This window comes from Bos indicus, chromosome 9 (genome assembly GCF_029378745.1).
Source record: "Bos indicus isolate NIAB-ARS_2022 breed Sahiwal x Tharparkar chromosome 9, NIAB-ARS_B.indTharparkar_mat_pri_1.0, whole genome shotgun sequence".
Taxonomy (NCBI): domain Eukaryota; kingdom Metazoa; phylum Chordata; class Mammalia; order Artiodactyla; family Bovidae; genus Bos; species Bos indicus.
In genome coordinates this window covers 91,256,529-91,369,114 of record NC_091768.1, presented here as the reverse complement: position 1 = coordinate 91,369,114, position 112,586 = coordinate 91,256,529, and the positions used below count along the sequence as shown (strand labels likewise).

At 38.9% G+C, this 112,586-nt stretch overlaps 1 protein-coding gene across 1 annotated transcript; it reads right to left on the bottom strand.

Moving 5' to 3' along the window:
- Positions 1-18,701: 18,701 nt before the first annotated feature.
- OPRM1 (opioid receptor mu 1) lies at positions 18,702-86,967 on the bottom strand. Its single transcript, XM_019967619.2, has 4 exons — positions 86,517-86,967; positions 48,541-48,893; positions 47,154-47,674; positions 18,702-30,760 (listed from the first exon to the last, which is right to left on the bottom strand). The coding sequence occupies exons 1-4, from the start codon at positions 86,807-86,809 to the stop codon at positions 30,722-30,724; spliced, it is 1,206 nt and encodes a 401-aa protein (XP_019823178.1). The 5' UTR covers positions 86,810-86,967; the 3' UTR covers positions 18,702-30,721.
- Between the last annotated feature and the right edge of the window lie 25,619 nt (positions 86,968-112,586).

Sequence of the window (112,586 nt, the reverse complement as noted above, 5' to 3'; positions counted from 1 at the left end):
CATTAGTTTTATGTTGCTGCTGTACCACTGCAAATGTAGCAGCTTAAAAATGTGTTGAATATATTTCCTTGCTCTCTCCAGGTCACCCACATTCTTTGCTTCTTGGATATCTTCCTGCATCTTCAAAGTGGCAACATTGTATCTCTCTGCTTCTGGTCTCTCTAGTGAGAGACCCTTTCCCCACTGGCTCTTTTAAGGACCCCTGTGATTGCATTCAGCCTACCTAATGCAGGCAACCTCTATTTTAACAACCTGAATACAACCTCCAACCTTAACTCCTCTTTGTACAATATATGCAGGTCCAGAGATTCATGACCATCATTCTACCATGTAAATCTGCTGACTGTAAACCTCCATTTCAAATATCCTGTTTAGTCTCCCTGAACCATCGATGTCTTCCAGAAATTTCGGAATGTCTTAAGTTTTAATGACAAGCACGAAATCCTTTGTCATACCGTGTGATGAATTTGATTTCATCAAAGTATATTCACTATAGGAAAAATATTAATAATTCCATCTTTATGAGTAAGGGGGGAAATTTTCTAGTTTTTAAACTGACACATACTCAGGTGTGACAGATACAGGAGTTTCACAATTAGATCAAGTTTTAACAACACCTGCATTTAAAGACAAAGCATTAGAAAGCTTCTTTTGAGAATTGAATATTGTTTAGCAGAGGGTGACTTAGGCCTCAAAATCTTAGGTTTATGAGCTGCTCCATGCCAGGTCCCAGCTTGTTCTCACAGAAAAGAGTCCCAGAGAGCCTAGTGAGTCCATGATGATGTTCAAATGTACCAAGAGGCATAGAATTTCCATTGATTTCAGGCCTTGTAAACCACCATCTGAATACTATATTTGTCTTTTCTCTTTGAACAGCCCAAGCAAGCCTGTCTTCACAGGTAATCCCTTGATGCTGGTCTGCTTGTTTTTCCAGCCTCATGCTTGAGGAACTCATAAGCGCTCTGCCTGCCCTGAAGTCTCTGATGAGCGTGTGTTGGCAGTTCTGTCTGGAGCAGGTGGTGTGGGGAAGGGACAGAACTCCCAGGCCAGTGGGGTGCCTGGATGCTTCACTAGTTACTGTCCTGGTGCCAAATATTATAGTTGTGGACGCTGTGGAAGCCGGCCCAGACCCCTTCACTTGTCCAGAGTTTTCATGCCTCAGGATTTGCAGTTAATAGCATCCTCCTTTTCCAGAAAATGGTCCTCAGCCAAATGAGCCCCACTTAGGCCAGGATGTTATTTATGCCCCTCATTCTCGACCAGGGTGGCTGTGGCCAATAAATGCCAAGGCCAGATGGCAACACTTAGCAATCACAAGCAAGGTAGTCAGAATTAGTGCAATGGGCAACAGCGACAGCCTGGGGCTGGTGCTGACCATATGGATCTTTGGAGACGGCTAATAGAAAACGAGTCTCCAGACACAAAATACATGGGAAGACAGCGGTATGCAGAAATACCTTCAAGGGAAATTTGATAAGGCCCAAAATGTTGCTGATTCCCAGGAACCCCTTCCAAATAATATGGCTGCTAGGTTAGGGGAGGGAAGGGAAATATATAGGCCAAGTGATAAATGGCCCATGTGCTCTAATTTCTTTTTTCTTCTTTAAAACTTTTGGCTGCACCGTGTGACATGTGGAATCTTAGTTCCCTGACCAGGGATTGAACCTGCACCCTCTGCAGTGGATGTGTGGAGTCTTAACCACTGGACCTCCAGAGAAGTCTTGCTAATTTTTAAATGTACAATTGGAAATGCTATACTTGGCAACTGGAAGAATTCTCATGTCAGTTTTTTTTTTTTTTTTTTTTTAACCAGTAGTAAGTATTGTAGAAGTCCTTGAAACCACCTCTTTCAGAATAGACCGTAAATGAAAACCAACATTGCATCCAAGGGAAACGGCAGAGGTTAGTGCCCCTGTAAAGGACTTTGAGGTATAGGTGCCCACTCATACCTATTCAATTTACAAGTTTGTCTCCTTAAAAACCAAGAAGGATCATGGCAAATTATGATGGATTCCTGTTAACTGAACCAAGTTACAACCCGCGGAACCTGCAGTGTTTGCTGTGGTCTCTTTACTAGAGCAGATTACATCCACCAGCACATAAACCTTGGCTGGGAAGTGGATTCTCTTCAACATCCTTCAGTTCACATCTATATGGAATGGATGACTAAATGCATTTATGGTCTTGACCCAGGACTCTATTAATTCTCTTGCTGTGTGTTATGATATAGTTGAAAGGGACCTAGACCATTTAAACATTCCACAGAAAATCATATCGGTTCACCATATTGATGACATCACGTAACAAGCAATAAGAACTTGATGAGCAAGAAGGGGAAAGTGCTTTGGAGGCTATGGTTTGACATAGGAACTCCGGATGGTGAGAGATAGATTCAACAAAGGCTCAAAGTATTGCTAAATATGTGGAATATCTAGGGGTCCAATTGCTTGGGGAAAGCCAGGACATCTCATGCAAAGGACAAAATTATTGTACCTTGTGTGTGGCTGTGCTCAGTCATGTCCGATTCTTTGCAACCCCATGGACTGTAGCCCTCCAGGCTCCTCTGTCCACAGGATATTCCAGGCAAGAATACTAGAGTGGGTTGCCATTTCCTTCTTCAGGGGATCTTCCTGACCCAGGGATTGAACCCTTGTCTCCTGTGTCTCCTGCATTGCAGGCAGATTCTTTACCACTGAGCCACTTGGGAAGCTTAGATGTCTACAATAAGAAAGAAGCATTATGCTTGGTGGGTCTGTTCAAGTTTTGAAGGCAACATGTCCCGTACTTGGGAAGATTGTTCTGACTTCATTCATTGAGATGGGAATCTTCTAGAGCCCAGAACAAGAATGGGCTCTACAGTAAGAATAGACCGTAGTACAAGTAATCCTTCTCGTGCTTGGGCTATATGACTTGGCAGGTCCCACAGTAGGTAGTAGAGATAGATACAACACAGAAAGAAACAGTGTGAAGTCTATGACAGCCTCCAACACGAGAGTCATGGCACAGATCCCTAGGATTCTGGACCAAGGCCATGCCATCTACAATAGAGAATGAGTTACCATATGGTATTTTGTCATAGACATCTGAGTAGACTGGGACCATGACCTTAATGAGCAGCCCACTGTACAGCCAAGGAACTGAGGCAGTGGGTACATGACTGTGGGACCTGGTGGTTCTATCACATTCTATATGTTCATGAGGCTGCTGGCTTGAAAGAGCTTTGGAAAAGTCTCCTGAAGGGGCAGCTGAGACACCTACTGGTAGGAATATATTGTGAGAGTGGAGCACCACCCTTCAGAATACAGTGTGCTTTTCAGAGCCAGTGGCCATTGTATGGTACCCTAAATTACACAGGTCAGGAAACAAGAGGCAAGAAATAGAACTGGCTGACTCAATGTCACTCCAAGAGCTTCGGCTGGGGAATTTGTGTTTTCCATCCTTCCAAGGTCAGGCTCTGTGGATCTATAGGTCCTACTTCTGCAAGGGGGTGGGGAGTGGGCAACGAGAGTCCCCAGAAACCAAAGACTATACCACCTAGTTACTTAGAACTCCTCAGGCTGGGAGACCAGCAGGCCCTGAAAGGCTCTACCATGCTGGCAGGGATTATTGACTATAGTAACTACAAGGAGATAAGATTCTGGGTACATAGTGGAAGAGGGAAAAATACGTTTGGCACTCAGACAGTCCACAGGGGCATCTCTTGGTGCTCCATGGCTGGTTATAACTTGCCCAATAAAACAGCAAGAGCAGTCACTGGCCTGAGGAATGTATGGTGACCAGGAACTCAGAGAGGAGGTTTATAGCATCAGGTAGCAGATATTCAAAGAAAGGGAGTCTAGGATGTGTGCTGGAGGAGGGAGATAGAGTGTCACGGGAGGCCTTGGGAACCATGACACAGCTGGGCTATAATTCAACACACTAACTTGCCTCTTGGGAGTTCATTCAGAAATTGTGACTGTGCCAATATGTAGCAAGCTTAATATGATAGTGAAAAGCAAGAACTCAAAAGGAGGATTCCTTCACATCACTTCAACAATAATCTGTCTCTGGTCATGCTTCTGTGGAATCTGATCTAAGACAGCTGTCCACCTCTCTGCCTGACTTTTTCACGTGGGGGGAGCTTTTTGTTCTGTGCTGTGTAAGGGTACCCTGGGAAGCATGGCATAGTGAGGACTATATTGTTTTTCTTCTTGCTCAATAGCTTATCAGCCCTGAGAATGAGTCTAGAATGCAACTGCTCTTTACTTCACACGCCTAACCCACCACCTTAGTATATTTTAAGTATCATCTAATTCATGAGTGACAGAAACATTCATTAGCAACCTCACAACACATCTTGATTTTCTACATTATGCACAGAATGCTCCATTTCATACCTTTCAAAGATTGATTGGAACTTAAGTATTTACTCCTGTCACCACCTGTCTTTACAAATTATTGATCAGGGTTAGACTGTGAGATTTTGTTTCTCACTTGCTTTACCTAGACACCCAAGTTAAGCAAATATCTCTCTAAAAATGGTTACTTGGGGAAGAGTAGGGGAAAGGGATAATTAGAGAATTTGGGATTGACATGTACATGTTGCTATATTTTAAATGGATAACCAACAAGGACCTACTGTATAGCACAGTACTGAACTCTACTCAATATTATGTAACAACCTAAATGGGAAAAGGATTTGAAAATGAAGAGATGCTTGTATATGTATAACTGAATCACTTTTCTGTACACCTAAAACTAATGCAACATTGTTAATCACCTATACTCAGTGATAAAGAATCTGCCTGACATGATAGGAGATGCAGGAGATATGGGTTCGATCCCTGGGTAGGGAAATCTAGACAAGGAAATGGCAACCCACTCTAGTATTCTTGCCTGGAGAATTCCCATGGACAGAGGAGTCCGTGGGCTACAGTCCATGGGGTCACAAAGAATTGGACATGACTGAGCAATACTCTAATATATAAAGTAAAAAGTTGAAAAAACATACTGCCTTGCAGAAATGTCCTCATATGACCTAATCATTAGCCCATTTTATCAAGGACAGTGTGATACTTGTTATACAAGGTGCGATACTTACAAACCTTTTAAATTGGGGTTAATGTTTGGTTATGGATGTCCAGTGGCTCCAGAACCACTTGTTTAAAATGCTGTCTTTCTTTCCTTGCGTTTTTGCACCTGTGTCAAAAATCAGTTTGGTGTATTTGTGTGGATCTATTTCTAAGTTCTCAGTTATGTTCATTTGCTCTCTGTGCATCTCCCTCTGCCAGTATCCCACAGTCTTGATTACTGCAGCTATATAAATAAAAATTGAATTCTGGCAGACTGCTTCTTCCCACTTTCTTTTCTTTTTCAAAATAAGTTAGCTATTCTAGCTCTTTGTCTTTTCCTCTAAATTTTAGAATAATCTTGACTATATCTATGAAAAAACTTGCTGGAATTTTTTGCCAGTTTTATTGAGATGTAATTAACAAATAAAAATTGTATATATTTGTGGTATACAATGTGAAGTTTTGATAGATGCATATGTTGTGAAATGATTACCATGATCAAGCTGATGAACATATCCATCATCTCATATAGTTATCATTTTTTTGTGTGTTGTGTGGTGAGAACATTTAAGGTCTCTCAGAAAATTTCAATTATATAATATGGTATTATATTGACTACAATCTCAAAATTGTATATTAGATGCCCAGAAATTCTGAACTTTAGAGTTCTTTGACTGACATTTCCCTATTCGCCCCATCCCTAGCCCCTGGCAACTGCCATTCTAATCTCTGCATCTATGAGTTTGACTTTTTTAGATTCCAAATATAACTGAGATCATGCAGTATTTGTCTTTCTGTGCCTGACTTCTTTCACTTAGCTTAATGTCCTTCAAGTTCATCTATGTTGTCACTAATGGCCGAATTTTCTTCTTTAGGATTTTTTTGTCTGTAAAATTCTGTCACTGCAAACAGAGACAATTTTACCTTTTTCTCTCCAGTTTGGATGCTTTTTGCTTTTCTTGACGTATGCTCCTTGGAAGAAAACTTCTGACCAACCTAGACAGCGTATTAAAAAGCAGAGACATTGCTTTGCCAACAAGGGTCTGTCTAGTCAAGGCCATGGTTTTTCCAATAGTCATGTATGGATGTGAGAGTTGGGCTATAAAGAAAGCTGAGCACCGAAAAATTGATGCTTTGAACTGTGGTGTTGGAGAAGACTCTTGAGAGTCCCTTGGACTGCAAGGACACCCAACCAGTCCATCCTAAAGGAGGTCAGTCCTGGGTGTTCACTGGAAGGACTGATGCTGAAGCTGAAACTCCAATACTTAGGCCACCTCATGCGAAGAGTTGACTCATTGGAAAAGACCCTGATGCTGGAAAAGATTGAAGGCAGGAGGAGAAGAGGACGACAGAGGGTGAGAGGGTCGGATGACATCAGGGACTCAATGGACATGAGTTTGAGTAAACTCCGGAAGTTGGTGATGGACAGGGAGGCCTGGTGTGCTGCAGTCCATGGGGTCACAAAGAGTCAGACACGACTGAGCAATTGAACTGAACTGAACTGACTTACTCTGTTTAGGACTTCCAGCACTGTAGTGAATAGAAGTGATGAGACTGGGCATTGTTGTCTTGTTCCTGAGCTTAGAGGAAAAGCTTCCAGCTTTTCACCATTGAGTATAAGTTGTGCATTTGCCGTATACAGCCTTAATTATGTTTAGGCGCATTCCTTCTAATTTATTGAGAGATTTTATCTCGCAGGGCTGTTTTAATTTGTTACATACTTTTTCTGCACCTACTGAGATGATCATATGATTTTCATCCTTCAGTCCATTAATGTGGTATATCACATTTACTGATTCGTGTATGTTAAACCATCCTTGTATCCCATGGATAAATCCCACTTGAGCATTGTGTATGATCCTCTTAACATGTTGTGGTGTTGAATTTGGTTTACTAGTACTTTATTGAGAATATTTACATCTATGTTAATCAGGAATATTAGCCTAAATGTTTTTTGTATAATTGTTGTCTGGCTTTGGTATCAGAATAATGCTGGCCTTGTAAAATGAGCTTAAGTGTACTCTTTCCTCTTCTTTGTTTGGAAGAGTTTGAAATGGCTTGGCATTAATTCTTTAAATATTTGGTAGAATTTACCAGTGAAGACATTAGGTCCTGGCATTTTCTGTGTCCGGAGGTTTTTTGATTACTGATTCAATTTCCTTCCTCCTTACTGGATATTCATACTTATCGACTGGTCAACACAGGGACAAACTGGTGACGTAACGACGTTAATACGTGTTGCCCACGTACTGTGTGTAAGGCAGTGTGCATTGTACTATTAGTAGTAGTACGTTATCGCTTTCATGTGAAGGAAATGGCAACCCACTCCAGTGTTCTTGCCTGGAGAATCCCAGGGACGGGGGAGCCTGGTGGGCTGCCTTCTATGGGGTCGCACAGAGTCGGACACGACTGAAGCGACTTAGCAGCAGCAGCGGTAGCAGGTTTCATTCATTTGATAAGTGGGCAAACTAAGTTCAGAATGATTAAATTCTTTGCCTGAAATCATGTGTCCAGTAAGAACCGGAGGTGGATTTGATTGATTTCAATTTGACTCTGGATCCATTACTGAAGCTCTGACCAAACTAGAGAGTCTACCGCTGAAGAGCTCATTTGCTCATTCTTGCTTCTACAGTGTCAAATATTGGTCTATAATCAGAAAAGACCCTGATGCTGGGAAATATTGAAGGCAGGAGGAAAAGGGGACGACAGGGGATGAGACAGTGGATGGCATCACTGACTCGATGGACATGAGTTTGTGCAAGCTTTGGGAGATGCCAAGCCTTTGACTGTGTGGATCACAATAAACTGTGGGAAATCCTGAAAGAAATGGGAATACCAGACCACCTGATCTGCCTCTTGAGAAATCTGTATGCAGATCAGGAAGCAGCAGTTAGAACTGGACATGGAACAACAGACTGGTTCCAAATAGGAAAAGGAGTACGTCAAGGCTGTATATTGTCACCCTGCTTATTTAACATATGCAGAGTACATCATGAGAAACGCTGGACTGGAATAAACACAAGCTGGAATCAAGATTGCTGGGAGAAATATCAATAATCTCAGATATGCAGATGACACCACCCTTATGGCAGAAAGTGAAGAGGAACTAAAAAGCCTCTTGATGAAAGTGAAAGTGGAGAGTGAAAAAGTTGGCTTAAAGCTCAACATTCAGAAAACGAAGATCATGGCTTCTGGTCGCATCACTTCATGGGAAATAGATGGGGAAACAGTGGAAACAGTGTCAGACTTTATTTTTCTGGGCTCCAAAATCACTGCAGATGGTGACTGCAGCCATGAAATTAAAAGACGCTTACTCCTTGGAAGGAAAGTTATGACCAACCTAGACAGCATATTCAAAAGCAGAGACATTACTTTGCCAACAAAGGTTTGTCTAGTCAAGGCTATGGTTTTTCCTGTGGTCATGTATGGATGTGAGAGTTGGACTGTGAAGAAGGCTGAGTGCCGAAGAATTGATGCTTTTGAACTGTGGTGTTGGAGAAGACTCTTGAGAGTCCCTTGGACTGCAAGGAGATCCAACCAGTCCATTCTGAAGGAGATCAGCCCTGGAATTTCTTTGGAAAGAATAATGCTAAAGCTGAAACTCCAGTACTTTGGCCACCTCATGCGAAGAGTTGACTCATTGGAAAAGACTCTGATGCTGGGAGGGATTGGGGGCAAGAGGAGAAGAGGATGACAGAGGATGAGATGGCTGGATGGCATCACTCATGACTCAATGGACATGAGTCTCAGTGAACTCCGGGAGTTGGTGATGGACAGGGAGGCCTGGCGTGCTGCGATTCATGGGGTCGCAAAGAGTCGGACATGACTGAGTGACTGATCTGATCTGATCTGATGGACACGGAGGCCTGGCATGCTGCAGTCCATGGGGTCGCAGAGAGTCGGACACGACTGAGCAACTGAACTGAATCAGAATGTAACAAATAATAACTGCTTTGCCCACATCAGGGCAGCAACTGAGTTATGAGGGTGTGACACAGGGGAAGCAGTCTGCAGGAAGTTTGAAGAAAGGGCATCCTTTCTCGGAATGTAGTCACTGGGGGATAGTGCAGAGTGGTGCCTCCCTGGCAGCTGACCTATGAAATCTCTGTTCAGTAGTTTTTTAGAGCTTTCTGAGTCTGCATGTGATTCTTGGGAGACCCATCTGTGAGCAGCTCCTCACAAATAAATAGCTGAACTTTATATCATTTTTATGGTTGATGGTGAAATAAATCATAGGTCTGGGAAGAGTGTGAGCTTGAAAGTTGGAGTTCTTAAAAATCGTACTTCCTCTGGGGAGGATAAATGCTGTGGTTCTTTTGTTGTGCTAATGACAGCCTGTCACTGTCTGTCTGCCGGAGTCGCGCTCACTGAATAAATGCTGGTAATTGCTAATTACTTCAAGAAACTGACTCATAGCCTGCGAGTGACTTGCATATCAATGTTGCAGGTCCCTTGTGCTGGTTTTCCTTTGAGAGCTAACGTCTTGTTATCAGAGTCTGCACACTGATTTCTTCAACTTCCTGTGGGTTAGGATTGGTTCAAGTGTGACTTTTTGCAGGGATATCATTACCAGGAAATTTAACATGTAGGCAGTGGGGTTAATGTTCATTGTTTCTGGCCATTTCAGTCTGCAGATCATGTTTTTTTTCATTCCATAAATAGTGGAGACAATGAAAAGCTTTTGATTAAATCTCCAGTGTGCTAGGCATTAGGGGCTGATGTAAGTGGCTACCCACATTTGCTGGGTCCATCAGTGTCTTTGACTTCTCAGAAACTGTATCAGCCTACCACAGTTTGATGGCTGTGTTAGACCCAGCTGCCTGGAGGAGGGCATGGCCACCCACTCTAGTATTCTTGCCTGGAGAATCCCATGGACAGAGGAGCCTGGTGGGTTACAGTCCATAGGATCACAGAGGTGGACACAAATGAAGCAACTGAGCGTGCATGCATACAGCCACGGTGACTTCTTTCCTTCAGGACAATTCTAAACTTAAAAAGGGTGTCCTCAGGGCACATCTTGCCCTCCATGTTAGAGACTTTTTCTAACAGTGACCAGATCAGAGTGAGGGTACATGATCAGAGTGAAGATGGTGTGAATGAATATATCTCCTGCCACGTGTGTTAGTCAGTCAGTCGTGTCCAACTCATTGCCACACCATGGACTGTAGCCCACCAGGCTCCTCTGTCCATGGAATTCTCCAGGCAAGAACACTGGAGGGGGTTGCCATTTTCTTCTCCAGGAGATCTTCCCGATGCAGGGATTGAACCCAGGTCTCCCGCATTGCAGGCAGATTCTTTACCGTCTGAGCCACCAGGGAAGCCATCTCCTGTCGTATCAATAAACAAAAAATATCAGAACCATCAATGATTTCTGGCCTCCAAATGTGAATAAGGGCTCCCCAAACTGATCCAGTGGATGCTACCATCCCCCACCGTGATTGCTGAAGAGCTGGGGGATGTAAGAAGCACGGTGAAGAAGGAAATAGGACTGGCCCCAGATAGCCGAGGTGTGTATGAGAGGGATGAATTCAGTGAGTCCAGAGGCTTGCATCTTCCCATACAAAGAACGTGGAATTCCTTAACTTAATACCTGACCTGTGATGCTCGGACTGTCGGCTCTCTTTGTTGCAAATTTGTATAGAGCCTGACTTCCCCTCTTGCCACCTTGGAGCAGCTTTCTTAGAGCTTCTGAGATGCAGTCTCCAGGACTCAGAGTCCTAAACATCCCCATCAAATAAAATAACTCTCTACTTTCAGGTCGTGACTACATTTTTTAGTCGACAATGGATAGGAGAACACTTGAGGGGCTGCTGGTCTTGATTTCTGTCCTTTCCCATTGCATCTGTCCAGCTCTTTATGAATTTTCTGGTTTGTAGCTTGCTCCTAGTTGGAAGAAAAGTAAAAGGGAAGAGAAAGTAAGTTAAAGTAAAAGTGGAAAACTCAATGAGTTTGAGATGCATCATAAAGGGGACTCCTTTTTTATACCCTTTAAGGGAAAAATGTAACCTGGCTCCCAACCTCTCCAGTGTCTGTTATGCATCTGATCTTCCTCCCATCCTTTCTGCAGGACTCTGATACCTGCTAAACAAGGCAGGACTCATCAATTCCAGGATGCCCACCTTGGCTCTCTCCCTGCCCTCCAAGCACATTGGCAGAGCTCCTCATCCCTTCTGTGTGTTCAATCAGGAGGGCACATGTGTAAGACTTACCTGTTCAGTTCAGTTGCTCAGTCGTGTCTGACTCTTTGCAACCCCATGGACTGCAGCATGCCAGGCTTCCCTGTCCATCACCAACACCCGGAGTTTGCTCAAACTCATGTCTTCAAGTCGGTGATGCCATCCAACCTTCTCATCCTCTGTCGTCCCCTTCTCCTCCTGCCTTCAATCTTTCCCAGAATCAGGGTCTTTACCAATGAGCCAGTTTTTTGCATCCAGTGGCCAAAGAATTGGAGTTTCAGCTTCAGCATCAGTCCTTCCAATGAATATTCAGGACTGGTTTCCTTTAGGATAGACGGGTTAGATCTTGCAGTCCAAGGACTCTCAAGAGTCTTGTCCAACACCACAGTTCAGTTCAGTTCAGTCGCTCAGTTATGTCCAACTCTTTGCGAACTCATAAATTGCAGCATGCCAGGCCTCCCTGTCCATTACCAACTCCTGGAGTTTACCCAAACCCATGTCCATTGAATCGGTGATGCCATCCAGCCATCTCATCCTCTGTCGTCCCCTTCTCATCCTGCTCCGAATCCCTCCCAGCATCAAGGTCCTTTCCAATGATTCAACTCTTTGCATGAGATGGCCTAAGTATTGGAGTTTCAGCTTCAGCATCAGTCCTTCCAATGAACACCTAGGACTGATCTCCTTTAGAATAGACTGGTTGGATCTCCTTGCAGTCCAAGGGACTCTCAAGAGTCTTCTCCAACACCACAGTTCAAAAACATCAATTCTTTGGTGCTCAGCCTTCTTCACAGTCCAACTCTCACATCCATACATGACCACTGGAATAACCATAGCTTTGACTAGATGGACCTTTGTTGGCAAAGTAATGTCTCTGCTTTTGAATATGCTATCTAGGTTGGTTATAACTTTCCTTCCAAGAGGTAAGCATCTTTTAATTTCATGGCTGCATTCACCATCTGCAGTGATTTTGGAGCCCCCCAAAATAAAGTCTGACACTATTTCCCCATCTATTTCCCAAGACAGACAGGTCATGGTGGAGAGGTCTGACAGAATGTGGTCCACTGGAGAAGGGAATGACAAACCACTTCAGTATTCTTGCCTTGAGAACCCGATGAACAGTATGAAAAGGCAAAATGATAGGATACTGAAAGAGGAACTCCCCAGGTTGGTAGGTGCCCAATATGCTATTGGAGATCAGTGGAGAAATAACTCCAGAAAGAATGAAGGGATGGAACCAAAGCAAAAACAATACCCAGTTGTGGATGTGACTGGTGATAGAAGCGAGGTCCAATGTTGTAAAAAGCAATATTACATAGAAACCTGGAATGTCAGGTCCATGAATCAAGGCAAATTGGAAGTGGTCAAACAGGAGATGGCAAGAGTGAATGTTGATATTCTAGGAATCAGTGAACTAAAATGGACTGGAATGGGTGAATTTAACTCAGATGACCATTGTATCTACTACTGTGGGCAGGAATCCCTTAGAAGAAATGGAGTAGCCATCATGGTCAACAAAAGAGTCCGAAATGCAGTACTTGGATGCAATCTCAAAAACGACAGAATGATCTCTGTTCGTTTCCAAGGCAAACCATTCAATATCACTGTAATCCAAGTTACTGCCCTGACCAGTAACACTGAAGAAGCTGAAGTTGAACGGTTCTATGAAGACCTACAAGACCTTTTAGAACTAACACCCAAAAAAGATGTCCTTTTCATTATAGGGGACTGGAATGCAAAAGTAGGAAGTCAAGAAACACGTGGAGTAACAGGCAAATTTGGCCTTGGAATATGGAATGAAGCAGGGCAAAGGCTAATAGAGTTTTGCCAAGAGAACACACTGGTCATAGCAAACACCCTCTTCCAACAACACAAGAGAAGACTCTACACATGGACATCACCAAATGGTCAACACTGAAATCAGATTGATTATATTCTTTGTAGCCAAAGATGGAGAAGCTCTGTACAGTCAGCAAAAAGAAGACTGGGAGCTAACTGTGGCTCAGATCATGAACTCCTTATTGCCAAATTCAGACTTAAATTGAAGAAAGTAGGGAAAACCACTAGACCATTCAGGTATGACCTAAATCAAATCCCTTATGACTATACAGTGGAAGTGAGAAATAGATTTAAGGGACTAGATCTGATAGACAGAGTGCCTGATGAACTATGGACAGAGATTTGTGACATTGTACAGGAGACAGGGATCAAGACCATCCCCATGGGAAAAAAATGCAAGAAAAGCAAAATGGCTGTCTGGGGAGGCCTTACAAATAGCTGTGAAAAGAAGAGAAGCGAAAAGCAAGGAGAAAAGGAAAGATATAAGCATCTGAATGCAGAGTTCCAAAGAATAGCAAGAAGAGATAAGAAAGCTTTCCTCAGCGATCAATGCAAAGAAATAGAGGAAAACAACAGAATGGGAAAATTAGAGATCTCTTCAAGAAAATTAGAGACACCAAGGGAGCATTTCATGCAAAGATGGGCTTGATAAAGGACAAAAATGGTATGGACCTAACAGAAGCAGAAGATATTAAGAAGAGGTGGCAAGAATACACAGAAGAACTGTACAAAAAAGATCTTCACGACCCAGATAATCACGATGGTGTGATCACTCACCTAGAGCCAGACATCCTGGAATGTGAAGTCAAGTGGGCTTTAGAAAGCATCACTAGAAACAAAGCTAGTGGAGGTGATGGAATTCCAGTTGAGCTATTTCAAGTTCTGAAAGATGATGCTGTGAAAGTGCTGCACTCAATATGCCAGCAAAAATTTGGAAAACTCAGCAGTGGCCACAAGACTGGAAAAGGTCAGTTTTCATTCAAATCCCAAAGAAAGCCAATGCCAAAGAATGCTTAAACTACCACACAATTGCACTCATCTCACACACTAGTAAAGTAATGCTTAAAATTCTCCAAGCCAGGCTTCAGCAGGCTTCAGTTCACGTGTACCGTGAAATTCCAGATGTTCAAGCTGGTTTTCAAAAAGCCAGAGGATTCAGAGATTAAATTTCCAACTTCCTCTGGATCATCAAAAAAGCAAGAGAGTTCCAGAAAAACATCTATTTCTGCTTTATTGACTATGCCAAAGCCTCTGACTGTGTGGATCACAATAAACTGTGGAAAATTCTGAAAGAGATGGGACTACCAGACCACCTGACCTGCCTCTTGAGAAACCTATATGCAGGTCAGGAAGCAACAGTTTGAACTGGACATAGAACAACAGACTGGTTCCAAATAGGAAAAGGAGTATGTCAAGGCTGTATATTGTCACCCTGCTTATTTAACTTATATGCAGAGTACATCATGAGAAATGATGGGCAGGAGGAAGCACAAGCTGAAATCAAGATTTCCGGGAGAAATATCAATAACCTCATGTATGCAGATAACACCACCCTTATGGCAGAAAGTGAAGAGGAACTAAAAAGCCTCTTGATGAAAGTGAAAGAAGAGAGTGAAAAAGTTGGCTTAAAGCTCAACATTTAGAAAACACCACAGTTAAAAAGCATCAATTCTTCAGTGCTCAGCTTTCTTTAGAGTTTGATTATTAGGAATTACCTGGGAAACTTCTAAAACATACTGATGGTCAGGCCCCACTTCCAGACACTTAACTGATCTAATTCATCTGGAGCAGGGCCCAGGCATTGGTATTTTTTATTTGAAAACAGTCAGACGATTTAGATGAATAATTGGCATGAGAATTACTTCTATATGAAGACACTTTACAATATTAACCTACCTCAAGCCACATAATGGTCCCTTTTTATTATTTTACTGAAAGCTTTCTGTATATTGTCTAATTTAGTCCTAATGTCAATTCTTAATGATTTTGCAATGGCAGAAACAGGCTCAGAGAGTTTAAGAATATGCTAGTGAGTAGAAGGGGTGAGGGATTAAACCTGGTCAGTGTGGGTAAAAAGCTCAGAATTTTAATTGCCTGTGACACCATTCCACATTCTTCTTGGCCACTGTCTCTAGGGATACTGGGCCAGTGGGGCAAGAGGGCTCACAGAAGGGGCTGAGGGGTAAAGGTTTAGGTGGAACAAGGGGTCCCCTAGCCATTCTTAAGAGGGAGCATAAAATGAGCATGGAGATTTAGCAGAGCTTAGTCTGCAGGATCACTTGGCTACATCTCGTATCTCTACATTATTCAGCTGAAAGTTGATGCCATTGTTTCACAAGAAGAGTCAAGGATAGCCGCATATCATAGATTTCCATAAAGGTTTCTCTCATTTCTACTTCTGTCCTCTGCCTTGGGCAGAGAACTTTTCATGTGAAATATGAGCCTCAGAATGGAACTTTGATGCAGATGAGAATGGGAGGAGGCGGGAGGACTGGTGATGGAGAGGAGAAGCAGGATCTCAGGAAAACTGCACAGACTGTGACAGAGGTGAGATTGTGCATGTGATCCCTTTGATATGGCTTCTCACTCTTTGAGGATAGTCAGGTCCCAACAGATTCATTTGGTCATTTGCATGTGACCAACCGGACCTCTCTGGGTATAATGACTCAGGCTTTCTGGCTGGGCAGAGCTGAATTATATCTTTACAAGTCCTAAGCATACAAAAGAGAATGGTTTTCCACTTCCCATATGTAAATTCAAATAGCGAATATACTCTACACTACAGAAAGTCCAGCGAGCTTGAATCTTCCTATTATGATTGTATTAGTGCTTCCTTAGGGAATATTAAACATCATATTCTTTCTATTTCTCTCTCTTGGTGTTTTTAACTAAGCCTGCTTTGATTTTCTGCTAAGAAAAGGCATGTCTAGTTTCAGTGGGGAGGCTTGGGCACTGCTCCAGTATCAGGCTACACTAGGAAAAGTTTGAATGGAGCTCCAACTCCTGGTTTCATTTTCAGGGAGCATCCATGTCTCTCCACCAAGGCTGAAAGGTACCAGAGGCCTGGATATGAGGCCCAGGTGGCTCAGAAATGTTGGTCAGTGTGACTGGTCCAAGCCTTTCATATACTGGACATGGACCCTGTCACTAGGGTGGAGGATGAATTGAAAAGTAAACTAAAGTTCACCTTGGATTTGGACAAAGATACACTCTATCAATACCTCTTAGGATGGATTGTTGTTGTTTAGTCACCAAGTTATGGCTGACTCTTTGCAACTCCATGAATTGATACACAGAATTAATAAGGGAAAATATCTGTTCTCATAGACTTCTAGTCAGTTTGGTCTATTTTGGTTTTGCAAAAGACATCTACAATCAAGTCCATGATACACACAGTGAACAAAGGTTTATCAAGAGCTGAAAAGTAGATTTGATCTAAAGAAGTGATCTAGGGTTCAGTGGGTCACCAGACTGTCCCCAAAAGTCCCATAACCCCAGAGAGGGTGGGTGGGAAGTAAAGAGGTCTTCTCAATGTGAAATCTATTTATTTATTTAGGAAATATTATTTATTTGGCTGCTCTGGGTCCTCATTGCAGGATGTAGGTTGTTTTAGTTGGGTCATGTGGGATTCAGTTCCTAACCAGAGATCCAACATGGACCCCCAGCATGAGGAATGTGGAGTCTTAGCCATCGGTCCACCAGGAAGTCCCTGAAATCTAATTTAGATAGGTCTTTTCTGCCATCGATTTTTGATTAATGAGTTAACTGCTATGCCCATTTCCTCTTCTCAGAGAGTGTTTTCCTTTGACTCTTGACCTGAAAATGCATATGGATTTTTAAACAAGCTGCTTAGCCAGTTTCTGGGGGAGAGCTGTCTGTACTTTTGCAAGACTGCCTGACTGGTCCTGCTATCTGGGTGAGAAGTTGGAGCGGAAGGAGCCCAAGTTTTAACGAGTTGCTGTTTTGAGCACGTTTTCTTGTACAGAATGTGGCTTTTGAGTGCATTCTTTCTCTAGCACTTTCAGCACTGAGTATTTTTCCTGCCTCAGTCTGGAATTTTAAGGAAGGAGAAGGGATGACGTGGAGTCAAGGATGGGTAATTCGGGCACAACTGAAGCTTCAAAGCCATTGTTTCTTCTCTTATTGTCTCAACATCCTAGAGAATTCTGCATCTCCCCTACAGATATAAAGTGGTGGTTCAGAGACCCTATCTCCCCCTGCCTCTTGGATTAAGACTTGGACTGAATTTTGGTGCATCAGAAAGGAGCACTTTGCTGGCTGTGTTTGCTTTAAACATAGGGAGGACTTTCATCCATTACTCCTACACATGAACCAACCTCTCTGCTTTTAGAGGCCTGAATCAATAACTCATTTCTCAGCACCTGAGTATGAACATAACCCTACTTTTAACACAGGTGTCTGAGAATTAAATGGATGGAGTTGGGTATGGATGCTGCTTCCTGGTCATGTAAAAAATACAAATCTAATCATCTGACTTCCTTGCTTAAAGATTTCTGATGACTGCCACTGGCTACTGAATAAAGCATACTCTTCTTAAATAGCATCCAGTACCTGCCCAGGAGAAACACATATATATGTGCACCAGAAGATATGTATATACTAACTTTGTTTATGAGCGTCTCAGACTGAAAACAGCCTGACTGTCCATCAACAGCTGAATGGACGAATACATTGTGGTATATTCACACAGAGTATGAAGACCCTTGGATATCATGCAAAGAGGTTGGACTTTGTTAATTTATTTTTTAAATAAATTTTTTATTTTGTTTTGGAGTGTGGCCGATTAATAGTGTTGTACTAGTTTCAAGTGAACAGCAAAGGGACTCAGCCTTACATGTACGTGTATTCATACTCCCCAAATCCCCGCCCCCCCATTCAGGTGGCCACATAACACTGAACAGAGTTCCATGTGCTATACAGAGGGCCAAAGGGCCTGGACTTTAGTTGTTAGGTAATGGAACACCATTCAGAGGTGCTGAGCAGAGAACAGAGCTGTGAATGAAGAGGTTGCTATGATGCAGAGAAGATATTTGCACATATTGGGGTTTGGACAAAGGTTTTTCTTTTCAAAAGGTCTAGGTTTAAAACTATTTTTAATATGTAATCTAGAGTGATCCAATGTTATTTTGAAATAGTTTTTTCCTCACCACGAAGTGTTTTCATGTCAAGATTGCTTCCACATTAAAAAATTATACTTAATAAATTAAAGTACCCTCTAAATTTCACCCTGTTGAACTGCCTAGTTCTTGTGAAGAATTTCCTTGCTTAAGATATTGACTTCATTAAAAAATAGACTTGCAATGAATATAGTTATGCTTATTTTCAACTTTGGACTTTACAACAGAGGATTTTTTTCCCTCTTTGCACAGATTAGTTCTAGCTGAAGGAGTCATGAAGTTAGAATTAGGGACATTTTGGTTCTAAAAACAGAAATAATTCATGAAGAGGAAAAAGCCCACTTCTTTCATTGATTTTGAAGTGCTTATTCAGTATCAAAGTCATCTGTCAGTATGATTCTTAAGCTCCTTATGTACGTTGGAACATTTACCTGGAAAACATTCTTTCTAAGCAGGTCAGTGATGTTGTGTGAATGAGAAAGACAAGAGGAAAGTCTAGATTTCTCTTATTATCAGGTTTTCTTTATTGGTCACATGTATAATCATATATTACATGCAAGAAAATCCCAATATAGAGCAAAACATATATGTATTCTGGCACAAGAGTAATACAATGCAAACATCTGCTTTTATACACAGTTATATCAAACAGTCAGATAAGAATACAGTAAAATGAATTTAGTGATACGCTCATTGGTTGATGTACGGATCAACATTTTGATTTGCATGTGAGACCATTGTGATTTGACAGTTCATTCTTTTGAAGCTTTGGTGGATCATCCTGTCTTGTTTGGAAATATTCATGAAACGATAGTTTAATCTTTTCTTCAAATGAAAATACTTGTTTATCAACAGTGAAAAAGACATTCTGATGGGACAAACAAAAAGCTAAAGGAAAACTACTAGATGATCAAAAGGAAAAGAATGCCATATATTTTTAAAATGTTCCTCTTTGTGTGTTACCATAACCAACAATACATTCTTTGTCTCTATTTCCCTGGCAGGGGCACGTAGGCACAGTACAGATACCTGGCAGTACTTCTGTCTTATTGTGGTGAAGACAGATGTGTGTATGTCTTGGGGGGAGGAGATCTGAAAAATAAATACAGGAAGCATGCTGTATTCATTGTTAAATCCAAGGATTTCATACTATGTTTCAAAAGACATGGTTAGATTTTCGTTTACTTGAGTACGAAATCTGTAAAACATGAACTGTTCTAGACTGTTTACGATACTGGTTGGCATCTCTGCTTGCTCTTTGAATAGTTAATACTGCAGGGAGGCTTAATCCATAGGCAGAACAGCAGATCGGCTTCTTCTTTTCACCTCCAATACTTTCAAGGAAAATTATCAATTCTGCTCTTTTCTCAGACCCTGAATGGGAGCCACTTGAGTGAGATTGATGGATGGAATTTGACTTGAAGCTATAGAAATAGGAAGTAACAATTCTGCTGCCATTTCTATTGCTGGGGAGAAAAGCATCAACCATAGACAATCTCATTTAATGAAACAGATTCCCTTATAATATTTTTTTTTTTTCCACAGAAACATGATGGTCATCTTTATAAGCTAAGTGTTTTTTAGTTACCTGAATTTCCAACATAATTGAAAGCATGCAGTACATCTTCTCCTGTCTAATGGAAATTATCTTTAAAAAGCAAAAATGTGTCAATACTGCTACAAAAAATTTCTCAACAAGTGTCAGAGCAACTACTGTTTAGATTTACACTCTTTAAAAAGATCTTTTTCTATTTCTTTTTCTTTTAGAGCTCCACTTGCAAAATGGTTTCTTTTTTCCATAACAGAACAAAATTAAAACTTGTCATTTTGAGTTTTCAGAATTATGTCAGTAGTAGATGAAAAGTTCAGAAAATGTTTTACCAAGGGAAGGATGAGTTAGTAGAAACTGGCATTTCTTCTTTAACTCCCATTAAGTTAATGGGAACTTATATGGCAATATATATAGGTACGTTTATATCAATATATAGGTTTCCCCGTTGACTCAGTGGTAAAGAATCCACCTGCAATGAAAGAGACATAAGAGATGCAGTTTTGATTCCTAAATCAGGAAGATCCTCTGGAGGAGGAAATGGCAGCCCACTCCAATATTCTTGCCTGGGAAATCCCATGGACAGAGGAGCCTGGTGGGCTACAGTCCATGGGGTTGCAAAGAGTTGGATACGATAGCACACATGTATATCAATATATATATTCCCTGTATATACTCAAATTTATAATGGGATATATAATGGAAATACATATTCATATATCTATATTCTTAATTTGTTTCTCATTAAATTAATGGGAATTTATATTCTGATATTCATAGACCAGAAATTTTATGTTGGGAGTATTAAATTATAAACAGTAGCTTTGAATTCTATGGATTCAGGATTTATGACCATTCAAACTTTTCACTGAAATTGATGGTCTGAATAGAGACCATGGCATCATTTAAAGTTCAAATTAAGATTTAAATAGAGAATGTGTAGTTGAAAGCATTTTCTAAATTCATTTTGAGTTTACAAATAATTTTTTTGATTCTGGAGTGTCAAATAAGAAGCTACATTTTTGATAAATTTAATTTTATTGATTGCTTTCTATTTTGATTACAATTATTCCTAACAGTCTGGAAGTCATATGTTTATCAGGCCATGAACTAAATAAATATGTTTGAGAATAGGCAGAGAACTATTTTTCAAAAATATGTAGATGCTCTTAACAGAAAGAAAATCCAATCTAAGAGTATGATTGATGTTTTAGTTTTTCCATTAGGAATTTTCTCAAACAGAGGGCAAAGTCAAAATGATATTTGTTTGTGGGAGTGTCCAGCATTATATCATGTTGAGATGAAACTTAGATTTCAAATGTTATAAAGTACAGACACAGGCCAGACGATGCTCTTTTAACATGACAGAGTCAAACTGACTTAGGTTATAGATCCAACCAAACATTAATTTCCTATTATTTACAAAGATATCTGTATGCTATGCAAAAACAGAGCTAGAGGAAGTCCTTCTGGTTTTTCAGTTTATGTCAGAGATAGCATGGCTGTTACTAGGCATTCTTTCCCCTCTCCTGTCCCTTGGCCCTGCAGGAAGTGTAAGGCAACTTTTTTTTTCTCGTGGTGTCTTTAATTGCTCAGTTTTTCAGTTGTTTCTAAATGAGAAAGCAGCCAGTTAGAAAGCAACTAGCAAGATTGCTTCAACGATCTTTAGATCAATAAGAAAAGTAACCAAGTTGGTCTCCCAATTTCCTACTGATTGGTATGTATTTGATTATGATCAGATTTAGTGTATTCCTGGACAAAGGATTTCATAATAAAAGTGAAAAAGGAGCCATGTAATCAGGATGAACATCCCCCCACCCTGGCTAGTAAATGGATTGAGTTTATTAAAACAAACAAAATCATTGGTCAGTTTTTCACATTAACCCGTTTTTTTCACTGTTGTTATTTTGCCCCAGTTCACGCAGAAGTTATATGTTTGGTTCGCAGACAAGCAAGGGGATCCATGTGCCAGGTTCTACTATTTGCAATATTGAGTTTATAAATCTTGAAAATAAAGTCATTTGAATCTAATTTATGTAGATGCAGTCACTCGCATGGAAAGTACCCGGCTGGTAGGAGGTCTATTGGTTTTCTCCATTCCCTTGAGAAATAAGGGCCATGAATTTCCATAAAGCAAATGAGTTTTGAATTAATGCAGCAGTGATCAGTACCAGCTTCCCACTGAGTCAGAGTGCCAGGTGAGCCTGGGAGCAGATGGGAACAAATTGTCTCAGCCAGAGAGAGTAGCAGGAAGACTTTGTTATTTTTCTGAATGGACCCCTGTGGAGGCTGGAGCAGAAATCAGGCGTCCCACTTGCAGAGATGCAGCTGGAGAATCAGCTGATGGGCTTCCTGTGCTAGACAGGATGTAGGAGATTGAATTCTGACCAGCTCTAAAATCCAAATGATGTAGGAGGAAGGGGCCGTTGTTTGGTGAAAGAATGTAGGTGGCCCCACCAGGGTGTTGAACTATCCACAAAGATATGCCTCAGTTTTCCACTTTATTCCAGTGATGCTAACCTCCTACACAGGTCATTACAAAGGGAAATCCATTCAGTAGGGAGAAGAGAGGCACATGAATTTGTGTGGTGACAAACATTCCAAAGAGACCTGAAAAATCTTGAACGGCAGCTACAAAAACCCACACATCATCTAGCCAACCAGCCAGCCAACAAAAACATCTCCAAGGGTCAACAAATGAGGAATAGGCATTCTGAAACACCTAGCTGACCCTTTTGTTTCAAAATCATGTTATAAATGGGAACTCTTCTCTTTTGGAAGTCTTTAGTTATCAGAAAGCTTAGACAGTAATATACACATGGTCAAGGCACCAGAGCAAAAGACACATGTTAGGTTTCCTGCACATGACTGTAGGGTGAAGAGCAAAAGTTTCCTGCACATGACTGTAGGGTGAAGAGCAAAAGTTTGATTCATGACTTAGCTTTGAATGACAGCAGATCATTTAAAAGTGTGATCGCCCAGCAATCCCACTGCTGGGCATACACACCAAGAAAACCAGAATTGAAAGAGACACGTGTACCCCAATGTTCATCGCAGCACTGTTTATAATAGCCAGGACATGGAAGCAACCCAGGTGTCCATCAGCAGATGAATGGATAAGAAAGCTGTGGTACGTATACACAATGCAGTATTACTCAGCCATTAAAAAGAATACATTTGAATCTGTTCTAATGAGGTGGATGAAACTGGAGCCTATTATACAGAGTGAAGTAAGCCAGAAAGAAAAACACCAATACAGTATACTAATGCATATATATGGAATTTAGAAAGATGGTAATGATAACCCTGTATGTGAGACAGCAAAAGAGACACAGATGTATAGAACTGTCTTTTGGACTCTGTGGGAGAGGATGAGGATGGGATAATTTGGGAGAATGGCATTGAAACATGTATAATATTATATGTGAAATGAATCGCCAGTCCAGGTTTGACGCAGGATACAGGATGCTCGGGGCTGGTGCACTGGGATGACCCAGAGGGATGGTATAGGGAGGGAGGTGGGAGGGGGGTTCAGGATGGGGAACACGTGTACACCTGTGGCAGATTCATGTTGATGTATGGAAAAACCAATACAATATTGTAAAGTAATTAGCTTCCAATTAAAATAAATAAATTTATATTAAAAAAGAATAAAAATAAAAGTGTGATCTTTGAGATGTACAGACAAGAGCCAAATTTAGTTACTGAGAAAACTATCCCCTTTTATGAGATGTACTTATATACTTGTAACCAAAGTGTCAAGAACGACTGTTGCAAAACCAAAACTGAAGAGGACACACCATCTGAAAAATATAAACATATTTATACGCTGCAATTCATGGGGTCGCAAAGAGTCAGACACAATTGAGCAACTGAACTGAACTGAACTGATACTTCCATTGAGTAATTGGAGGCTGCAAAATCACTACAGATGGTGACTGCAGCCATGAAATTAAAAGACGCTTACTCCTTGGAAGGAAAGTTATGACCAACCTAGATAGCATATTCAAAAGCAGAGACATTACTTTGCCAACAAGGGTTCGTCTAGTCAAGGCTATGGTTTTTCCTGTGGTCATATATGGATGTGAGAGTTGGACTGTGAAGAAGGCTGAGTGCCGAAGAATTGATGCTTTTGAACTGTGGTGTTGGAGAAGACTCTTGAGAGTCCCTTGGACTGCGAGGAGATCCAACCAGTCCATTCTGAAGGAGATCAGCCCTGGGATTTCTTTGGAAGGAATGATGCTAAAGCTGAAACTCCAGTACTTTGGCCACCTCATGAGAAGAGTTGACTCATTGGAAAAGACTCTGATGCTGGGAGGGATTGGGGTCAGGATGAGAAGGGGACGACAGAGGATGAGATGGCTGGATGGCATCACTGACTCGATGGACGTGAGTCTCAGTGAGCTCCGGGAGTTGGTGGTGAACAGGGAGGCCTCGTGTGCTGCAATTCATGGGGTCGCAAAGAGTCGGACACGACTGAGCGACTGATCTGATCTGATTGATGCATACTGGGCAATTCTTACATTAACACAGGGCTGTTTGTGCTATTGCCACAAGTACAGAGTTTTTCCAGAAACACTACTTGCACTCAAATGTGGTTTTAATAGGTCTTGTTTCTGGTCTGATGGATCCCATAGACCCTTTGCAATTTTGAATAGATTGCTACCAGCTCTATAAAATATCTGAGTAGTTTTTATAGATAATCTCTTTGCATAAGGGTACTACCGTGGGAATTCCCTGGTGGTCCAGTGGCTAGAACACAGTGCTTTAACTCCTAAGGTCTTGGGTTTGATCTCTGGTTGGGGAACTAAGATCCTGCAGGCTGTGCAGCATGGCCAAAAGAAAAAAATGTATCATTTTTCTAGATTCCATATATATGCATTAATATATGATATTTGTTTTTCTTTTTCTGACTTACTTCACTTTGTATGACAGTCTCTAGGTCCATCCATATCTCTACAAGTGACCCAATTTCCTTCCTTTTTATAGCTGAGTAATATTCCATTGTGCATATGTACCACATCTTTTTTTTCTGCCATACATCTTGGATCAGCTATAGGTATAGATATGTCCCCTCCCTCGTGAACCTCCCACCAAGCTCTCACCCCAGCCCACCTCTGCTGCTGCTGCTGCTGCTAAGTCGCTTCAGTCGTGTCCAACTCTTTGCGACCCCATGGAGTGCAGCCTACCAGGCTCCTCCGCCCATGGGATTTTCCAGGCAAGAGTACTGGAGTGGGGTGCCATAGCCCACCTCTAGGTTGTCACAAAGCACTGGTTTGGGCTCTCTGAGTGACACAACAAGTTCCCACTGGCTATCTATTTTACATATGGTAATATACATGTTTTCACGCTACTCTCTCCATCCATCCCACCCTCTCCTCCCCTCCACGTCCACAAGTATGTTTTCCATGTCTGTGTCTCCATCACTGCCCTGCAAAAAGGTTCATCAGTACCATCTTTCTAGATTCCATATATAGGCATTAATATATGATATTTGCTTTTCTCTTTCTGACTTACTTAATTCTGTATAATAAGCTCTAGGTTCATCTACCTCATTAGAACTGACTCACATGCATTGCATTCATTCCTTTTTAAAGCTAAGTAACACCCATTGTATGTATGGATCACATCTTCTTTATCTGAAAAAGAGGGGGTGTGTGTATACATATAGCTGATTCATTTTGCTGTACAGTAGAAAGTAAAGCATTTTAAAAAAAGAAAAAAAAGGATGGTAATGCCAACTACTTTCTCTGAGAGGCAGTGAAGTGTTATGCTAATTCATTCTAGTGATTAGGGTAAAAATGGATGAACTCTCTCCTTCCTGCTTTATCCCATATTGATTCTTCTTGATTCTTAACTATCTTATTACAAATAAATAATAAAGCTTTCCTATTGTCTCACACCTAGTAGTACATTTTAGGAGTGTCTTAATCTACTGCTATAGAGTTTTACTTTGTCTTTAAGTATCTAAGACGCTCTTGGATATGAATGGAAAGAGACTTGCTAAGTTTCTGGAGTTTGGGAGAGAAGAAAGGAGATAATGCCTTGTACCACATAAGATTGTAAAAATATTTTTTCTAGGCTTGGGGTCTGGAATATGGCGGATCTTAGAACTCTAAGCATTAGCATCTAGATGACTTTTCCATAAAATGCAAGCCTGAATTTCTCTCAAAGTTCAGAAGAAATAGTAACTCTTCCAATTTCTCTTGAACTTTGTAAAGTTTAAGTGAAATCCCAAGTGCTGACTTTAATGGAGTTCTCATTTGCTGCAAGCTGATAGATAATGCAAAGTGAGTTGAAAAGTACCTTATCAGATTTCTATTAAATGTGTGATGGGGAAAACCCCATAAAATTTTTCTTTTCTCTGAGTATGTGCCCAGGGTCTAGAATCATCTTTACATAAGTCAAGAGATGCTTTTGAAGATCGATAGATTTAATTCAATGATTTCTGAACTCTTAAAATTCCTTTAAAATGCATATGTAGCTATCCAATGTTACTTGCAAAGTACCTTGTTGTCACAAAACTCATTTTCAATCCACCTGCAAGCCACTTTTTGTAATCTTAAAATTTTAGTGTTGATGGTTCTTATGTTTATAACCCAAGCACCCATGATGCAATAATATTGGTTGAAGTAAGCTGAACTTGACTCCTTTCAGAATCACCATGGTGTTATATAATAAGAGCTTGGATGTCTGCCACACGCTGCAGCACACTAAACTTTGGGCATTTGGTTTTGCTTAATTTTGAACAGTAAGTAATGTATATACTTCCTAAAACTTTTAACATTTTGATCTCACTGGAAAACAATGACTGCAGGTTGAAATTATTTTTAATTAAATTCTATCAGCTCCTGGCTGAATGTCCCAAAGTTAAGCCTTTTAATTAACTTGTCACTTTAGGCCCAAGGTCCTAATGACTATGGTCTTAAATATAATCTGGATGCTGTGTTTCATGACTATGAATCCTAAAACATCTCACACCAGGGAAAAAACAGTTGTTCTGCATTGAGGAAGGTTCATGTTCTCACCCTTTCCCTAACCCAAGCAACACGGTTCATGAGAAAAGAATTATGTTGAGAACCTAGACAAGAATTTTGTTGCTTCCATAATGGCAATAAGGATTCTCCAAGACACTCCTTTCTTGCTGTTGAATATTCTATGAAGAGGATAGTGTTTTTAATTATGACCAGCCTCTGGAATTGCACAGAACAGGGGCATGTGTGACATGTAAAGAGGTCAAGATGCTGAGGCTGCCATGTCCCATTCTCAGTTTGCTCTGGTTGGAATGCTCTAAAGTTTGGAAAACCCCAAGGGATAGCATCAGCTTCTGCAGTATTCATGTCTGAAGCCAGAAGAGTCACTTGTGAACTATCTCATCTTGGTAATTACCAGTAGGCAGAGCATAAGTCTGTATAAATGGATCACCTCCAGTACATGAGAGATGCAGCACATATCTTATCATTTCCATGCATCTTGAATGAAACAGTCCAATGTTTATCAAGAAAGTTTTCTTTTAACTTTTGAACATATAAATATACTTTAAGGACTTTGAATGCTTTGGGGGATCTTTGTGATAACTATGATCAGAGAGAATCTTTTCAGAGGTACTTTCTTTGTATCTTAGTTACATTTCCCTAATAGATTTTGAATCTGTGCTTCTGAATTTCAGCCTTTGCCTGGATCCTGAGACATAAAGTGTTGGCTATGATAATGCTGGAAATTGAAACTGTTAGCATCATTTTGGGGGGTGGGGATAATATTAAATAAACTAAGCATGCTTTTTCAATAATGAAATTTGCAAGTGAATGGATATCAGTTTTATTATTTAAGAGACCTGTCTTATTATTTAAGGAAATGAATATCTTCTTACTAACTCAAAGCTGTTTTTTTTAGATGAATTTATTTTAAAACTGCCAACTGTCTATTTCAATGTAGAGAAGTATTTCAAGTGGCCAAGTTAAGAGTCCCATTCTTCTGATGGCAGTTGGGATGCCATCCCATCACAATAAATTCTGCTTGAGATACTTCCTGCCTTCTCAAAAGAGGTTCCTCTCATGGGTTTTGTGCCAAGGGTGATTAGAGGTAATTTCCAACAAATTCAGCAAGTTACTCTAGCTCTTTTTTTTTTTATTTTTTATTTTTTACATGATAGTTTTCATGTATAATGTTCACTACACATAGGAAGCATTTGCTATGTGGTACGTCAAGTTTTTTATAAACATTATCTGACTTGATCCTGAACACAACTCAATAAGGGTACTACTATAGGCCCTACTTTTAAAGAGAAAGCTAAAGTCAAAAAGCTGAAATATATTACTTAAAGCCAAAAAATGTCGGTGTGTTTTCAGACATGGCTCTAGATGAACTAGAAGCCCAGACTTTTAGCCTCTCTACTAGACTCAGTAAAAATTTGACATCATCAGATTGTTAGGGTGGACCTAGAATATTACAGGAAAAGTTTAAAACAAAAGTGTGATCAAATCCCCTTCCAAGGACCCCATCCGTCCAGCAGAGAGATTGGCAGTACTAAGTACTGATGACTCACTTTTGCTCCAGCCGAGTCTCATCTGACTCTTCTTTCCTCTCCAGTGATAGGCAGGGAGAGAATGCAGGAGCAAAATAACAGTGAAGGCAGAGACCAAAGAGGAAAGACCACTACCTACTGGTGATGAGAAATTCCACAGCAAGAAATCAGACAAAGACGCCAAACTTCTGCTTCACATCCACAGTCTGCATTACTAGAATGCCAAATAGGAAGACATTCCGTCCATAGGACAGAGTGAAATACAAGAATAAAAGAAGGAACAAAGCAGAACATTACATTTTCTTTATCTTCAAATTTTATAAGAAGCTGTAGCTCATCCATCTGGGTCTGGGCTGTTATTTCTCTATTTGCACAGGTAGTTCTAGCAAATATATGATAAAAAAGAGCAGATACATGCACGTGTGCAACTGATTCACTTTGCTGTATATCTGAAACTAACATTGTAAACCAACTATAACTCCAATAAATTTTTTTTAAAAAAAGGAAAAGAAGTATTTCTTTTAAAATAAAAAAAATGGTTTTGAATGAAACATATAAAAACCCACTAATGTACTGTTTACTTTAGAGTGTCTTAACTAAGAGCTGGTCATTAGACAGAAATAATGAATACTGAGAAACAGTCATGAGCAGAAAGTAGTGTCCTGTCATCTCTTGAGAAACTCCTGTTACTATGGCCCATTAACAAGAACTTTCCTCCCCAATACACCAATATTTCATTCTCCCTTACTGGTGGTGTTTCATTTGAATTATCACTTTTACTTGTGGAAGCTCTAGTAGTGTGTATATGTATATAATGTACATACAACAAACGCATTTATTCACCACTCTAAACTTTTCAAGGCCCCGGTTTTAGTTATTTTGATCTGAAAATCTAAAAAATAAAAAATAATGCATATCCATACTGGGACATTATATTTGAGAAATGGAGATTATTGGAGGCAAACAGAAGACTTCATAGAAGGAAACACTAAAACACTCATCTTGCATCCTTTTTTTTTTTTTTTCTCATCCAACAGTTTCATGGGCGATATCCACATATGGCCATATAACTACAGCCAATAGGATCTGAGACAGTAAATTCATTTAGTCCAATCTGTGACAGCTGTCTTTCTGAAACATTGCCCTTAGGTAGCTGGTGCATATTTGTGCCTTGTTAGATTCCAGAATGAAGACAGATTGTAAGATTGAGACTATTGACAGCCATGGACTCAGGAATATTCTTACAAGGGAAGTTGGAACCCTGTTTTCTACCGTGTCTTCACAGAAAACTATGATGTATTTGATTCATTTAATCAGTGCAGTCAATAGTTCAAAGTGGAGAGCTTTTTGGCATGGACCATCTAACTCGATTGTCTGTATAGATTAAATAAAATGTGTGGACTGCCAAATCTCTAACTGTATTTCATGCCAAAGAGAACCTGTCAAAAAGAAGAATTGTCTTAGAGAAGCTACTTAGAAGACTGACATTTTACAAAGGAAATCTTGACATTTAGCAAAGATCAAAAAGACCAACATATTGGTGATGACATTATAGAAACATAATCTTCAGGAAAATATTCTCGGGTCATTGTTAATATATCATGTCCAAGGAACTACACAGAAGTGAAAAGTAGATCACCCATTTTTCTCCACGGTCTTTTGAGTCTTTCAAGTTTGAGATTAAGCTTACTGGCTCCATATTTTCTTAAAGAGTTTAAACTTTTGAAAATCAACAAAAAACAGCTGTCATTTTGTTGTGTTGATTCAAAAGGTGTAAGTATTATGAGAAGAGTTTAAAAAAAAAGAGAGAGGAAGTATGATGTAAAGAGCATTTAGTAAGAAGAAATTATGAGAAATAAAGAGTCCATTTTAGGGCTTGACTTCCTGTGGGGATAAAGCAATGAAATGAAGGTGGAAACTATATTTTAACTCCAAAGATAATTTTGAGGTTAACATTAGAGGGTAAAAATGGGACAATTAATTCTCTTACAGACATGGAAAGTCTTGGATGTTCACATAAGGTGCTTTGATCAGAGGTAGCATTTAAATTACATTATACGATGAATTGAACAAGTGATGGTTTTCCTTCGATGAGGCTGTAAATATTTGCTTGAAAACAGAATATTACATACAGTAGGGCCATCTTCCACGATGGCCTTAATGAACATACCACAGCAGGTTTCGGTCCCGTGGGGCGTCTTCCTTGCGATTATGTACACACAAACTCAGGATGGTTTAGTTCTTTCCTCCCTAATGCTTGATTTAGCTTGGATGTCCCTCTCGTGTGCAGAGTGGAGGGGCCAGAGAGGAAAGAATTTTGATGACTTCGGGCAGGAACAGGCACTTTCCCAGGAAACCAGAGCTTTCCACGCATTCTCACAGTGACCTGCTTCCATATAGATGGTGGCGTCTAAGCTCAGTGAGGGTCTGAATGGTATGAGACCCAGTTAGGGTAACGGAGTGGTTTCTGCTTCCAGATTTTCTAGCTGAAAGAAGAGAAAGTGCAAAGACAGTGAATATTTCAGGTTGGGTTGCAGTACACAGTTATTGGACATCTTCTGCGTCAGAAAATACATTGAGAATCTTCACGTATACTTTCATCTGCAACTCTCAGAGTTTTTCCTAAATATCAAGACATTATTTAATCTCTTGGGTCTTTGTGAATATGCTATTGCACCTGTATACACTGATGAATAAAAATTATACACTAATCATAAAAGAGATATGATATGATGGCTTCTTGAAAAAAAAAAAGTTTAACCCAAACTGTTTCCCTCTGTCCTTGGTCCTCTTCCCTCCTTGTCTTCAAATTATTCATGATTTGATCAAAATTTCAAAAGAAAAGCAACACCTCTTTTTGTAGTACCTTTTACATTCTTTCTTTCTAGATGAAGAAATTTTATTTTTCACCAAAGTCACTAAATCAGTGGATTTTTTTTTTTCCTGAAGCCACTGATATGCAGTTCAGAGATATTTTCCCCTCGCTACCCCCACCATAAACCTAGCATATCTGCTGAGCATTAACTGGACATTTGTTCACACACAAAAATGTGGCTTGATATTTTCTAGTAAGGGAGGAGGATCACAGATATGAAGTGAGTTTTACGATGAACAAATAGTTATTGCTGTCATACTTGTTACTTTCATTGAGAAAAAAAGGAGTTGTTTGTATAGTAAGTGGAAAGAGATGAGATTTTTTTTTTCCTTTAACTTTATTTTGGTAACTTCCACACTTCAGGAAAAGTACAAGAATTAGACTGGTATTAATACAAAGAACACTTGTGCACCTTTTACCCAGATTCACCTACTGTTAACATTGTACCCCATTTGCTTTACCACTTGCTTCCTCTTCTTTTTTTCCTCCTTCAACAGACACACAGACATACAGACACACACATACATAGACACACACACTTTGTCTTATTGAACCATTTGATGCTAAAATTTGATCCCTAAATATTTCACATTGCATCTCTTAGGAGTAAGGAACAGAGAGCTCACTATGGGATCTCTGTGGGAGAGGCAGAGTCTGCCATGACCCCTGGATGCTCCTGTTCGTGCTTGCTGATGGTAGGGCTTGACCAATCTCTGACCCAGAACCATTTCTGCAGTGGTAGCATAGGTGATTAAGTAGGTCAAGCCGACCACAGCGTTGATCACTGTGTGACTGCTTGCTCCTAAGAGGCTGGTTTATTGTTTATTACCAAAGGGACTGAGACATTAGCTCTGGTTCTCCAACTGGGACACAATCATTGTGTATACAGCCACATCTGGTCCCATTGCATCATCCTTCACAACAGCTAAAGTTTCTACTGTTCATTGTGCTATGACTACCTAAGTATTTTTATCTACTTTTGGCAGATAAAAGTATCTTGCTTGCTTGCTTGCTCTGTCATTTCCCCCTTTGGGGTCTTGTTACTTCCTGTCCTCTTCTAAGAGGCTGAGGTTCTTCCCCAACTGGTACAACAAGCAGTATGTCAAGATGAATGATGAGTTTTTGAAAGAGAAAAGACAAGGGCTCATGGAAGAGATGTGAGGATGTGAAGAAACTCCTCGGGAGCTGGTGGCGCATGTTCTGGCCCACGTGGTGAAGAGAGAGGGTGTGAACCCTCCACCCTGTTCTTTGTTGTTGTTGCTGTTTAGCCACTGAGTTGTGTCTGACTCTTTTGTGACCCCATGGACTGTAGCCCTCCAGGCTCCTCTGTCTATGGGATTTCCCAGGCAAGAATACTGGAGTGGGTTGCTATTCCTTTCTGCAGGAGGTTTTCCCGATGCAGAGATCGAACTCTAGTCTCCTGTAAGGGCAGGCAGATTCTGTACCACTGAACCACCAGAGCACTCTTCCCCATCTGTTGATAAGCAGGAGTTGAGTGGATGGATGGAGGCTGAGCCGTGAAGGGTGAACTCTAACCAGATGCCCAAGTGGTGCCATGGTTGCCGCTTGGTCTCCCGTGGGCTAGGGGGCTAGGAGAGCACTCTGAGCCCCACGAGGGAGGAAAGTCCAGCTACGTCCAGTCTAAAGTCACAAATAGAAACATCTAGAGGACAGTAAGTCCCTAATATTGAGCACCAACATATAGACCCTTAATGAGAGGGAAAGGAAGCAAGCTCAGGAGCATTTTGATCAACAGACTGAGCAACTTGTACACCCGTGGATGACAAAGGAGTGAGGAAAGCTATGCTCTTAGAGGGTGAATGAAGCACCTAGGCTGTCAAAACCTTGAATGGACTATGACTCAAAAGTGGATTCTGGAGGCAGTAAAGAAAATATTCTTTGCACTATGACTCCCTATTATCATAAATGTAGCCCAGCACTTAATTGCACTGTCCAGCTATTGGAGACAGAATATGTGCCTTATCTATGCATGCATATTGTTGTCTGCAAGTTAATCCGATAACCTGTCAAATTTTGCTGAAGACCTAGGCAGCAGGTGACACCCTGGGGCTTTTCTGAACCACAGATTTCTGTAAAAGGAGGCAGCCTCCGTGAGGAGTGTCCCTTGGAACCTTCCTGGGACCATCATTATCCACTTCAGCTGGGGAAGGAACAGCTCAGGCTTTGGAGCTACTGGGAGGTGAAAATGATTAATGCTTTCTTTGTTTCCGAATTCCAGGCTGCAGCCTGGCAGAGCAATCACGTGGTCCACTGGTCGGGGAGCAGCTCTGAGAGCAAAACTGACCTCCTGCAGGGTTTATCACCCCAGTCTGTGTGCTATGAGATCAGAGGAACTCATGTGGGTTTGGCTGGTCTTGAGTTACTCTACGATGCCTAATGTTATTAAAGGCAGCTCTTAAATGTGAAAATCTTGTACATGTACAAACACACACAGACAGATGCAGCCATAGACTCATAACTAGCTGACCTGCTTAGTTGCTAAGATATCTCTCTTGAAAGCTTGCAACTCCCTGACATTTTCTAAGACCAGGCTTTTTTCCTAACTGTAATAACAGTTGCTGTTATAAATTCAGTAAATTTAACATTTGATATAGATATAATATTTTAATCTACCACCAGCTTTCCATTTTTAAAAAGAACTTCTTAAACTGTTAAGTTCTCCAGAAAGTCAACCAGCAAATACCCTTGAGCTATTTTTTAGCCTACTTTGAAAAATAAAGTTTCCAAAAGCTTTTAGGTTCAAACTGAAGCTTATTTGAGGCACTTTTAATCTCTAGTGATACAAAGATTGGTACGTGCTTCCTATCCCTGGAAGCAATTTAAGAGCCTGCCTTTTCCCATTTTATTAATCTCTGGGAGGAAATAGAGGTCCTGAGTGGTGAAGTGACGGGCCCAAGAGTATTGGTGGAGGAAAGCCCCTTTAATGTTTTTATCTTTACTCTTTGTAGCGCTCTCTTCCACTTTTATTTTCTCCTTCCCACCCTTGATGCCACCCAAAGTTGCAGTTGAAGCCAGTACAAGGCTTGGGGTATTTCTGAAGCTGATCAATGTTTTAGTCAGTCATAGACTTCAAAATCCCATTCATTACAGAATCCATAAAAACAGAGCCACCCACCCACAAGAAAACTTTGGGAGTAGATGACTCGTTGGCAAAGATTTCCATTTATGTAAGCAGTAGAGAACTCACCCTCTCTTCCATGTTTCATTGCTAGAATCAGACACTTTGGAATGTAGAGTGTAACAAGGGGTCATACTTTAGTAAGGGGGAATTCAAGGAGAGGTGGAATAATCTGATATTTCAAAGGTTGCTGTTTAACTGCTAAGTCATGTCTGACTCTTTAAGACCCCTTGGACTGTAACCCAACAGGTTCTTCTGTCCATGGGTTTTCATAGGCAAGTATAGTGGAATGCGTTGCCATTTCCTTCTCCAGGGGATCTTCCTGAGCCAGGATCAAACCCATATCTCTTGCATTGGCAGGCTGATTCTTTACCACTGAGCCAGTAATCTGGATTCAAATATGCCATATGCTTCTTTCTGCTTTTAATATGAATTTTTGTTCAATATAATAAATTCTTTTACAAAAGGAAGCTTTGGTGGTTACCTTTTTTGTTGTTCACTAGGAGTAGCTAGTCCCAGGAGCCTGAATGGGGGTAATTAATCAAGACTAGAAATGAGCCTGATTCATTGGCTAGCAAAAGAAGGTAGGGAAGTCCTGTTTGAGAAGAGGTTCCCTAGGCAGCCAGTAGCACGAGCTGCCAAACCCACACAGCTGGCACCAGAACCCAAGTTTTTTATTTCTGATCTTGTATTGTTTCACAAGAAGGACTGTAATTATTCAACCTTTGGTATGGTTTTCACAGTTAAATATAGATCACTCTTAAAAGAAACCTATTTCCTAGAGGGACCTTGTTGCATAGCATGGGGAGCTCTGCTAAATTCTCTGTGAAGACCTAGATGGGTGGAGTGGGATCGGGGTGGGAGGGAGGTCCAAGGAGGGGATATATGCGTAGGTATAGCTGATTCTGTTCAATGGTCAGCAGGAACTAATACAACATTGAAAAGCAATTATACTTCAATAAAAAGAAACACATTTTCCTCTAAGATGTTTCATTCAAAACAAAAGAAGCTGTCAGTTATAAGGCTTCTTACTAGCAACGTGTAGTTTAAAACACTGAAAACATATCCCAAAGCTATGTAGATTTTTTCCCGCTTTAGGATGGTAACCAGAAAGTGACAAACTTCAAAATGAAACAAAACAAAAGTGAAAACCCAAACAAAATACAATCTGTTCTATTTTCAGAGGTATAAAGTTTCATTATTTTTATTTTTCATTGTTTGTATTTAGACCATACGTATTGAATGAGAGAGAATAAGAGATCTATAATCAATTTTAGAATCCTGGTTAATGCCTAGAATTATGAGACCTTGTCATTCATTCTAGTAAAACATTGAATTTGAAACAGATTTGTGCCTAACTGGAACTAATGCTCTATGGTGGGCTTTTTGAAGTGCTTAGACAAACCATTCTGTGATTTGTTAAAGAGAAAAACAAGTATCATATATTAATGAATATATGTGGAATCTAGAATCATGGTACAGATGAACCTATTTGCTGGGCAACAATAGAGATGCAGACATAGAAAATAGAGATGTGGACACAGGGAAGAAAGGGGAGGGTGGGATGAATTGGGAGTTTAGGATTGAGATATATACACTACTGTGTGTAAAATAGAGAGCTACACCCTAGCAAAGTCGTGCTCAAAATTCACCAAGCCAGCCTTCAACAGTGCGTGAACCATGAACTTCCAGATGTTCAAGCTGGGTTTAGAAAATGCAGAGGAACCAGAGATCAAATGGCCAACATCCACTGGATCATTGAAAACGCAAGAGAGTTTCAGAAAAACATCTACTTCTGCTTTATTGACTATGCCAAAGCCTTTGACTGTGTGGATCACAACAAACTGGAAAATTCTCAAAGAGATGAGAATACCAGACCACCTGACCTGCCTCTTGAGAAATCTGTATGCAGGTCAAGAAGCAACAGTTAGAACTGGACATGGAACTACAGATTGGTTCCAAATTGGGAAAGGAGTACGTCAAGGCTATAGATTGTCACCCTGCTTATTTAACTTATATGCAGAGTACCTCATGAGAAATGCTGAGCTGGAAGAAGCACAAGCTGGAATCAAGATTGCCAGGAGAAATATTAATAATTGTAGATGTGCAGATGAAACCACCCTTATGGGAGAAAGTGAAGAACTGAGGAGCCTCTTGATGAAAGTGAAAGAAGAGAGTGAAAAAGTTGGCTTAAAACTCAATATTTGGAAAACTAAGATCATGGCATCTGGTCCCGTCATTTCATGGCAAATAGATGGGGAAACAATGGAAACAGTGACAGACTTTACTTTTTTGGGCTCCAAAATCATTGTAGATGGTGACTGCAGCCAAGAAATTAAAAGACACTTGGGAGGAAAGTTATGACCAACCCAGATAGCATATTAAAAAGCAGAGACATTACTTTGCCAGCAAAGGTCTGTCTAATCAAAACTATGGTTTTTCAGTAGTCACATATGGATGTGAGGACTGGACTATAAAGAAAGCTGAGCACTGAAGAATTGGTGCTTTTGAACTGTGGTGTTGGAGAAGACTCTTGAGAGTCCCTTGGACTGCAAGGAGATCCAACTAGTCCATCCTAAAGGAAACTAGTCCTGATTATTCATTGGAAGGACTGATGCTGAAGCTGAAACTCCAATACTTTGGTCACCTGATGCGAAGAACTGACTCATTTGAAAAGACCCTGATGCTGGGAAATATTGAAGGCAGGAGGAGAAGGGGATGACAGAGGATGAGATGGTTGGATGGCATTACCAACTCGATGCATGTGATTTTGAGTAAACTCTGGGAGTTGGTGATGGACAGGGAAGCCTGGTGTGCTGCAGTCCATGGGGTCGCAAAGAGTCGGCTACGACTGAGCAACTGAACTGAACTGAACTGAACTGAGTGGGAATCTGCTGTGTAGCACAGGGCACTCAGCTCAGTGATCTGTGACAACCTAGATGGGTGGGATGAGGAGTGGGTGGGAGGGAGGTCCAACAGGGAAGGGATCTGTGTATACGTCTAACTAATTCATTTTGTTGTACAGCAGAAATTAACATAATATTGTAATGCAATTATGTCTGTGTTAGTCTCTGTCATGTCCAACTCTTTGAGACTCCATGGACTGTAGTCCACCAGGCTTCTCTTGTCCATGGGATTCTCCAGGCAAGAATACTGGAGTGGATTGTCATTCCCTTCTCCAGAGGATCTTCCTGACCCAGGGGTTGAACCCTGGTCCCCTGCATTGCATGCAGATTCTTTACCATTTGAACTACAGGGAAGTCCCAGAAATTAAGTACCCCATGGACTCTACAGTCCATGAATTCTCCAGGCCAGAATACTGGAGTGGGTAGCCTTTCCCTTCTCCAGGGGATCTTCCCAATCCAGGGATTGAACTCAGGTCTCCCGCATTGTAGGCATATTCTTTACCAGCTGAGGTACTAGGGAAGCCCAAGAATACTAGAGTGGGTAGCCTATCCCTTCTCCAGCAGATCTTCCTCACTCAGGAATTGAACCAGGGTCTCCTGCATTGCAGGAGGATTCTGTACCAGCTGAGCTACCAGAGAAGCTCAATTAAAAACAAAAACAAAAAAAACAGACTGTGTTCAGATAAGTTTGAACAGTTTAGCTTAAAAACAAGACGTGAGTACATATACAGAACTAAATGCAACACATATACATACATACACATAAATATACAATAGGGCTTTTCAGAGCCTTTAAAGTGCTAATCCACAGTATCAGTCCCCAGGACCTAAATAAGATATGCAACATTTCTGAATATTCACCTAAAACCTATTTTTTCATGGACTACATATTAGCATTTCACCGTAGTAGTGTTCTGTAAGAACTCAGTGGAACTTGTAAAAACTAAAAAACTTATGAAAGAATCATTTGTTCTGATTCCCTAAATATCAAATCTTAACACTTGAATTTTTGTAGCATCCCATTTTATGGATGCAAAATGTGATGTTTGGACTTTTAAGACTGCCAGTGGCAAGGGAATCCTTGTGTCTCTAGGTTTAGAAAATTAGAGATTCCCATTCAGTTCAGTTCAGTCATTCAGTTGTGTCCGACTCTGCAACCCCATGCACTGCAGCACGCCAGGCCTCCCTGTCCATCACCAACTTCCGGAGTTTACTCAAACTCATGTCTATTGAGTCAGTGATGCCATCCAACCATCTCATCCTCTGTCGTTCCCTTCTCCTCCTGCCTTCAATCTTCCATCAGGGTCTTTTCAAATGAGTCAAATGAGATCCCCATTACTGAGTTTCTAATTCCCTATGCTAGTCATTAAACATCATTTGACTGCTTATTCTTACACACAGATACAAAAATACACTATGAGTACATCTAAACAAACCTATATAAAGGTCTTATGGCATTCAAACTGTCAGTATATAAATGCTATAATCTAGTTCTCAAAGCCACCACTGAGTGACGGGGAAAACAGACTGGGAGGAGAGTAGGGTAGGTCTATAATGTCAAATTTAACTGGATTCATTCCTCAGCCACTACTTTTTACCTATGACCTTGGGCGTGTTAATTCCTTAAACATTGATTTCCTCAACTGTAGAGATAATCCATACCTTATATGATTAAATAAGATACTCTGGATACAAACTGGTTAATAAATGTTATTTCTAACAGTCTTATTTTAGATAAGCCTAAATTTATCCAAATGCAAATATTGTAACTCTGTTTTCTTCTTTTCTTTTTTTAGCCATTTTTAACTGAAGTATAGTTAATTTACAATTTTGTGTTAGTTTCAAGTGTACAGCAAAGTGTTTCAGTTATACATGTACATACGCATATTTCTTTTCCAGATTCTTTTCCATTATAGCTTATTACAGGATATTGAATATGGTTCCCTGTGCTGTACAATAGATCTTGTTATTTATCTACTTTATATATAGTAGTGGGTATATGTTACTCCCAAACTCCTAATTTGTCTCCTGCCTCCTGTTATCCCCTTTGATAACCATACATTTGTTTTCTCTGTCTGTGAGTCTGTTCCAGTTTTGTAAATATATTCCCTTGTGGCTCAGCTGGTAAAGAATCTGCCTGCAATGCCGGAAACCTGGGTTCGATCCCTGGGTTGGGAAGATCCCCTAGAGAATGGAAAGGCTACCCACTCAATTTTCTGGCCTGAAGAATTCTATGGACTGTATAGTCCATGGGGTCGCAAAGAGCTGGACACAACTGAGCGACTTTCACTTTCATTTGTATCATTTTTATGTAAGTGATATATATGCTATTTGTCTTTCTCTTACTGACTTATTTCACTTAGTATGATCATCTCTGGGTCCATCCATGTTGTTGCAAATGGTGTTAATTTAATTTTTTTTGTGGCTGAGTGATATTCCACTGTATGTATGTGTGTATATATATATATATATACACACACACACACACCACATCTTTATCCATTCATCTCTTAATGTACATTTAGATTACTTGCATGTTTTATGTTACTATAAATAGTGCTGCAATAAACATTGGAGTGCCGTGTATATTTTGAATTAGAGTTTTGTCTGAATATGTGCCCAGGAGTGGGATTGCAGGCTTGTATGATAACTCTACTTTTAGTTTTTTAAAGGAAACTCATACTATTCTCCATAGTGGCTGTACCAATTTACATTCTCACCAACAGTGTAGGAGGAGGGTTCCTTTTTCTCCATGCCTTCCCCAGCATTTATTGTTTGCAGACTTTGATGATCATTCTGATTTATGTGAAATGATACCTCATTGTAGTTTTACTTTGCAGTTTTCTAATAATTAGTGATGTTGAGCATCTTTCCATGTGCCTGTTGGCCATCCATATATCTTCTTTGGAGAAATGTCTATTCAGGTCAGTTATTACTAGTAGCCAAATATTTTGTGGGAATAAACATATTTCCAAGTAAACAATATTTTCTTTTCCCAGACTGTAGTCAATTTAAAGAAACATAATTATTTTTTCTGCTACTTATGAATGGTGGGATTCATTTTCAACTTAGATATCCTTTAGTACTACACATGCATAGAGGCACACCTACATCATGCACATGCATGCTCTCTCTCTCACTCACACACTCATAACTGGGACTGTTTTCCTTTTAAGTCAAAGAATTGCAAGCATAGCCACTTTGACCCCATTCATAAAATATGTATTAATGTAGTCAAGCATGGTAATTTTGTGAGCTATTCTCATTTTGGGTCTTTTGTCATGGAATTAAAATACTTTTCCATCTTAAATTGGCTCTCCAGAGATGTCTTGTAAAAAACATTGAGAGCCAACTTTTAAGAATGATGTAGTTGATTTGACAAACTAGGCTTCCGCTTTTAGTTTAGCTAGGGATAATATAGTTTGTATTAATATAATATATATAATTAATATATATTATATTATTATAATTAATATATGATTGATTATAATTATATAATTAATATATAATTATTAATTATATAATTAATACAAATGCAAAGTATGTCATTTCTTGACTTACTACTTTGATTAAAATGTCAAGAAACTGCTTTAAAAATAGTAACCAAAGGGTTTAGGAATGGGCTTGCCATATCGATGAGGAGTTGGCAGGAGGTAATGGCACCCCACTCCAGTACTCTTGCCTGGAAAATCCCATGGATGGAGGAGCCTGGTAGGCTGCAGTCCACGGGGTCGCTAAGAGTCAGACACGACTGAGAGACTTCACTTTCACTTTTCACTTTCATGCATCGGAGAAGGAAATGGCAACCCACTCCAGTGTTCTTGCCTGGAGAATCCCAGGGATGGGGGAGCCTGTTGGGCTGCCGTCTATGGGGTCACACAGAGTTGGACATGACTGAAGCGACTTAGCAGCAGCAGCAGCAGCAGCAGCATAACATTAGCTTTATCACTGTTGTCTTACTTTCTCCTATAAGACTCACTGATTGATAAGGCTTTATCAAAGGTTATCTATATCATTTTACTAAACACAAGATTCATTTGGTGAAGAACATTGGGCCAGTCATCTTGACTGAATGGGCTACTCAAGTTAGACACACCAGTAACTGTGATAATATTTGGATGAAGTCATATTTTAATTCGGAGTTTTCAGTTTAGTGCTTTATTCAACATTCAGATTTGTGGACCCTACCCTGACTCAGTGAACCAGTCTTTCTTAGAGTTACTCCAAAATTATTCTGGAGCTCATAGTAAAGCTTGAAATCTTCTGCTTGAGGCCACACCCTAATATTTGAATGCACAATGGTGTTTTGTGGGATAACAGAGGAAAGTTTTGGATTTGTATTAGAATTCTATCTAAAAAGAAGTGATACAAACAGACTTATTTACAAAACAGGAAAAGCCTTTCAGAGAATGAATTTATGGTTGCTGAGGGGAAGGTTGAAGGGAAGGGATGGTTAGGGAGTTTGGGATAGACATATACACACTGCTCTATTTAAAATAGATAACCAACAAGGACCTACTGTATAAAACAGGGAACTCTTCTCATTGTTGTGCAGCAGGCTGGATGGGAGGGGAGTTTGGGGGATAATGGTAAATGTATATGTATGGCTGAATCCCTTTGGTATCCATCTGAAACTATTACAGCATTGTTAATACTCCAGTACAAAATAAAAAGTTAAGAAAATATTAGAATTCTACATGTCTGTCTGAGTTTTACCTCTTACTGATGATTTGATATTGTATAATTATTAACCTCCCTGAACATTTATTTTTTTCATGTTTACCCATTAGGGTTATTATTAGAAGCTGATATGATAAAAGTCCTTTTTAATCAGCATGCTATTATATAAGATACCATTATTATTAATATTATAGCTATAGCTAATACAGACTCTGAATACTAATAACAATCCAGTAGGTATAATAGAATTCTCTTTTCCAATATAATGTTATGCATTAAAAATCAATCTTTTGTCAAAACAAAAATGCATTTGAGAATATGATTAGGGTGGAAACCACACAGGAAGGCAGGTCAGTAGTGGCCGACATCTCAGGTCTGAGCTGGACCTGGACTGATTTGAGCAAACGATGGAAGTGTTTTGAAGCCAAGTAGAATCCAATGAGGACAACAAAAGGGTGGTACACATACAAAGAAATTAAACTGCACTGACAGCAAATGGAAAATGAATACCTTTACCTAAGTCTACCTAACAAAGATCTAGAAGACTTAAAGACAACAAGTTGAACACAAATCACGCATTATCCTGGAGCAGTAGGCTGGACCCTGGAATGCACAAAAGAATATGAACCTATCTTTTTTTTTTTCCCCCACAATGAGCCAGGACATGACCTCTTTAGGGCACTGAGTCTCGTTCTTGATTTCCTCATCACTAGCATTTATTTAAAATTAGAAGACAAGCACAAATGTAAGAAAATTTTTGAAAGATGTAACTGGATTAGAGGACTAGAGACTGGAGAGAAAAAATGAAGAATCCCTCCTGTGAATATTTTCCTCTTATTGAAGGGTAAGTATGAAATAAGTCAGGGTGTCACACGATCCTTTAGCTTGTCAATCAGTTCCAAGAAAAGGATCATTCTGGCCCCTTCCATATCTCCTGAAATACCAAGAGCCCTCCGAGGTCATTCATGTATTCAGATACTTGGAGGTACATGGAAGACTGAGGCAGATGTGGTTTGTCCTCCAGGAAGCTGTGACTTGCCTGCCCCAGGCAGCATGTGCTACTGTAGATGGTGATCACATGTGGCCACAGTGACTTCCCTCCCTAAATCCACATCCCTTTGCAATGCAACTGCAGCTCCAGACATCTATAGGTGGAGTCTGTTTTTCCATCCTTTGAGTCTGGAACCTGTGATCACCTGATCACCATGGGAACACTCCTGGGCTAACATGAATGACAGAAGATGCGGATCCATGAAGAGCCAGCCATTCTTACTATGGCCACTAGATCAGCTGGCTGACAGCCCAGCTGAGACTGGGGAGAACTGCCTATCTTAGCTCAGCCCAAATCACTGATAAATAGAATTGTAAACTAAGTAAATGGCTTCTGTCAGCCAATAAATTTTGGAATGATTTGTTATGCAGCTAGAACTGACCAAGTAGCCCTTACCTATCTATATGACTCAAAGTTTATTCTGGGCACAAAACTTTCTTATAAGGTTTATTGAGTTACCTTGATAACTGCCACCTCTCCACTTGACTTTGCGTTGTATGGACATGGTCTCAGTATACAGTTGTCAGAGTACAGACACCCTGGGAAGGTTTGATATTGGATCTCTGATCTGCAGAATATGAAGTTGACTAATGTGCTTGAGATGTGACATAGATAGAATAACACATTTCTTGGAGAAAATACAAAGACAAAGTCAGGACATAAATATCTACAATGGTATACATTTAAAACAAGCAGTTAAAAAGTTAATATGAATCCAATTAGCTCTGTCTCATAACATGATGGCTCATGAGTTAAAAGAAAAAAGAAAGAACAAAACCTGCCTATCAGATACTGAATTTATAAACTAATCAACTATGTCCTATATATTCTGTGTGCTCAATTGCTCAGTTGTGGCTGATTCTTTGTGGCCTCATGGACTGTAGCCTCTCAGGCTCCTCTGTCCATGGGATTTTCCAGGCAATAGTGGAGTGGATTGCCATTTCCTCCTCCAGGGGATCTTTCCGACCAAGGAATCAAACCCATGTTTCGTGTGTCTCCTTCATTGGCAGGCAGATTCTGTACCACTAACCCCACACAGACAGCCATAAAGTCTCCAATTTTTTCCTGAAATAATTTTACCGTTTTGATATATTATTGATGTGATCATCAAAGGCTTGTATATTGTTCTAGGTGTATGTGTGTAACTGCCTTGATTCTAATGATGACACACCAATGGAGAGATCTTTGATTTATCTTAATTTTCAGATATGTCAGTATGTCTTTTCCTCTTTCCCCAGCAGCAGCTCTTCTCTGTCAAACTCTCCCAGCTGGGCATTTTGGGAAAGCAGCCAGCTCTAGGGCTAATGTGTTTCTGCTGTTATCTGACACTGATGCTGCTTCATAGAGGCAGCAATGAAGATAAGCCCTAATTGGATGTATTTTTAAGACAAACCTTTTAGTTACTCAGAACAGAGCTCCCCTAATTAGCTTCCTTTCTCCTCTGTCTGGCTGTGCAAGGACCACACGGATGTGGAAACGCAGGATTTGGAGGGGACTCAAGGGCAGTGGCAGGACAGCTGGAGGGCATTCATGGTGAACTCAGGAAACACACTCCAGCAGACAGGCTGGGAGCTGTCTTGCCAGGAGAGCAAGGCAAGTGAAGGACGCTGAGAGGATCAAATGTGACACGAAGCTCCGGCAATATCCAGGGTATGAGACCAATATCCACACTCCAAAGGAGAGAGAAGGTATGAGCTGGTGCTTAAGGAGAAAGAACTAATCCTTTGTAATGGCCATCGTCTTGTTCCAATGGAACTATATTTCTCCAATATATTTGAACCATAGTTTAGGACTGAGATATTTGAAAATATTTGAACCATAGTTTAGGACTGAGAGTTTGAAGTTGCATTCTTTAATGTATTATCCTCGCCTTAGAGAAAAATCTATTTAAATGCCTACCCACTTTAAGTTATTCACAAGATTTCCATAGCCACTGAGAAGGGGCTATGCTTAGCAAAAGGAACAGGCTTAGAGGTCTTGATGATGAATGAAAAAAAAAAAAAAGAAAGGAGCAGAGTAGGAAAACATTTCTTTCTGGCTTTCCTTTCGGAAATGGAATTAGAAATGAGACATAATAAGTTAATCACTTCCCTTTGGTTGGAAGTAGGTCTGCCATCATTACCTCATGCTCCCTAGGGCTTGCCAGTTCCTGGGTTCATGTGAGCGTGATTTAATATTGAGGGTATGAGGATTAATGCCCCTGTGACAGATCCATCTGGGCCATATTGCATTAGTCCTGCAGTCAATTAGAAGGGTGAGCCTGGGTTGGGGTCGGTTCGGTGGCGGTAGTGGGAGAAGAGAAAGCAGAGATGAAGCAGCTGCATCTTAAGGAAGTCAGGCTCTCCTTCTGGCCCCTTGATTTGGCTTCCAGGTGATTGTCATGGAGCCATCTGTTCCCATGGTTGCTCCCTGATCCTAGAAACTTTATCTAAGCTTCTGACATGAGGATTTACTTTCACAGGGAGTTTGCATTTGAGCTCTGTTTTATAAAATTACATAAGCCATGATTTGGGGGATGCCGGCACCATTATTTGGAAATTTACTTGCTTACATTGATAAGTAAGTGACTGATTTACTTAACAGGTTGGAGGCCAAATTTTCGAAATCAGAGGCTGAACAGGCAACAGTAGCCTAGGGACAGATGTTTTTCTCTTTTCTTTTTTTTTGATTTCTTGAGTGATTATACTGCTGTGTGTAAATCTGGCCTCTTCCATGCAGGCTCCCGTCTGTACTCTTTTATGTGTAGGGATACATCTTCCAGGAAATAGTCTCTCTTTATGATATTAACCTCAAGGGGCATGTTGACTGGGCTTCCCAGGTGGGTTGGCGGTAAAGAATCCACCTGCCAATGCAGGAGACGCGGGTTTGATCCCTAGGTCAGAGGGATCCCCTGGAAGAGGAAATGGAAAACCCACTCCAAATTCTTGCCTGGGAAATCCCAGGGACAGAGGAACTTGGTGGGCTACAGTCAGTTATAAAACTAATTTAGTTTATAACTACTGTTTTATATTAGTTTATAACTAATTTTTATACTAATATAACTAATACTGTTATAAAACTAACTTAGTTCTATGAAGTAATAGGTTTGAGTTCAGGTATGAAAATTTACAAGTTAATGACTTCACAAAGTAAAGGTGTCCATTTGACTTTCTTTCTCCTTTTCTGTGACCCTGGGAACATGGTCCCCCATAACCACAGTGGGCAAAATGCTGATGCTTTCTTTGCAACCACAGAACCAGAGCAGGACTGGCTTTAGAGAAGTGACAGGGACTTCACTTGGGGATAGAGGTAGATGCCACGGAAGCACTGTGGCAGAGCTAGTGGTCACGTAATTCTATACCCCCTGCTAAATTTCCCAGCCTCCTTTGCCCTTGGTTAGGGCTTTATGACCAGTTTGGTCCAAAGGACTGTAGTTGAAAGTCAAATGTGTTATGTCAAAGTTAAGGCAGTTAAGAGTCTGTGCGCCTTTCCCTGTCTCTCTCTCTCTCTATTCATCCCCACGCTGATCTTTGTCGTCGTCATGTTAGTTACTTCAGTCATGTCTGACTCTCTATGACCCCATGGACTCTCCTTTCTGGATTTTATAGGCAAGCATACTGGAGTGGTTGCCATTTCTTTCTCCAGGGGATCTTTCCAACCCAGGGATCAAACCCGGGTCTCCTGCATTGCAGACAGACTCTTTACTATCTGAGCCATCAGGGAAGCCCACCAATTTTAAAGGCCATCTATTCCTGGTGGAATATCCATGAGCTGAAGGAAGGCAGTGTGTCCTCCGCTGGGCTTTGTATTCTAGTGAACAAGAAATAAAACCATTATATTAAGCTAAAAAAGAAGTGACAGGGATGTTGGAATGATATGCACGAAACACTAATATTAGGGGAAACAGAATTCTAGATTAGGATCTCTTCTTCAATGTGCTGAAGTCATTAATCTTGCGTAGACGAAAAGGCTGCAGCAACACAGACTTCTAGAAGATTTATGGATTTCTAATTGGAATGTCTCTATATCTATATGATTATGTGCAAAATACATAGAGCTTGGTTTATATAATGAAGTGTCCCTCGGTCACAGTGATCATAATTTCCTCCTTTCCTCCCTCCCTCCTTGTACTGACCTCAACCCCTGAGTTCCTGGTCCACTTCTAATAGATTCTAATGCTGGCCTTTAAAAAGCTCTGTAAGTTTTATGTCATCCCCGGTAGGTACACCCAGTCCTAAAAGCTGCATACCTGATGGTTAGTCCTATCCACTGTATTGGCTGTGGAGGGGTGGTCTCTGGTGTTCTGACGAATTCGAGTGGAGTTTTGCTGCTCAATGGTGGAGGAAGTTGGGATACAGAACTCTCTGAAGCATCGTTTGAAGTTTTCATCCAGAAATGCATAAAGGACGGGGTTCAGGCAACTGTTGGTATAACCTAGAGCAATGCAGAAGTGCCAGGAAACGGTCTGGAAAGTAGTTTCCGGGATTGTGATCAAGGCTTTAATGATGACGTAGATGTGAATGGGCGTCCAGCAGACAATGAACACAGCCACAACCACCAGCACCATCCTGGTGATTCTTCGCAGGTTCCTGTCCTTTTCTTTGGAGCCAGAGAGCATGCGGACACTCTTGAGGCGTAAGATCATCAGCCCATAACACACTGTAATGATGAGGATAGGCATGATGAAGGCAAAGATGAAAACACAGATTTTCAGCAGGTTTTCCCAGTACCACGTTGGGTGAGAGAATGTTAGTGTACAATCTATGGAACCTAGAGAAAAAGAATTATAAGGAGGAATTAGCAGGAACATTTAATGCTATCATCAGGTGTTAATATTGCCATTTTGCTTTCTAATTTATAGCCTTGACCCGAGTTAACTTATGGCTCTTGCTACACAAATCCTGGAAGGAAGATTTAAAGAATTCTTGGAAAAAAACTCAGATCTCTCTTGATTTTTCCAAATATGTCATTTGGTTGTCCACTTTGATGATGTTATGTATCTCTCGCCACAAGCTAGATTCTCTATGGAGTCTAAGTTGACATAAAAATATAATCACTGTCCAGACTCTACAGGGGTTTCCAGCTACTGGGTGCCTTCACTCCACTTTTTTTTCTCTTGTTCTGGCTTCCTGAAGAGCTTGTGGGATCTCAGTTTTCCTACCCAGGGCACCACAGTGAAAGTGCCAAGCCCTAAGCAATGGACCACCAGCAAATTCCCTTAACTCCTCTTTTTGATGCGTGGTTTGTCATTCTGAAATAAGGTCTAAAAAGATACACTTGTCATGTAGGCAGTCACTTGACATTTTCAAACAAGCCTCCACTTAATGTTCTTTGGGTCTAAGCTCTAATTACTCTTTAAAGGTCTGTGTTCTTATGCTGCCATCGTTTGGATGAAGTAAGTGCAGAAGAATCAGGAATGGATAGATTTTGGTTTATATTCTTTCTAAATTGTTCACTGGACTTAAAATTTTAGGGGAAAATTCCTATTTCAAAATATTCAAAAGTATTTTATGAGAAAGAATTATGAAAACTACAGTTTGCATAGCCTGGACCACTCTGTAATCTACTTGGCTCATGGCGTCACCAACATATCTATCTGTATACTCTCCATTCCCGAGGCCCGCAGCATCACTAACCTTGCCGGTACTTTGTCGTTGCCATGAACATCACAGGCAGACCAATGGCTGAAGAGAGGATCCAGTTGCAGATGTTGATGATCTTGGCATTACGGGGAGTGCGGAAATCCAGGGCCTTGACAGGATGGCAGACTGCAATGTAGCGATCCACACTCATGGTGCAGAGGGTGAATATGCTGGTGAACATATTGTAGTAATCTATGGAGATCACAATCTTGCACAGGATGGTTCCAAACGGCCATGTTCCCATCAGGTAATTGACACTCTGGAAAGGCAGGGTACTGGTTGCCAGGGCATCTGCCAGGGCGAGGTTGAAAATATAGATGTTGGTGGCAGTCTTCATTTTGGTGTACCTAGTAGATGAGGGAAAAGCAGTTGCAGAGTCAGAAAAAAACCCCATCAGTGTGAAATGCAATGAAGTTTTTAGTAAAAAAAAATTGAAAACTGAAAGGCAAAAAGCAAACAACCCTTCCAAATCCAAAGCAAAAACAATTGCAAGGATTAGTGGAAAGCATCTGATTAGATATAAACTCTTTCAGAGTACTGCTGTTGCTGCTAAGTCGCTTCAGTCGTGTCTGACTCTGCAAGACCCCATAGACGGCAGCCCGCCAGGCTCCCCCATCCCTGGGATTCTCCAGGCAAGAACACTGGAGTGGGTTGCCATTTCCTTCTCCAATGCATGAAAGTGAAAAGTGAAAGTGAAGTCGCTCAGTCGTGTCCAACTCTTCACGACCCCATGGGCTGCAGCCTACCAGGGTCCTCCATCCATGGGATTTGCCAGGCAAGAGTACTGGAGTGGGGTGCCATTGCCTTGTCCGCTTTCAGAGTACTAGGTTGGCCATTTATAATCATGTGCCTATTTTTCTACTTATCTGTTTTGCTATCTGTAAAATGGTTATAAGAATAGCTGCCATACTGATTTATTGGTTTATTTGCTTTTTTAAAAAAATGTACCAGGCACTGTGATAAGTGTAATAGACTCAGGGAGCACTCAGTCAAGTATCTACACAGTGGGTAATAATACATTTAATTCTAAGTAAGTAGGAGAAAAATTTCAGATATACAACTAAAACTACGGAACAATGTAATTGTACAAGAGTATATATATATGTGTGTGTGTGTGTGTGTGTGTGTGTGTGCTTGCCAGGCGGCTCAGTGGTAAAGAATCTGCCTGCCAATGCTGGAGACGTGGGTTTGATCTCTGAAGAGGCAAACCAATTTGATTGTAGTGTGCTTGTGAGCTAAGTCACTCAGTCATGTCTGACTCTTTGTGACCCATGGCCTGTAGCCCGCCAGGCTCCTCTGTCTATGGGATTCTCCAGGCAAGATTAATGGAGGGGGTTGCTATTTCCTTCTCCAGGGGATCTTCCCAACCCAAATCTTCTGTAGTAAAAAATCAAAAATGAAATAAAAGATACGACTTTTAAGACCTTTGAGTAATTGACCTTGATGCTCAAGAAGTTTTAAACTTTTTGATGTTGTTTATTAGCAGAAATTTCTCCCTCAAAGCAGAAAGAAAACAAAAATAAACCAACCTCCCCAAACCTTGCTAGCTAAACCATAGCACACTCGACTGCATTAGTCCCCGTCTCAGGCAATAGACATACATTCCACAGCTTATCTTTAGTACAATGCTTTATGTTAAATAATCAGTTTCTTTACTGTCAGTTTATGACTCATCATACTTCTAACCTTTTCTTCAGGCTCATCTTAGCCCTACGTGTTTATTAATGTATGATTATTTCAGTTAAAAAAGCCTTTCCTCCTTTAGAATGAGATGTTTTGTGAAACAAAATTAGGTTAGAGTCTCACATCATAAAAGAAAAAGTAAATATTTGTCTATAAAAGTTATTTCACTTGGCATCTTATGGGAACAATGATGTTTCATTTTCTCCATTTATTCAAAGATCCTTCCTCTACAGACAGGCAGTATTCTTATCTCAGTTACTCACACTTTGAATCACAGCAACATATAAAAAGGGGTTCAGCAGTTTCCAAAATATGTGAATGAATAATACAAGACTAAAGGTCTGAGAATTCCAGTTGCCTCCAGTATAGCCTCAAAGGCTTCAATCTAAAACAATAGTCTGATCAGAAAGGGGGTCATGCTGTCCAGCAAACATGAGCTTTTCATTTTGTCCTGTTCTATGTGGTGGTATGAACATTGCCCCCGGAAAGTGACATGAATGATTAGACTCACACTACAAGCTATCGGAGTGTGTACACCAGAGTTAGCAAGCGTGCCAAAGAAGGGAGCCGAAGGAAGGGCCACCTTTCTTGTTCAGTTTACCTGGGTGGGTCTGAGTTGAACTCCTGGATGTCAACACACAATCCTTCACCCATCCTTCAGGCCTTTTACTTCTTACCAAGTCATAGATGAATTTGGTGGCGAAGTGGACAAAACAAACTGGGAGGGATAGGTGACATATTCCCAGAGTGTCTCCTCTGGACTATAGGGCCTTCCTGACGTTGATCATTCCTGCTGTAGTCACTGAATTGGGTCTTTTCCTCTAGGTAGTGGGCCAAGCTATTTTTCTGCTTCCTAATTATCCTATGGAAATTTTCCTAGTATGTATTTCTGAAATTTTGTTCTAAGTGATATAGTAGCTTATTTGCAATATGAATCCAAATGAATTGCCATAAAACTATTTAAAAAATATATTCTCAGAACCTTCAACGATTGATCCAACAGAGTGATTTTTATGGAGCTTTCAGGTGATATTTTAGGGAAAGGGCGTCAGGAAGCTCATTTCATGGGCAGCTCATCTATTCTTCTGTGCTCCATATATATCTTTTGTTTGTAAATGTCCTTCCTTGTTTGTGGCTATAATTCCTATTTATTTTCAAACCCGTTCTTCAAGCTATTTCCCCAGTTACCAAAACCTCATTGAATTTTGACCCACATGTACTAAATGAAGCCACCCTGAATTAACTACTTTTGCAGAGATAGGCTTTGTAAACCTTTTGTTATTCTATTGTGTTTCTGAGTTAATTCTTGAGTTGTGATGACCCTGTCTTTGTCAAAAAACAAAAAAGATCAAGGATGCATGAAAAGAGGATGAACTTCTCTGGTGGCTCAGTGGTCAAGAATCCATCTGCCAGTGCAGGAGACAGAAGAGATGCAGGTTCAATCTCTGGGTTCGGAAAATCCCCTGAAGGAGGAAATGGCAACCCATTTCAGTATACTTGCCTGTATAATCTCATGGATAGAAGATCTTTGTGGCTACAGCCCATGGGGTCATAAGGGGTTGCAAAGAATCAGACACTACTTAGCATACACCTACCCCACCCACAATCCAGAATCCATCTTGCCAGTTTCGTATACCATCATGAACTTCACATGGCTCTCTACCTATTTTCAGTTCAATTCAATTCAGTCGCTCAGTCGTGTCCAATTCTTTGCAACCCCATGAACCACAGCACACCAGGCCTCCCTGTCCATCACCAACTCCTGGAGTCCACTCAAACTCATGTCCATTGAGTTGGTGCTGCGATCCAACCATCTCATCCTCTGTTGTCCCCTTCTCCTTCTGCCCTCAATCTTTCCCAGCACCAGGGTCTTTTCAAATGAGTCAACTCTTTGCATCAAGTGGCCAAAGTATTGGAGTTTCAGCCTCAGCATCAGTCCCTCCAATGAACACCCAGGACTGATATCCTTTAGGATGGACTGGTCAGATCTCCTTGCAGTCCAAGGGACTCTCAAGAGTCTTCTCCAACACCACAGTTCAAGAGCATCAATTCTTCAGCACTCAGCTTTCTTAACAGTCCAACTCTCACATCCATACATGACTACTGGAAAAACCATAGCCTTGACTAGATGGACCTTTGTTGACAAAGTAATGTCTCTGCTTTTTAATATGCTATCTAGGTTGGTCATAACTTTCCTTCCAAGGAGTAAGCATCTTTTAATTTCATGGCTGCAATCACCATCTGCAGTGATTTTGGAGCCCCCAAAAATAAAGTCTGATACTGTTTCCACTGTTTCCCCATCTATTTGCCATGAAGTGATGGGACTGGATGCCATGATCTTTGTTTTCTGAATGTTGAGCTTTAAGCCAACTTTTTCACTCTCCTCTTTCACCTTCATCAAGAGGCTCTTTAGTTCCTCTTCACTTTCTGCCTTAAGAGTGGTGTCATCTGCACATCTGAGGTGATTGATATTTCTCCCAGCAATCTTGATTCCAGCTTGTGCTTCTTCCAGCCCAGAGTTTCTCATGATGTACTCTGCATATAAGTTAAATAAGCAAGGTGACAATATACAGCCTTGACATACTCCTTTCCCTATTTGGAACCAGTCTGTTGTTCCATGCCCAGTTATAGGTATTGCTTCCTGACCTGCATACAGGTTTCTTGAGAGGCAGGTCAGGTGGTCTGGTATTCCCATCTCTTTCAGAATTTTCCACAGTTTATTGTGATCCACATAGTCAAAGGCTTTGGCCTAGTCAATAAAGCAGAAGTAGATGTGTTTCTGGAACTCTCTTGCTTTTTTGATGATCCAATGGATGTTGGCTATTTGATCTCTGGTTCCTCTGCCTTTTCTAAAACCAGCTTGAACATCTGGAATTTCATGGTTCACGTATTGGTGAAGCCTGGCTTGGAGAATTTTGAGCATTATTGTTCTAGCATGTGAGATGAGTGCAATTGTACAGTAGTTTGAGCGTTCTTTGGCATTGCCTTTCTTTGGGATTGGAATGAAAACTGACCTTTTCCAGTCCTGTGGTCACTGCTGAGTTTTCCAAATTTGCTGGCATATTGAGTGCAGCACTTTCACAGCATCATCTTTCAGGATTTGAAATAGCTCAACTGGAATTCCATCATCTCAACTAGCTTTGTTCATAGTGATGCCTCCTAAGTCCCACTTGACTTCACATTCCAGAATGTCTGGCTCTAGGTGAGTGTGAGTGATCACACCATCATGATTATCTGGGTCATGAAGATCTTCTTTGTACAGTTCTTCTGTGTATTCTTAAATTTTTAAGGAGTTCACAATAGAACCAATTGGGATGTACAGGATGTTTTTATCTTTTGGGGGGCTTATTTTTTGCCCTTTGATGTTTTTGACAAATGGAGTTTTTCTTTTTTCTCTTTTACTCTTTATCTGTGAAGAAGAAAGCTATCTAACTCTGTGAAGATTCAATGAGCCCCTTTTCTATGTTCAGCACTGTGCTTGGATACTTTTTCATATCTGTCATGGCTTTCATATCCACTTATCCTCATGTAGAAAAATTCACAGTTTTAATAGAGAAAAAAACCTCAGAGTGTCATCTTTTGATACTCATGATTAATTGGATAAATCAAATGAAATAAAGTCACTTGTCCTACATTTCAGGTTATTATTTAGAAGAAGAAAGTAGACATGAGTACCCACCTGAATCTCTCTTCTATTATCTAGACCATTCTGTTGTCTCAGGCAAATGTGTGTATGTGTGTTTGTGTGTGTGTGTGTGTGAGAGAGAGAGAGGGATTGAAAACAACCAAAACCTATGATACACTCTCATCAGGCATTAACACAGAAAGAGAGTATATATTAGTTTATTATTTTCTGTTAAGCTCTCCACTAGCTTAGTGGAGCGAACAAGAGATTTCGGACTATACTATAAAATATTCTAAAACATTTTATTTACATTTGTTTCCCATGGACGGAGGAGCCTGGTAGGCTGCAGTCCATGGGGTCGCTAGGAGTCGGACATGACTGAGCGACTTCACTTTCACTTTTCACTTTCATGCCTTGGAGAAGGAAATGGCAACCCACTCCAATGTTCTTGCTTGGAGAATCACAGGGACTGGGGAGCCTGGTGGGCTGCCGTCTCTGGGGTCGCACAGAGTTGGACACCACTGAAGCAACATAGCAGCAGCAGCAGCAAGTGGTCTTATGTGGTCAGTGACCAAATTTCCAATGAGTTTATGTTAGCAAAATGAGACAGGAGTATTCTTAGATCTCTGAGCCCTGCAGGCAGAAAAATGACTATTGTTTGCTAATTTGCCTCAGAAGAGAAGACCAAGCTAGGTTTACAGGAAATTAAACAAAGACACACTGCCTCTTTCTGCTCCTGTATCACCAGAGTCTAACAACCATGGGTCTTTTTGATTGAATGGTGCTCTCTCTTCATCTACACCTACTTTTTTTGCTGTTGTTCTCTGTATTCCTACTTTCTTCTTACTCCATGATACATTAATGACAATTCAAGGGAAAAATAGCCTTCGAATGGAAAAAGGACAAAAATCTGCTTTCTTCAGGCAATGGATGTACTTTATAAATAGAAAATGTGAAATGAATAACTGATCGTGTTTTTAGTTTTGCATTTGGTGCTAGAAAAAATCAGAGTGAAATGTGTGGCTCCTTTTAATAATTGCATAGAATTCTAAAGGCACTAGAATCGAATATATTTCTATTGTACTGAGTCTCCGGTTAATCTCATCATTTCATTCTCTTTTGGCTTCCGATTTGCTTGTTTTCTTTTTCATTTCTCTTATTTTATTGCATGCATTTTAAAAGCCTCTTCAAATCCTCTTGTTGGAATTGGAAACTGAGGTGGAGGACTAGGAGAGAACAGGGAGGCACGTCAGTGCAGAGGAAAGAAAATGAAAGCAGAGACTTCCATTATGGCCAAGAGACTCTGTTTAATAATTTTTTGCATTATGCCTTTTGAAACTGCTTATTTCCTGCTTTTTTTTTTGTTTGTTTCTGATTTCTGAAAATTTTACTTCAGCACATTTGTCTCCTCAGAAGTTTGTATGAAAAAACATGTTTTTTCTTGATTCCCATATTCTGTGATAGATAACACTGATGTACTATAGAAAAATATGATGCTAAATCCTCTGATGTATGTAAACCATTGTCATTGAATGAAATATTCTTATCTGTGACTTTAGATTTTTATTTCCTGAAATATTGATTTTCATCTCTTTAGACCGAATTACTTGAAAAACAGTATTAGAACATCTACCTCAGCCTTTGCTTTCATAGATAACAATGTTTTATTTTTATTCTAAAGGACTGGTTTTTAAAATTTAGAAACACTTTAGCTTTCAAGTTTGAGAGTGCTAAGAGAAAAGGAAATTCTCTTATTTTAGAATCTGAAAGTTTTGGACATAAAAAATAATCAAATGTGTTACCACTAATATCAAATTATGATATATCCCTAGGCATTTCTTTAATATTGAAGGAACAACAAGGAAAACTTCAAAATATAATAAAACAGTTCTATCAATGTCAATATTAGAAAATTGCTTTTTGAAGAAGCTCAAGCATATGCTGTAGAATATACATTTTTAGAGTATAGACTATCAGTAGAATTATTGTCTACTGCACTGAGTGCAGCAGACATAAAAATTTTGGTGATGATATTGTGATATAACCACTCAATGCAAGTATAATATGAAAGACAGCATGAACAGAAAAATTTAAAACCATAATAGATTATCCATTCAGCATAGAATCCAGCATAGAATTACTGGGCACCAGTAAATGAAACTGAATACAGGAAAAAGGGCTTGGGTTATTTTATTTTTTTATGGTAAGATGAAACAAATTTTTTACAGGAACCAATGGCTTTAGAAGTAAAAGTGAACATGGAATATTCCTTTTTGCCTTGTCATTCGGTTGTCAAATTGAGAAGAACTTTGGTCATAGAAAGTCATGGAGTGATGAGAAGTGAGATCTGAGAGGGGCTTTGAGGGCTACATCATTTGATCACCTTCTTTTATGATGGAAGAAACTAAGCATAGAGAGATGTACAAATGTTTGAGACCTTTTCTCTGCCCTTCCCTAGGCTCCATTTAAAACTGAAATGACCTTCTGTGCAGTAACTGCATTGTGTGCCATGTGTATTTCTGGATGTGCATTGCTGATATACTCAGCCACTATGTAGCTAAAGTGAGGTAGGCATGCAAAGGTTTTTAATCTTCTTTTCAAAGATGCCCATGCTGGGAGTGTACTGGGAATTTTGAGATATTTTCTCATTATACTGAATGTGGTAACAGAACCATATATTTTAAGGAGAACCAAGTTTGCTCCTTTTCCTTTGTTTTACTCTCCTACAATCCATGATTTAAGCCTATCAATTCCATGTAGTTGACTTACAACCTCTCTCTCAAGTTCCATCACTATGTTTCCAGGTTTTTTGGGGGACATCTGTAATTTTCTCAAGTGCAGTGTCTCAGTTCAGTTCACTTCAGTGGCTCAGTCATGTCCGACCCTTTGCAACTCCATGAATCACAGCACACCAGACCTCCCTGTCCATCACCAACTCCGGGAGTTCACTCAGACTCAAGTCCATCGAGGCAGTGATGCCATCCAGCCATCTCATCCTCTGTCCTCCACTTCTCCTCCTGCCCCCAACCCCTCCCAGCATCAGGGTCTTTTCCAATGAGTCAACTCTTCGCGTGAGGTGGCCAAAGTACTGGAGTTTCAGCTTTAGCATCATTCCTTCCAAAAAACATCCAGGACTGATCTCCTTCAGAATGGACTGGTTGGATCTCCTTGCAGTCCAAGGGACTCTCAAGAGTCTTCTCCAACACCACAGTTCAAAAGCATCAATTCTTCGGCACTCAGCCTTCTTCACAGTCCAACTCTCACATCCATACATGACCACTGGAAAAACCATACCCTTGACTAGATGAACCTTTGTTGGCAAAGTAATGTCTCTGCTTTTTAATATGCTATCTAGGTTGGTCATAACTTTCCTTCCAAGGAGTAAGCATCTTTTAATTTCATGGCTGCAATCACCATCTGCAGTGATTTTGGAGCCCAGAAAAATAAATTCTGACACTGTTTCCACTGTTTCCCCATCTATTTGCCATGAAGTGATGGGACCGGATGCCATGATCTTAGTTTTCTGAATGTTGAGCTTTAAGCCAACTTTTTCAGTCTCCTCTTTCACTTTCATCAAGAGGCTTTTGAGTTCCTCTTCACTTTCTGCCATAAGGGTGGTGTCATCTGCATATCTGAGGTTATTGATATTTCTCCTGGAAATCTTGATTCCAGCTTGTGTTTCTTCCAGCCCAGAGTTTCTCATGATGTACTCTGCATATAAGTTAAATAAACAGGGTGACAATATACAACCTTGACGTACTCCTTTCCCAATTTGGAACCAGTGTGTTGTTCCATGTCCAGTTCTAACTGTTGCTTCCTGACCTGCATATAGGTTTCTCAAGGTCAGGTGGTCTGGTATTTCCATCTCTTGAAGAATTTTCCACAGTTTATTGGGATCCACACAGTTAAAGGCTTTGGCATAGTCAATAAAGCAGAAGTAGATGTTTTTCTGGAACTCTCTTGCTTTTTCCATGATCCAGTGGATGTTGGCAATTTGATCTCTGGTTCCTCTGCCTTTTCTAAAACCAGCTTGAATATCTGGAAGTTCACGGTTCAAGTATTGCTGAAGCAATGTCTCAAAGGGTGCTTATTCTTTCTTATGTACTACAAACACCACGACCATCGCCATCATAATAATCAGTGATAGCAAAATAACCAATAACATCACTGAAGAAGATGTAACCAGTGGAGAGCTGAGATAATTAGAAAGGCAAAAGCTAATTATATTTTTAGAAATAGGGAGTAAAGGAGGAAGGGTAAAATAGAACTCACAAATTTCAGCATGCAAGAATGGATAGATAGTAATATCATTATTTAGCAGAGAAGGAGAAGAAGAAAAGGAGATTTGGTTTTGATAAAGAGTTCAATTTTGAGTGTATTATGTCATGTAACAAAAGAAACATGACTATTATACCTGAATATATGTTTGCAGTTCAGCTGGGCAATTTATTTATAAGTCATCAAGCTCTAGATGGTATTTCCAATCATGCAAGTGGATGAAATTGCCTTTCTGTATGATGAAAAATGTGAAGAATGTTGAAGGCAGAGAAGAACAAAGTTTCATAAAGGGACAGAAAAGAAGAGAGGGAGAGAGGAAGGGAGAGAAGGAGAGAGGATATGAAGATGTTATATAATGATACAATACTTCAGGATGTGAATGAGAAAGAAATGAATTTTTAAAATGTCAGAGCCAGAAGCTAGTCTGTGGAAAAGTCTTCTAATCAGAGGACACAATTTTGTAAATCAGGGATTTGATTTTTATCAATATCCAAGAAAATGGCTCTTTTCCATTATTATTATATTTGATTATACAACATAAAATGCATTTATTCATAGACTATAATATTGATGTCAATTGTTTGAAATAGAATTTATCAGAATTCTTGCTTCTGAAAGAACAAGTTTGTAGCAATACCACCGCTATGAGTAGGTCTATATGTGAACTCATATATTTTATATAGTTGAATATACTAAATCACATTTATACCTAATTTCCTTATAAATCTTATAGCTCATATAAGAAAGAAATTTGATAGAAATTTCCCCAAATTTAACAATATTAAAAATTTACATTACAATTTCTATATAAACTTGTAGAATGGGAAGACATTTTTCTATAGTCTTAATAAAAATAAATTTTGATCAACAAAGCTAGAGAAAAATTAAATTATTTTTCTACTTTCCTATAGAAAATGATAAGGCAAAATTGTCAAAAACTTTAAAATATCTACCAACCTATGAATGATATATAACATGTCATCATTTTAATTAAAATTTTAATGATTATAGGTTGAAATAATTTAATGTATTCCTTGATGAGTCATATTGCTTCTGTATTAATTTGTTTTTACTCTTTGCCCATTTTTTAAATCATGTTTTTCTTATTGACTTGTTAGAGATTAAAATGGATACTGTAAATATTTTTTTCAGGCTGCTAGTGTTTAATTTTATTCATCATGGTTTTCTGTTTCTTAAAACTGTCAAATTTAACTCCTGTATGGTGTGTGTATGTATGTGTTTTGCATCTATTTTTCATAAAGACTTTTCTTATTATGTGGTTGTTGAAACATTTTTTGAAATTTCCTTTTAATAATTTAAAAATATAGATTTTCTTCAGAATGTATTTTTGATTTTTTAAAAAATGCAGTGCTTGCTTATTGTAAAAATAAATAATATAGAAAAGCACAAAGGAAACAAAATGGAATGCTATAATCTAGAGATAGTGTTTTGGCTAACATCCTTCTAAACTTCTTACACATGAGAAGAGTAACATTCATTTGTAGTGGCTACTGGCCTGGCGTTGCACTAAGCAAATTTATAACATTGAAGGGAGAGGCACTTTATCATCCCCATTTTACAGATGAGCAAACTAAGCCTCAGAGATCCGATACTTTACTCAAAGTTATAAAGCCCGTAAGTGACAGAACTGGAGTTACTGTTCACCGGGTCTGTTCACTCACCCATGCTGCCTCCCTGTAACACATAGAGAATTCCTCAGGTAGAATTTGAGTCTTGCAGCTCTTCCAAGCCCAGCACATAGGAGACACTAAAAAAATGCTTATTTTATTTGGTTATCTAAAAAATGTATTTGATCTGTACCAAAAAAACAGCTGAACATAACTTTATCCTTGGGATGAAAAATGACAGTTCCTCTCCTCCTGTCACATTTCTATTGTTCATGGGGTCATTTTCAGCATTTGTCACTTCCCTCTGAATTTATAATTTGAGAGTAAAGTTATCAGTAACCCTTAACACTACTGATCTTGCTGTTTCATCATTTACTCTTTTCAAAAGGAGTAACTTATCCAGTTTATGTGTTTAGAATAAAGAGTTGCTCATGTACAGCTCTGCCACTTTTCCTCTCTCTCTCTGAAATTCAACTGCTAAAAGGGAACATGTTATATTCCACTGATACAGGTTCCAAATTGTAAAGGGGCTGGTCCCCACACAGGGAGGTTGCCAGTGGGCCAGGCCTGTGGGATACTATATTTCATTCTGGGTTTATAATTAAGAAGCCATTATTATTGCATAACTATGTCACAGCAGCTAAGTATTTTTCAGTAATAAAGTTGACTTTTTTGCTGATTAATTGTGAGCTATCTCTCAGTTGGTTCAAACAGCAGAGAAAGTAGGAGTGACGTTTAGTAGGACTGTTTAAACATTCATATTGCCTACTGGGAACTTATCTATAATTTTCAAAAATTTATTTCACTGATTTATTGATTTTTAACTTGTGCTCCAAAATCACTGCAGATGGTGATTGCAGCCATGAAATTTAAAGATGCTTACTCCTTGGAAGGAAAGTTATGACCAACCTAGATAGCATATTCAAAAGCAGAGACATTACTTTGCCAACAAAGGTCCATCTAGTCAAGGCTATGATTTTTCCAGTGGTCATGTATGGATTTGAGAGTTGGACTGTGAAGAAAGCTGAGCGCCAAAGAATTGATGCTTTTGAACTGTGGTGTTGGAGAAGACTCTTGAGAGTCCCTTGGACTGCAAGGAGATGCAACCAGTCCATTCTGAAGGAGGTCAGCCCTGGGATTTCTTTGGAAGGAATGATGCTAAAGCTGAAACTCCAGTACTTTGGCCACCTCATGCGAAGAGTTGACTCATTGGAAAAGACTCTGATGCTGGGAGGGATTGGGGGCAGGAGGAAAAGGGGACGACAGAGGATGAGATGGCTGGGTGGCATCACCAACTCGATGGACGTGAGTTTGAGTGAACTCTGGGAGATGGTGATGGACAGGGAGCCCTGCTGTGCTGCAATTCATGGGGTCGCAAAGAGTAGGACACGACTGAGCAACTGAACTGAAGTGAAATGAACTTGTGTTCTTAAAAAAAAAAAAAAAAAAAAAGATTTCTGAAAGGTGGAATAAAGGGGCCAAAGTAAAATCTTGTGCCTGTTTTCAGTCATCTTAAAAATGAAAGATTATTTTGTATTCACTTTCAGTATGTAATAAAGGCAAATCTTGTGCTATTTATGAACTTGAGAATAAATTTCAACCTTTTGTAAAGCTTGCACATGAAATCTTCATGCTATGTAATATATGTGTGGATTGTATTAGGATTACCTGTTTTGTTGTTTTTCTGTAAGTTTGTGGAGTATAGCGAACAGACTCAACCTGTACTCTGCGATGTGTCTGTCTGAACGACAGGATCAATTCTCCTGACCCCAAAGCCCAGATCTGTATAATTTCTTTAAATTTGAAATTCCCATTCATCTCATGTTTTTAAAGTATTCCCTACTGCTTAAGAACAAATCAAAAATAAATGATACCTCCCCATCCCATGTCATCTTATCATTCCCTCATTGATCACCATTTTTTCCCCCTCCCCTATTGCCAAAGGAAAAGATCAGATGACATGTTAAAGTAGTGAGGCTGAATGATAGAAAGAAAAGAAGCCCCTGACAGATTTCAGGAAGCAAGTCTAGTTATTGACAGCTGGGTTGTGATATTTCTTTGTGGAACACAATTCTATAGAATATCAGCCTCAGAGGAGGCTTCATGATTGATTGTGATACAATAAGACAAAAACAGGTGGATTCTATAATCATGCCTAGTTAGAGATAAAACCAAAATCATTCAAAAAAACCATAAAAAAGGCAGACATCTCCCTTTCCTGGTTAACATTAAGTGACAATTTCTTATTAGTCAGTGATAACTCTAGCTCTACTCTGTTAATTCTGCCTCCTATATTAAAAAAATCTTTGATGCCCATGTGTCAAACTCCTCTTGTTCTGAGACAGCATCCTATCCAGACAGAACTCTGCTTTCTTGAATCCTCTTCCAAATCACCAAACAAAAATTAAAATCCCTGTGATTTTGCTGCAGCAAAATTAATGTCTAATTTCATTTGCCTCTAGGTATACTCCCAGTGGCTTTTGGCTGGTAGGCGTTGATAGTAGAGTGTGCTCCAATCAGGAGGGATCAGCAGCAGGCCAACAGCAATCAGCAATTGGGGGAAGCCTTAGGAATCTTCCAGTGATGTCCATGGATCGGCTACAGGCTACTTGGAGGGCATGGTAGCTACAACAGCTGTCTGCGCCCTTGCAATCTTGGCAAATACATTTACCCAGTGTCTGCAGCAGGCAGAATCCATTCTTGGTGGACCTGGGGGCTTTGAGAGCTCACATTGGATACTATCTCAGCTTTTTTCAGGGCTCCTCGCTTCTCTCAGAGCCTACGATCATGCACTGCTTCCTTAGCTGCATCCTCAGTGCTCCTGAGGTTAACTCCTCTCATCTGTGATGCGTTCCATCCCTACAGGGACTGTTCAATGTGTGTCTTTAGGTCTAGATGTCCCCAAAGCAAAGACCTACTTGCCCAATTGTAGTCATCTGGTTTATATTTATCAGGTTTATTTTCAATATCTTTCAGAGATATTTTGAACTTAAAAATGATTATCTGGGGCTTCCCTGGAGGACAAGTGGTTAAGACTTTGCCTTGCAATGCATGATCCCTGACTGGAGACCTAAGATCCCACATTCCTTGAGGCCAAAAAATCAAAACATAAAACAGAAGCAATACACAAAAAATTCAATGAAGACTTTAAAAATGGTCCACTTAGGGGAAAAAAATGTAAAATGACTATCTGATGTTCTTTTAATTAAAATCTTAACTGTTAGGAGCTTAAGAAACAAAAATCTTACCTTCCATGGTAAGACTATACATTTGTGGCAATTTTCCAGTCATACCAATTGTTTACTTAATGTTAAGAGCAAGACCAACCCTATTTAAATGCTGTGCCAAGAGTGAGTAACTAAAACTACCTTGATTTTGTTCACTTTCTCCAAATTTGACTTCTTAATCACGTTAGGAGTAAGATACTTCAGCATAGCATAGTAGAAAGAATATTGGATTTTGAAATAGGATACACAGGTCTGAGGGTCTTCTCTAGTAGCTCAGCTGGTGAAAAATCCACCTACAATGCAGGAGATCCTGGTTCAACTGCTGGATTGGGAAGTCCTCTGGAGAAAGGATAGGCTACTCACTCCAGTATTCTTGGGCTTCCCTTGTGGCTCAGATGGTAAAGAATCTGCCTGAAGTGCAGGAGACCTGGGTTTGATCCCTGGGTTGGGAAGATCTCCTGGAGGAGGGCTTGGCAACCTACTCCAGTGTTCTTACCTGGAGAATCCCATGGATAGAGGAGCCTGAAGGGCTGCAGTCCATGGGATCGCAGAGTCTGACACGACTGAGAGACTAAGCAAAGCATAGCAAACAGATCTGAGCACCACGTCTTGTGACCTGGGGAAAGTGGCTGAACTTCAGTTCTCACAGCTGTAAAGAGGTGATTATATTATCACTAACAATAACCATTAAAACAAATTAAATTATGATGGTGACGTGTTATTTTTTGAGTATTATAATTATAGCCAGTATTTACTGAATGGTTACTCTGGGTTAGGTATGGCTGTAAGCAGTTAACTTGAATTTTCTTAATCTTTGTAACAGACTTATAAGTTGCACATTATCACTTCTTTTGTCGATGAATAAGCCAACTTTTATGAAGCTTAAATAACTCTCAAGAATAGCTGTGGCAGAGGTAGAATTTAAATCTATATCTGTTATAGTTTATGCTTTGTTACATTACACTGCACAGAATGTACCATGTGATATAAGTTTTTTTATGTGAGAAATAATAACTTTTATAAACTACAGTAAGGCTTCAGTTCAGTTCAGTTCAGTTGCTCAGTCATGTCCGACTCTTTGCAACCCCATGAATTGCAGCATGTCAGGCCTCCCTGTCCATCACCAACTCCCAGAGTTTACCCAAACTCATGTCCATCGAGTTGGTGATGCCATCCAGCCATCTGATCCTCTGTTGTCCCCTTCTCCTCCTGCCCCCAATCTCTGCCAGCATCAGAGTCTTTTCCAATGAGTCAACTCTTCGCATGAGGTGGCCAAAGTACAACTTACATATATCTTTGTGTAAACTGATGCTCACAAAAATCTTACTAGTATCTAAAACAACTATGACCATTATCTTTACTTTTTAAAATGAAATTTCTTTTTTAAAAATGTTAATTTTTAATATTGTATCTTTTAAAAAATTTTTGGCCACACTATGTGGCATGTGGAATCCTAGTTCCCTGACCAGGGATCAAACGCAGGGCCTCTGCATTGGAAGTGTGGAGTCCTAACCATTGGACCACCAGGGAAGCCCTTATGCTTATTTTAAAGGGAATTGAGCTTTAGAACAGTTGTCAAGGATAAAAAAAGCTTAATGTTGTATACTTGAAATATTTGGGTGCTTGTTGCTATGCAAGTAAAATGCCTGGATAGTTTGAATTTTTTTACTGGCAGTGTGTGTATGTGTCCTGTAGATAGAACCATTTACTGCGTTTAATATTAGCACAACATGTTGGAGAGAATTATACATTAGGATACTGTGTAGGAAGTTGAAATAAGAACTTTCTCATTGCTCCTGAGTTTTGCACCAGAGATTTAATTAAGATCTGTGAAGACTCAATTTAAAATTCCATTTGTCAGAACTGTTGATGAGCATTCCCTGTTTATCCCCTTTAATGTGTCATAGCACCTGCTGATATCTAAATATTTTGGCATTCAATTAATTTCTGCAACAGTAGCTGTCCAAAATCTTTTAGGACCAATTGAAGGAAATATGAAGGTAATGCAATTAGTGCCTGGAGATCTTGGCTTATGTAAAACTGTGTATTTATAATAACTGTTTTCCACCCAAGAAGTATATAATCCTTTATAATTTAACTATCATGTTGACCTGGGATTTTTATTGGAAACAAAAAACAATGTGTTGACATCTTTTAAAAAGTATTTTCAGGCAGAGAGATTTTTGGTATTTTTCCTTCCCCTGTAGAGAATTCAACAGCACTTGTTAGGAGAAAATATAAATCATGAATAGACTAGTTATTTGGCAAAGCAGATAAGTCCCATTAATTTTTAAAATTTGAAATTTTAGGCTTGTAGTGCACCAAGAGCTATTAAATCAATATAGAATTATCTTTCAACTGGGACTAAAATCACTTGGGGCTAACAACCTTTTTAGTCACAGATTAATGTATGTAACAGCATTTTAAATAGGGAAACTGCAAACATGATCTTGAATTATCTTTTGGTGAAAAAGCTCTTTAATGCAGTATTTTATCACTTTTCAGGATTATCTATTACTTTTGAAAATTTCTCCTCTTTTATTTTTGTTTTTTGTATTTTTCCTTATACCATTGTACATTCATTTTTTTTTAGAATCTGAGGAATATAAAAAGTAAAATACAAATCACCATAAGTTTAACAGGTAGAGACAAACTTTGATAACATTTCATGTTTAACACTCTATGATCAAAGTCATATATTTCACATTTCTTCTAGCTTAAATACTTATATTGGACTTTACGTATGAACTAGAATATCAAGCATTATAGCATGTTTTTAATTTTCATAGCTACATTTATATTTTCAAATTAACTTCTTTCATCATAAAACCCTCTGTCAACACTGAGTCAAACATGCATTTATTTAACACCTTTTTATTTTTGCCAAGTACTGTGCTGGGCAGTGGTTCTTGACTGAAATGTGTGTTGGAGGGGCATTCAGTATGGTGAGAGACCAGAAACAAGTGTTTTCCAAACAGTATGTGAGTTTTTATGGCACAGTAGCTGGTGCTGTGGCAATGTTGAAAGAAGTATCTCACCTGTATTCAGACTTTAGAAAAGTTACAATTATTCAACATTTGTTTCATCACATGTAGAGTGCCCAGGGAAGTATTAAATTTGCTTCTCGAGTCGCCTGTCTGGCTCAGTCTGTCAAGGATTTTGTCTCTGATTGTGGCAGGAAGGTTTAGTAGAAGACAGACTGTAAATAAGTCTGTCTATTGTTTGTTTTTCAGAAATAAATGTAAATCTAGTTGTTTTCCAGTTAATCTGTTTCCCAGAAACAATTACAAACCTATGTTAAATGCATTTAATTTAGAAATTTTACTACCATTTTGGGCTTCCCAGGTGGCGATAGTGGTTAAAAACCTCCTTGCCAATGCAGCAGATATAAGAGACACAGGTCTAATCTCTGGGTTGGGAAGATCCCCTGGAGAAGGGCATGGTAACTCACTCCAGTATTCTTGCCTGGAGAATCCCATGGACAGAGGAGTCTGGTGGGCTACGGTCCATAGAGTCCAGAATCTGACATGACTGAAGAGACTTAGCACATACGCATTATCATTTTAGTTGTTCAGCTACTCAGTCATGTCCAACTCTTTGCGACCCTATGGACTACAGTGTGCCAGGCTTTCCTGTCCATCACCATCTCCCAGAGCTTGCTCAAACTCATGTCCATTGAGTCAGTGATGCTATCTAACCATCTCATCCTCTGTCATCCCCTTCTCCTCCTGCTTCCAATATTTCCCAGCATTATGATTTCTTCTAATGAGTTGGCTCTTCGCATCAGGTGGCCAAAAATATTGGAACTTCAGCTTCAGCATCAGCCCTTCCAATGAATAATCAAGATTGATTTCCTTTAGAATTGACTGGTTTGATCTCCTTGCAGTCCAAGGGACTCTCAAGAGTCTTCTCCAACACCACAGTTCAAAAGCATCAATTCTTTGGTGATCAGACTCTCACATCCATACATGACTACTGGAAAAACCATAACTTTGAATAGATGGACCTTGTAGGAAAAGTAATGTCTCTGCTTTTTAATGTGCTGAGTAGGTTTGTCATAGTTTTTCTTCCAAGGAGCAAGCATCTTTTAATTTCATGGCTATAGTCACCATCTACAGTGAGTTTGAAGTTCAAGAAAATAGTCTGTCATTGTTTCCATTGTTTCCCCATCTATTGGCCATGAAGTAATGGGACCGGATGCCATGATGTTCATTTTTTGAATGTTGAGTTTTAAGCCAGTTTTTTCACTCTCCTCTTCACCTTTATCAAGATGCTCTTTAGTTCCTCTTAACTTTCTGCCATAAGGGTGGTATCATCTGCATATCTGAGGTTATTGATATTTCTCCCAGCAATCTTGATTCCAGCTTGTGCTTCATCCAGCCTGGCACTCCACATGATGTACTCTGCATATAAGTTAAATAAACAGGGTGATACTATACAGCCTTGACGTACTCCTTTCCCAATTTGGAACCAGAATGTTTTTCCATGTCCAGTTCTAACTGTTGCTTCTTGTCCTGCATATAGATTTCTCAGGAGGTGGGTATGGTGGTCTGGTATTCCCATCTGTTTAAGAATTTTCCAAGGTTTGTTATGATCAACACAGTCAAAGGCTTTAGCATAGCCATGGAAGCAGAACTAGATGTCCTTGAATTCTCTTGCCTTTTCTATCATCCAAAGAATGTTGCCAATTTGATTGCTGCTTCCTCTTCCTTTTCCAAATCCAGCTTGAACATCTGGAAGTTCATGGGTCATGTACTGTTGAAGCCTGGCTTGGAGAATTTTGAGCATTACTTTGCTAGTGTGAGAGATGAGCACAATTGTGCAGTAGTTTGAACATTCTTTGGCAGTGCCCTTCTTTGGGATTAGAAGGATAGGATTCCAGTCCTGTGGCCACTGCTGAGTTTTCCAAATTTGCTGGCATATTTCATTTTACTGATAGTGGATAATTATCCTTTTTACCAGTTTATTTTCTGCTCTATGAAGTGGACTTCCATTTCTTGGCCAAACTTTGTGCTTTTAAACATCTGTGAAATGGTAAGTCCATAGCAGAGGCCAGAAAAGTCCCTTTAGTCACCTAGTGTGACCTCTCACACGACACAACCCTAAGATAAGTCTGAATTTCTTAGTCTCACATTATCTTGAGATTTCTCTTCTTCCATGTCCTGGGAGGAGCCTCACTACTGTTGTTCTAATATCGTAGCTACGGTCATCTCCTTTCTTCTCCTGGGGAGTCATACATCCATTGGTTTTTCAGGAGGAAAAAAATCTGTCCATTGAGGATCCCTCTCACAATGTTTGTCAGTATTCAGTCTATCCTATTGATACAAGAAGCAAAATTCCATGCCCTAGTCCTCTCCCTCGGAGAAGGCAGTGGCACCCCACTCCAGTACTCTTGCCTGGAAAATCCCATGGATGGAGGGCCTGGTGGGCTGTAGTCCATGGGATCGCTAAGAGTCGGACATGACTGAGCGACTTCACTTTCACTTTTCACTTTCATGCATTGGAGAAGGAAATGGCAACCCACTCCAGTGTTCTTGCCTGGAGAATCCCAGGGATGGGGGAGCCTTGTGGGCTGCCATCTATGGGGCCGCACAGAGTCAGATATGACTGAAGTGACTTAGCAGCAGCAGTCCTCTCCCTGGATCGTTCATGTTCTTCAATCTGCTTCTAAAGCATGGAAGGTGAAATGAAGTAGAGTGGAGTCTTTGGGAAGACTTCGGTTGTAGAAGTGGAGTAAAATAGGTTTCCACATCTTTTCATAAGGACATGAGAAGCAAAGAAAGAACTAAAGGCGAGAGCCATGTGTGAGAAGGGAGGCTTGTCAGTACTTCAGACATCTGTTTACCTTATTTAGGCTCCCTGGAGTTAATACTGACATGCCTGGTTACTTTCACTTGGCAGTAATTCCAGTCGACTTGCCCCTAGCTTGTCCGTCTGGTGTTTTTGCTCAGTAGAGAGACAGAGGAATGGACTAAGATGCTTTTCTTTGAATTTAATTAGGTAGATGATTTAGCAGAATCTTTCAGTCAAAGTGTATCTTTTCTCACTGATTGATTCTTCTCAAATTCTTCCAGAATTAATTCTTCCAGATCTAATTTTTTTCAGTCTCTCTTATCTCTCAATAACCCCTCTCTCATTTGGATTCCTGGGGACAATGAAGTTGGAGAAGGAAAAAGTAAGGACTCCACAGACCTAGGTTCTCATCTCAACTTGAATATGGAAAATATTTTTGCCCCCCAATTAAACAAAAACTACCCATGTTATAAGAATTTCACTTTGGAAAATTCCAAGTTTCTTTCAGCTATTAACACTCAGAGAAACAATGTTCTGAAAGTTCTTATTTTGGCAAACCAGAAATGGGACACGGAAACACGGAGGGCTGAAATAAGCATGGCATTAACATAACAGTATAATCAGTATAATTCAATGTACTGAAACATTTCAGCTCCATTATGTCCTATTACCCTTTGTTACTCTGTTAAATTCAGGGATAGGATAATTTTTTTTTTTTTTTTTAAAGATAGTCTCATCCTCGGGGAGCTTACAATTTTGTAAATTTTGGTTTTTTTTTTTTAGAAATGTAAAAAGGGATCACTGAAATAAAGGGAAACTTGAGAATGGCCTGGCGTTTGGCTATATAATAGATTCAAAAAGCCTAGTTTGATCTGTCGCTTGCAGTATTGAGATTGGCATCCTGGCTGTCTCCTGATCAGTTTATTGATGTGAATTGTTAGCATATGGTGCTCACAGCATAAAACGATGCTTCTGGGGATCAAGAAAAAGAGTACCTTTATATCACAATTGAGTTTTTGTAGTTAGAAGTTCCACAAATAATTAATGGATTTTATTTTTTTTTTTTTTTGAGGTTGAAGGGCAGACTCAATCAGAAACCTGAATCCAGTTATCCCAGAGACAGAAGTTCAATCCAAAATGTCACAGCTTAATATGAAGGGAAAACTCCAGATTTTGGCCTATCAAAAGCCAACTTTCCTATTTTCTTTATTCTTATTTCAGTGGGGGCACAGCCTATCAATAAAGAAAAAGTCATGAAGAGATTATCAATTATGGAGCATTCTGGGAAGTATGATAGGTAAGGTAAGATAATAGGCTAGTCAGTCATCCTAGAGAGACCTCAAAAACTAGCACGATGAAACTAAGCATAACAGTTTTGAAAGACCTTAAATTCATGGCCATATAGGTCTTGTTTCAGATCTTAGTATTATCATTTATTAACTGGCAAATTTGGGCTAATTACTTAACTTTTCTGATGCTGGGAGGGATTGGGGGCAGGAGGAGAAGGAGACGACAGAGGATGAGATGGCTGGATGGCATCGCTGACTCGATGGACATGAGTCTCAGTGAACTCCGGGAGTTGGTGATGGACAGGGAGGCCTGGCGTGCTGCGATTCATGGGGTCGCAAAAAGTCAGACATCACTGAGCGACTGATCTGATCTGACTTAACTTTTCTGAGATATGCTCTCTTCATTTGTAAAACTTGAAAGATACCAGTATCTTCCTTAAGTGGTTGATGTAAAGATGAAAAACATTTCAATAGTATGTTTAAAGATTATTGATATGGAGGCTAATGTATACTGTAACTTTCAACAAACGTTAGCTAAAGTGATGATGATGACGATGCCTCTTATGGATTTCAAATTTAATGAAGCAGATACCATGTGCTCTGATAAGACAGAGGTTAAATGTTGATACTTATAAAAGTGTTAATTTTGCTCTGCTTGTATTGATTTTTTAGAATGTTTTCTCGTGTGTGCTAAAGGCAACTGATGCATCAAAACCCAGATTTTTCTAAAATCACAGCTATTTTCCTTGACCCCTCCCCCCCTCAATGATTTGATATGTTTAACTTCACATCTTCATCTATCTTGACTAGAATGTTGACTAGAATATATTATTTTCAAATATCAACTTAACTTCAAACAACTGTGTGGGCAGAATATCTCAGCTACATCAAAGCATGAATTCTATTATTGTTCCAGGAGATTAAAATTTCTGATAAAGGACATATATCTTTTTGTAAAACATGTTTTCTAAAGCAATTAAAGTAAGGGTGTGTGAAAGGGCATGCTCATTCATTCATTCATATGCTTTTATTTTTGAGTTTCTAAAGTGTTGAAAAAATAGTGCTCTGGAGGAAATTATCATTGGTTTGGTTTACATGTCTTAATATATGCTTTGAGGCATTGACTCATGTACCAGTGTCTTTCATGGAAATGTGACACATTTATTTAAAGACTGAAAACTTCTGTTTACTTTCAGAGTAATGATCCTTTTTCAAAAGATGACATCAATTTCTCCTTTGATACTTGTACCTTAAATTCCACAAAATGGAGCAATTTTAAAGAACAGAAGATTTGAGCTTGACTTTTAACTTGAGCTCTCTGCTGCCTGTGTTTCTGAATGACAGGGTGTTCAGAAATAAAACAGACATTGTTTCAAGGCAGGGACACACTGAGGAATGTCTTACAGCAATGGTTCTTGAGATTTTCTTCCTGTGAATCCCATTCATTCCAGACTCCACTCTGTCATTGCGTTATCCTTCATACTTGTGGAATATTTGTAACATCTGCTTTGAGAAATACTTATAAATCCTAGTCAATGGGGTTCTCTTTCACTGTTCTATGAAAATTAACCAAGGCCCACTCCACTCACTTTTCTTTATCTTGTCTCTGAAACATGAATAATATGTTTAATGAAATTTGGAAAATTAAATAAAGACAAATCAAAAAGTATCCCATTGCAGTAAACCCAGGGAAGAGTGTTTGTCAGATAGTATGATTGAAGAACCCCGGGTTAGTTACCATAGTCCTACCTTTGACATTTATCAGCTGGTGAAATGGTTTAATTTTCTTCTCCACTAGACTGTACTTTTAGAGATAGGTAGAACCTGATCTGGGCTTCCCAGGTGGCTCAGTAGTAAAGTATTCATCTGCCAATTCAGGAGGCATAGGTTCAATCCCTGGGTTGGGACCATACTCAGGAGGAGGCAACCATTCTAGTATTTTTGCCTGAAAAATCCCATGGACAGAGAAGCCTGGCAGGCTACAGTCCATGGGGTTATAAAGAGTCAGACATGACTGAGCAACTGAGCATGAGAACTCAGTCTATTTTTCTTAATGGTATATTTTGGAGCCTCTAAGAGGGTGCTTTGGAAGTAATTTTCAACAAACATGAGCTTCAAATTCATCTTCTTTAGTATTAGTTTGGTTTACAATATTTTTCCTTGTCTAAATGCATATCCTTTATATGTTTTGTTTATTTTGCAATGTAGTTAAATAAGCTTTCTTTTGTCATTAGAAGGAAAGACTGTTTGAAGGATCTCATTATTGCCTGCTTTTAATAACACCTCTTAGTGGCCTTGGATCACCAACATCACCAGAAGCGTGCTCATATTCAATTCCATTCAACCCATGTGGTTTCCTCTTTAGTACTGATGGGGACTGAGTAAGTATGAAATTATAATGTTGACAATAATTTCCCTTGTTCTTTTTGGCAGGCACAATCAGGGTCTGATATTCAGGTTATACTGCCAGCAGCATTTTTCAATTAGCATTTAATACTCCCCGACAAAATGCTCAACCTTTCGCTGGCACTGAACCCAGTGTTTCAGTGAAAAATTGCTCAGAAGCAAAGGCCTTTTCTTTCATTGATCTCCTTGTTCCCCTACAGTTTCTGTACTTGGAATACTCTCAGCTTTCAGGGACACTGTAGATCTCAAAAATGTTATTTTCTAGTTTGTGCTTGCTTTATTTGTAGTGTTTACTGCCCTGATTTTAAAAGTTGACAGGCATTGCCTTGCAAGTCCTGGAAAAATCCATTATGAAGGTGTTAGGAATAGACATTCACACAGACTCACTGTACCATCATTAATGCATCCTCCATGAAGAGCTCCATGTTTTTCACCTATCTTACTGTGATTAGTGAGTCAGACTCTAACAGAAGCCAGGACTTTTTGCAAAGATGTTATTAAAATTTCTAAATTTTCAAAGCTTGTATTCAGAGGACACCACTCTTACGAGTTATTTTTTCTAATTCAAGTAAACTATTCTGCTGAGTAAAAAGGAGTTTCATCATATGAAGTCTGTGTTTAGACTTAGATTCTGCCTTAGACACTTTGACTATAATACCAGTTTAAATGTGAAACATTTAACTTAAAAATAGATTTTTTTTTCCAAAAAATAATTGGTTTTTGTCTTTTTTTTCTATCAAACTTTTTATATGATATAGAGAAGCTAATCAATAGGGAGCTGAGTAAATTGTGGTTAAATGTCCTTAGAATTCTGTTCACATCATCTTAGTGCCAACAAAATGAAATTAGAGTAATCCAGGGCATTGGAATAAATCCAAGAATGACAACAGGGACTCCATGCAATGCCTTGCCTTACCTCTGCAGAAATCATGATTCCAAAAGGCTAAGCTGTGTTTCAAAGTGTAATAATATGATTGATTTATGAGAAGGCAAGAATACTGAGTGAATGTTGAGATCTTGCATGCTGATGAGTGAACCCAGTGGGAGGGAAGAGAAGAAATTCCCAGAGGGAGGGAAAGTGAAAGTGAAAGTCACTCAGTCCTGTCTGACTCTTTGCTATCCCATGGACTATACAGTCCATGAAATTCTCCTGGCCAGAATACTGGAGTGGGTTGCCATGCACTCCTCCAGGGGATCTTCCCAACCTAGAGATCAAACCCAGGCCTCCCACATTGCAGGCAGATTCTTTTACCAACTGTGCCACCAGGGAAGCAAATAACTAAACTCCTTACTCTTATACAGCACTTATAGAATTTACTGCACATTTCTGTATATCTTATCTAATTTGGACCTAAACTCCAAGTGAGGTTGAATGTGATTACCATTCCTTTGGTAAAGTTAACTAGTGAGACTCAGGGAAGCTCTGTGGCTCTGATAACTAGTGAGAGGCAGAGATTCAAACATGAGTCTCCTCGTCCTAAGGTTAGCACTGTGTCCACGCTAGAACGCCTATTATTAATGGAGCTGATTGGTCAATTTCAGGGAGCTTTTTAAGACATCCTGGGCTTTTGCTTTTCAGGGAGGTAGCTTAATTTACTATTTATTCTATAAACAGCTTCTTAACATTCAGAGAAATCAAACATGTGGATAGATCTCTTAAACCTCCTTGCCCAGCAGGACTGTTTTCTCCTCCATGAAATAGAGGTCCAGATCTATGCACCTCAATCTTGACTCTACACTAGACTCATTAGACTCACCAGGGAAGATTTTAGATCTATCTATGCCCAGGAGCTATGCACGGAGTGTCTAATTTAATTAGTCCTAGGTGGAAACAGGTATTCTTTCTTTTTTTAAAGCCTTCCCAGGTGATTCTAGATTTCCCTGCTGGCCCAGTAGTTGAGAATCCACCTGCCAAAGCAGAGAACATGGTTCGATTTTCAGTCAGGAAATGAAGATCCCACATGCCATGGGGCAATAAGCCTGTGACCCACAACTACTGAAGCCTGTGTACCCTCAAACCAGTGCTCTGCAATGAGAGAAACCACCACAGTGAGAAGCCTGTGCACAGCACAGGAGTAACCCCAGCTTTCCATAACTAGAGAGAGCCCGCGTGCAGCCAAAATAAATCCATAAATAAATAAATAAGATCACTTAAAAAAAAATCCTTCATAGTGATTCTAACATGTGAGCAATATTGAGAACCACTGGAATAGAAGATCTGAGAGATCTTCTTGGTGTCTAAGTGTGTTGCAAGGGTTTCTGTAATACCTCGGATACTCCATGAGTTAACTCGAAGGAGAATCAAATTTGATTATTCATTTTATCCTGCCTGGGTTTCTTGCTAGAATTTAGCTCCAAAAATCTCACGTAAGAAATTCTGGGAACTGTAGCATTCTTCAGCTAGACTATCTTACTCATCCATTTGGAACATTCCCGAACTTGGCTCTCCTTGTGGACTTGTACCTAGTGGCCACCTGGCTGATCTAAAGAATTCCTGGACATTCCAGAAAGTTTTCTCTGAGCACAAGTAATCAAAGAAGCAGTCATTTGAATACAAATGGGGACTGAATTAAAGATGCGAAATCAGACAAAGAAGAGATTCCAGGGAATTTTAGGAAATGATTGAGCAAAGCCAAAGGCAGGAAGCCAGAAGATTACAAATACCGCAGAATACCTAGGCTGCCCCTAGTCCTCTTTAGTTGGCTGGGCAGTCTAAATTTTAAAACACAGTCAATAAACCTTTTCAAAGCGACTTTTGAAAACCGCTAAAAACAAATTTTTAAAAAATGATCAAGTTATGTAAGTCAGAAAGAAGAGGAAAAAATTCCAAGTGATGAGCTTCTGTGCTTCAGATGCCTAAATAGAAGTGGAGGGAGATGAAGCTGCCAGTCACCACCTGGGTGCATGGGGGTGGGTGTGCGTGCAGGCACAGGTGTCTTTGAGAACAGATTTCATATTTGCTAAGAAGCTAATATGAATTTATGGGTGACAGTTCCAGTTTTTCCTGAAAGCTTCAAATGATTGAAGATGAAAATACTGTGAGAAGGCCTAGAAAATTGCACCAATTTAAGATAACCACAAAGCATATCCAATAGATGGTAATTTTTCAGAACCACTATTTTCTAAGCACTTACTCCCTAATCCCTGGCCAAGAGTGGTAATGAATATTGTAGATTGTCTGGGTTAGATGAAGACGAGGAGTTGAAGATGGCCACTGGAGTGACATGGAGATGGTCCTGTGTGATTACTTTTTTGACCCAACTTCAATATCCATTTCAGAAAAACAGTATCCTCTGTCATAAAAAAGGGGTATTCTCTTTCCAAAAAATCAGTGAGAGCTTTTATGTTTTGTATGGGGCTTCCCTGATAGCTTAGTTGGTAAAGAATCTGCCTGCAATGCAGGAGACCCTGGGTTGGGAAGACCCACTAGAGAAGGGATAGGCTACCCACTCCAGTATTCTTGGGCTTCCCTTGTGGCTCAGCTGATTTGTATGAAACCTCATTTTGTGCTGATAGTTCTTCTTCTTGGAAAACACTGCAAGTCGGTACTAGATATTTTAACAAATGCTTTGTTTCCATATAGTAAATAACAAAATGCAATCAAATTTGCCGAAGAAGAAAATATGCTCTTTTTTATGACCACTGCAAGACTATGAATTCTACTCAGTACATCTGTACCAGAGTTTGGCAAATGACAGCTTGTGGGCCAAATTTGCCAGCTAAGAATGGGATTCTGTCAGAATGGTTGTCATTTGTAACTTGTATTTTAATTTTTTATATGTATAATAATTAACTTGGTTGCTTTTAATCTGAGGATGCTATAAGGAAGTAGTTTGGTAACACTTATTATGGAATAATTTGCATTATAGAATCAAGTAAACCAAAAGAAAGGTTTGTATTATTTTGTACTGAAAGAAGAATCATTTCATTCTTGCAAAATGAGTCAACAAAAGAACATATGGCATGATTATTTTCTGATAATCAAATGTATGGATTTTCATAAAATTTAAAATATTATATTCATAAAACATTAGGTAAAATTATTAAATATGCTATTAGAAAACCAATTCTTTTTTTGTTGTTAATGAGAAACATTTTAGAAGCTAAATTTTTCCATGTCTGCCTTCTACATCTGTTTTAGTTAGAATAACAAAACCCAAAAATAAGTTTATAGGTAGTTTTATATTTTTAAGTGGTTGAGAAAATAATATTTTGGGGCATGCAAAAATTATATAGAAATTCACATTTCTGTGTCTACATACAGTTTTATTGGAACACAGTCATGACCATCTATTTTCATTTTGTCTATGGATACTTTTGGGCTACTGTGGCAGAGTGGAGTACTTGTATCAGATACCATGTGGCAACAAAGCCTAATAAATTTACTTTCTGGCCCTTTACAGGAAACATTTTTAACACCTGGTCTAGACCGCGAAGTCATCCCTCTTCATCTGATGGCTGTCAGTTGTGTGTACATCTGAATGTAGTAAAATAAGGGGAATTCTTACCTTGGAATCATTTAAATCCAAACTTTACACTGGCTTATGAAAACACCTTGGTATAAAACAGATTTTTTTAGGTTCCAGAATTATCTCCCTACTTCACTGGTGCATTCTCACCCTTCTCAGAGTGGAGGGACCAGGCTAATTCACACATCTGGAGCCATTAAATTATAGGCAGTTTAGCTTTCTATTGAAAACTAGGGTAAGAATTTTGTGGCTTAAAAATTACTCCAAACTTTGTTGACTATAAATATCAAGTACACTATATAGAAACAATGAACAAGGACCTACTGTATAACATAGGGAACTCAACTCAATATTCTGAATTACCTATATGGAAAAGAAACTGAAAAAATAATAGATATAGGTAAGTGTGCTGTGTGCTAAGTTGCTTCAGTTGTGTCTGGCTCTTTGCAACCCCCGTGGACTGTAGCCCACCAGACTGCTCTGTCTATGGGATTTTCCAGGCAAGAATACTGGAGTGGATCATCATGCCCTCCTCCAGGGGATCTTCCCAACCCAGGGATCGAACTCGCATCTCTTAAGTCTCCTGCATTGGTAGGCTAGTTCTTAGCTGCTAGCACCACCTGGAAAGCCCCAGACATAGGTATGTGTTTGCTGTACTTGGTTGCTCAGTCGTGTCCAACTCTTTGCATCCCTATGGACTGTAGTCTGCCAGGCTCCTCTGTCCATGGGGATTCTCCAGGCGAGAATACTGGAGTGGGTTGCCATGCCTTCCTCCAGGGGATCTTCCCAACCCAGGGATTTAATCCAGGTCTCCCGTGTTGCAGGTGGATTCTTTACCACCTGAGGCACCAGGGAAGTCCAGATATAAGTATACGTATAACTAAATCACTTGGCTGTACACATGAAAGTAGCATATCATTGTTAATCAACTATACTCCAACATAAAATAAAAATTTTAAAAAATGGCCCCAGAAGTAGTGCTGAAGTGCTATTAGTATCTTAAACACAAGAGGACTGTGAGGTGCCTAACAGAGAGAGTAGACATCTTAGATAAGTTTCATGCAGATGTTATAGAGGGTTTGGTCATGAGTTCAAAGCCCATGAGTCAACAATACATATTAAATAAGATGCCTTTTAACAGGAACACACATAACAGAACATTATGTATTGATTAGTTGATGAAAATGTAACTGTACACTCACAAGATCCTCCCCCTGTACTTCCCCTAGAAGCAAAGCTTCAGTCTTCTCTAATTCAGTAGGTAAAGTGAATTCATGGGGGGGGGGGGGTGGGAAACTACCATGAAAAATGAGAATTGATTATATTTTTAATATAAAATTTTAATTTATATACTTTTTAATATAAAATATAATTTTAATTTTTTAACTCTTTAAAATTTGACTTTCTCTAGGTAAATTATAAGACTAACAATCTATTTCCTATTCAAAGTTTGTGGGCTCGTGTGTAGATATATATGCATCTTATTTGAATTTATTATTTGCTGATATCAATCCATTGGTACAGATCCATTTTCTTTCTTTTTTTTTTTTTTCTAATTTTATTTTATTTTTAAACTTTACATAATTGTATTAGTTTTGCCAAATATCAAAATGAATCCGCCACAGGTATACATGTGTTCCCCATCCCGAACCCTCCTCCCTCCTCCCTCCCCATACCATCCCTCTGGGCCGTCCCAGTGCACCAGCCCCAAGCATCCAGCATCGTGCATCGAACCTGGACTGGCAACTCGTTTCCTACATGATATTTTACATGTTTCATTGTCATTCTCCCAAATCTTCCCACCCTCTCCCTCTCCCACAGAGTCCATAAGACTGTTCTATACATCAGTGTCTCTTTTGCTGTCTTGTACACCGGGTTATTGTTACCATCTTTCTAAATTCCATATATATGCATTAGTATACTGTATTTATGTTTTTCCTTCTGGCTTACTTCACTCTGTATAATAGGCTCCAGTTTCATCCACCTCATTAGAACTGATTCAAATGTATTCTTTTGAATGGCTGAGTAATACTCCATTGTGTATATGTACCACAGCTTTCTTATCCATTCATCTGCTGATGGACATCTAGGTTGCTTCCATGTCTTGGCTATTATAAACAGTGCTGCGATGAACATTGGGGTACACGTGTCTCTTTCCCTTCTGGTTTCCTCAGTGTGTATGCCCAGCAGTGGGATTGCTGGGTCATAAGGCAGTTCTATTTCCAGTTTTTTAAGGAATCTCCACACTGTTCTCCATAGTGGCTGTACTAGTTTGCATTCCCACCAACAGTGTAAGAGGGTTCCCTTTTCTCCACACCCTCTCCAGCATTTATTATTTGTAGACTTTTGGCAGATCCATTTTCATAGCTCAAGTCATAAAGGCTAAATATGCATGAACAAGGCAATGAATTGAGGGAATTGTCTGAATTAAGCTTTACATTTGAATAATCTGAGGAATATTGGCTGTGCTGAAAACTTTGGATTACAGAGTATTTTAAATATATGCAGTCCTGTTATTTAAGTCTGAAATGTTGAACTTTTTGGCTAACGCAGAGAGATCTACGACTATAGATCAAGTTTTCAAGGATTAGCATCAGTTATTTTGATAAACTTATGAGAAAATGCACAGATTTTTCACAATAGTAGCATTTATTATGGACTACACTTCAGGGAAATTGGTGGTAAGAATACTTTGAGGAGGCTTCAAAGTGGAATGGATTTAAGTTGGGACTTGAAGAAGAAGAAGAATTTTGATAGAAGAAAGAAGTATTGAGGTCACAAGGCAAAATAGAAAAAGTAAAGAAAAGGTATAAAAGAAATTAATATATAGCATTTTTGAAAACAGTGAGTGGATCAGCTTGGTTTAATTTATTCAACATTAAATTATACTAATACTTGTTAGTACATCTTAATGATTACTATTTGAACCACTTCAGGACACCTACTTATATCTAACCGATAAACTAATACCTGATTGAATTGAAAAAGCAAAGTGCACTTGAAAATATCCTTGCCTGGACAGAAACTGATGTCCAGAATAGAGTGATCTCTTTCTCATTTCATATACTCCATTGCATGTTTCATCCTGTGTAAAAGCCCTACCTACCCTCCTCATTGGCTTACAAAGATTTGCTTGGTTAGACTTGGTAGAATCTTTCTGATAAGTTTTACAATGCAACATCCAGAAGGTGATTAATTCCTGAAGGCAATATTAAAACAACTTCTGAACAAATTAAAGAGAAAATGAAAAAGAGAGAAAGAGAGAGATCAGAACTTAAGCTGAATCTGAGACGTCTGGGTCCAGATCAGAATCTTCTGTGTGATCTTTGAGACTCAACCACAGGCAATCACAAAGGCTCTACCTGGCACCTTCACGAGGGGAAGCATCCTTCCCACCGCTACTTAGTACACAGTCTCCAGGGAGTTGTGGGCAAGGACGTGTGCCTCTCCCCCACCTTTACCAACCATGCTCCTGGGTGTATATGTATCCTTAGCCCAACAACCTCCATTTGGACACCTTCAGGAAAGGCTTTAAGACACTTTGCTGAATGGATAGTATTCAGCATAATTCTTGAGTTCAGGGAGCCCTTGGTGCTTTTGGTGAGACTCTTCCCAGGGGTCTCTCTGAAGACCTTTGTATCAGGGGTCCTCTAAGAAATTCTTCTTACTCTGACTCTGTGCTTTCCCACTTTTACCCCATCCTTTCTTGTTAGTCCTGGCCCCTCAGTCCATAAAACGGGAGTATCCTATGGTTTGGGGCTCCTTGTGCGGTGACATGATGGCCTCTTTTCCCCTTCTCCACATCTGTGCTCATACATGTGACCTTGTGCCTTTCTGTGGGGAGAATGGAACACTGAGGATGGCACCTTTCCTATTTAACCTTTTGCTTATTCCCTCCCAGGAAGTGAAGAAAGGCTTGACTTTCAGGGTCGTTGATTGTCTTAATTGACCACTACAACATCTGGCAGCTCAGCATTTTCTCTCTCTGACAGAATCTGTTTGAGCTCATTTAGAATCCAAGGAAGTGAGATGGAATGTAAAATCATTTAATGTTGTAGATGACTAGCTTTTTTATCTCCAGATAGTAAAGGTGGAAAAACTATGGAGAAACAGTCCTTGAAGTTACCATAGAAAATGTTGGTACTACAAGTTACCAACTAGACTAGATGTTAGCCTAAGTGACCCATTTTACATAAGGGGACTATTATGCACTGAAGAGTTTGAAGTTGAACCATTATTGGCTCTTTTCTTCTATGCTACTCTTCCACTCTGAATTTATTTCTTGGTTCAAGGACTCTTAGACTGAGGTACTGGTGGGGGAGGAAATAGGTGGCCTGAAGCAAGAACAGATGGGTAACGAAAGGAGTTGCTGTGACAAGCTCATTAAATGATGTTTCTTGTATATGATGCTTCTTGTGTCTGTTGTCTCAGTTCACTTTCAAGGACCCTGACATTTGCTTGAGCTTACCTGTTATGAGTAGTCTTACAGTTATTACACAACAAGGGATCAGTGCAGAAAGAGATGGTAGTTTGCCTCTTCAGAGAGCCTTCACTTTCTTTACATATCAGAGATCCTACTGCTACCAACACCCTGACCTCAAGAAGTATACCGCATACTATCCATGGCTGTTGCCTACTCCCTCTCCATTAAGCAAAATGTACTAAAACCTTTCCTGAATCCCAAGGCAGAAAAAAGGTGAAAGAAAAGCTTGGTTTATAAACGGTCATGGTAGTTCTGACTGGGGCTATGTAGAATTTTTCTTAAGAATTTCTAATTGTTAACAACAACCTACACTCAATGAGTCTGTAAAGCTCTATTTATTAATCAGAAATTACATAGTAGCCAGTTATAAAATAACAGAAATGATGAGCTTTGCAGTGCCTGAGACAACAGCTTGGGTGAAGGTAAACCATTTTGGAAAGGGATTTCAGGGAACCAAGGTGGGAGGAAGGCTGAGCACTGAAGAACTGATGCTTTCAAACTGTGGTGCTGGAGACTCTTGAGAGCCCCTTGGACTACAAGGAGATCAAAGCAGTCAATCCTAAAGGAAATCAACTCTGAATATTCATTGAAATGATTGATGCTGGAGCTCCAATACTTTGGTCACCTGATGAGGAGAGCCAACTCATTGGAAAAGACCCTGATGCTGGGAAAGATTGAGGGCAGGAGAGGAAGAGGGTGACAGAAGATGGTTGGATGGCATCATCTATTCAATGGACATGACTTTGAATAAACTCCAGGAGATAGTGAAAGACAGGAAAGCCTGGCATGATGCAGTCCATGGGATTGCAAAAAAATTAGACATGACTTAGGCTTCCCTGGTGGCTCAGACGGTAAAGCATCTGCCTGCATGGCGGGAGACCTGGGTTCGATCCCTGGGTCAGGAAGATCCCCTGGAGAAGGAAATGGCAACCCACTCCAGTACTCTTGGCTGGAAAATTCCATGGATGGAGGAGTCTACATGTGGGCTACAAAGAGTCCACGGGGCCGCAAAGAGTCAGACACGACTGAGCAACCTCACTTTCACTTTCACTTTAGCAACTGAACAAAGAACAACAAAGGTGGGAAAGAAGAAAAATGAAACAGAAAAGGAGGGAAAGCCAGTATATGGCTTGAAATGGTCACAATGTGGGCCAGACCTTCCAATGTGCTTTGTAATCTGTACAGAACTGTGCATTATTTTGATTGACTTTTTTCTTTAAAACATTCTTGACAAGAGAGCCCCTTGGACTGCAAGGAGATCCAACCAGTCCATTCTGAAGGAGATCAGCCCTGGGATTTCTTTGGAAGGAATGATGCTGAAGCTGAAACTCCAGTACTTTGCCACCTCATGCGAAGAGTTGACTCATTGGAAAAGACTCTGATGCTGGGAGGGATTGCGGGCAGGAGGAGAAGGGGACGACAGAGGATGAGATGGCTGGATGGCATCACTGACTCGATGGACGTGAGTCTGAGTGACCTCCAGGAGTTGGTGATGGACAGGGAGGCCTGGCGTGCTGCGATTCATGGGGTCTCAAAGAGTCGGACATGACTGAGTGACTGATCTGATCCCATTTTAAATGATGGCCACATTCAGCCTGGATGGGAGAGGAATTTAGGGAAGAAAGGATACATATATATATATGGGCTGAATGCCTTCAATGTTCACCTATCACAACATTATTAATCAGCTATATCCCAATAGAAAATAAAAAGTTTAAATTAAATTAGAAATTTAAAAAACCCCAAAAAGTGGAAAATGTCAGCATTCTTCACACCAGAGAAGACCAAGTGATCCCAGATTCAAAGAACCAGAGATGCACACCAGGAGACCACCTGAGACCAGATTTGAGGAGTATAGGCCCTATACCTGCCCTAATCTTATCAACAATCCGACCTTTGAACTGTTGCTATAAACTCTCATCAAATCCTCCTATGTGGGGCCATATAGTTTCTGAGGCAGAAGCCCACTCTGTCCCCCTTTGCCTGGCAAAACAATAAAACTATGCTTTTCTACTTCAAAAAGAAAAAGTGATTGCCGTATTTTGTAATATTTTATCACCAAACTTCTCCAGACTATTTGTGGTAATTTTCATAATATAGTTATCCCACAAGTAATTTTTTTCTTTAAGACCATAAAGCCTTTCAGATAATGAACAGTTATAACATTCTATCATCTAATATCTGGATTTTAAAACTTTAGATATATGACAGTATCTCTTTTTCTCCCTCATGTTTCTTAGAACAACACTGTAAGAATGATACTTAAGTTGTATTCTTTATTTATTTATTTTTTTTTTATATTTTAAATTTCCATGAGCTATTTTTCTCCTAACACTTATTTTTTATTGTACCCTTATGCATACTACATATCATTTTTTAATCTCAAAGATATTAATAATAGCTTTTTTTTTTTGTATTCTTTAATAATGTTGCTGGTGAAGGTATGATGATGATAAAGTGAAGACACAGGATAGAAAATAACTAACAAGGCATCCATAGTATCTTTGTTGTTATTTTGCTCCCATTGTCATTGGAGGCCCATGGTCTAGTCAATGTGTTAAGACATTCTAATAAATGTTATGTTGATCTGGTTAGAAAACCCTAACTACTTAATAATTCTAAAGTATTTGTTGAATTTTGAATAGTAGCAGGAAGTAAGCATTTTATCTCAGTACTTTAATAGATACAGCATTATATTCATCTTTTTCACAGAGGCAATAATATCTGTGAACTGATCACTTTGTAGTGAAATAACCATAGCATGGAGATAGTCTAGTTAAATATTCTCAGCTAAATAGATATAGTTCCTTCACTCCCCAGAGGCTTTTCTCATTACTTCATTGGTCACTGAACTATTTTTCTGTTTATAGTCATATTCCCAGAGGATTACCTGACCTTGGAATTAAACACCTGACTTGCACAGGTGGGTGTTTGAGGTGACTTTTCAAACAGTACTGTATTCTGGTTGGAACTTTAAGCACAGAAAATAAGCATAATATCATGTTCTCAGTAAGAGACAAGGTCACCATCCTTTTCCAAGTCATCAAAAGTTCAGAGGTAATACCTTTAAAACAAAATCACCCAACTAGTAATATCTTTAGCACTAGAATAAAGCTAATCTGTTTATTCCATAGCCAGTTGTTGCTCTATTGGCTTTCTGCTTTATAGAAAAGCATAAACCAGAGAGGAGAAAAATGAGGAAGGAAAATACCAAGAGAAGCAATAAAAGCTAAATGATTATGCTTTAGATGACAGAATTTCAAGATGGTTTTATAATTTCTTTTCATCCTTCATTCTTCAGAATTACAGACATAAATTTGGATTAATTTATTATTTCCACATTATTATCTAACCTACTCTGTCAATGTTGTAGTTGAATTAACTCAAATCATGAGCCACTCTAATAAACAGAAAATTACTTTGGCTAAGAGCAATTCCATGGTATTGAACTAGTGAACTTATCTGTCCTTGGAGAAATAATTTATATTTTCTGTGCCACATTTTACCTACCTAGCCTAGAAAATCTCTAGGTTTCCTTCTGGCCCTATAAGCTTATGAGTCCATGAATTTTCTGAGGAGAAAGGATAAATTTTCCCTTCATGGGCAGGGATTCAGTTGTTATTTTTATTATCATAAATGCAAAAGAAGACAGTTTTCATATTTGAGAGGAAGCTTTGTATTGAATTACATAAAGTAAATGTTTTAAAAATAAATTCTTCCATTGATTCCCTTCTTGCATTTTTCCTTCTGTTGTTAGCTTTCTTTGCAATAGATGGTGCTCTTTACTCAGAGAAACTACTTATGATTCTTCATCAAAAGATCAAGAAAATTAGTTTTACTCTTTAACAATCATTAATTAAAGAAATCAGACATAAAAAGCAGAAAAAATCAATTACAAATAACTTGTACCACCTTGATAAAGAAAGCATAATGAAGAAAATGATTGTTAAATGATTTAAGAGCTCCAGTGAAACCTGTAATACTTGCTGAATAGATGAAGCCAATATTGCAGCTAAACATGGAAGTACCACAGAACCCCTAGTAGGAAGAAAATCCCAAATCAGGAGCCATTTTAAAGTGTTAAAATGATTATATACTTCTCAAAAGTTAAAATATAGTATTCCATATTAACATGTAGTATTTGAATAGGCACATCAACACTAACACAATCTACATCAATCTCAGCTAATATTGAACTTGTATGCTTTTTGCCAAATAAACCTGGAACATCTGGATAAATAGAAATTGGGCCACAAACTCTTCTGAAATAATTTCATTGGATGAAGACACTTTTAAATTTCTCTAGGGCAACCATTACAACCCCCTATGTAATAGTTTATCATCCAGAATTATGCTGCTTTTGGTCACTTCTAACTTGTTTCAACTTTTGGGGGCATTGAAAAACAGTCCTGCAGTTCTGAACCACCTGACCTATTCCTGATTCAGTTTGTGACTCCCCTAGCAGATCTGTAGCTGCCAACTGCAAACTGGTCTAGGCAACACAGCTGTCATGTTACAGCAAAACAGCACCATTTACTCTGGAAAGACACCAGAAAAACTTCCTCTATGAGTGAGGAAGAGGAGGGTGCAGCAATGGTGCAGCAAATACACTGAAATCAGCAGGAGCAGGAAAGTTGCCAAGGTTCATCTATGAAAAGAACAGAGAAGGAAATCTGCCCCTTCTGCCCCCAATTAAGGATAAAATAACTAGAGTTTCTCTTCTATTTTCCATAAATTATTGTTTCCACAGCTCCTTTGGAAGGGACTATGGGACACTGAGGTTAAGAGCCCAGAGCCCTTTTGGCTCAGTATAAACAAGCTGTAAGATAGAGGCTTTTTTTTTTTTTTTCCTTTTTGCCAGAGCTTTACAGCTTTTATCAAAGCAACTTCTCTGTTTCTGAAATTTTGGATTCTTTCTTTATTAACGGAGGGAAGAATAGAAAAGTAGGCTTTTGTACTCAAGCAGCAACCACTCTACTTTCACCTCTATATTCTCCCCTGTTTTACCTCCTTTTTTCTCATCCTTCCCCCCAACACCCTTTATGCCTCTATTAGCCACCGAAATCCGGAGCCCTGTGGCCTTCCTTACCTGACAATCACATACATGACCAGGAAGTTTCCGAAGAGCCCCACCACGCACACGATGGAGTAGAGGGCCATGATGATGATGGCCGTGATCATGGAAGGGCTGCCGGCCGAAGGGCACAGTCTGTCGCTCCCTCCCAGCTCGGTGCGGTTCGGACCGCATGGGTCGGACAGGTTGCCTTCTAAGTGGGAGAAGTTGACCCAGGAGCTGGGACTAGGTGCTGGGGAGCAACTTGAAGGGTGTGTGAAGGGATCAGTGCAGTTGCTGGCGTTCGTGGGGACGGCGCCGCTGTCCATGGTGCTGACCGCCGGCTGGGACCACGTTGGGAGTAACCGCGAGCACCCTGACTTTTCGGGTTCCACGCGCGAGCCGCTTCGTCTCGCCGCTGCCACAGCTCCTGTTATTTCTTACAGCGACCAACCCCGGCGGAGCCAGAGAGGAGCGTCAGGCAGGAGAGAGCTAAGCATCTGACATTATCCTCTGCTTGTGGCCCCCTCCCACCTTAGAAGTACACAGACAGGGCTCCAGCCCCACACCGCCTTGGGGGAAGGAGGGGAGAGCTGTGCGGGATCCGGAGGCTGGAGCCGAGGGAGGAGAGAGAAGTGGATTTTGCGCAAAGCAATCCAACGACTCGGTTTCCCCACTCGGCACTCCTCTGTGCAAACACCTCTATTGACAGGCAGAACCAGGAAGGGAGTTGGAGGGAAGGGGTTGAGAGTGAGACAAACGGAGAGTTTTTGGCGGATGCAAAGCGTTAAGGAAGGGGGCTGACCTTACATTTTCCAGCACCGTTTTCTTAGTGTACCATGACAGAAAGACGCTGGTCTGACGCCACCCTGACATCCCAGACCCCAGCGCTCTTCTATCCCTGCTGCCTAAACAATCATTTGGTGCAGGGTACACAGAATCCTCTTCTGTAGCCCTCCTTGCCTCAGACTTTTTCTGTTTGCAGAAAAAGTCACCATGTGTCTCATGACTAAAGGAGAATTTCCAACCCTTCAACCCTGCCTGAAACAAGAGTGATTCCTTCTCTGAAAAGAGATGAGAGACAAACTTTTAGAGAGGATATCTATTCCCTTTACTTCATATTCCCTTACTTCTCCTGGAGCAGAAGCTTTATTTGCGTCTAATGTCTAGCTTGCTGACAAAGAGGCACAGGGAGTTGTGGCGTCCAGAAAAGTCAAAGAAAGACAAGGGTGACATTCCATATATAAATCTCATAGGTTTGGAGTTATTGGTTTTATCTCCAGCCTTCATACATGTGCTTCTCAGTAGAAGACTGTGAAAACCAAGTGTCTACATTATTTCATTGTATTCTAGTGTAGACATTCCAGGAAAAACTACATAGACATCTGGAACTGGAATGGCTCATACAAGGTTGAGGATTATTGATATGCTTTAAAATTTGATAATTCACTTTTAAATCCACAGATGCTTCTACTTTATTAATAAATTTTGTTTTGCTTGTCTTTGTTTTTTGGTAATGTTAACACAAATTCTGAAATAATTCTCATTTCTATTCATGGGTATATTTGTCTGCATATGTATCTTTTAACTACTAACACTATCATTAAAGATCCCCAGTTGGTTGTAGAAAGCTATATCCTTGTTAAACAGGGATCAGGGTGAGGTAGGGAGCTTGGAAAGAACATTTAATTCCAATATTATTTTTATCACTTGCCTGGAAAACATAACACTGGTGAACTCCACTAATCATAGATAATTTTGCCAATTTCAGTATTTTTATCTTTTTTTATGTTGAAGGATATAGTGTCAGCAATAAAATGTTATAGAGATCTCATACAGAATAATAAAAATGTTTCACCACATATTCTCCTATGAACTAATATATTAATTCACCCATATTCAGCTGAAATCTGCCATTATTCAGTCTCTTGAGGACACATAGAACCAGTCTAAACTTATTTATGTGAAAGACAAATTAGCACAGTATAATAAGTCCTTGCCTTAAACCCAGATCATTTTGTGAACCTTAGATTTGTAACTTAAACTTTTTAGCTGTAGGAATTTGGATACGTTACTTTACCTGACTGACTGACAGCATTCTCATCAGTGGAAAAAAATGTATAATACCTTTATATAACTTTTACCAGGATTAAATGAAAAATACATAATGCAATTGAGTGATTTAATAAATAAATCATTGTGATTATACTTCATATATTTGAAAATAACTGAGTAGTCTCTTCTGCAAATTAAACTTTAGCTTCCTTAGACTGGGTCTTATAAGATGCAGCTTTGAGTTCTTTCAGGAAATTGGCCCCTTTTCTAGTCACATTATAGTTTGTAGATCTGCTCTTAAAACAGTGTTCTAAGGATAACCTCACCAATAAACACTGAACAATATTATCAACTTCCTTTTTCTACTATCACAGGTTTTGGAGCTCCATTCGCTTTTTATTTTTGAAGTTACATTACTCTTATATCTCCTTCTAGGTCTAGTATAGGCAAAATTTCTTAAACATAATCCAAGTTAGTTCAACAAATATTTAATGATCTACTTTGGACCAGGTGTTGGAATTGAAAAAGATAGATATGATTATTTTTGACCACAGAAGCTTACCTCTTATTCTTGGTAAATCATATTTTTCCTGTTGTATAAATTAATATGTTTTAGAAAGATCAAAGTACAACACTGTAAATTGTTTTATTTTAAAATTACATTTAATTCGAGCTAGTTCATAATTCAAATCCAGCAAGATCTTTTAAAGTGATGAGTCTATGATCTTTTTTATGCATGCTTCCTATTTTGTATACCTTATTTACTCTCCCAGCTTTATATAGATTCCTTAAGACAAACTCAATCCTGCATAGTAGAATGTCTCCCTTTTGCTTTGTCTGTGTGCAGAAGACATACATATATACATATATATATGTACACACACATGTTTTTTGTATATGAGGAATATTTATCATTTTGTTGATATTTCTCCTTAGCCTACATTTTCTATTTAAAGAAAGAAAAATTTATCATATCAGTCAAGATTTACCATTGCTATAAAATTCATATCATACATTTTTTTCATAAAAATATTTGCTTCAAAGCAACATATCAGTAATAGCTAGGTTAGATCATAGGCAAATATTAAATGTTTCCCCTATTCCTAGAATTTCAAATATATATTAGTTTTAGTTATTTATTGACTTCCCTGATAGCTCCATTGGTAAAGAATCTGCCTGCAATGCAGCAGACTCTTGTTCTATTCCTGGGTCTGGAAGATCCCCTAGAGAAGGGATATGTTACCTACTCCAGTAGTCTAAGGCTTCTCTTGTAGCTCATCTGGTAAAGAATCCATTTGCAATGCGGGAGAACTGGGTTCAATCCCTGCGTTGGGAAGATGGCTTGGAGAAGGGAAAGGATACCCCCTCTCCAGTATTCTGGCCTGGAGAATTCCATGGGTTGTATAATCCATGGGATCACAAAGAGTTGGACATGACTGAGTGACTTTCACTTTAGTTATTAATATAATTACCATCATCCCACACTTATTTGAGTATCTTGATCCTGATTTTTTTTGGAGCATGGTTGTTAATGAAACATATGATTAAGAACTATTAATGAGAAATACAGGTGTAAATACTACACATGAAGCTATTACAGTGGTTTGAAGTTCAAGTGAAAAAGGACATTCTAGGTTACATTAGAAGAACATTTTATGTATTTGCTTACAGATTTTTTTGTTATTTGGTATTGAAACTAATGATATTCTAAAAGCATTTTATTATAATAGTATTCTTGATCTCTGTATTGATGCATAAACATCCAGAGAAATGGAACAGATATCCTTACTTGCATGGCAAAAATAAAACAAATAAAAATTTCACAGCTACCTTAACTTGATAACCTGAGAGAGACCTCTGAGATAGGGACATCTGGGATAAATCAGAAAACAGCTCAAAATCTAGGGTCTGCTATTTACTTTCTTAGTCAAGGAAGTGACTTTGTTACTTACTTAGAAACTTAGTAAAGTTACTCATGCTTCCTGATACTGGATTTCCTCCTCTGGTAAATTTTATATATATATATATATATATACATATATATATATATACACACACACACACACACATATAAGTTGCTCAGTTGTGTCCGACTCTTCGCGACCCCATGGACTGTAGTCTGTCAGTCTCTTCTCTGCACGAAATTCTCCAGGCAAGAATACTGTAGTGGATAACCACTCCCTTCTCCAAGGGACCTTCCTGACCCAGGGATTGAACTCAGGTCTCCTGCACTGCAGGCAGATTCTTTACAGTCTGAGCCAGCAGGGAATCATATATATATATATTTATATAAGAATCAACTTCAAAGGGTTTTTTGCAGAACTGCTTGTATATGAATTTGTCCTTTGCCTTTTGGCTTTTTAGACTTTGTTATATGTGGCTTGGAGATTAGCAAGAAGAGTTACTGAAATTATTATGTAATATTTAATATCATAGAGTTAACCATAAAAAATCTGATTTTTTTAAGAGACTGAAGATGAGTGTCTGTGAGTCCAACTCATTGGACTCTTTCAATTCATCCAAGCATCTAGTTTAAGTGATTCATAAGCCTAAATATCTTTCTTAAAATATGAAGGAATTTCAATTCTATTTGAATCTTGAGATCATGGCCACTAAGAGAAAAGACTCCAGCAATAATTTTTTTTTCTCATGCAGTTATTAACTATTGAGGCTTTTATTTCTAAGGTATTTTTAAAATTTTATCTGGTAACCTGATTTCCACCTGAGAGACTCCCCACCAGACTCAGTTTTCTCTGCTTACAATGGAGTACCTCTCACAGTGACAGCACAGTCCACATGTAGTTGGCTTTCACACATGCATGATTATCTGTTAGGTATGATTAACTGCAGAATAGAATTTAATGTTCTGTTACAAAAGTTGAGTTCAAATCTACAGACTTGAGAATGAATTTCTGTATAAATTCTTTCAGTTCAGTTCTAAAACATTAAACTATGTATTATCAGCAATTTAAAATTTTAAAGTGAAGTATACAAAATCATGTGCTTTCTACAGAAATTTAACTACTTTCTACCCACCACCACTTTCTCTTCCTCCCTGACTTAGAGACAATCATTTAAAAAATGTTTTCTCCATAAATTTTTAAAAATTTTCTTTTCCTTACATTTTAAAAATTATGAACAGTTATATATATAAAGCTGTCATGTATGGATGTGAGTTGGACTGTGAAGAAAGCTGGGTGCTGAAGAATTCATGCTTTTGAACTGTGGTATTAGAGAAGACTCTTGAGTCCCTTGGACTGCAAGGAGATCCAACCAGTCCATCCTAAAGGAGATCAGTCCTGGGTGTTCATTGGAAGGACTGATGTTGAAGCAGAAACTCCAATACTTTGGCCACCTCATGCAAAAAGTTGACTTATTGGAAAAGACCCTGATGCTGGGAGGGATTGGGGATGACAGAGGATGAGATGGCTGGATGGCATCACCGACTTGATGGACATGAATTTGAGTAAACTCCGGGAGTTGGTGATGGACAGGGAGGCCTGGCGTGCTGTGATTCATAGGGTCACAAAGAGTCGGACATGACTGAGCGACTGAACTGACTGACTGAACATTTGAGTCCATTAAGTCCATTGAGTTTTAAGACTTATGCTATCACAAATAGTGATGCAATAAATATTCCTGAGGTTTTCACATTTTTTGCCAGTGTGTCTTAGATAGATTCCTAGAGTTATTGCTGGATCAAAAGGTAAATGTATGGTATTTTGCTAGATATTATTAAACTTCTCTCCTTGGGAATTTTACATTTTTTAGCTCTAATAGAAATATATAAGGGTGCCTGATTCTTCATTGATTTAACAACAGAACATGGTTTTAACTTGTGTGATTTTTGTCAGTATAGTAGAGGAGAAGCAGTATCCCAGTGTAGTTTGAATTTTTATATCTCTTCTCAATGAGATTGAACATCTTTCCTTACAGTTGGAACATTTGCCTTTAGTTTTCTTTGGGTTCTCTGTTCAGTTTCTATTCACGAAAAAAATGGGACCATTAGTCTTTTTCCTTGTTTGTTTTAGGAGCTCTTTACATATTAAGAATATTAACACGTTAATTAATATTTTACCTTGTTCGTCATTTGTCTTTTTTATTTGCTCATGGTATCTTTTGCTATGCAAAAAGTATCTTTTATCTTCCATATTCAAGTTTATTCATATTTTCCTAGATTACTTCTGGACTTTGACAAGCAGGTAGTCAAATTTTCTGATTCCCAGAGCACAGAGGAATTTAACCATATTTATTCTAGTATAATGTGTTTTATTTATATAATATACTTCTTAAATTTATTCTCATTTATAGTATAAGGAAAGGATATAATTTTAATCTTTTTTTCCATATGGCTATCCAGTTACTATAATTCCACTTACTAAAAAGTTTATTTTTCTTCTCAGACTTGAGATGTCACCTTTATTGTTTTCTATATTTTACATGTGTATATATACATAATTGGATTTTTTCCTGAATGTTTTATTCTATTCCATTTGTCTGTCTTTTTATGCAACACTGTTATGGAAATTCACAGTGTATTTTAATAAATGATAAAACTAGTCAGTCCCCCATTTTTTCCCAGTATCTATGTTTGTTTGTCTTTTCAAATGAACTTTACAGCTTAACTTGTCAAGTTCTAGAAAAGAAAAACATGATGGTTTTTATTGGTGGTATTGTATTAAGTTTTTAAATTACCTCAGGGAAAACTGATCTACTTATGATGTTGATTTTTCCTATTTAATTACAGGTTATATCTTTTCATTTGTTTGCATTTACTTTTGCAACATTTAAGGGTGTTTTATAGATTTCCTCAGAGAAAGGAATAGGCTAGATATTATTGTTATTATTATTTTGGGTGCTATAAATGTGATCTTTTTTCATTAAATCTTCTATTTGATTATATTTATATATACAATGATATTGCTATTTATATGTTAAGTTTTTCACCTGCTACTTTGTTAAACTCCCTTCTTGTTCATGGCAATTTTGGGGGGCGGGGTAATTTCAACTCATTTTTGCATGTGGTTACATATTTTAAATTATAGTAATAGGAAAATTACTTCAATTCAAAATTCAAAACTCCGGAAAACTTTTCAGAAATGCACAGTACATAAAGGACCTTTATGCTCAATGAGCCTAGCAGTAATACATCCAAGGTCATACCTTACAGTGAAGTCTTTGCTTAGCTGAGCTATTTTCTAAATTCAGCGTAAGCAGGTTGTAAATCACTTTACCTTGAATAACCATTAAATTTCCTTTAAAGTATTATGCACATAGTTTTGTATATAGGATCCCACATGTAGCATATATCAAATCTTATTTTCTGTAAGTACATATTTTTATATGGCTCTCAATTAATCTTTCAATTTTCATGACATTCACTAGCCTGCCCAGCATTTTGTTAGTTGTAATAAACTCCTTAAATATTAAATTATGTTTTGCCTTTTCTCATAATCTTTAAATGGCTTCTCATCTTACTTAGAGCAAAATCAAAGTTCTTTCAAGGGCCTACAAAGCCCTAAAGGATCTGTGTCCCAATCATCTCCCTCCACCACCTCTGTAACCCCATATTCTACCACTTTCTCTCATTTTCTCCATCTTGCCTCATGGACATTTCACTTGAAATATTTCTTCTATTAATAAATGGCTCGTCCCTTCACCTCCTTAAGGTATCTGATCAATTAGATCAGAGTGATCAATAACCCCGTTCTTGACCGCTCTTTTCAAGCAGCCTCCATCCTGTTGATGCGTCATTGGCCCCATTTTTACCCCTCCCTGCTTCTATTACTCTTGACTCTCCAGCTCTCTCTCTCAGTGGGTGAGGTCACCTACACTGTTCTTTGAGTCCAGGTGCTGTAATATGACTCTCTTTAGCCAGTAGAATGAATTAGAAGTGACAATGTGCCAGTTTTGAGTCTAGGTCTCAGGAAGCCTTGGCTGTCTGCACTTGTTCCTCACATGCCTTCCAACACCTTGAGAACCTGCTAGGACTGGTCTGCGTAGCTTGAGAAACACATGGGTTAGAGCTGAGTTGGCTCAATCATCTCAGCTGAGGTCAACCTTGATCATCCTGCAGCCAGCCAACCCCAGCAGAGGTCGGCATAGTTGACACATGTGCAACTAACACCTATTGTTGAATGTGGCAATATTATGGTAATAGTTAACTAACCAACCAGAGAAGGCGATGGCACCCCACTTCAGTACTCTCGCCTGGAAAATCCCATGGAGGAAGGAGCCTGGTGGGGTGCAGTCCATGAGGTCGCGAAGAGTGGGACATGACTGGGCGACTTCACTTTCACTTTTCACTTTCATGCATTGGAGAAGGAAATGGCAACCCACTCCAGTGTTCTTGCCTGGAGAATCCCAAGGACGGGGAAGCCTGGTGGGTTGCCATCTATGGGGTCGCACAGAGTCGGACACGACTGAAGCGACTTAGCAGCAGCAGCAGTTAACTAACAGACACAGCATTGCAACTTCATTTTTACTACACAGCATTGAGCTTTATTTAGCACTTCTCACCGTCCACACTAATATATGTATTTTACTTGGGCAGGTAGTGTTTTTGACTTTGTTGTTGTTCAGTCACTAAGTCACGTCTGACCCTTTGCAATCCCATGGACTGTAGCACGCCAGGCTTCCCTGTCCTTCACTATTTAATATTAATTTCCAGAAGGCATAAATGAATTTTTCTGGCATAAAGTAAGTTCTCCATAAACATTTGTTATATGGATAAATTCACAAAACTTATTTTCACGTTTTACCAACATGCATTGATTGTTTTAGGCACTTGAATGGCATTGCTAATAGAATTTTTCAAACTAGTTATTTTCTCTCACATACTTGTACTGGGGATTTAAATTAAATGTACATAGCTGTCTCTCAGTTCTCCCTAGAATTTCATACACTATTCTTTGAAAGTATTCTGACTGCAACTGGTTGTTACTCATTACATAACTTTCTTCATTATTCTTATTTTCTCTGGACTTTTGACTGCCTTTAAATAGCAGGAATCAAAACGTTCAGGAGTCCAAGGATAATGCCCACTTGAAAACTCTCCTCCCCTCTTTTGAAGGTCTAAATGATTGAAGATATTGAGCAATAAATATTACTAAACAAATTTACTCAGATTTCAGGTATTTCTGGAAAATATTTCAAAGAGCCTATTTTTATTTTTAAACATTGCTGAGGATGAGTAAGTTTAAGGGGAAAAAAATTAGTTGATTGAAATGAAATTAAAAACATAGACCCACTTTGACTAAAAATCTGATTTTGAATGTATTAATAAGTTTCCAGCTTGGCTCATAGGTGCTAGAATGTGCCATTATTTGCCACTTTAACTGTTTGGAAGTACGATATCCAAGAAGGGCTCTGAAAACAGATGTCATCATATATACCATCCTGCCAACAGTGGAAATTCTGTAAATTTTATTTCAGTCTTAATCTACCCAGAAACTGAGAGCAAGGAAAGCAATGTAGCCTGTGGTACCCAAACCAAGGGTCCTCAACCTCCAGGATTTAATACCTGATGATCTGAGGTGGAGTTGATGTAATAATGCTAGTAATAGAAATAAAATGCATGCCAAAAAGTTTTGGGACTGCTGAACTATACCAAAGGTTGGTTATCTATCTACTGCTTCCGTTTGAGTAGTATAATTTGGTAATTTATAAGTTATGGAAAATTCTTATCATGACAGCAATTAGAAGACAAATGTTTATTTCTGTTGACTTTTATTTGCTTGAGATTATTTCAGAGGTTTGTCAAATATTCAAGCTCATCTTTAAAAACTTAACTTCTTATATTTTTATTATTTATCCCATATTAAACAATTTACTGAAGCAATAATCATAAATAGTCAGTTCCATTGGTATTTTTGAGTAGCTCCCATCCCATAGGTGCTAAAGACAGAATTTTCCTCTCATTTACCTGTGTTCTTGAGATGAAGACTCCATGGCCTAATGAAAAGAATTGAAGGAGATATTTAAGTTTTTCCATTTTGAAGAGCAAGTTCAATAAGTTAAATTGTTTTGTCAGTAGTTGAAGTATTGCATAAATTATTTGGAAGTTTGTCTTATCTTGATTCTCAAAGTATCACTATTTTTCTTTCTTGATGAACTTTTAAAAATATTTGAAATTAAATCCTATTTCTACGTGAATATTGTTTTGACATAATTTTAATAGCACCATCTGTAATAGTAGCCCATCTGTGGAAAAAATAAATAAATGGGCTTATTTTGTTCTCCATTCCAATGGTTGTCAACGATTTTTCTTAAAAAGAAAAACTGTTCTAAAATAGTCTACACGTGATTGAAATGGAAACTAAAACAATTGTAAAAGTTATTGTGGTCACAATGATTTTTACTTTTTCTTGTAGCATGCAGATAATTGAAACATGGATACTATTTTAATTCAAATTGCTTTGCCTTAATTTTTGTGTGTGTGACCACGTGTGAATGCACACACACACACACAGGTCGTTATGAGGTAATTTGTAATTATATTGGAAACAACACTTTGTGAAACTTTTCATCTGTTGAAGTTTCTCTCTCTTCTCTTTTGCCTTAATTTCGTTTTTCTAAATATTTAATTCCCATAGCTAGGAGATTTGGATTTCCCTCCATTTATCAAACTTCCAAATATAGTGTAAAATTTAACCACAACCACAATAATTGTAAGAACTCTGAAATAATTTCTATAAAGTGATAACTTTGGCATAGATCTCATTTATTTTCCCTAGCCACTCCAGGAAAACATGGACATGCACACATGCATGCCAGCATCATTTTATCCTCATGTTGTTGATTACTTTTTTGTGTTTGCAGTCCTCACTCTTCCATTATAGGAACAAGGCAGAATGCATAATAGTCAAAAGATGAGTGTTAAGTAGCCCTTCCTCCTGCCTTTCCAGCAAATTCAATGGAAAAGCTTTTCACAACAAAACAGACCAGCTTTACCTCCATAAGACCACGCTTTTTCAGTAATGCGCCTTGTTCTGCTGCTGTTCTGCCACAATATGAAAGAATACGAGAGTTCTGTGCTCCAACTTTCCGGGAAAGGTTTTGATGGAAGGTAAGCGCTAGTCCTTCTAGAATGACATTTATTGCAGGTAACAATCCCAAGGACAAAGGGTTATGATTATATAAAAGAAAGGAGTCCTTTTCTATCATCTTAGAGCAACCAGTTCTGCCGCATCTACTCATCTGAATTCTCTTATTTGTAGGAGAAATGGGCAATTAGTGTGGGCAAAGTTATTACTGTGCAATGAATGGAGAAGCGTGCTGACCCAGCTGCTTCCTCTTGTTGGCGTTCTCTTCTCCCAGTGAGTTTTTAGAATGCAGCCTTGGTGCAGACTTAACAATACCATGAAAGATTACCCTTCTCCACGCTCTGTGGAGTGCTCTCCAAATGAACCTGGAAGCTTTCCCAGCTTTGGTGCTGCTGGATTTAGCCACTGTTTTTCTTTTTACATACAGAAAGGTAAACAAAGACTTATTGGAGGATGGCATAGGGAAAGCTTGAACAAAGAGCAAATAAGTAAAGAAATGATGGACCAAAGATGGTTTTGTCAGAATTTTGAAATAAAAATTCTGGTTATCTGAGTTCAGATAAAAGATTAAAAGTAGTTTAGGGTGATTTGGTTGTGTAGCATCTTTGCTCACTAGTTACTAAGAACACTTGGAACAAAAGGGCTAGTGTGTTATTTGCTCAATTGTGTTTGATTCCTTATGATCCCATCGGTCTCCTTTGTTCGTGTCCATGGAATTCTCTAGGCAAGAATACTGGAGTGGGTTGCCATTCCCTTCTCCAAGGGATCTTCCCAATCCAGGGGTTGAACCCAGAAATCCTGCACTGCAAGCAGCTTCTTTACTGTCTGAGCTACAAGGGAAGCCCAATGAAAGTGTAACCTTACCAAATAGAGAAGAACTAGTCTTGTTAAGATTAGTGTACTAATGCTTGCTGCTTACTGAGGTATATGGTCCAAACACTGTTTAAACTCATTTAATTCTCATAACAATCCTGTGAGAAAACTGAGATAGAGCAGGAGAAATAACTTGCCCAAATTCACAGGTTAATATGGAGTGGAACAAGGTGTTGGACTCAGGCCGTCTGATTCCTATCCTACGTTCCTAACCACATCCTTCTACTGCTGATCATTATGCTGTATCTTTGGAAACATTGGCTTTGGCCTTGGAAAAGCTGGACTTAAACCCTAGCTCTGATACTTACTGGTTGTATGTGCTTGGAAGATGTTTAACTTCCATAAAATATAATTTATTCATCTGTAAATTTAAATTATAAGGTCAAATTCACTGTGTTCAGTAAGAATGAATATAATATGCCTGACATTGCTGGATAAAAACTGATAAATTAAAAAACAGTCTCTTCCCTTAAACTGTACATCTTTTTATATTAAATAGACTTGTCTCTAAATTTCTCTTGGAACTCAGGGCTTTGTTCATTTCATATCTATGCTTATTTACCTACTCTTCACCTATCCATAACTCATCCATTTGTGGGGAAAGACCTAAAGCATTCTCATATTTGCTGGAAATATTCTGTGAGTTTGGCTCTATTTAGCAGTAGAATTGCAGGAACAGCAAATCTGGAAGTTACATTGAAGGACAAATGCTCTGTTTTTGGTCTGGTAGTACTTAGTTTATACAGTCAGAGAACGAAAGCTTTCCATAGCTACATGTATCATATAAATTGCTTCAATTTTACAAGAATCTGTGTCAAAACTGTTTCTTCTTGTTAGACGGAAAAGATATTTTTGGTTGGATAGTTGTTTTGTAAAACTGTGTTGATACTAGTAAGTTTTTGAAATACATTGGCTTGAACAAATATTGATAGAGTGACTTTCCACATACCTGAACTGCCATGAACCCTACCACCCTTGATAATGGTAGGTAACTTTGATTTCTTTCCCTAAATTATTTGTGTGCTTCAAATTTGTATCAGGTCAAATATTCAGGATCTACTTCAGTAAGAAAAGTGAGAAAGGATATCTATCTATCATCTAGATGTTTATAAACTGCTTCCTTGACACCATACCTTAATTTACCTCCCAGTTCATTGATTTCCTTCAGAAATACTTTTTTCAAGTTATTTCTGACACTTTCTCTTTTTAACCTACTTCATCTCACTGTCATTTCTAGTGTTTCATAAAGAAGTGTTCTTCACAAGATTGCTATTGACAGTTACATCTAATTGACACATGCCTTTCCTCAATCTACTCCCATTATCATCCTTAAAACATTTTCCTCTCTTGGCTTTTATGATATCATTCCATTCTCTTTTCTTCCCCATCTATGACTCTCTTCCTCTGTCTGAAATAGAGATGTTAGAGTCCATTGGTGAATTACCCTTCTTCAGAGAAACAGAACATATTTCTGAATCTATCTCTGTATCTATCATCTATCATATATTTATCAAAAAGTTATTGGAAGTTGTAACAGTCACATCAGACCAGGTGTGGTCATTATAGTGTGCAATCTCTGAACCTTTGTTGAGATCTTTTGTAATTATTTTTTTATTGCAATTTTTAAAATTCTTTACAAATCTAGCAAAATTTTGTAAAATTATCTTTCATTACTAGTGAGATAAAACATTTTTCACATTAAAAAAATAAACAAACAGACAAGGTTATTGGTTCAAGTGATTATGGAGAAATTGAAAAGTCCCATGGTTCACCATCTACAATCTGGAGACCCAAGAAGACCAGTGGTATAGTTTGAAGGCTTGAGAACCAGAGAGTCAGTGGTGTAGATTCCAGTCTGAGCCAGAAGGCCTCAGAAGAGTTAATGGCAGGAGATGCTCCAGCTCAACAGTCAGACAGAGGGAGAAGGCAAATACACCCTTCTTCTTCTTTTTTTGTTCTGTTCAGGCCCTCAGTGGATGGGGAAGGACAATGTACTTAGTCTACCAATTCAAATGCTAATCTCTTCTGGAAACTGCTTCACAATCACACCCAGAAATAATGTTTAACCAGATATCTGAGCATCCCATGATTCAGTCACCATGTTGATCTATAATATGAGCTATCACACTTGAAGATAAATCTTAATTTGCTTGATTACATTAGTAATGCTCAAAATTCTCCAAGCCAGGCTTCAGCAATATGTGAACCGTGAACTTCCTGATGTTCAAGCTGGTTTTAGAAAAGGCAGAGGAACCAGAGATCAAATTGCCAACATCCGCTGGATCATGGAAAAAGCAAGAGAGTTCCAGAAAAACATCTATTTCTGCTTTATTGACTATGCCAAAGCCTTTGACTGTGTGGATCACAATAAACTGTGGAAAATTATGAAAGAGACGGGAATACCAGAACACCTGATCTGCCTCTTGAGAAATTTGTATGCAGGTCAGGAAGCAACAGTTAGAACTGGACATGGAACAACAGACTGGTTCCAAATAGGAAAAGGAGTACGTCAAGGCTGTATATTGTCACCCTGTCTATTTAACTTATATGCAGAGTACATCATGAGAAACGCTGGACTGGAAGAAACACAAGCTGGAATCAAGATTGCTGGGAGAAATATCAATCACCTCAGACATGCAGATGACACCACCCTTATGGCAGAAAGTGAAGAGGAACTCAAAAGCCTCTTGATGAAAGTGAAAAAGGAGAGTGAAAAAGTTGCCTTAAAGCTCAACATTCAGAAAACAAAGATCATGGCATCTGGTCCCACCGCTTCATGGGAAATAGATGGGGAAACAGTGGAAACAGTGTCAGACTTTATTTTTCTGGGCTCCAAAATCAATACAGATGGTGACTGCAGCCATGAAATTAAAAGACACTTACTCCTTGGAAGGAAAGTTATGACCAACCTAGATAGCACAATCAAAAGCAGAGACATTACTTTGCCAACAAAGTTTTGTCTAGTCAAGGCTATGGTTTTTCCTGTGGTCATGTAGGGATGTGAGAGTTGGACTGTGAAGAAGGCTGAGCGCCGAAGAATTGATGCTTTTGAACTGTGGTGTTGGAGAAGACTTTTGAGAGTCCCTTGGACTGCAAGGAGATCCAACCAGTCCATTCTGAAGGAGATCAGCCCTGGGATTTCTTTGGAAGGAGTGATGCTAAAGCTGAAACTCCAGTACTTTGGCCACCTCATGCGAAGAGTTGACTCATTGGAAAGGACTCTGATGCCGGGAGGGATTGGGGGCAGGAGGAGAAGGGGACGACAGAGGATGAGATGGCTGGATGGCATCACAGACTCGATGGACATGAGTCTGAGTGAACTCCAGGAGTTGGTGATGGACAGGGAGGCCTGGCGTGCTGCTATTCATGGGGTCGCAAAGAGTCGGACATGACTGAGTGACTGATCTGATCTGATCTGATTTTCTCCTCAACTAATTTATCCAATCTCATGCCTTTACATATGACCTAATTCTAACAACTACCAAGTTTATATCTTCATTTCAATCTCCTCCCCAGAATTAGTTTTTCAACTGGCTACTTAATGTCTCTATTTTGATAAACCTGGACATTCTAAACATTAGTTAAGTTCAGTTCAGTGAGGAGGTGGTGGTGGTGGATATTGCCCTTTCTCATCCTCAAGATATTGCCCTTTCTCATCCGGATTCTTGCATTAGTTCCCTACTTGGAATCTTTGCTTCTAATTTTGCCTTCCTCCAATCTATTATACATATACAAGTTAGAGTGATCTTTCAAGAATATAAAGATTATTATTTTTTTAAAAATTTTAAAACAATTTTATTGGAGTATAGCTGATCTACAATGCTGTGTTTTTTTCAGGTGTACAGCAAAGTGATTCACTTATACATGTACATATATTCATTGTGTTTCAGATTCTTTTCTCAAATAGGTTATCACAGAATATTGAGTAGAGTTCCTTGTGTTGTACAGTAGGCCCTTGTTGGTTATCAACCTTATATATAATAGTTAAATATAATATATAATAAAATATAATATAATAATATGAGTTATCAACTTATATATAATAGTGTGCATTTGTTAATCCCAAGCTCCTGATTTATCCCTCCCCCCACCACATTTCCCCTTTGGTATCCATGTTTGTTTTCTGTATCTGTAAATTTGCTTCTGTTTTGTAAATAAGTTTATTTGTATCATTTTTACAAATTAGATTTCATCTAGAACCTCAAATTGTCTACAGTTTTCAAAACAATGTTAACTGTTCAATCCACAACAGATGAAATTGCCTTCCTCCAAAGAGAAAGTTTTTTTTTTTTCCTAGACTGTGTAGACCATGCGCACAACATTTACAGACCACCTTGCTCCATATGGAGACTGAGTTGATTAGAACAAGTCCCCCTGGCTCATTCTTATTCCCAGGGTGAGGTCTTTGGAGTTCTAGCTGTAAGACTGGTTACTTATTAAGTCTCCTTCTCCCTGCGTGCTAAAAAAAAAAAAAAAAAAAAGTTGATTCTTTGAAAAGAATAATAAAACTGAAAACCTCTGACAGAAGAATAAGGTCATAATCAAATAATCAATATGAGTACCTTTTTAAAAAAAAAGAGGATAAAAATACACATGTAATAGATATCAAAAATACAATAACGAGGCTTCTCTGGTAGCTCAGTGGTAAAGAATCTACAAAAAAAAAATTAGATTTCACATTTGACTGATATGATATTTGTCTTTGTTTGACTTACTTTACTTATTATGATAATCTCTAGGTCCATCCATTTGCTGCAAATGGCATTATTTTGTTCTTTTTTATGGTTGAGTAATATTTCAAGAAGATAAAGATGATTCTGACATCCCATGGTTTGAACACTTCAGTGACTCTTGCACTTAGGATCCTCTGTGGTGTGGTATCTGTTTATCTTCCAGCCTCATCTGGTTCTGCTCTCTCCCTGCTGTACTTCAGTCACTGTAGCTTTATTTCATATCTCTGAATACACCAGCATTGTCTTTCTTTTCCAAATATCTCAGTACAAACATGTCTCTCTGTCAGCTTTCTTTTGCGCTATTGCTATGATTGGTTCTTTTCCTTTAGTGGGCCACTTTTTATGTTACTGTATTAGATAGGACCTCCCTGTATTATCCGAATTGACTTTTTAAAATTCTCTAGCATAGCCACTTATCAATTTATTCCATAGCAATGAATATAATTTATATTTAAATATCTATTTGTTTGATTACTTGTATTCTCCATGTCATCACTAGATTATATACTTCATTAGTATAGAGATTATTCATTGTTTCATATATTATAAACTCGGGGTCTCAAAGAGTGCCTTGACATGATAGGCACTTGATAACTATTTTCTAAATAAATATATAAGCTAAAAGGAATGGAAAATTGCTTTGAGATATGGATATGAATAAGCATTTCTTATAGCAGAGCAAAATAAAGAATAACTACAGTTGTAGAGTTTGGCACATGGCTTATGAGCTCCCTGGGTTTACATTTATTGAAACCTCTATGAACTTCAGCCCAAGTACAATATGAAGTCCATAAAGCAGCAGTAAAAAAGGAAACACCATGAGTACTGTTCATAGTCTCTGCTTTCCCAAATGATTCCCAGTATGATTCTCAGTATTATTTTAAATGCAGAAAAAGATGTCCACAACAAATGAGAGCTATCCAGTCACTCCTTTGATGTAGTTGATGGGAAGATTAATAAACCATAACACTTGAGAAAATAAAAGTAGATGGTAGACTCAGATGCCTTTAATGGGAGACATCTTCCTTATTCTCTTTATTGTGTGTGAAATAAAACATATTAAGGAAATATCAATCCCTATCATTCTTAGTAATCATTCATATCTTGGACCAATACTTACATACTTGAGCAGAATCATGGTATACTATGTCAAACTTGGATTCTTTTCCTATTTGATATCAGTATTTTGTAAATTTAAAGCCTCAATTCTGGGTTCTACTTCCAGTGGGGATGAATACCAGGGGTTTGAAATAGCCTCTGAAATAACTAAAAAATACACAAAAGTAGTTTTAAAGATACTGGACATCAGGCAATAAAGGACAATGAAATCTGGGAGATTGTAAACAAAATGAGCTTGAGCATTGCCCCAGTGTTTTGCCTGGAGAAAGCTCTAAGGCTGAGAGAGAGAAAACCCAGACAGAATCCAGTGGTCTCTTTTAACTGAGAATAAAGGGTTGTGAGTTCATGGAGGCCAGTGGGGCTTGAGTTGACACAGAAAAGCAGCAGAAAAGAAAGAGAGCTGCCCATAGAGAGAGCTGCAGAACTTCCCAAATCTTCCTTTAGGTATACATTAAGTACATGGGCTTCCCAGCTGGTGCTAGTGGTGAAGAATTCACCTGCCTACGCAGGAGAATGAAGAGAAGTTGGTTCAGTCTCTGGGTCAGGAAGATCCCCTGGAGGAGGGCATGGCAACTTACTCTAGTATTCATGGGGTTGCAAAGAGTCACACAGGACTCTGTCTGACTGAGCAAATAACACTTTCACTTTCACTGAGATGAAAGCCTTGTGAGTACTTTTCTTGATGTCCTATGAATTAAGAGGTTTACCACTCTGGCTGATGTAAATAGAAATGATTCTCAGTCCTAGTTAAAGTATTGCTTTCTCTAATGCTTTAAGGTTATTCTTCCTCTGGTTTCAGGTAGTTCCTTCACATGCATATTCTTAATCACGCTAAGTCACTTCAGTCGTGTCCATCTCTGCAACCCCATGGACTGTACCCTCCAGGCTCCTCTCTCCATGGGATTCTCCAGGCAAGAATACTGGAGTGGGTAGCCATTTCCTTCTCCAGAGAATCTCTCTGACCCAGGGATTGAATGTGGGTCTCCTGCATTTAAGGCAGATTCTTTACCATCTGAGCCACGAGGGAAGCCCCTTCATAGCAGTAGTAGAGAAAATTCATCATGGATTGAATACTGCTCTAGTCCTTCCTGACAAAGTTTAAAAGCAAGAGCCAAAATAATCATATTGTTTTAATGAAACTTTTCTCTGTTCTAGAGTAAAGGCAAAAAGTATTTGTGGAAAGCAAAAATATCCAACAATATTATGAAGTAAAATTCATAATATTGGCATATAGTAAAAAATTACCAGGCATGCCACAGAAGCAGAAAATATGATCAATATTGAGGAAAACTTAAAAATCAACTAAAACAACCCTAAAATGACACACATGGCAAAATTAGTAAATGAGAATGTTGAAACAGTTATTGTGATTGTAATCTATGTGTTCAAGAAGCTGGAGAAAGATTGAGCATATTAAGTAGCGACATGAAGCAAATATATATCTTCATATCAAACTTCTTAAGGTGAAAATTATTATGATTTCCAGATGATAAATACACTGGATGAGATTAACAGTAAATTAGACAGCAGAGAATTACAGATAGAGTAATGAGAATTTTCCAAATGAAATAGATGAAAAGAATGATAAAATGAAAAACACCAGAGAGCTGTGAGAAAACTTCAGCTGAATGCATGTAAAATGGAGTCCCCAGAGGAGAAGGAAGTAAACAAATAGCATAAGGAAGTATTTTTAAAATTACAGAAATAGATTAAAAGTAAAAGGAATATATGCCATGGTAATAGTAATCAAAATAAATCTGTGGGTATATTGATATCACAGTAGATTTCAACTATCTGTATTCAGTATTCAGAGTATCAGCAATAGAATCAGAATGATAAGGGGGAGAAATTTATTAAGAGGACTTAGAAGTCTTATTTATGCATTTAATAATAGGACCTCAACATACATCAAGTAAAATCTGAAAGAACTGCAGAGGAAAAAATAAAGAAATCCATAAATCCACAGTTTCATTTGAATATTTCAACATCTGCTCTCAATATTAATAGCACAAGTAGATGGAAAACCAGTAGGTCATAGAGAATTTTAACACTCTCAATCAATTTGAACTAGATTATATTTATATAATATTTCCTCAAATAAGACTAAAGTGCACAATTTTTAAAATGCACACTGAAGTCAGTCAGGAACAAGACAAGGGTGCCCACTTTCACCACTACTATTCAACATAGTTTTGGAAGTTTTGGCCACAGCAATCAGAGCAGAAAAGAAATAAAAGGAATCCAAATTGGAAAAGAAGTAAAACTCTCACTGTTTGCAGATGACATGATCCTCTACATAGAAAACACTAAAGACTACACCAGAGAATTACTAGAGGTAATCAATGAATATAGTAAAGTTGCAGGATATAAAATCAACACACAGAAATCCCTTGCATTCCTATACACTAATAATGAGAAAATAGAGAAATTAAGGAAACAATTCCATTCACCACTGCAACGAAAAGAATAAAATACTTAGGAATATATCTACCTAAAGAAACTAAATACCTATATATATAAAACTATAAAACACTGGGGAAAGGAATCAAAGAGGACCCTAATAGATGGAGAAATATACCGTGTTCATGGATCGGAAGACTCAATATAGTGAAAATGAGTATCCTACCCAAAGCAATTTATAGATTCAATGCAATCCCTATCAAGCTACCAACAGTATTTTTCACAGAGCTAGAACAAATAATTTCACAATTTGTATGGAAATACAAAAAACCTTGAATAGACAAAGCAATCTTGAGAAAGAAGAATGGAACTGGAGGAATCAACCCGCCTGACTTCAGGCTCTACTACAAAGCCACAGTTATCAAGACAGTATGGCACTGGCACAAAGACAGACATATAGATCAATGGGACAAAATAGAAAGCCCAGAGATAAATCCATGCACCTATAGACACCTTATCTTTGACAAAAGAGGCAAGAATATACAATGGACTAAAGACAATCTCTTTAATAAGTGGTGCTGGGAAAACTGGTCAACCACTTGTAAAAGAATGAAACTGGAACACTTTCTAACACCATACACAAAAATAAACTCAAAATGGACTAAAGATCTAAACATAAGATCAGAAACTATAAAACTCTTAGAGGAGAATATAGGCAAAACACTCTCTGACATACATCATAGCAGGATCCTCTATGACCCACCTTCAAGAATATTGGAAATAAAAGCAAAAATAAACAAATGGGATCTAATTAAAATTAAAAGCTTCTGCACAACAAAGGAAACTATAAGCAAGATGAAAAGACAGCCTTCTGACTGGGAGAAAATAATTGCAAATGAAGCAACTGACAAACAACTAATCTCAAAAATATACAAACAACTCCTGCAGCTCAATTCCAGAAAAATAAACGATCCAATCAAAAAATGGGCCAAAGAACTAAATAGATATTTCTCCAAAGAAGACATACAGATGGCTAACAAACACATGAAAAGATGCTCAACATCACTCATTATCAGAGAAATGCAAATCAAAACCACAATGCAAAACAAAACCATTTCACGCCAGTCAGAATGACTGCGATCCAAAAGTCTACAAGCAATAAGTGCTGGAGAGGGTGTGGAGAAAAGGGAACCCTCTTACACTGTTGGTGGGAATACAAACTAGTACAGCCACTATGGAGAACAGTGTGGAGATTCCTTAAAAAACTAGAAATAGAACTGCCATATGACCCAGCAATCCCACTGCTGGGCATACACACCAAGGAAACCAGAATTGAGAGACACGTGTACCCCAATGTTCATCGCAGCACTGTTTATAATAGCCAGGACATGGAAGCAACCTAGATGTCCATCAGCAGATGAATGGATAAGAAAGCTGTGGTACATATACACAATGGAGTATTACTCAGCCATTCAAAAGAATACATTTGAATCAGTTCTAAGGAGATGGATGAAACTGGAGCCTATTATACAGAGTGAAGTAAGCCAGAAAGAAAAACACCAATACAGTATACTAATGCATATATATGGAATTTAGAAAGATGGTAATGATAACCTTGTATATGAGACAGCAAAAGAGACACAGATGTATAGAACAGTCTTATGGACTCTGTGGGAGGTGGAGAGGGGGGGATGATTTGGGAGAATGGCATTGAAACATGTATACTATCATATAAGAAATGAATCACCAGTCCAGGTTCAGTGCATGATACAAGATGCTTGGGGCTGGTGCACTGGGACGACCCAGAGGGATGGTACGGGGAGGGTGGAGGGAGGCGGGTTCGGGATGGGGAACATGTGTATACCTGTGGCAGATTCATGTTGATGTGTGGCAAAACCAATACAATATTGTAAAGTACTCAACCTCCAATTAAAATAAATAAATTTATATTAAAAAAATAAAATGCACACTGAAATTAAACAAGATGAATCATATTCTGGAACATAAAATGAATCTCAATAAAGTTTCAAAGATTCAATTCATAGAATGCATGTTCTCTGAGCAAAATGGAATTAAACTAGAAGCCTTAATAATGAAAAAAGAACCACTGGAATTTTAAAGGTCTTCTAAATAACCCATAGGACAGAGAATTCAAAAAGGAAGTTAGGAAGTATTTTGAAGTGAATGAAAATGAGAATACAACATATTAAAATTTGACTGATGCAGCTAAAACAGTCCTTGGAGGGAAATTTATAACACTACAGTTCTGCATTAGAAAAAAAAGTCTCAAACTGATGACCTCATTTCCTAACTTTAAGACATTAGAGACAGAAGAGTAATCCCAAAGTAAGCCAAAGAAAGGAATTGATACAGGTCAGGGAAGAAATCAATGAAATGAAAAACAGAAAATCAATAGAGAAAATTAATAAAAATAAAGACTGATTTTTAAGAAAATAAATAAAATTTCAGGAACATCGTTTCCCTTTCTAATCCATGTACTTTTGTGTGTGTTTTTGAATATTAGAATAAAGGACCTTCTTGATACTCTGCCCAATGCTCCATAAAATGCAATGCTTTCTCATTTGGTTGGCAGGAATGGGCATTGTTTTCAGCCCTGTGTGTCAGGTAATCCTTCTGGGTAGTTTTATTCCCTGACGTCTGATATTTTCCTCACGTATATGCAATGTTCAGCGCTATGTTGCATACTCAAGAGGGGTCTTCAGCAGATTTAAGAGTTCTTTCTTTGTGTGTCCCTCTGTTCTTCAGGATTCTGTTTAGTAAACTCTAGTTGCCTTGCTTTACCTGGCCTCTTAGTGCCATCTCTTTTGATTCAAATGCTCTGCCTAGGTTCCCCTTCCTGTGTCAGTGGCCTAGAAACTTGTTAGGGCATTTTTTGGGGGCAATTTTAGGGCTCACCTCATTTGCATTTCTCAGAGATCACTGTCCTTTCTTGCCATTGTTCAATGACTTGAAGACTTTTGTTTAACATATTTCATTCTGTTTTTGATTGCTTCAGTAGTAGCGTTAAGTCTCTATCGGCTTCCCCTGTGGCTCAGCTGGTAAAGAACCCACTTGCCAATGTAGAAGATGCAAAAGCTGCAGGTTCGATTTCTGGCTTGGGAAGATCCTCTGGAGAAGGAAATGACAACCCATTCCAGTATTCTTGCCTGAAAAATTCCATGGACAGAGGAGCCTGGTGACTACAATCCCTGGGCTCCCAGAGTCGGACATGACTGAGCACGCACATAACTCCATTTTGGGTAGTAGAAGAACCTTTATACACACACACACACACACACACACGGATTTGTTTGTCATGTTATTTACTGCTTTCTCTTTGTACTTCTTTTCTGTGCCCTAATTTGTTTCGTCTTTTTTTATCATTTGAATTTTTAACTGTCATTCCGCTATCTCCTAAATTGGGTTGCAATTTTTAATCCTACATTTTTAATTTTGGTGACTGCATTAACAATGGCAGTTAAAAAAGTATTTGCAACAGAACAATCATAAGACTTAGAATTACAATCATTATAAATCCGTAGTTTTCTTCAGAAAGAGGAAACAATATAGTTACTTGGAATTAATTTTATACCCTGAGACAACAATTTATAGAGTGCTTTAGATATTCAGTATTAGATTATAACTAGAAGATACTAAAAAAAAAACATTGAAATCAACCAATGTAGCATTGGGAGAGTGTTCAGAATAGAAGAATATTATTGGTCTTTTAAATTCTCACAATTTGTATTTGCTGTTGCTTAAAGATTGCAGCCCTATAATGAAAAGGACATCTGTTTTGGGTGTTAGTTCCAAAAGGTCTTGTAGGTCTTCATAGAACCATTCAACTTCAGCTTCTTCAGCATTACTGATTGGGGCATAGACTTGGATTACTATGATATTGAATGGTTTGCCTTGGAAACGAACAGAGATCACTCTGTCGTTTTTGAGATTGCATCCAAGTACTGCATTTCGGACTCTTTTGTTGACCATGATGGCTACTCCATTTCTTCTGAGGGATTCCTGCCCGCAGTAGTAGATATAATGGTCATCTGAGTTAAATTCACCCATTCCAGTCCATTTTAGTTCACTGATTCCTAGAATGTCGACGTTCACTCTTGCCATCTTGTGTTTGACCACTTCCAATTTGCCTTGATTCATGGACCTGACATTCCAGGTTCCTATGCAGTATTGCTCTTTACAGCATTGGACCTTGCTTCTATTACCAGTCACATCCACAACTGGATATTGTTTTTTCTTTGGCTCCATCTCTTCATTCTTTCTTATGGCAGAAAGTGAAGAGGAACTAAAAAGCCCCTTGATGAAGGTGAAAGAGGAGAGTGAAAAAGTTGGCTTAAAACTCAACGTTCAGAAAACGAAGATCATGGCATCTGGTCCCATCACTTCATGGGAAATAGATGGGGAAACAGTATCAGACTTTATTTTTTGGGGCTCCAAAATCACTGCAGATGGTGATTGCAGCCATGAAATTAAAAGACGCTTACTTCTTGGAAGAAAAGTTATGACCAACCTAGATAGCATATTCAAAAGCAGAGACATTACTTTGCCAACAAAGGTCCATCTTGTCAAGGCTATGGTTTTTCCAGTGGTCATATATGGATGTGAGAGTTGGACTGTGAAGAAAGCTGAGTGCTGAAGAATTGATGCTTTTGAAGTGTGGTGTTGGAGAAGACTCTTGAGAGTCCCTTGGACTGCAAGGAGATCCAATCAGTCCATCCTAAAGGAGATCAGCCCTGGGATTTCTTTGGAGGGAATGATGCTAAAGCTGAAACTCCAGTACTTTGGCCACATCATGTGAAGAGTTGACTCATTGGAAAGACTCTGATGCTGGGAGGGATTGGGGGCAGGAGGAGAAGGGGACGACAGAGGATGAGATAGCTGGATGGCATCACTGGCTCGATGGATGTGAGTCTGAGTGAACTCCGGGAGTTGGTGATGGACAGGGAGGCCTGGCATGCTGCGATTCATGGGGTCGCAAAGAGTCAGACATGACTGAGTGAATGAACTGAACTGAACTGAAAGATTGCAGCCAACTAAATTTGATACAGAAATAATTTAAGGCAACGAATGATCTATAATAAGTTGTCAGTGCTCTTTATTCAAAGACGGCTGGACATATGGTTGAAAAAGTTAGATTTATTGTTTGTTTCTGCAAAAGAAAATGCATACCATTGAGAACTCTGAGTCATCTTAGGAGAAGAGTTTTAGAAATAGTTTTTTAAAGGGCTTAGGTCTATCAGTTTTAGTAGGACTGAGGAAGCAGACTTTGTTCTGAACTGGATGCTGTTAGAGTGTGGGAGTAATTCTATCCTAATAAATCTTATCTAAAAAGAGGAAAGACTACACTGAGACTAAATTGTAGTCATTTTTATCAGCCAAGATAGGGGGATATTTAGATTTTTGTGGTTTGGATAATGTTAATATCTTTGTTTGTATTCAGACGTGATTATGGTCTTGTCCTTGTTTTGATCCATTAGAGTCACAGTTGGCCTTGTGTGACATTGACGTTCTCTGAAAATGACATCTCATAAAAGAGCACCAAACAAACCTAGACAGTGTATTGAAAAGTGGAGGCATCACTTTGCTGACAAAGGTCCATATAGTCAAAGCTATGGTTTTTCCAATAGTCATGTATAGATGTAACAGTCTGACCATAAAGAAGGCTGAACTCTGAAGAACTGATCTTTTTGAATTATGGTGCTTGAGAAGACTCTTGAGAGTCCCTGGACTGCAAGGAGATCAAACCAGCCAATCCTAAAGGAAATCAACCCTGAATATTCTTTAAAGGGACTGATGTTGAAGCTGAGGCTCCAATAGTTTGGCCACCTGATGCAAAGACTGTCTTATTAGGAAAAACTCTGATG

What these genes read in the sequence shown, in the direction of transcription:
- OPRM1 (XM_019967619.2), bottom strand. Translation starts at nt 86,809, where the DNA reads ATGGACAGCGGCGCCGTCCCCACGAACGCCAGCAACTGCACTGATCCC. An exon ending in GTCATGTATGTGATTGTCAG is followed by an intron (nt 48,894 to 86,516) that starts GTAAGGAAGGCC and finishes CTCATCTACTAG; the next exon opens with GTACACCAAAATGAAGACTG. An exon ending in AACGACAAAGTACCGGCAAG is followed by an intron (nt 47,675 to 48,540) that starts GTTAGTGATGCT and finishes CTTTTTCTCTAG; the next exon opens with GTTCCATAGATTGTACACTA.